Below are 144,179 nucleotides of genomic sequence, written 5' to 3'. Positions count from 1 at the left end.
AAGAAATGTACAACTGCACAAGGTAGACTTATCTCTACCTTTAACTCAGAGAAGGGAAAGATGCATATGGAATTTTTGGAGGCACAAACATGAGAGCCTAAAACTCCAGCAGACTTCATTTAAGTTTGATGTCAAAAATGTGCATCCAATTGCTCAGTTGGATATGCACAAGCAAACAAGTGAAATGATTTCATCTACTTTGACCAACACTTCCATGAACTTGTTTAAAATGCAGGTAGGCCTTTCAAATGCTCAGTCTCAGTTGAATATGGAGATAGTTTCATCATTATCAAAGGACACCAAGATTAAGTCTTTCTAAGAATTAATAATAAAAATTGGGAATGACCCCTCAGATACCAAGGCAGCTGAAGAAGTGATAAAGAAGAAAGAGCTAGATAGTGCAGCTCTAAAGAAGCAGCTCAAGTTGCCTACTACACATGACCCACTGACCAAGGAAATAGAGGAAATAGAGAGCATAAAAGGTGACATGATGAAACTTATAGTAGAGCAGTCCATCCAAATCAAACAGATGGAGACAGAGATGGGAAAGATGGTGCAAGAAAAAGAAAAAGAAGCATAGATGTCTATCACCACAATGGAGACCCTTCTTCTAACGGCCCTCCCCATAACTACTCCAACAAGTAGAGCAACAGGAGAAGGAAGTAGTACAGAACAGTTGGAAAAATCTATGGAGGGAATGAATCTGCAAAATGAAGAAATTAAAAGGTTGGAATCCCAAGTTAGTGTGCTACAAGATCAGATTAAAAGGGTTGAATACAACCACTTAGTAGAGATGCAGAGAACAAAGGAATTTATTGAGAAGCTTTAGAAGTCAGAAAAAGAATCCTCCATTAGGAATATTCTAGGGAGGGTTAAGGAAATCATTTGCCACAATATCATAGATGGGATGAATGAAATTTGGCCTAGCAGCCAAATTATATTTGATCAGAAAGAGTTGCTAGAAAAAGCCAAAGAAGCCATTTTTGCCACCAACACGGAGTTGAGAGATATGCCAGAGACAACAAATAGAATTATCAGCTTCCTGAATGCAAGAAAAAAATATGAGCTAGAAGTCTTGGGAGTGGTAGAAAAGACAGAGACCATATGACAAGTCAAGAAGCTATTGACAAAGAAGAGTTTAAATGTGCAACTGAAGGAAAAGTGCCAAGTTTTAAAGTTGACAGTAAACAAGTTTTTTAATAGAATGCAGCTTCTACAACAAAATGGTCTTCCCTTTTTGTTTGTTATAAATGAAAAACTCATGGATGGAGTAGATTATGTCAAGAAGCTTCAAGGCATAGCCACAAAGCTACAAATCTGTCAAACATCAAAGGCAACATAATAGGAAAAGCTTTACTAGAAGCAATAAGCAATCAGATTTACATTCAACATCAGCTGAATCATGTATTTTTGGTCAAGCCATCATTTTCCAAATATGCTGATGCTGATGAGGTGTACGAAGGTTAATTAAAATTAAGATCCTTGAAAGGGAAGCATGGAGTGATTTATGTGACTACCAAGAAGAACGAGAGAAGGATGACTAGAGTAGTCATACAGGTTTGAGTCAGCACCAGCCACGTCAGCAAAACCACTCCAGTCTAACTAACACTTCAGGAAATAACATTCCAGAAAAGGAGGCACACCTATCCCAGTCTTCTCAGCATGGCTACTCTTTAGCTACATTAGTAAATTTTTCCTTCATTGTAATAAATAATAGATTGCCAAGTGTACAAGGCAAAGCATTGTAGTTTTTGTTTAAATACTCCATGCATTGGGAGTATTAGTGGTTGGACCCTAGTCATCTGAACTATTTTTCTATTTGGAGTATTGTAATTTCAAACTAGAGCATCAATAAAAGGACAATTTATAGGACACTTGATCTATTTTGACTTGGTGATTTTTTTCTCTCTGTGTTTAATGTATTTCTATTTACTTATCCATGAATTTTCACTTCTCATTCTAAAACATATATTATAGTTTAAGACATGTTGTTGGAGCATCTTACTGCTATCTGTATTTACAATCTCTATGTTTTCTTCTAAATTACGATTACAAAATACTTAAATGCTTGGTAATACTAACCGATATCATTATCTGTCATTCAATTTATCATTCTGCTTTAAAAGATCTAGTGAGGACAATTATCTTGCTCTATAAATGCTCTGTAAAATTGATGTTACCACCTGGTCTATGACTCCATTTCCCAATGGAAAATGTTTAACTATGATATTTCTCTAACCAAATGAACAAACAAACAAACAATATTTTCATTCTTAATATCTAGCCTAAAATATTCCACCACTAAAAACAAAGTTAAAACATAATTGTATAGAGAGAGCCCTCTCTGGGTGTAGGAAGGCTAGGTCCTACACTCATAAGTGGTTTGATATATCTTTTGTGGCTTTTTTCTTACCAATCTTCAAAATCATATAATGATAACATGGTGAAACTCGTAGTACTCAGAGAGACCTTTCCAACAAGGTATCGTATGCACCAAACAGAGATAATATGAACAAGTTATGACCTCGAGAAGTGTGCTACCCTACTAAACCCAACGAGGCCCACAAACGCTTGGTGTTACATCTCCTGGGGTTAGGGTTTTGGTTGTTTAGGGTTTTATCTTGTTTTCCAATAATAAATAGGCCTTTGAGCCTCATTGTAACACATATCATAGACATGTAGTCACCACATCTCTTCTCATAGATAAGCTACCATTGCCCAGGCTATCTTATTTCCATTTTGTTTGTAAGCATAGTTCAATATTTTTCCATTAATGAAATGAATTTTTTTCTGCTACATCTCTGTGTTTTTTATTATATCTATAAGTTTTTGCATTCTTGTTTAAGTTTGGTTACTAGTATCAGAGCAGTATTCTCTTTCTCTATTTTTCTTTGCATGTCCCCAACAAGGTTAGAGTATAAGGATTTAGGGCTTAATCTAGTTGAACCATTGCAAGATTAGCCTCACAAAACCTGACGACCACCCCTGGTGGAAGAAAACAAAGATGAGGGGGCAGGGGATCCTTTTAGAATGTTTCTCGAGGAAGCCCTTGAGCAATAGAGGGATGCGATGATGGATAAATTTTCCTAGATCCTTCAACAACTACCCACAGGCGATGCATCTTCACCTTGCAACCACTCTGGAGGGGCCACTCCTTTAAGGTACAATTTAACTTGAATATTCCCATATTCGAAGGCTTGATAGATGCAAACACTGTAGATAAATGGCTAAATCTATTGGAAGGATATTTTTCAGTTGATGACTTTTCCAATTGGGAAAGTATTACCTTTTCAAGAGCTATGAAGACAAATACATAAAGTGGACCACACTACGGTAGGGGAGGAACCAATATGTGTCAGAGTTCACAAATACTTTCCATACCCTTCACACAAAGTTGGGTGTCAAGGTAACTGAGCGACATTTGGTGCTCAAGTTCCATGGTTATTTACGGAAGTACATCGAGGATGAGATGGAGTTCCTAGACATTTCATCAGTCAGCACGATGTATCGGTATGCTATCAAGATTGAGAAGAAGTTTAAAAAGAAGAAGTGGGACTATGGATCTATGAATCCAAAGTAAGGAAATGGAACCCCCAAACCGTAGAACAAAGAACCAAGCCAAGGCAGTACTACCCAGGACAGGCTACCAAATCCACAAGCAAAGAACAAGACCCTGAAGATGAAGAAGGACACGGGAAAATGGTGTGAGTTCCATAAGAGCTCCACTCACAATACAAGAGGGTGTTGGGCCAAGAAGTCATTGGTGGCCAAGCTGAAGGCTTCCAAATTAGACACAGGTTCCAACTCAGAATCCGAACCCGATAAGGGAACTGAAAAAGGGAAGTAGATCGTTGATGCATAGCCTAGTTCCACCATGGCCACCACCAAGATCGAGAAGATTGAGCCTAAATATCCAGAGGAGGGGGAACACTACTTCCACTCAAAGATGTGGGTGAAGGGTTCTCCACTACATTTCATTGTCAACAAAGGGAGCCAAAAGAACCTCATTTCAGTAGAGGTCGTGAACCAGTTGGGCCTAAAGACTATAGCGCATCCACAGATGTACACCAATGGGTGGCTTCAGCAAGGACAAGATATTTGTGTCAACTAGCAGTGTTGTCTTCCCTAGAGCATCAATCCTTTCATGGATGAGGTACTTTGTGACGTTGCTCCGCTTGAAGTTTGTGATGTATTGTTATGACAACCATACGTGTGGAAGTGACATGATGATTCTAGACCTCGCTCTGTGATTATTACTTTGGCTAATAAGTTGTACAGGTTACCAGAGGTAGCCCCGTCTACCACTATCTCTTTGATCACTACTAATAAATTTAGTGAGATCTTTTCCTAGACCAAGAAATTTTTTTTCCTTATGATTCACCCCTAGGGAAAGAAGAAGGTTGTGGCCATGGATTGTAGGCAGGGCTCCTCTGCACAACAGTAGCAAATGGGCAAGGTTGTTGAGGAGTATAGGGATATTTTTACCTCAGCCACAAGGGTACCTCTACACTATCAAGTCAAGAACTACATTGATCTAATCCCAAGAGTGTCGCTACCCAATGGATTGATCTATCAATGCTTTGTTCTAGACAATGATGAGATAAAGAGGAAGATTCAAGAACTATTGTAGAAAGGGCACATCATGCCAAGCTCATCACCTTGTGGGAGCCCGATTGTATTGGTACAGAAGAAGGATGGGACCTGGAGGCTCTGTATTGACTATTGGGTGTTGAACAAGATCACTGTCTGGAATAGTTTCCCAATCCCTATGGTTGATGACCTTCTGGACCAGCTCAAGGGGGAAAAATATTTTAGAAATATTGACTTGAAGTTAGGTTATCACGAGGTGCTTATCAAACCCTATGATGTGTCGAAGACTACCTTCAAATCCAAGGACGACCTTTTCGAATGGTTGGTCATGCCATTCGGATTGAAGAACGACCCTGCAACCTTCATGATACTGATGGACAACATCTTACGAACCTTCACCAATGCATTTGTGGTGGTGTATTTAAATGACATCTTTATCTTCAATAAGATTCAGGAAGAGCACCTCCACCATATTCAATAGGTTCTTCAAACACTGCGCCAACACAAGTTGTGTGCTAACTTGGAGAAATGCACCTTTGGCCTGACCCACGTTCAATATCTGGGTATATCATTGATGAGCAAGGTGTACATGTGGACCCATCCAAGATACAAGTCATTTGAGATTGGCTAGCCCCAACCACTCTAATAGAGCTCCGTAACTTTTTGGGTCTTGCCAATTTACACCGTAGTTTCGTGTTGGGTTTCTCTCATATCACTTGGCCTTTAAGTCAAGTCACGAAGGGCAGAGAGAAAGAAAAAATTTTTTGGTTGGAAACCCAACAACAAGCATTCTCCGAGTTAAAGAATCGCCTCTATTCTGCACCAGTTCTCACATTACCAGACCTGCAATAACCATTTGAGATTGAGATATATGTCTCAGACTATGCTATTGGTGTGGTTCTTACTCAGCATGGGCATCTAGTGGCTTACCATAGTGAGACACTTTCAAACACAGTTTGAAAGTACTCCATTTATGACAAAGAAATGTATTTCATTGTGTAGTCTTGTCATTAATGGAAGTATTACATTCTTGGGAAGGAAGTCATCCATACAGACCACGAACCTCTGTAGTTCATATAGACATAAGGGAAGTTGTTGAACGATCACCATAAAAAATGGTCCACATATTTGCAACAGTTCCATTTGAACATTAAGTATAAGAAAGGAAAAACAAATAATGTTGTTGATTGCCTCAGCCAATCATCAGTCATGGCACTGATCACGATGCTTGACTCCTATGGGCATGAGACATCGGGGTGGCCACATCTTTACAAGAATCATCTAGAATTCAGCAACATATACTAGACAATCCTGGAAGGGAAGCAAGTTCTAGATTTTCACCTTCAGGGTGCACTATTATGCCACCTGGGACACATATGTGTTCCTTCGAGTGATCTTGTGAAGATGATTTTGGAGGAGCACTACAGTCACGTCACTAGACATTTTGAAGTAGACAAAATAGTAGCAGTATTGAAGAAGTATTTTTATTGGTCGAAACTTCGTCAGGATGTTGGGAAGTATATTAGATCCAGCACCGCCTGCACCATTTCCAAACAAACCATCATGAAGAAAGGCTTGTATACTCCTATACCTACTCCTATATAGCCTTTGGAATCTATCTCCATGCATTACATGTTGGGCCTTCCTTCTACTAAGCACGACAAAGATTGCATTTTCATGATCATTGTTAGGTTCTCAAAGATGGCCATCATGGCGACCTATAAGAAGAATATCAAAACAGAGGCCACTACTAAGAGTATGGGTACACTTTGGGATCCCACAGTCCATTTTCTTAGATAGGGATAGAAACTTCCTGAGTTCATTTTGGTCAAGTCTCTGGTCGATGCTGGATACAAAACTTACTAAGTCCATGACTTTACATCCCCAATGTGACGGCCAAACAGAGGTTGTCAACAGGATGATCGTATACATTTTGTGCATGTACAACTCGTAGCATCCATGCATGTGGGATGAAAGTATCCCCTATGTCCAACACGGGTACAACAGATCTCTGTACAACAGATCTCTCCACAACTTAATAGGCCACATTCCCTTTTAGGTAGGGTTGAGATTTTAGCCATTATGCCCCATTGATGTGGCCATACCATTTGTAGCCATTCAGGTAGATTCGGCTCAAGTTCAGCCCAAATTTGAAAGGGCTAATAGATTCATTGAATGTATTCAGCACATCCACCAGTAGGTCCATGATATATTGGATAGCGCCAATGCTAAGTACAAGTAGTGTCGTGATCAACATCGAGTGTCACACAAGTTCCAATGGGCGACAAATTTTGGTTACATTTGCAGAAGGAGCACCTTGTTGGACCCCACCGCAAGCTTCACCCGCTCCGATATGGGCTATACACCATCGCCAAGGTCATCGATGACAATGACTTCAAGCTTAGTATCCAACCATTCCTTGGTTTGCACCTAGCGTTCAATGTAGATCTCCTTTGACCATACTGTCCACCATTGTTCGCCACATCTAACATTGCAGAACAACTCACACCAATAGAGCTCAACCTGGACTACATGGAATAGACCACAACTGATCAGATCATGGACACAGAGATCACTAACACTTGCCAATAATGGATATAGCATGTCGAGCTGTCAAAGTAGGCCAACTCCTTCGCCAGGCCAAGTGATTCACCAGGGACCAGGCTCAACATAAATTTCCTCACCTCATGGAGGCTCTGCATGCAATGGGGACCATTGCTTCCAAAGGGCGGAGGAATGATCCAAGTGGATATTGGTGGCCGCCCACCTATTCCACCTAGACCCCCCAGTTAGCCTCATAGGTTTCCTTGTTCATTTCAACATTTACTATTTTTAATAGTTTTTCACATCCTAAATTTCTGCAGCAGTTTTGACCCCCTAAACTACCTTTTTTTGGGGTCTGTGATAAGCCCAATAAGGCCTATAGCGAAACCTGTAGTACTCAAAGAGACCTTTCCAACAAGATATCGTGCATGCCAAATAGAGATAATATGACTAGTTATGACCTCAAGAAGTTGGCTACCCAAATAACCCCAATGAGTCCCACAAACTCTTGGTGTTATGTCTCTTGGGGTTAGGGTTTTGGTTGTTTATGGTTTTGTCATGTTTTCTAATAATAAATAGGCCCTTAAGCCTGATTGTAACATAGTTCAGAGGCATGTAGATGCCACATATCTTCTTAGAGATAAACTACCATTGCTCGAGCTATATTATTTCCATTTTGTTTGTAAGCATAGTTCAATATTTTTCTATTAATGAAATGAAGTGTTTTTCTACTGCATCTCTGTGTTTATGATTATATCTGTAATTTTTTTCATTCCTGTAAAAGTTAGAATCAAATCTGGATTTGATTATATCCACTAAATCCATCCAAGAAGGAGAAGAATTTCTTCCATGCAAGGCCATCTAGGACTTGGTAAATGAAGGGCAAGGGAAAATGGTCCTTCTTTGTGGCCTTGTTGAGCTCCCTATAATCCACATAGATCCTCCACTTCCCATTCTTCTTGGGAACTAACACAAGAGGTGATACCCACTCACTATCTGAAATAGGGTATATGAACCCTGCATCCAGTAGTTTTTGCAGTTCTTCCTTCATAATATCCTTAAGAGTTGGGTTCATCCTCCTCTAGGGTTGGCACACAGGCTTGCATCCCTCCTTGATGTAAATATGGTGGGTACAGACCGAGGGATGCACACCTTTCATTTCCTTATAGTCCCAAGAAAAAGCATCCAGGTGTTGCCTCAACACTTTGCACAATTTCTCTTCCTGTTTGGCCGAGAGACAAGGGTTGATTTCTAAGGTTTTGGATCATTCAAACTCTATAGTTATGACATGGTATGAACTTGAGTCAATAGGGCATAAGTCAGTGTAATGATTACTCTCAAATCCTTTCATCAACTCATCAATGGGTATGGAAGTGGGAGGTCGATTTTGAAGGATGTGGTCAATGAGATAATCTTCATCAGGTTGCCCCCCTCCTGTAATGATGTCCAGAGTGCATATTGGGTGAGGGGTGGTGTGATATTGTTCATCTTATTCCTCCTCTTCTAGCGAAACGGGTAATTCATGCTCAATGGAAGGCTGAGTAGGAGGATACAATACCAATTTTTTAGACAAGTGTCCATTCTTAATGGTCATGTTCCTAGCCCTACAACTAATGTAAGCATCAGTACTAGCTAACCATGGCCTTCCCGAGATGAGAGGATAGCCATTGAACCTTTTTTTTGGGCTGGAGAACCAGGAAATCAATAGGATACTCCCAAGAGTCAATGGAGATGATAACATCTTCAACAACTCCCTCAAGAGATAGCGTAGATTTGTCTGCAAGTTGCAACACTGTGGTGATATTTCTCAAAGCTCCTTGGAGGTTTATAATTAGCATGGTTTCCTTAGTCATCACATTGATGGCAACCCCAATATCAATTAGGGTGTTAGGGACTATAAGGCCCTCAATGAGCACATCTACTATAGGGCCTCTAGGGTCTAGATATTTTGGGAAGATCACCCTCCCAAGCATCAAATCAGATAATTTCCCAACAACATTTATGATGGGGGTGTCTATTTTTATTATCCTAGTATTTTTGAAACATTTCTCCTTGATGAGCTTATTATATATGGGAACATATTTAATATCCTAGAGAAAGGTTATTTTAACACAAAAATTCTCCAATTCTCCCGAAAGTTCAACCTCTTATGGGGTGTGGTGGCTAGGGTGGATCAACCTCTCGGGAAAAGGAGGTGGGTTGAATTAAGGAACACTCTATTCCTTCTCTCCTTCAAGCTCTTCGGGTGGAGAAGGTGGGTGGTTATCTAGAAGCACTCTCCTATACTGAAGGTTGATCTCCTAGATTTCCACAGCATAAGCAGGGTAAGATGTCTCTCCACTATAGACCTACTGGGCTTGCTTGTTGTTCAGGCTCAGATTTGGTTGAGCCAAAATTTGAGGTTTCCTAGGTGGAGTAGGATGAGTGAGTTATGGTTGAGGTTGGGGTAAAGGCAGTAACGTAGGAGGTTTGCTAACTTGACGCCTCCACCCTTGTGATGGGTTGCCCCATTGAGAAGATTGGGATGGATATGGATGGAAAGGATGGTTGACAGGTTGAGGAGGATATGGAGGAGCATAAGGCTAAGAAGGGGGTGTGGACCAATATGGGTGACTAAAGAGTACCAAGGTTGCAAGGGTGTAGTCTGATTTGGATTATAATAAGAGTAGTGTACACCTTGCATGCCTTGTTGATATGGCTTAGGTCCTTGAGGACTTCTTTGATTGATGAAAAAAGGTTGCTTTGACCCCCCTTCTTCTCCATGATATATAGGCTTTAGTCTTAGAAAAGAACGGAACTTGTATGTTGCATGATTTTCTTAACAAACTAGGCAAACCTCTATGACATTTAAGGGGCACTCATTCCTAAGCATTAGGGGAAATTTAAGGTTTAAAATGGGCCTCCTAAGAAAAACGTATAGCCAAAATAAACTTTATAAGAACCAATAGGATTGAAGATGATGATGTCAACCACGGGATATGATTCACCATTTTTGGAGTAAAAAAGTAAAAAGATTAAAAAATAGTAAAATAATAAAACTACATTTTCAACTCTTATTTTAAACTTATCTCCCTAAGGTTTTACTAAAATTTCAAGTGAGTGTACTTGTTGGATGAAAAATTTAATTCCTCATCCAAGGAATACCCATGTTTCATACTTTCGATGGACCCTGCTACAATAAAACTGAGAAATGGATGAAAAAATGTGATTGCAATCACATTTTTCTTGCATTTCTCACTTTCCATGTAGTAGGGTCAATCACAAATATGAAACATGGGTATTCCTTGGATGAGGAATCAATAAACCCATAGGAAGATAAGTTGAAAATACGAGTTGAAATAATAGTTTTTTCCTTTTTCCCTCTAAAATTTGATGATGTAATCTAATATTATTTTTATTATTTCTGCTATTATTTAATAATTTCCTTAGGATACCCATTTTAGACCTCGAAATTCCCCTAATGATTTCTTTTGGTGCATTTTGGGTAGAAAATATCTACTGCCCTTTGTGCTTCCTCCTATTTTCTTTGGATTTTCATGGTATCCATTTGTAGTGCAATGGAATGCAACATTTCACTCTTGAAATCCTCCAACATGTTTCCTATCTCATTCTTAATGGAAGCTGTGGAAGGAGAGGAACTGACCAAGCCTTGACTAGCCCTACCCTTCTTTCTAGCAACCCTGGAGTGATTCTTGAATACAATTTGAATGTAATCATAGGATCAATGATAGATATATCCCGTAGAGAGCATGTTGAGGGTATCCAACATGTCTTCCCTGATTCATTGGAGAAGAACTAGTTTGAGTGATTCAGGATCAAGGGTGTAGTTGGCCCTCCTATAACTAAGTTGAAATCTCTCCTCATAAACTTCTAGGGATTCATCAAGTCCAAGAGTCATCCTAAGGATTTATTCCTTGGTTTCTTTGGACCTATAGTAGTCCCTGTACTTTTTATTAAAGGCTTGTTGCATTTGGGCCTAGGTAATGATGCTACCCCTAATCAGACCCATAAACCAGAGCAAGGATGCATCCCTAAGGGTAGAGGGGAATAACATCAACGTCTATTCATTAGAGGCATAGTCATAGGTACTACAAAAAACAACAAATTCAAACATGAAAGTATCAAGATCCACAAAGGTTAATCCATGGAAGTGTGGAAGGGAAGTAGGGTTTATATTCTTCATTCTAGCCTCTCCATTGGTCTCTATGATAGGGACAACCTCATTTTCTCTATTTTTAGCCATATTTTGGGTAGGTGAAGTGGGTTTTTCTTCTTCCCCAATAGGTTCTTCAAAAAATTCAAGTTGCTCACCTAGAGGGTCTTCTAACTCCTCTGTAGTCAGGAGCAAAGCTAACAGTCACCGAAGAAGAGTGAAGGTTGATTGCTTGAGGGTGTGGTGGTTTTTGGTAAGAATTTTCCTTGATTATCTCTACTCCTATAAGGCATGAAAGAAATTTTTTCTCTTTTTCTTTTATGTTACTTGTTCAAAACTATATGAAAAACAAAAAAAAAATACTTAAGTAGAAACAAAGTCTACCTAGACACCTCCCCGGAACCAACACCAAAAAGTGGTTAGCCTTGTTACTGCACCAAGAACATTGCAAGTCCCAAAGGATCCCCAACTCAATTTATCAACCCGGGTTATACAAAATTCGAGGTGGCAATTCTATGTGCACAATAGATGGGATTCCACTCATGCCACCCTCAATTATGACATTAGATCAAAAAGTGCTCAAAATCCCTTCCAAATTAGAATGAAAGCTTGATAAAAGGAAAAATTGGAAATTTCTTCTAGGTATGAAAATAGAAATTCCATTGACTCAACTTGTAAAACCCTAATTACTCAATTCATGAAAAGATAAAGGATAACCTACTTGCAGAAATGAAGCTATGTTATCTTGCAAAATTGATCACACTACCCCATATACTTGCATAAAAAAAACTAATCTATCTTGCATAATTCATCAAACTGTGAATCAAAATCATAGGTACCATATACCTAGTTCATACTTTCTAATAAATCAATAACCTATTTGCATGTTAAAGAAACTAACCCTACTCTTTCTTCTGCAATGAAGACAAGGAAGGTTTGGAGTGGCATAGGAGCCTTTCCTAATAATATTGTATAGCTAGAGGTCATTTTTCATCTATGTTAGTTCAAAGTTGCAATGTGGGTTGAAACTAATGAAGAAAAAGGCTACTACAGATTTTTCTATAGGGCATTTCTACAGGAGGCCTGTAATGCTACAGGTAGGGTTGTAATGCTACAAGAGGGTATCCGAGTCGTTTTTGAAGGTGAAAACATTGTCTTGGGGGTATGGAAAGGTGAATAGTAGTTTAAGAAAATGAAATAAGTTTGGTTTGAGCCCCTAGCCAAGCTCAAGGCTTTTCTTGCACTATGATGAGTTCTCTCGGTAACGGATGAGCCCCAAAAATGGGTAACTATATGGGCTCATTTTTACTATTGTTTCCATTTAATCCACCATTCTCCATAGTTTTGTGCATGTTTTCGAGTATATTTATGTTAATTGAGTGAATGGGAATAGTATTTTGCCACGAAGTCTAATGAGTGTTTATTGCAGATTTTTGGACATTTTTGGACAAAGACCAGGCATTTATGAGTAGATTGACAGCCAAAACATGAAGAAACCAAGCTGAGGACTTATAGGAATGGTGTCTCCTGCATTAATGACCCCTTCCTTGAGTTCTCCACCAGCAGCTCGAAGTTCAAAAGCCACCACATTGATGATCACAAGGGCAGCCGAGTAGGTCTAATGAAGTTGTTGTTATCTGCAAGTTTTGGCAGTCGAGTTCCTAAAGTTTAGGAGGACTGTTGGGAGTCCTCAAGTTGTATAAATAATAAGGCATTAGGCCTCAGTAGGTTAGCTATTGAATAGTCTATTTTCACACTTTAGTGCAGCTATGCATTCAGCTCATTTTCGAGCTCTTTCTGTAAACAGTTTTGAGATATGACTAGCATTTTTTATCAATGAAGATGAATTCAGGCTTGAACCAGAACTGATATTTCTAATGGGGTTGTAGCTCTTGGGGTTGGGCCCAACCCAAGTGCCCAGTACCTGCTTTTATTTATATGTGTTTTTCTTGCATTCATGAAATAATTTCTATTATTTAAATTAGATCTTGCTTTATTACTTAGGTTGTTGTTTATGATTAGAATAGTTGTTCTTGCATCTTGTTGATTAGTTAGTTTGCCACAATAATAGAAAATATCCATAAAAAGACTGCCAAGTAGGCTTTGAGCTCCTTTCTCCCTCCTTGGGACACCGCCCATAAAACACTGCCACCAAAACACTATTTTTGCTTTCCAATGCAATTGCAAGTGTGTGAATTCGAGTTGGAGAAGTTGATATCAGTTGTATTTACATGCTTGGATTTTTCCTTGTTCAGTTTTCATAGCTTTCTTGCATCATTTCTTGCCCAAAAAATTATGTTCAACACTTTTCTGTTTTTTAAGGGCAGAATTAGGTTAAAATAGGTAAAACTCTGTTTTTTAAATTCTCCTTGAATCAATTTTTAGAAGCAGGTGTGCAGCTCACTTGAATACCATCCCAGCTTATCATCCACTCATCACCCAACCTGATCTAGTCCATTTCTCAAGGTTTTCTCCACTCATTCAGCACACTTTCCCAAACAGCCCTAATTTCTACGTTTTTGTGCAAAATCGCTTTCTTATCCTTTGAACCAATCCAACCATCACCTTCATTTTTGATCTTCATTGATAGAGTATTAGACCCTCAACACTGTCATCCAACCTTCATTTTCCTTTTCCCACCATTTTTCCTCCTCCAAACCTTCAAAAATCACTTTTGACCTGCTCCTATAGAACTTCCAGCAGAATTTCTTGTAGATCCCCTGCAGACTTCCTGTAGAAGTTCATGCAAGCAATTTTTCGAAATATGATCGCAATGGAATTCTCCAGAAGGGTGCTAGGGACTCCTTAGGTCCTCTCCACACCTTCCTCATCATATGCAACAGTGAAATCTATCTCATTTCACCACCAAACCTCTGCACATCCAAATAGTTAAAACACAACCATAAAAAATCTGCATAAAATTGCTCAAAAGTACAAAAAGATGGTTCTTCCACATTTTTCTTCAAAAATAGCTTAATTACATGCATTTTACCTTGAAAGTAGTCCATGGCATCCATTTCAGTAGTTTCATCTCTTTTTTCTTGCAAAAGTAGGGTTAGTGGGTAAAACTAGGGTTTGTTGGGGTTTGCATTTCCTTTCAGCTTTCATCCTCTTTCTGCAAGTAGAATAGCCTCTTTTGAGTTAGCTTTCTTGCATCATAATTAAAAGCTTCTTCTGAGAAGTCATAGAAGTTGGCTTGAGCTCCTAGCGAACTTGTGCCAGCTGATCAAGTGATAGCCTGCAGTAAGAGCTAGTACTTGTGCATACAGCACCGTCACTTCCAAGTTTGTTACGAACTACCGGGTTGATAAAAGTAAAGAAGGGAGTCCCAGGAGTTGCAGCATCATTGCTGTAATACTGGAGCCCACCATCTTTTTGGCACCGTTTCCGAGGAAGTGTCAGAGTATTTGTGATTATTTCTTTTCTTCTATTTTCTACTGCAACATTATGCTAAGTAGTTTATTTCAGCAAGAGTAGAGTAGTTGTTTCATTTCCATTTTGCAATTTCATTTCTGCAAAAGTAGATTAGACATTTCCTGCTTTCATTTCATTTCTGCAAAAGTAGATTAGACATTTATTGCTTTCATTTCATTTCAACAAGCGTATATTAGACATTCCCTGCTTTCATTTCAATTCTACAATTTCAATTCCGCGAGCGTAGATTAGCATTTCCTGCTTTCATTTCAATTCTGCAAGCATAGATTAGCATTTCAATTCTGCAATTTCATTTCAGCAAACATAAATTAGTCATTTCCTGCTTTCATTTCAATTCTGCAATTTCATTTCAGCAACATAGATTAGTCATTTCGTGCTTTCATTTCAATTCTGTAATTTTCATTTTAACAAGGTTTATTTTAGTTAACTGCAATTTGTTGTTCAATCCATTTCAACCTTTTGTAGGTACAAGCAGAAAAGAAAACAAAAATCCTAAAAAGAGATTCTCTTTCATGACTCGTAGGAACAAAGACAATTCAGGAAAATTCCTACCCAACACCCCCAACACATCACTAAGTCACCCTTCTATCTTCTTTGGTGGTAGTGATCCAAAAGAACCTATAGGTGAACCGCCAGAGATATACGAAGATCCTATAATAGAAGAAGAGCAAGAAAACATTCCTCCTGAGACCATGGCTGAAAACATAAATGGTATAGGAAACGAGGAGAGAATAGAAGGAACCTTTCCCATCCGAGAAACCAATGGGGACACAAAGATGAAAAACATAAGTCCCTCGGCCTTACCTCACTTCCATGGATTGATCATTGAATACCTCGATACCTTCTTGTTTGAGTTTGTTGTCCTTTGTCAAACCTATGACTATGTATAAGACGAGCAAAAGTTGAAACTCTTTCCCTCTACCCTCAAGGATGTAGCACTACACTAGTTCATGGGGTTACCTAGAAACGGTATCACAACTTGGGCTCAGATGCAGCAAGCCTTTAACAACAAATACTAGGATTACTGTAGGTCAAAGGAAACAAAGGAAGAAATCTTTTGGATGACCATGGGAAGTGATGAATCTTTAGAAGACCATAAAGAGAGGTTTCAACTCAGTTATAAAAGGGTCAGGTGAACACTTGACCCTGAATCTCTGAGGTTGGTTCTGCTCCGAGGAGTCCCTGAAGACCTTCTAGATACCCTCCATTTGCTAGCTGGTGGAGACATCTACTTGCTACCTTATGATGACATAAGGACTATGTTTAGAAACCATTCTAGGATAGCTAGAAAAAGAGGTAGGGGAAGTCAACTCTTAGCCAGTGCCCCCTTATCCAAAAACGAGTTTGCAAATCAGATGGAAGATTTCAAAAGCGAGATGAGACAGACCATTGCCATGCAAATGGATATCTTGCAAATCCAAAAGAAGCAAGAGGAAGCTAAGAGGTCTTTGGCCATCTTTTGTCCCATATGCACTAAAAAGCATCCTAGGAACGAGTGTCCATTGCACTCTATAGAGGTGTGTTTTGACTGTGAAGCAGACCAACCTACAAATCAGTGCACATCCTTACTTGGATTTAAAGCTATGTACCAAGGGGTTGAAGGAGCCACTGAACCACTCTACTTCATGAACCAAAGGAGGCCACATGGACCCAGACCTTACCAGCAGGGAATGCAAGGGACATCCCAAACTTATTAGAACCCCAATCAATCCAATCATATACCTTCTTGGGGTCCCCCTGCTCATCCTTCCTGGTCCACACCCCCTCCTTGGTCGTATCCATCTCAATACCATACTCAACCTGCTGCTCATTCGTTTCATTCTCACGTTCAGCCACAACCTCAGTGGAATGCACCTCATCAGGGGTGGAGACTGTTAGGACTCCACTATGTATCATTTTTGCTATATATTTTGACACCATTCTACTCTATAACCATGAACTCCATTATCTTTTTCATCTACTTTATCCCAAGGTATATAGAAACCTCTTCTTTATTATATGTTTAAACTGTTTTACATTTAATTCCGTAATACTCTTATATTTTATCATTAATTGAAGTGTATTGTTGCTAACACAAGTCTAAAGATCGCAGATAAGTTACATGCCTTGTTGGGAACAAGCGGCCGTTGCTGAGACAGCTGACTCCGTTGCTGGAACAGCTGACTCCGTTGCTGAAACAGCCGACTCAGTTGCTGAAACAGCCGTCAAGCACGCAAATCCCGTTATGCGTAATTTGCGATTCTGGAAGAACTTTTTGTGGAATAGTAGCAGCAGCACGAAGACACGGTTACCTGGATTATCCTGAAGATAGTACTTTTATTGTCTCGGTTGTAACAACATCTTTTTTTGGAAGAACAGAATAGTCCTGTTTTGAGAAAGAGAACAGAATCGAGATAATGTAGATTCGCTCTCATGTAAATTGTAAAAGATGTCTCCTCTTTAAAAAGAGGAGACATCATCATTAGAGGGGGGTTGAATTGTAAGCTACAGGAGAGTACTGTGTGAGAACTGGAGCTAGTCTCCATCTGTAATGTATCAGTTATTTTGACAGATGAATAAAATCTTCTTTTGAGCGTCCCAATTTAATTCTTTCTCCTGGGGAATCTTGTGAGAAGGAAAGGGCCCGCCTTCCTCACAAGATTCACCCTTTTGGTTCCTATAGTTTGTTTAATTCTTTGTGTGTTTGCACTTCCCTTAATTCTGTTGTTGGACACTAGTTACACAGTTTTGTAGTACTCTGTTTCTTTAGCGCTACACGTATTGAATGCATGAATGAATGATGTTGGGAAGCATGTGCTGAAGATTCCTGCATAAAGGAATAGTGTCTTGCTCCCATTGATTGCTTCCCTTTGCCTGCAGTGTGATTAGAAACAAGAGGACAAGTGCTGAAGGTTCCTGTTCATGGGAATAGGGTCTTGATCTCTTGAAGTTACTTTTCTTACAGTGTGATTAAGTGTCAGGCATCAGGTGCTGAAGTTCCTCACCAAGGAATAGGGTCCTGTTCCTGCTATGGTTGAATGATTTCTTTCCTTGTAGATTGATTTTCCTTTGCTAGATTGTAACTGTAACAGAGAAATCATTTCTGCTATAATTTAATTGACTTCAGCTTTGATTAAGTAGAGTGTGAATTAGTAGATTGATGAGATTAATAATTGTGTGTTCTTTTACTACAACATTGATTCTGCTTTTGAAATTGAGCATATCCAGTGCGTTATTATCTTTGAAATAAAAATACCTTCTCGGGTTGACAATTTATGTGGAGCTTGAATTGTGAAAACAATTAAAGCGACCAACATTTTGGCGCCATTGCCGGGGAAGGTAATTATAGATTTCAAAAGCATTCATCTTTTTCTTTTTAATGTGCAGATTGTATGAGAGGACGCGGAAACCAGAAGAAAAATAACCGCACAGGTGGCAAAGGCTGGGGAGGACGAAAAACTTTTATTGACGAGATTGTATCAAAGGCTGAATCATCACAGAGATTAAGTTCTCGAAAATCAAAATTTCAGCGTTCCCCTCAGTCAGATTACAAAACAGAGGAAGTTGTGGGTCCTGAAAATACAGAAGAACCAGCAGTCAGTACTGAAGAGTCAGAGGAAAGTGTTAGTAGATCAGCAGAGCACATTGAGGATATAGTAGAAAGCGTTGGACGACCAGTAGAGAACATTGAAGAACCGATAGAAGATTCTGACGATCGAGAAAGTGCAGTAGGAGGGCCAACAATGGAAGATAACAATGATGCTTTCTTTGGAGGAGGACGTGCAGGTCCTGAAGAAGAAAGAAGGGATGAAAATTCCCTCTCTACCTTGGGATTTCCTATCAGTGATCTCCCTGCAGGAACAATGAAAAATATTCCATTGTCTGCTTTACCTAACTTTCATGGTTTATCTACTGAGGATCCTGATGAATTTCTTTTTGAATTTGATATATTATGTAGAAGTTACGATTATGTTACTAATGCTCAAAAGTTGAAACTGTTTCCAGCCACCTTAAAAGGGAATGCTTTAAGATGGTTCATGAGCCTTGGAAGTCAGGTAATCACAACATGGGAGCAGATGAAACAAAAATTTCTGCTTAAATATCAAGACTACTGCCGGACGAGAGAGAAGAAGGATGAACTATTCAATATGGCACAAAAGTCGGATGAGAGTCTGGAGGACTACATAGAAAGGCTGCAGTACAACATACAGAGATCTGATCATCCGGATATAAGTAAGGAAATTCCTAAAACAATATTACTTAGAGGTTTAAGGGATGATTGTTTAAATATGTTAAATATGCTTGCTAAGGGAGATATATCTAAGGAATCATATGATGAGATTTGTGAACTTGCTAAGAGGTGCTCTAGGGGAGCTGCAAGAAACAGAATAAGAGATTCCACCTATTCAAGAGTGCAGAAATCAGCCAATGGAGGAGCAACAAGAGCGGAAATAGGTAATTTACTTGAAGAATTTAAAACCGAAATGTTAAGTTCTTTTGCTTCGCAGATTGACACTTTGCAGGTTAAAAAGAAGCAGGCCGAAGCAGAAGCAACTCTGGCTGTCTTTTGCCCGAAATGCAGAGACAAACATCCACTAAGGGAATGCCCAAGAGACAAAATACCAATTTGCACCCTTTGTGAGAAAGATCATGAGACAGAACAATGTCCATCTCTACCAGGAATAAAAGCAGCGTTGCAGCCAACGGAAGAAGAAGCTGAAGCAGTCTACCTGCTAACTCAAAGAAGACAATGGCAACCAAAAGGGCAAGGTATGAACTCTAGTATGCCATTTAATCGTTGGAACAATTATTCTACTTTTGGCCAAACAAGTTACCCCCCCTTCAACCAAATGCAATACCCACCCTTCAATCAAATGAATTTCCCACCCATGCAAATGCAAAACCCTTCCTTTGTCGATCCTTCAATGTGGACTCCTTGGCCTCCACAGCAGCCATCTCCTTTCAATCCTTGGAATCCAAATTGGAATAGTCAATCACTCCCGTATCCAAACCAATTGCCTCAATTCCAACAACCACTCCCTCTGCCATCAAATGCTCCGCCAAATAACCAAATGAGACCCCAACTACCTGTGCAACCAAATCCTAACCCCAATAATAAAGTTGTGAAAGTCATTGATATTCAGAATCAGTCTATATTTCCTACTATGCAATGTAATGATATTCATTTGAGATCTGGAAGAATAGTAGAGCCTATTATTGATGACATAACTTCTTCTGATTCAGATAAAAATGAAACCGAGAAACAAAAAGAAGCTCAACCACCTCCTAACAAAAATGTTGAAATAACAGAACCACCATTCCCCGAGCATTTGGTTTTAACCAAAACAGCTGAAACACCTGCTTTTAATTTTATAGGGGAATTGCAAAATTTGTATATTAAAATTCCACTGTTACAAGCATTAAGAGATGTACCAATTTATGCCAGAACATTAAGGGATATTTGTGTTAAGAAACTTGGTAGGAAAACCAAGGACCCCCTGACAGTACATGTGATGGGAGACTTGTCTGCATTAATGTCCGGAAAAGCCCCTCCTGTAAAATATGGTGATCCCGGCCATCCTACTGTCACAGTTCAGATTGGTAAAACAATGATTCCCCGAGTTCTGGTAGATTTAGGTGCAGCAATTAATATAATGACTCTTGAAACTTCACAATTGTTACAGCTGAATAATACAATCAGAGATACACCCACCATTTTAGAGTTAGCTGACCGTTCCACAATTAAACCAGAAGGAATTGTTGAAGACCTACTTATTTCAGTTGAATCCTGGAAATATCCAGCTGATTTTGTTGTATTGCAGACTAAAACAAAGCTGGGGGGACATCCCTTAATTCTAGGAAGGCCATGGCTAGCCACAGCTGATGCATTTATTAGTTGTAGATCTAGTTCAATGACAATTTCTAATGGTTATGAAACAAAACAGTTAACTCTTTATCCTCACGCTATGCCAGTAGTTAATAATGAAGATTCTATATGGATGGATTATGATGATAATGCTGTTCAGCCTATTCTAACTATAGGACAAGCTTTAACTCTTAAAGACAATACAGAGGATGAGATAATCAATAATTTTATTTGTGAACTTTCTTCTGTCATTGCTGAAACACACAATCAACTAACTACAATTTTTGAAACTGATGCACAAGAAAAGATTGAATCTGAAGATTCATCTCAAACTTTAACCACGATCTCATCTAAAAGCATAACAGTCGAAATTGAACCCGGCAAGACATTAAACATAAATCCCGATTTAACATATGAGGAAACACAACAATTAATGAAGTTATTGCATGAATATAAGGAGGCATTTGCCTGGGATTACACAGACATGAAAGGTATTTCTTCTGAATTATGTACTCATCGAATTTACATTAAAGAGGGATGCCGACCTGTTTGTCAACCCCAAAGACGAATGAATCCTAATTTACGAGAAATTGTTAAAGAATAACTTCAAAAATTGCTTAATGCAGGGTTTATATACCCCATATCTGACAGTGAATGGGTTTCCCCATTAGTAATTGTTCCTAAGAAAAATGGGAAATGGAGGGTATGTGTCGACTATAGAGCTTTAAACAAAGCTACTCAAAAGGATCACTTTCCCTTACCCTTCATTGATCAGGTGTTGGACAGTCTTGCAGGGAAGAAATTCTTTTCTTTTCTAGATGGATTCAGTGGGTATAATCAGATAAGAATTGCACCCCAAGACCAAGACAAGACCACTTTCACCAGCCCTTGGGGAACTTTTGCCTATAGAGTTCTTCCATTCGGGTTGTGCAATGCACCAGCAACTTTTCAAAGAGCTGTTATAGGAATTTTTTCCGATATGCTGAATGATTCTATGGAAATATTTATGGATGATTTTACCCCTTATGGTGTGTCTTTTGAAGAAGCATTACAAAACCTTGAGAAAGTACTTAAAAGATGTATACAAGCTCACCTCTCCTTAAGTACCGAAAAATGCCATATGATGATGAGTGAAGTAATAGTGCTTGGACATTTTATTTCATCTCAAGGTATTCAGGTAGATCCATCTAAAATATTGGTCATTCAGAATCTTTCTGTTCCTAAAACTCAAACTGACGTGAGAAGTTTTCTAGGACATGCTGGTTATTACAGGAGATTTATTAAAGATTTCTCTAAAATAGCTTCTCCATTATTTGTATTGCTTATGAAAAATGTTGAATTTAAGTGGACTAATTCTTGTCAGAAAGCTTTTGAAGAACTGAAGCATCAGTTGTCTACTGCTCCTATTTTGAGGGGGCATGATTGGAATCTTCCTTTTCACATATCTTCTGATGCTTCAGACATTGCTATTGGAGCGGTTTTGGGACAAGAGGAAAATCATCTTCCTTATGCTATATACTTTATCAGTAAGAATATGACCCCTGCTGAGCTTAACTATACAGTTACCGAGAAAGAATTTCTTGCAGTAGTCTATGCCATTAATAAATTTCGACACTATATCACTGGTTATTCTACTTTTGTGCACACTGATCATTCAGCTATTAAATATTTAATGAACAAATCTATCACGAATGCTAGAGTTACCAGATGGCTATTACTATTGCAAGAATTTGATATCACAATTGTAGATCGGCCTGGTAAAGAAAACGTGGTGGCTGATTTCCTTTCACGGTTAAAAACTGACAATGATATTCCAGTAGATGATAGTTTTCCTGACGAATATTTGTTTGCAGTTTCTGCTCACTCTCCATGGTATGCAGATATTGCTAATTATTTGGTTGCAGGAAAACTACCAGCACACCTGTCATATAGAGAAAAGAGAAGAATTGTTCAACAAAGTGCCAGGTACAGTTGGATAAGCGGGTGTCTTTTCTATACTGGGCTTGATCAGGAGATCCGAAGACGCATTAGAGAAGATGAAGTGTATGACATATTGAAAGCTTGTCATGATGGCCCTTGTGGAGGCCATTTCGCTGATAAGAGAACAGCACACAAAATTCTGAGGATGGGTTACTATTGGCCCTCATTATTCAAGGATGCAAAGAAATATGTAAGGGCTTGTGACAGCTGCCAGAGAATGGGTCAACCCAATCATAGAGACCAAATGCCATTAAACCCCCAGGTAGTTTCTGAACCATTTGAAAGATGGGCCTTAGACTTCATAGGACCCATTAACCCTCCATCCAATCAAAGAACCTATATATTAGTCTGTACAGACTATATGACTAAGTGGGTAGAGGCCAAAGCACTTATTAGAGCCAATGAAGAGGCTGTCCTAGCTTTCTTATTTGAAGAGATTTTCACTAGATTTGGAATTCCTAGAGAGCTAGTTACTGATGGAGGACCTCCATTCAATTCTCATGGTTTTAAATCTACCCTTCACAAATATCATATTCAACATAGAATGACTACACCATACCACCCCCAGGCTAATGGGCAGGTGGAAAGCACAAACAAAGTTTTAGAAGCCATTCTAACTAAAACAGTGAAGGACAACCGAAAGGATTGGTCCCAAAGGCTCCTTGAGGCATTATGGGCTTACAGAACTACTTGGAGAAACACTACAGGTTTTTCTCCCTATGAATTGGTTTATGGTAAAAATGTTGTTTTTCCTGTGGAATTTGAAATTAAAACTTTAAGGACTGCTTTAGCTGTTAATCTTGATTTGACTGATGTGAAGACAGCTAGATTGCAGCAACTTCTGGAGTTGGATGAAAAGAGATTAGATGCCATTCATCAAACAAACATGATACAACAACAAAGGATGAAGTGGCATGACAAAATTATCAAACACAAGCAGTTCCAAAAAGGTAATTGGGCCTTGTTGTATGACTCTCGGTTTGAAAAATTTCAGGGTAAGCTACGTACACGCTGGCTTGGACCATATGAAGTAGATGATGTTTTTCCAAACGGAACGGTAAGACTTGTAACAATTGATGATGCTAAAACACCTCTACTAGTCAATGGCCATAGGCTCCGTCTATATAAGCGCCCTGTTTCTAAAGAGGATTTCAAGACTGCTTGCATGATTGATATTCATTATCTTTTTCTAGGGGAGTCTTCTGCTCCTCACAGCACTTAATTTTCTACACTATATTTTTAGTATTAGATTAGATTTAGCACTAATAATCCCTGTCAAGGATTGGCATATTACAATTGAATTTTGCAGATTCTGGAAAAAGCAATAAGGAGGACAGATTCATCATGAGAAGATCTGAAGCTTTAATCACAGAAGATTGTTCCCATCATTTTACCCTTTTTCCTAAGCAATATCCCTCCATATCCACATTATTTCCATTATTCCCACTCCCACCATCCCTGCAATATCCTCCTTCAGTCAGTATTTCCCACCCCTTACTGCTGAAATTATCCCCTATCAAATATTTCTCCATTTACAGACCTAAGTCATTTATCCCATTTCTCTGATTTTTCCCGTTGCTGAAACACCTGTTTCAGCAACGTATCATTGATTTTTCCCGTTGCTGAAACACTTGTTTCAGCAACATATCGTTCAATTTTCCGTTGCTAAAACACCAGTTTCAGCAACTTGTTATCATCAAAATAGTATTTCCCTTTGCTGTTATATAAGCTTTTTGGTTCTCCACGATTATACTTCAGATCCTTTTTGCGAAAAATTATTCAGCACGTACCAGATTCAATTACACTCCTGTTCTAAACTTCAGAGAAATCTACAGATTCTTCCATGTACATTAAAGCTATTTTGAAGCAACCGACACTTCGAATTATTAAACCAAAGGTAAAAATGTAAGTTATGAGGTTTTAATGTAATTCGGTTAAATCATATTAAAGAGAGGATTTCATTCATAATGAGTACATATCTTCACACGTCCAATCATTATTACACCATACGTAGGGGGGGGAATTCCAAAAATAGAACAATCATTTCGCATTAACCAAGCCTCCGTCCCTTGTCATATCTATTTCTGCCATCATTTAGACCATGCAACCTCTGTTGCAACAACTAGCGCGATCAGGGTCTGTGTTTACTGTGCCGGTGCCTCTGCAGATAACTCAAAGCTACAGCCATGGGAGGGTCGGCCGTTAGACATGAGCCCGGCTCCATAAGTCTTCTTCAATTGTTTCCCGAAGTCTATCAGATTTTCCAACAAGCGGGATGGATAGTATATTTTGAAAGGTTGGGGGAATTTAACCAGGAACAAGTCTTAGAATTCGCACAAAACCTTCAAGATGATTTTTCGGTGGTCCAAGGGGTTTGCATTTCAGTGACAGAGGATGACATAGTTCAGGTATCAGGGTTGCTAGCTGAGGGTACTCGCTGGTTCAGCAGGAAGCAGGTTGTTCTCAACGCGCAGCAAGAATTTCTGCACCCAGATGAGCAAGTGGAACCCAGAGGCCGCGGGGTTAGTCTGCACTCACTTCCTCAACCATGGCCATCAGTGGCAGAGTTCATCAAACACTACTTAACGTGTGAGGGGCGTTATCAGGTAGTGTACAATCATGATTTTGTTTTGATGAAACATTTGAGGAATGGACGACTGATTAATATCCCCTATTATCTGCTTGGTTGTATTAAAAACATGTCTTATTATTGTAAACGAGCTAAATTCCCAATGTTATCCCTTACCCATCACCGTTTATGCCAGCTATTGATACAGAGGGGTTTTGCTCAGCAAAATCCCCCTCTGCATGCCCCACTCCCTGTTCCCCAGCCGCCGGAAATTCCTCAGCAGGCCCAAATGCCCCAACCACCCGAAAGTTCTCATGATATTCCGGAAAGTCCTCATGAAGAACAACAGGAAGAGATTCCACATTCCCCAGTTGACCCAACCCCGAGCTCGCCTCATTTAGCAGAGCCAACTGTCCCCACTATTTCGGTCCCTAGTGACGACTCTCTAACACCCCCTTCCCCACCCGCTAATAAAAAGAAGAAAACCCCAACAGTCGCAGTCTCCAGACCACGGACAAGGTCCACATCTAAAATTCTCACTTCTCCGAAAAACCCTGTCCCTAGAAAGAAACCCTCCCTTTCAAAGAAAAGGAAAGGCAGTGATTTTGCTGCCTTCCTACCAAAAAGAAAAAGGAAAACGACTGTTGAGTCAAAACTCACCTCCATTTCCCCTGACCCTGCCACTATTCTATTAAAACCTTTATCCCCATCCCAAACCTCCCAACCCGTCTCGTCCGGAGGCACTGCCACACAAGAACCAGTGCCCCGGGATAATACGACATTGTTTATGGCTCAAGAAGTGACTGCTCCACAAGAACCAGTCACTTGCCCAGTGACTGAAACACAAGAACCAGTCACTGAGGTACAAGAATACACCAAGCAGGACGATAGTGGGAAATCAGCAGTGACTGAAACACAAGAACCAGTCACTTGCCCAGTGGCTGAAACACAAGAACCAGCCACTGTGGCACAAGAACCAGCTACGACTGTGCATCAACAAAATACCCCAACAGAGTCAACCAGCACACAAGGGTTACATACTATGACATCTCTATTGGAGGAGAATGAATTCCTGAAGTCTGAATTAGAAGCCTACAAGAATGAACTAACCATGGCTCGAGAGGCTTTTGAAAGAGAACTGAATCTCCATACATTAGCACACGTAGCCTCAATGCAAAATAAGGAGCCATGTAAGGAATATATGTGCCAGGAGTGTGGCAGCATTTACCAGGATGCAGGCTACAAAATAGTTAAAATTCAATTATCTGAGGCATCTACGTCAGATGGAATAAAAGAGGAATGCCCTACTGCTCCACAAGAACAAGTAGGGCCCTCTATAAAGCAAGAAGAAGAAATCAAACCTCAGATATCCCGTCCTTTACAGGTTAATGCAGCCATCCAGACAGAGGAAACAACGTCCCAACCCACTACTTCTGATGCCAAGACACAGACTCTGCCATGGAATCAATTGGAACAGATGAACAAATGGAAGAAGCAATATGCTGAAGAACAAGATATGATATTACGACAGCATAAGTTACAATGGCAGAACCATGTATATGCCAACTGGGATAGTTGGGATCAAATAATACAACAGCACAGGGAGTACAAAAAGGAAGCCAAGGAATCTAAGGCAAAGATAGCCTTGATGTTTTCATTAGTCCAGAAGTTGATGGCTACGCGCAAACCCTCTGTAAACTACTCTCTCTTTCTTGCTGAACGATTAGTTTATTTCCAATTAAAAGCAATAGCAAATGGCAGACCATATGAATTAATGACTTCAGAGAAATTTGTTGAGACCTTTAAGGAGGCCCCCGAGAGTGACCAGCATTTGCTGTGCGAACTCTACCTTCATAATGAGGCCATTCCCGAAAATAGGAAAGTTAATCTTATTCCAATTGCAGGAGATATACAAATCAGGGCATTTGCTTCATTTTTGTCTAACCAGCTCACTTGGCAGACTGCGTTCACTGCAAGCAGTCATAATGAGGAGAATAAACTCCTGTGGATTAGACCAGAGCCTTTAGGCCCAGCCATGTTCATAGCACAATATTATGAATTCTTGCAGAAGCCAGGAATGCACGAGTACATGCAGCAATTACAGGCTTCAATACTTTTTAAGTGTCAACAGCACATTAGAATGAAGGGTACTGCTGCATTGAAGGCCAATGATATGTTTTGGCAGCAGTCATGTAAAGAAAGACAGGATTATCACCCTTTTAACCCTCACAATCTTCAAGCTGCATTATCCAGGGTCCCTAAGTACATTGATTGCATTCAACATTGTGGAGTAAACTGGATCGGGTATCACTTCCGTTTTCCAATTTTATGGCTGCCTTCAGACAAATATCAGTGTCATTACCAGTTGACTGACAGAGAGGAAGCCTCGGCATGGCAACATTTGCAGAACAACAGCGGATTCAGAGCTCCTACAGATGCCACCTTCTCCAGCTACTGCTTGAGTAATTTGCATGCTCAGTCCCAGTACTCAGACTCTGATTCAGACTAGGGGTTGCCTGAGGACATGCAACATTTTTAGCTGGGGGGGATGTTAGGACTCCACTATGTATCATTTTTGCTATATATTTTGACACCATTCTACTCTATAACCATGAACTCCATTATCTTTTTCATCTACTTTATCCCAAGGTATATAGAAACCTCTTCTTTATTATATGTTTAAACTGTTTTACATTTAATTCCGTAATACTCTTATATTTTATCATTAATTGAAGTGTATTGTTGCTAACACAAGTCTAAAGATCGCAGATAAGTTACATGCCTTGTTGGGAACAAGCGGTCGTTGCTGAGACAGCTGACTCCGTTGCTGGAATAGCTGACTCCGTTGCTGAAACAGCCGACTCAGTTGCTGAAACAGCCGTCAAGCACGCAAATCCCGTTATGCGTAATTTGCGATTCTGGAAGAACTTTTTGTGGAATAGTAGCAGCAGCACGAAGACACGGTTACCTGGATTATCCTGAAGATAGTACTTTTATTGTCTCGGTTGTAACAGCATCTTTTTTTGGAAGAACAGAATAGTCCTGTTTTGAGAAAGAGAACAGAATCGAGATAATGTAGATTCGCTCTCATGTAAATTGTAAAAGATGTCTCCTCTTTAAAAAGAGGAGACATCATCATTAGAGACGGGTTGAATTGTAAGCTACGGGAGAGTACTGTGTGAGAACTGGAGCTAGTCTCCATCTGTAATGTATCAGTTATTTTGACAGATGAATAAAATCTTCTTTTGAGCGTCCCAATTTAATTCTTTCTCTTGGGGAATCTTGTGAGAAGGAAAGGGCCCGCCTTCCTCACAAGATTCACCCTTTTGGTTCCTATAGTTTGTTTAATTCTTTGTGTGTTTGCACTTCCCTTAATTCTGTTGTTGGACACTAGTTACACAGTTTTGTAATACTCTGTTTCTTTAGCGCTACACGTATTGAATGCATGAATGAATGATGTTGGGAAGCATGTGCTGAAGATTCCTGCATAAAGGAATAGGGTCTTGCTCCCATTGATTGCTTCCCTTTGCCTGCAGTGTGATTAGAAACAAGAGGACAAGTGCTGAAGGTTCCTGTTCATGGGAATAGGGTCTTGATCTCTTGAAGTTACTTTTCTTACAGTGTGATTAAGTGTCAGGCATCAGGTGCTGAAGTTCCTCACCAAGGAATAGGGTCCTGTTCCTGCTATGGTTGAATGATTTCTTTCCTTGTAGATTGATTTTCCTTTGCTGGATTGTAACTGTAACAGAGAAATCATTTCTGCTATAATTTAATTGACTTCAGCTTTGATTAAGTAGAGTGTGAATTAGTAGATTGATGAGATTAATAATTGTGTGTTCTTTTACTACAACATTGATTCTGCTTTTGAAATTGAGCATATCCAGTGCGTTATTATCTTTGAAATAAAAAGACCTTCTCGGGTTGACAATTTATGTGGAGCTTGAATTGTGAAAACAATTAAAGCGACCAACAGAGACCCCAATACAACTCTCCTCCCCTTCTTTTGCATCCACCGCCTGATCAACCACAACCATTACCTCCTTCTCTTCAAAGACAACCCCAAATACCTACTCAACTGAACCCAAACCCTAATAATAGATAGTCCCAGTAGGTATATACCAGAGAAACAAAATGTCCTACCTATGTTGTGGAGATTCAGGAGATCAACCTACGATCTGGGAAGGTCCTCCCAGACAACCAACCTCCTCCTAAGGAGGATGAAGAAGGGAAACAGGAAAGTGAACCAAAAGCCATTCCACCCTTTCCTGAGAGACTAACTGGAACCACACAACTGACCCCAAAAGAAACTGAACTTCTGGGAGAACTGAAACAGTTATGTGTAAAAATACCCCTTCTCCAAGCCATAAAGGATGTGCCCATATACAACAAGTTGATCAAGGAGAAGTGCTTTAAACACCCAGGCAGGGGAAGGAGAGATGCCCCAACTATTAATGTCATAGGATAACTGTCAGATTTGATGTTGGGGCAGGTAATTTGTCTGAAATATCTAGACCCTGGGAGTCCAGTAGTTGATGTCCACATCAATGGCACCATAATCCCCCATACCTTGATTGATCTAGGGGCTGCCATTAATGTGATGACCAGGGACACTATGCTCAAGATCAACCTTCAGGGCTCCCTAAGAAAGACCTCAACAGTACTGCAGTTAACATACCGCTCCACCGTGACCCCCGAGGGGATGGTAGAAGATGTCATGGTCTCTATTGATTCTTGGGCGTACCCCGCTGATTTCTTGGTTCTCCAACCAAAAGCAAAGCTCATTGGGTATCCTCTCATCTTGGGAAGACCTTGGTTGGCTACTGTAGATGCCTACATCAACTGCCGAGCTCGGAACATGACAATCAAGAATGGGCATATGTCCAAGCAGCTAGTCCTTCATCCTCCTACCCAACCTCTACTGGAACATGATTTACCCCTCTAATTGGAGGAGGAAGATGAGGATGAAGACTACTCTGCACCATCATGTACAGTAGAAACTACCATGGGGGGTTCACAAACCAAGGATGATCTTATTGAAAACTTGATCTAGAATCCACCCCCCAGTGAATTTCCATTAGAAGTGTTGGTGGAAGAAACCCAAGCCAATGCTTCAGTTGATCTCTGTGTGGCTGAGCTGACCTCTCTTTGAGTTAAGAAAGTGGAATTTTGCCCAGAAAGAGCCTTGAGGATCAACTCGGCCCTATCCACCTCTCAGGAGAAAGAGCTATGTAGCTTATTGAAGAATCACTTGGATGCTTTTGCCTGGAGTTATAAGGAGATGAAAGGAGTCCACTCTTCTGTCTGTACTCATCACATTTACATCAAGGAAGATTGTAAGCCAGTTAGGTAGCCTCAAAGGAGGATGAATCTAGCCCTCAAGGACATTTTCAAAGAAGAACTGCAAAAGTTGCTGGATGCAGGATTCATCTACCCTGTCTCTGATAGCGAATGGGTTTCTCCTTTGGTGCTAGTGCCAAAGAAAAATGGCAAGTGGAGAGTCTATGTAGATTATCGGGAACTAAAAAAAGCCACCAAGAAGGACCATTTCCCTTTACCTTTCAAAGATCAAGTGTTAGATGGCCTAGCAAGGAAGAAGTTTTTCTCTTTCTTAGATGGGTTTAGCGAGTACAACCAGATCCAAATCAGCCCGGAAGACCAGGATAAGACCACTTTCACTTGTCCATGTGGTACCTTTGCCTACCGGGTCTTTCCCTTTGGGTTGTGCAATGCTCCTGCCACTTTCCAGAGAGCAGTACTGAGCATATTTTCTCAGCTAGTTCATGATTCAGTGGAAATCTATATGGATGACTTTACCCCTTATGGTTCCAACTTCCAAGAAGCATTGACTAACCTGGGAAAAGTTTTAGCCAAGTGTATTGAAATGAACCTGTCCCTCAGTCTTGAAAAATATGAATTCCTGATGATTGAAGGGACCGTGATAGGTCATACAATTTCTCAGCAATGATTACAGGTGGATCCCAATAAGATTGTTATTATCCAAAGGGTCCCACCTCCTCAAAAGGTAAGAGATGTTCGGAGTTTTCTAAGCTTAGCAGGGTATTATAGAAGATTCATTAAGGATTTTAGTATTATAGCCTCTCTATTGTTTGGTCTTTTGGGTAAAGATGTTGAGTTTATATGGACTGACAACTGTCAAGAGGCTCTGGATGCCTTGAAAGATAAGATGGTAACTGGCCCAATCTTGAGAGGTCCAAATTGGGCCCTCCCTTTCCACATTCACATAGATGCCTCGAACAAAGCTATAGGAGCAGCCTCAGGACAAGTGGAAAAGAAGCTACCATATGCCATATACTTTGTTAGCAAAAACCTGTCCAAGGCAAAATTAAACTACACAGTGACCGAAAAGGAGCTCCTAGTTGTAGTCCATTCCCTAAAGAAGTTTAGACACTACATCACAGGTTATCAAACATTCATACACACTGACCATGCTGCAATCAAGTATTTGATGAATAAACCAGATGTAAACGCGCATATCATTAGATGGTTACTTTTGTTGGAACAATTTGACTTGACTATTGTTGACAAGCCTGGGAAGGAAAATGTTGTTGCTGATTTTCTATCTAGACTAGATCTACCTGCAAGTGAAGAAGGAATGGTGGATGATCAAATTCCAGATGAACACTTATTTTCTATTTCAGTACTCTCTCCATGGTTTGCTAATATAGCAAATTACTTGGTTTCAGCACAGTTTCCACCACACTTGTCCTCAAAAGAGAAGAGCAAGATCATTAGGAAAAGCACCCCATTCACTTGGATTGAGGGCAACCTATTCAAACTTGGCCCAGATCAGATTTTGAGGCGGTGTGTTAGGGAGGAGGAAGTTTTTGAAATCCTCTTAATCTATCATGATGGACCTTGTGGGGGCCACTTTGCAGTAAAGAGGACTGCTTTCAAGATTTTGCAAGCAGGTTACTATTGGCCCACTCTCCATCAAGATGTCAGGAGATACATCAGCCAATGTGACCAATGTCAAAGGATGGGGAAACAATGAATCATACAAACTCAAACAGTTTTGGTGACATGATTTGCTTGAGAGAAAATTATCTTTGTCATCCTTGCTACCTCCACGTGCTTAAATCAGTACTTCAGTAGATACACAAGAAAACGGTTTTGGTTTAGTGCAATGTCTATCCTTCAAGCCAAGCCCGATCGTGGGCACCTAACAAGGTGGGGGACATACATTTGAATCGGTGTTACCAAACTCTGCCGAGTAAGAGTCAACTCCTGAGTTTTATTCTGCTCTTTGAGGAAAGCAAGACTCCAAGCGATGAGATGCCCCTGCAACCTCAAGTGACTTTCGAGCCATTTGAGAAGTGAGGCATGGACTTTATGGGTCCTATCAACCCTCCTTCAAAACAGAAGTCTTACATCATTGTGTGCACGGACTACCTGACAAAGTGGGCAGAAACAAAGGCAATCAAAGTAGCAACAAAGGAAAAGGTAGCTCAGTTTTTAATGGAAAATATCTTCTACAAGTTTGGCTACCCAAGAGAGCTAGTTACAGATCAAGGGAGTCAGTTTACCTCTAGTTTAGTTGAAGACCTGCTCACACACCACAAGATTAAGCAAATAACTTCAACCCCTTATCACCCCCAAGCAAATGGACAGGTGGAAGTCACTAACAGAGTTTTAGAGGAGATTTTGACTAAGGTAGTGAGCAACAATAGAAAAGATTGGGCAGATCGATTGGTTGAGGCCACTTGGGCCTATAACACTACTTGGAAAACTACCACAGGTTTCACACCCTATGAGCTAGTCTATGGGAAGAAGGCTTTGTTGTCCATAGAATTTGAATATAACACATTAAGGCTGGTACCTCAGCTAGACCTAGATTTTATAGACATTTTTGTGCCCTACAACCCCAAGCATGAAATGTCCATAAACCAAGGGCTCCTAAGTCCCTAAAAGTGTTGTTTTAACCCCTAAAGGAACAAGGTCAACAGATTACAGCTTCTCCCAGAAGTTCTCCATGAAAAACTACTCATAATTGGTCAAAACAGGATCATTGCAGCTGCTCGACTGGATAGGTGCGTTGCATCTCACCCAAATTCACTGTGAGGGTGCGTTGCATTTCAAAAATCTCTTCTGTGGGGTGCGATGGGCAAGAAATGACAAATGGCAGTGTCATTCCGCAAGGTGGAGAGGCAATGGAAGCTTCCATAATCTTCTCCTATGACACTTGCCTCACTGAATTCGACCAAGGATGAGTAAGAGGCCCTCAGTCTCCAAGTGGAAGCAAGAACTATCAGAGAGAAGACACTAATCAAATCACAAGCTGACTCATCCCCCTTATAGATATTTATATATGGATCCCTCATCCCAGAGATCCAAAGGCGGGAATTTTTCATATTGTAAGGAATTGCTGTTGGTTTCTAGAGACAAACATCAGATTGTTGGGTGATCTAAGCTTTGTTCGAGGTGAAGAGGGGCTTCTTTGCTGGGAGGTTGATGCTGGGTTAGAACAACTAGTACTTTGTGAAGCTGGGCGTGAAAGGGAGCAGGTAGCTAGGGACTATCAAAGAAGAGAGGGATCGAATCAAAGGATTAGTGCAAGACAGAGGTTGGTCTTTCTATTCCTCTCTATCTATAATTCATAAAGGAAAAACATAAGTAGCTTTTCTCTGTTTGTTTCTAAGGCAGCTGTCACACCTTAGTGGGATAGAGCAGTTCTATATAGACACTTTTCCCTCTAACACTAGACCTCAGAGATGCACAAAAATAAAGATTGCTTCAGCTAAATGGATTAGATGAACAGAAAATGCAGGCCCTTATCCATTCAGAGGTAGTCCAACTTAAAAGGAAAATATGGCATGACTGACACCTTAGAGAGAAACAGTTTCAGCTAGGAGATTGGGTACTGCTGTATGATTCAAGGTACAAAGATTTCAAGAGCAAGCTGAGAACCAGATGGCTGGGACCATATACAGTGGAAAAATGTAATGACAATGGTTCAATCCTTATCTTGACCATTGATGAAGAAGCCATCCCCATTCTCGTCAATGGGTATCGATTGAAAATCTACAGGAAGCCCCTTTCTAAGTAGGAATTCATTGAAACTTTGGGTAAATCAGTGGTGGTAGTGGAGCAGGTCCCTGTCTCCACTCCACCCACTCCCTGAGAAGAAAAAAAAAACAGAGAAAAAAGAAAATGGAATAAAAGATCCCTAGGTGGAAACCTATTAGAGGCACCCAGGGCAGGCAGTGAGGGTGAAAACCTCCTGGAGGTGCCCCATCTATCTCAAAAAAAAAAAAAAAAAAAGAGAAAAGGAAGAAAAGAAAAAACCTAACTTCTTTTGAATAAATTGTAGGCTACAAGAAGGTCGTTGCATGAGGGTTGCACAAGAGGAAAAGACATGACAGGCTACATGCACCCTTTACGGTCCATCACCCCATCACTGCTATCCTTTCCCAAGTTTTTGGCCTCATTTTTTCCGGAATTCTGCATCCTACAGGAAACTCTGTGTTTTCTACAGAAGGATCCTGTATAGATTATGGGAAGGCCAAAATCCATTTTAAAACAGAAGACGAGGGTCAGAAATTCGTCTAGCAGCACTGTGAACCTTTTGACAACCATCAATCTTCCCATTCTGCCATTCCATCCCTGTATACCGACCTCTCCACTCGTTTTTGTCCCTGCACAGCCACATGCAGATATTTTGTTTCTGTCATGCTGCAAACACACAACAAAAAAGAAAAAAATCACAAATAAAGGCAGCAGCAGTTTCACTCATCCCTACCTGATACCCTCCAGCTGTGATTTCTTCTCAGTCGAGGCCTTCTTCAACATTTTTAGCCCTGCTCATGTATTATCTTGAATTTCAAGAGGAGAAGAAGCTACAGGAAATTCTAGAGGATTCCTGTAGCAACTGATCCCTTTGGAAAACATACTGCAGCGATAGGGTCAGTGCAGCAGGACGTATGAAGAGCAATGTTTGAAAGGGAGATCATCAAAAACACCAGGCCAAGCATGGAGAGTGCAAGAAGCAACAGCAACAAGGAAACGAAGTGCCAAAATCTGAGTGACTGCGCAGATAAGTGCCTAAACCTATTCCTCGATTGCATGAATAATATTTCAAAACTACATGAACTATGGAATGGTCAATTACATGGAATTAGTGGCCAGCTAACTGGCCACCCTCATTCATTTTATAACCCTTCGCAGAATTTAGTTGAGCCACGTCTAAATTCAAACTACTGATTAGATACGTAGCCACCAAGTCAACTCGGGAAGAAGGCATTTGAAACTGGTAGTGGTGGCGGCGGATAACGGGAGTAAGGGAGGTGATGGCGGTCAGGCGGCGTGAGGAACTATAATGACACTGGCATCAGACCAACGGTCCAGATGGGGATAACATACCCATCCGGCCACCTCATCTCCTCACCGTGGGTTATGCCAACAGTTAAGTACAATGCACTCCAAGCCTCCACCACCCTTTTGGTTCATTTGCATGTTACAAAGCTCTCAACTGCAGCGTTTGTCTACTACATTCAGAGCAACAAACCAGTCATCCTCCGCCAGTTTTCTGTCAGTTTTTTCGAAACCCTCTTCCCTATCGGGCTCTACAAGAGCCTTGCAACATTCTATAGGAAGCCAGATAATTTCTACAGGAAAACTTCTACAAGAAAGGCAGAGAACAACCAACAGAAGGAAAACCTGGGATTTTTACTAGAATTCAAGCTCAAAACGAGGTAGGCTCGGGAAACCTCGCTGCATAGGTTTATTTGTGTAAGGTGGTGGATTAAAAACACAGAATTGGATTGAAAAAAGGGAGAACGAAGTTTGAAAGTCTGTCTGCATATTTTCCCTGAGTTCTACACAGTTCTCTGTTTTCTTCTCTGCATCCGAAGTCTATCTTCTTCTTTTTCATATCCTGCTATAGAGAAAACACTTGCAATCGTAGAAACCAGCCGGTGTGGAAAAAAGAAAAACCAAAATTGCATATATGTCTATTCTCTGGGAAAAACCTCTGTTATTTATCCTCTGTTCTTTTAGAAAAAACATATATTTTCTCTCCACGAGTAGAAAATCAAATTTGGGGTAAGAGTAGTTTGAAATAAGGGAAATATTGCAATTTGGTGTTGTGAGAAGGAGCATACTGAAATTCCTCCTATAGTTCAGAAAAAAGGAACAAAATTCAGCTGTCCCTCTGTCTCTGATTTTCTTTGAAATTGTTGTTTTTCTCCTCACTTAAGCACGTCAAAAACTACTCAGCACCATGCTAGGAGGGTTTATGAGGAAGGAGCTTTTGAACTCCAACCAACTACATGGGCATCCTGAGGTGTTGGCCCTCTTCACCAGGGCTAATTGGATGATTTTATTTGAAAGAATACAAGGATATGATGATGAGATAACTGAAGAATTTCTAATGGCCTTAAGACCCCATTCGAAAACACATGCCACAGTCAGTTTTAGGAGTCTGTCCCTAGAACTCACCCCTAATTTTATCAGTCTAATTATAGGCCTTCCACCTGGGCTCCCTTGGATCAAGAAGGAAAACGCATTGGGACAGGTGGCCAAGAAAACATTTTTGCAACCTGTGGAGGATCCTGTAGAGGATAAAAATGGAGTTAGAAGGACAAGCTTACCTCCTCCTTAGAATGAAGTCAACTACCAAATAATGAAATATATCACTTGTGAAGGGAGGTTCAACATTGTTTATGGTTATCACTTCAAGTTACTACATGAATTGAGGTATGGCATGGACCTGCCTCCAGTTAAAAAGCTAAGTCTATGATATTTCCTCCTTCACCCTCTAATAGAATGTAGTACCAAGCTAAATGCAGGAATCCCAGACCAGCTAGCCCACCATGGGCTCATCAAACTGTTAGTAGAAGATGCCTTACATACATATACCATTCCCATAGCTTGGGACATTTTTAGAAATATGTCCAGAGATGATGATATCAAAACTTTGGCTGAGGATATCAGCCCATCTGGTAGTAAGGAAGAGGAAGAGGAAATTGAAGAAGAAGTGCATGAAGAGACACCACATATTCAGACAGAGGAAGAGCAGGAAACAGAGGAGGAACAAGAAGCAGAAGAGAAACTTGAAAAACCCACAATAGAAAAGAAGATCACCCCAAAGATAGAGAAAAGGAAAAGAACAGAAAGTGACAAGAAAAGCCTAAGAAATTCTATAAGAGGACTGCCACAAGCAAGACAGGAACTTGGAAAGAAAAAGATAAGCCATGGCCAAAAACAGCAGAAAGACAAGAAGAAACAGCAGGCACGGAAAAGACAACAGAAGATGAAGGGGAGCAGCAGTAGGAAGAAACTGATTCAGGTGGATATTGGTGGCCACCTACCAAGTCCACCTGGAGCCCCACCATTGTCTTTCTCAGCATTTTCAGTTTCCTTAATTGTAGCACAACTTACTATTTTTAGCAGTTTTTCGGGTCCTGAACTTCCGAAGCCGTTTTGAGGCCCTAAACGACGTTTTTTGGGGAATCCGGGGGTAACATGGCTCCATGGAATGGACCGATGTTTCCCGTTCCAACAATGATAGTGCTCAGATAGATCTTTCTAATGAGCTATTGTACGCGTCAAACGGAGATCATATGCCAGAGTTACGACCCCGGGAAGTTGATGTACCAATTTACCCCCAAACAGGGCCCACAGTTTGGCGTTTCATCTCCTAGGGTTAGGTTTTGGAATGTTAAGGGTTTTCCATTGTTTCTCAACAATAAATAGGCCTTCGAGCCTCATTGTAACACAGTTCAGAGGCATGTAGCCATCACATCTCTTCTCAGAGATAAGCTACCATCGCCCTAGCTGGTTTATTTCCATTTCTGGTTGTAAGCATATTTCAGTATTGTCCATTAATGAAATGAAGTATTATTTCCGCTGCATCTTTGTGTATATGGTTATCTCTGTAATTTGTTGTGTTCCTGTTTAAATCTGGATCAGTGGTATCAGAGCGGTCTGCTTTTTCTCTGTTTTTCTTTGAATGTCCCCAACAAGGTCGGGATATAAGGATTTAGGGCTTGAACTGGTTGAACCTTTGCAAGACCAGCCTCGCAAATCCCGACGGCCTCCCATGGCGGACAAGAAGAAAGATGAGGGGGCAGGAGATCCCATCAAAATCTTGCTCGAAGAAGCCCTCGAGTGACAACGGAATGTGATGATGGACAGCTTTACCCAGATCCTTCAGCGGCTACCCAGAAGCAACGCATCGGCTTCCAGCAGCTACTCTGGAAACGCCACACACTTTAAGGTACAAGTTAATTTTGAAATCCCCATATTCGAGGGTCAGATAGACGCAGATGCCGTAGATAAACGGTTAAATCTGCTAGAGGGTTATTTTTCTATTCATGAATTTTCGAGTCGGGAAAAGATTGTTTTTGCTCTTCTCAAAGTAGCCCCCCACGTCAAGGACTGGTGGGAAACCTACTGCGAGCAGAAGGATGAAAGTACTGGCTCACTATTTTCAGTCGCACCCACCTGGGATTCGTTCTGGGATGCCATCAAGGAGCAGTACTACCATGTCGGAAGCTATGAGGACGAATACATAAAGTGGACCATGCTGCGGCAGGGAAGGGACCAAGACGTGCCGGAGTTCACCAATCTTTTCCATACCGTTCGCACAAAATTGGGTATCAAGGATTCGGAGCAACATTTGATACTCAAATACCGTGGCTGCCTGCACAAGTACATCCAGGAAGAAATACAATTCCTAAACATCCCCTCGCTCGGCGCAGCATACCGATATGCCGTCAAGGTCGAGCAGAAGTTTAAACAAAAGAAGCGAGACTTTGGATCTGCGAATCCAAAGTAGGGGAAAGGTGCCCCTAAACCACAGAACAAAGGACAAAGCCAAGGTGGGATAGCCCAAGACAACCAACCGAAGCTACAAGCAAAGAACAGCGCTGTGAAGCCGAGAAAGGACACTGGAAAATGGTGCGAGTTCCATAAGAGCTCCACTCACAACACAAGTGAGTGTCGGGCCAAGCAGTCACTGGTGGCTGAGCTAAAGGTTTCAGAATCAGATGCATGTTCCGACTCTGAGTCAGAACCCGATAAGGGGTATGAAAAAGGGAAGCAGATCATTGATGTGGATCCCAGTGCCACTGTTGCTACTGTAAAGATCCAGAAAAATGAACCCGAAGATCCAGAGGAGGAGGAGCATCTCTTCCACTCCCAGATGTGGGTAAAGGGCTCCCCGATATAGTTCATTGTTGATAGTGGGAGTCAAAAGAACCTCATTTCAGCAGAGGTCGTAAAGCAGTTGGGCTTACCGACCACAACACATCCACAACCATACACCATTGGGTGGCTTCACCAAGGACGAGATCTTCGCGTGAGCCAGCAGTGTCGCCTTCCATACAACATCAAGCCCTTCACGGATGAGGTATTGTGTGACATTACTCCCCTTGAAGTTTGTGATGTATTACTAGGACAACCATACTTGAGGAAGAGACATGCTGTGTATGAATCAAGGCCCCATGCTGTTATTATTACATTGGGAAATAAGTTGTTCAGGATACCAGAGGTAGCACCACCTGCCGCCATCTCTTTGATTACTGCAAAACAATGCAGTAAGATCATTTCCAAAACCAGGAAGTTTGTTTTCCTGATGATACGCCCTCAAGGAAAGAAGAAGACAGTGGCCGCGGCCCCCAAACGGGGTCCCTTTGCACGGCAACTACAGATGGACAAGGTTGTGGAGGAATACGAGGACATCTTCACCTCCCCGGCAGGGGTTCCTCTGCACTGTCAAGTCAAGCACTCCATTGATCTGACCCCAGGTGGGCCGCTACCCAATGGACCAATTTATCGGCGCTCCGTTCTGGAGAACAATGAAATCAAGAGGCAGATTTAGGAGCTCCTGCAGAAAGGTCACATCCGTCCAAGTTCATTGCCCTGTGGGAGCCCGATCGTGTTGGTACAGAAGAAGGATGGGACGTGGAGACTCTGTATTGAATATCGGGCGCTGAACAAGATCACTGTCCGTAATAGGTACCCGATCCCGCGGATTGATGACCTCCTAGACCAACTAAAGGGGGCGAAATATTTCAGCAAGATCGATCTGAAGTCAGGATATCACCAGGTACCAATCGAACCCTCCGATGTGTGGAAGACTGCCTTCAAATCCAAGGAGGGCCTCTTCGAATGGTTGGTCATGCCTTTCGGATTGACGAATGCTCCTGCAACCTTTATGAGGTTAATGGATGACATCTTGCGGCCATTCACCAACTCCTTTGTAGTAGTATACTTGGATGACATTCTGATCTTCAGCCAGAGTTGGGAAGAGCACCTCCACCACATCCGACAGGTTCTCCAAACACTGCGGAAACACAAGCTATGTGCCAATTTGGAGAAATACACTTTTGGCATGACCCAAGTTCAGTATCTGGGATACATCATTGATGAACAAGGGGTGCATGTCGATCCAGCCAAGATCCAAGTCATTCGGGATTGGCCCTCTCCAACCACTCTAACAGAGCTCCGCAGCTTTCTAGGTCTTGCCAACTTCTACCGCAGGTTTGTGTTGGGGTTTTCTCATATTTCTTGGCCCTTGAGTCAAGTCACCAAGGGCGGGGCGAAAGCAAAATTCTTTTAGTCTGAATCTCAATAGAAGGAATTCAGGGAGTTGGAGGATCGCCTCTGCACGGCACCAGTTCTCGCGTTGCCAGATTTACAACAACCATTTGAGGTCGAGACAGATGCTTCTGACTATGCTATTGGGGCAGTCCTTACTCAACATGGACATCCAGTGGCATATCACAGTGAAACACTTTTAGACACAGTTCAGAAGTACCCCACTTATGATAAAGAGATGTATTCCATTGTACAAGCCTACCAACAATGGAAGCATTACATTTTGGGGAAGGAAACGGTCATCCACACAGACCACCGACCTCTGCAGTTCATACAGACCCAAGGGAAATTGCAGAATGATCGCCATCAGAAGTGGTCTACATACCTGCAACAGTTTCACTTGAATATCAAGTATAAAAAGGGCAGCACCAATAATGTTGCAGATTGCCTCAGTCGGCCACTGATCATGGCGCTAACCACCGTGATCAACTCTTGTGGGTGCGAGACTTCTGATTGGCCACTTCTCTACAAAAGTGACCCAGAATTCGGCCACACATACCAGACACTCTTGGAGGGTTGGCATGTTGCAGATTTTCACCTCCAGGATGCCCTATTATGCCACCTCGGTCACCTTTTTGTTCCTTCAAGCGAGCGTGCCAAGATGATTTGGGAAGCACACTACAGTCGGGCCGCTGGGCATTTCGGGGTCGAGAAAACAGTGGCAGTACTGCAAAATTATTTCTATTGGCCGAATCTTCGACAGGATGTTGGGAAGTACATCCGATCATGTACTGCATGTGCCATTGCCAAACCGACCATTAAGAAGCACAGCCTCTCTACCCCGTTGCCTACCCCTAGTCGACCTTGGGAATCCATCTCCATGGATTACATGTCAGGCCTTCCTTCCACTAAGCATGGAAATGACTGTGTTTTTGTGGTCGTCGACAGGTTCTCGAAGATGGCCATTATGATGGCCTACAAGAAGAATATCACAGCAGAAGCCACTTCTAAACTCTTCTTTGAACGAGTGTGGGTGCACTTTGGGATCCCATAGTCTATCATCTCAGATCGGGACAGTCGGTTTCTCAGCACATTTTGGTCCAGTCTCTCGTCAATGCTGGACACCAAACTCACGAAGTCCACAGCCTTCCATCCTCAAACTAATGGCCAAACAGAGGTTGTCAACAGGATGATTGTGCACATTCTGCACATGTATAACTCAAAGCATCCACGCACATGGGACGAGAGCCTCCCCTATGTTCAGCACAGCTACGACCGAGCTCTTCACAGCTCCACTGGCCATAGCCCTTTTCAGGTGGGTTTGGGATTCCAGCCACTATGCCCCATTGATGTGGCCATGCCCCTTGCAGCTACTCACATGAATTCAGCTCATGTCCAGTCCGAAACAGATAAGGCCACCAGATTCATTGAGCGCATCCAACATATTCGCCAGCAGGTCCATGACATTCTTGAGAAATCAAATGCCAAGTACAAGCAGCGACATGATCAACACCGGGTGCCACACAAGTTTCAGGTGGGTGACAAAGTCTGGTTGCATTTGCAAAAGGAACGCCTTACTGGAGCCTATCGGAAATTGAGACCACTCCGATATGGTCCTTACACCATTACTAAGGCTATGGGAGACAATGCATTTGAGCTCAGCATTCCCCCATTCCTTGGCCTGCACCGAGTGTTTAATGTGGACCGCCTTCGGCCATACTTTCCACCATTGCTAGACACATCCGACATTGGAGAACAGCTCAAACCGACAGAATTAAATCCAGATTGCATGGAACAAGCTGCAACTGATCAGATCATGGACACACAGATCAAGAACACTCGCCAACAGATATCCAACTGTAGCGAGTTGTCAAAACAGGCCAACTCCTTTAGCAGGGCAAGTGGCTCACCAGGGAACAAGTTCAGCAAAAGTTTCCTCATCTCATGGAGGAGCTCAACGCAATGGGGACCATTGCTTCCTAAGGGGGGAGGAATGATCCAGGTGGATATTGGTGGCCACCTGCCAAGTCCACCTGGACCCCCACCATTGTCTTTCTCAGCATTTTTAGTTTCCTTAATTGTAGCACAACTTACTATTTTTAGCAGTTTTTCAGGTCCTGAACTTCCGGAGCTGTTTTGAGGCCCTAAACGACGTTTTTTGGGGAATCCGAGGGCAACATCGGTCCATCTCATTCGAACAATGATAGTGCTCGGATAGATCTTTCTAATGAGCTATTTTACGCGTCAAACTGAGATCATATGCCAGAGTTACGACCCCGGGAAGTTGATGTACCAATTTACCCCCAAACGGGGCCCACGGTTTGGTGTTTCATCTCCTAGGGTTAGGTTTTGGAATGTGAAGGGTTTTCCATTGTTTCTCAACAATAAATAGGCCTTCGAGCCTCATTGTAACACAGTTCAGAGGCATGTAGCCATCACATCTCTTCTCAAAGATAAGCTACCATCGCCCTAGCTGGTTTATTTCCATTTCTGGTTGTAAGCATATTTCAGTATTGTCCATTAATGAAATGAAGTATTATTTCCGCTGCATCTTTGTGTATATGGTTATCTCTATAATTTGTTGCGTTCCTATTTAAATCCGGATCAGAAACATCCCCTGAGACATTGGCAAAAGAGGCAGCAGCTGTGTTGGCTGCCTTAAGCACTCCAACAAAACAAAAAGGAAAAAGAGAAAGAGCAACATCCATGTACTTTAAAGCCAGAAGGAGCACCAAGATCCAAGTGGGCAAGCCCCAGCCAACATCAAAAGAACCTATAATAATTGAAGATGCCCCTACTGAGAAAAAGGAGGAATCCCCCTCCAAGATATCTATCACTTATGAGAGAGGAAGTCCCAAAACTTCCACCTGGAAGGAAAGAATCAGACTGATGGGCAACAACATAGTTCTATAGGAAGCTAAGACCTCTCTACAAAAAACGGTGTCAAAGTGAAAGTAAACTAAAAGAATGGAAGAGGAGGTAGTGAAATAGTCACATGAGGAAGACAAGACCAACGAGATACCTGAACCAAGCCCTCTGCCTAATTTGGGCTCATATTACAACTTTCTAGATGGTGGGAAGATCATACCACATAAATTTGCTATACCACTTTTCTTTGAATTAGAGCAAGAAAGAATTAGAACACACACTTGGATGAAAATTGCTAAATCCAAGGGAGTTGCAGATATTGGCCACATGGAAGAATAGCTTAAAGAATTAAGAAGGGAGTGGGAAATGATGAGACACACTGAAAGCATTAAAAAAGTCCAGCTACAGGAGGAAAATGCACTGCTGAAAAATCAGTTCCAACAATAGCAAACTCAAAGGGCAGACATAACACAAGTTTCTAAAGGGCAGCAACTACAGGAAGGTCCCCTAGGAGGACAAGAAACAACATAGGAACATCAGCCAAGGGAAGAGACACAGCCTGATCTGGAAATGATGATAAAACAGCAGCAAGAGAGGGAGTCTCAGGCACCAGCTGAAATACTGATGCCGAAACAGCAGTTGCAGGAGAGAGAAGCCCAGATGGCCTGCATGGCTAGCTGTCAGGCGGAAAGAGTCGATAGTGCGGACACAACCAACCTCCCTAGGAGCCTAAGACTCTCTAGTGACAAACAAGACAAACAAGAGCAATCCTTCTCTAAACATGCATTTACTATATAAGAAATCAAGTGTTTAGATCCTACCTGTAGTCCAAGGCTGTTGTAGCAGTCCAACCTCGCTGATCCGGATGAGCTCCTCCTTCACTTCGAAACCTGCATTCACTAACAATCAATTGATTAAATAGCACTTGATAATCTCATAAAATAAAACATATTTAACATATAGACCAAGGAGTACATGAAACAACTCATAAATAACAAGTTATTGAGAAGAATGGACTCATTTGCATTAATAGGAAACAAAAGGAACAATTACAACCTGAGCCTTGGTGTTGTGCAAGTCCCTCCCAGGGTCCATCAAGAGTTCTCCTTTACTTTGACAAAGCTCACCCACTTCCAAATAGAACAAGCAAAGATGGTAATCTCTCCTCACAAGCTTCTAAATGGGAGTCCTAATTCCAGCAGCATCTACCCTTAGAAATGTTTAGCTTCCAACCTCCCCTCCTTCTGGCCCAATGCCTGTATTTATAGTGCTCAAGAGGAAGTTAATCAGGTCCACCATCAATGGGATAATCCCCTCTTTGGATGGGATAGCTCCCTTATTGATGGGATAAGTTCCTCTTTGGTAGGGGTACATGAACCATCTGGAGGCGCTTCATACACGTCAAACATACTTCTAGAAGCCTCTAGAAATGACCACAAGTAACTTTTTTGGAGTAAAACTTGTGCCTTTTGACCTTTACAGGGGTACGCACATGCCCCTTTACATACAGAGCGTACAAGTACGCAGTTTTTGTGAACATTAGGTGTGTATACGCATGTAAGGCCGAGAGAATCTGCGTACCCAGAGATAAACACATTTACAAAGACTTTCTCTCTTTTTGGAGTTTGACATGGAGAGACGAGGCATAAGACTTGCCCAGGAGGATAGCATGACTGTTGATAGAGCCATACTAACTGTCAATAGCCATGGTGAAATTTTTTAGTGTAACAGATTGCCCCCTAAAGTGCGAAGCCTGTAGTAGATTAGGATTTTGTATTATCTAGGTAGGGTGAAGGGCTTTATCATTTCAAGGATTATCTCGTGGAGAGCCTGGTCAGAACCTGCAATTTTCAACACAAAATACATGTATAAGATTATATCATTGCTGAGGTAGGCATTCCCATACTCAGATCAAAACTTTAACTAACAGACTAACTACTCTGATACAGGAATGATCTTGCAGTACATCATAATCATAGACTTTTGTAGACATAGTATGGGTGCAGCCATCTGTTTATGATTAGTCTACTTAGATAATGAATACAAAACTCCCCGCAGTCTGGATGGTGGAAACTAGATCCAGGGTCTTCATTTCTACTTCCCGAATTGGTATGATTCTAACCATGTGAATAAATGAGTTGATGTCGAACATGGTAGAAACCACTTGATTACCAGTCGATGATGTAAACTGTTAACAAGTGTGAGAGAAACCACCAGTAGTGTCAATGGTTCTCAAAGTACCCAGTACAATCCATGAGATGTGAATGAATGAGTTGATGTCGAACATTTCACGGAATCCTTCGATCGAAAGTCAATGATGTAAACTGACGTCAAAGGCGAGAAACCTGCCATTGATGCATGCAGACTTCAAGGTACTGACGATTTCTAAGTCATCTCTCTAGATAATGTGCTGATGTCGATAGAAAGTGACCCGTTGCAGGCAAGCCCACAACACGAAATCATTGTTCAAGTTGAAGAAATGTTGCTGTAAGGACTGACTCAGGGATGGTCAAATGTACGACAAGTATTTTGCAGATGAAAGTTTTGCTTGCAGACCTCGTGAACACATAACGACACAACAGATGGCTTGGTGACGAATGACTCAAAGTTAATCCCCGGAACCCAGCTGAAGGCTTTCAATGTGGTTTGATCAATTATGAGGTAAAGGATTTCCCAACCCAGGTGAATGAAAAGTGTCGTGTTCAAGAGTGGTAATAAGGTTTCTTCTGAGACAAAGGATAACAAATAGGCTCATTCTTCTCTCTTTTCCCCCACCATTTCTGGCAAGTACCTCTTTATTTTTAACAAGCTTGAGGAGGATAACATATGCTTGATTATAAGCTCATCCTTCGGATGAGTCCAACCTAGTTTTGATTCGAACCCTAGGAAGGAGTGGTTCATTTCTGTTTGTAATTGAACAGGTCCTTTACTGTGAAATTTTAACGAGCCCAGTATAGGAGAAACTCGGCGTTTTTCAATTTTAGAGAGTCTGAAAAACTTAAGAAGACTCCAGGTTGAACTTTTTTGTAAATTTGTGTCCCCCAAGCCCGAAAAAGTATAAAATAATACTTGGGAGAACCGCTTGATCTTGCGACCAAGGAGTACTTTCATGATTAGTGTCTCTGACCTGAAAAGTAAAAAGCGATCAAGGACACGTCGTTTTATTTCCGTATCGAGTTTGAAACGAAAAAAACCCGACAATCTTTTCCTGATTTTACGGTCAGAAAAGAGCTATAAGGGGACCGTCTTTTAATTCCGTTTTAACGAGTGTAAAAGAAATGCTCGGCACTATTTTCATGTTTTAGGAGTCAGAAAAGAGCTTAAAAGATGACTCTGACGTGAAAAATGATAATTTACCCTAAAGTCCCTTTGTCCTGCACAGAAACAACACATTACTCATACCTGTTTAAGATGGGCAAAAATACATCAAAAGTATCTTTTCATGGTGAAAAATAAACAAATTTAGCATTTATTTATCCAAAAAACCTATAAAAAGACTTTTTACCATGTCATTTTACCATTTTACTGTTGAGGTTGAAAAAAGGGCTTTTGACAATAAAACTTCTTGTGGTCGTTGCGGAGAATCCGACCGTCAGAATCGAACGCCGTTTCACCAGGTATTCTACAACACCCCTCTCTTAATTTCCATCCGTTTAGAATTCATTTTTAAGATTTTATTTGATTTTTTGGGGGTCTTGGGGTTTCAAGATGCGCACTTCGGGGTACGCAGGTCATGCACTACTGACCTGTGTACCCTGATATTTTCTCAATGGGAAAATTACGGGGTGTACGCACCCGGCCTTAAGGGCAGCTGCGTCCAGGCGCTCTGTTCCTAAAGGCCGGGGTGCGTACCCCGCAAAACGCAAATTGAAACCCTCACACCTCCAAAATAGACCAAAATTTTTAAATTTTATGGATCCTAACTGATGTTTTATGATGTGTAGGGAGCACATCATGCTTGATTGGCGCGAAAGAGAGCATGAGGACGTTGATTTAGCCGCAATCAATCATCAACCCTCCATTGATGCTTTGAAGGCGTGCGGACTATACAAATACTGGGCCATAGCTGGCATGAGGGCACAGGTGCCATTCTTAGAGTGGCTGGTTGAAAGGTGGAACGTCCAGGAACAATGCTTTTACATCAGAGAGCACCAGCTCGAGATAGAGCCCTCTGATATATATTTTCTCACTGGTTTTCCCAACAGGAGCGAGCAACTGACTCTCTCCGGGACTAGGCCGAGTGGCCAATCCCTTGCTAGCCTCTGCCTAGAGTGGTGCAACAATCAGAACCAAGAGAAAGGGATAGAAATCAAATATATATCCCTGCCTGAACTTATGGTAATTGAATTTACAGTTACCAGACTTTGCGGCGCGGCCGCTTTGCACCAAGCCATCGGGTCCCAAATGCGGATGGCTATAGACTGCTTCCGAGGTACCATTTTCAACTGGTGCGATGCTGTGTTGGCTAATTTGAAAGGCCAACTAACCAGGGCAAAGAGAGGACAACTGAAGACCTTTGGATATGGGCCTTTAGTCGTGAGATTTGCCCTAGAGAGAGTTCCAATGTTGGTCCCCCAGCATCTTACAGTTCCAGTTGGGGCTCCTCGGGAGCCTAAGTTGACGAGATGGGTTGCGGTAATGGCCCAGCATCCTGATGAGGGCGCAGCAGTTGTTCGATTTCCTGATGGTTACTTTCACTGGCTAGAGGGCCAGGTCTTTGCTATTCAGGACTTTCCTTATGCCGGAATGGATTTTTGGAATGATCCGGACATGGTTCTTCCACAGGGAGAATAGTGGGACGACAGAGGTATTTCATTTTTCACAAGTTTTTAAATTACGTATTTTTTTTTTGTTTTTTATATATATCGTCTCAAACTGATAGTAAAAATGTTCAAAATGCAGATGTAGGCCCACGACATCCAGCCAATCTCTGGGCTTTTGAGAGGAGACATCCAGCTGTACCGGCACCGGCCCAACAAGATGCGGCCGCAGAGACGCTAGCTGAGTTGGAGTAGGATCTAGAGCGTCTGACGGTAGACATACCAGAGACGACCATAGATGATATTCCTATCAGACTGCAGCGTTACGTAGTCGCAGTCCCGTGGCCTTTTAGGAGATTTCTATGTAGGGTAGCCCGTGCAGTGGTGTCTTACAGGGAGCATCACCAGTGACTGGATGGTCACCTTTTGTAGTCACATGTGACATTTTGATTTTTTTGTACTTATCATTTTGCCGATCATAAGGTGTTTTAAACCTATGATCGAAGACGATGTATATTTTTTGACACACTCCTAGCTATATATATATCATTATTACCGGCTCATTTTGTTTAACATATGTGATGAAATGTTTTTTAAATTTACTTGCATGATTATCGTAAATGTCTGTCCAACATTCGAGAAGCAATTGCATCGCTAATGTATTCAAAGACCTTGGAATATGCTAATATTCAATGTAATCAAATTCACGTTCCAAGAGGCGCACTCTCAAAAACAACCTTAATAACACAGGATTTCTAATGGCATACACTCTATTAAGCTGTAATACAACGAGTTCAGAATCTAACCTCACTATCAAACGTCGAATTCCAAATGAAATAGATTCAGACAATAATTCAACCATTGTACTGTATTCTGCAATGTTGTTCGTCGTTTGACCGAGGCTCACCCCATGCATAGAAACTAACTCGTCAGGGGGCGAATAGATAACCCAAGTTGCGAAAGAGATATTCCGTGTACTACGACAAGCACCATCGGCAAATCCAATGTACGTTTGGAGAGGCGTCGACATCTGCAATATCAAGAGTAAAACCAAGATAACCCAGAATAACGACGAAAAACACACTTTCTAAGCTAAGCACACTATCTAAACTAACAAACATACTAGCTAGAAAGAAAACCTAACCTAACTAAAAATTCTCCATACCCACCATTTAAGCATAATACCTCTTTAGGTAAAGTCCATTTCTGGGTTTACCCAAAGAGTCCCCATCAAAATCTACCAGCTCATAGGCCCCTTTTGCTAGCTTTCGCTTTACAATGTAGGGTCCATGCCACATAGGAACGAATTTTCCAGCACCTAGCTTATCGTTAGCTTGATCATATAATAGTACTAGGTCTCCCTCCGAAAAACTTCGAGGGGTCACATTTCTATCATACTGAGCTTTCATTCGCTTCGCGTGAGTCTCGATTGCTAATGCAGCGTCACGTCGAGTCTCATCTAACTGAGCTAAGTATAATAAACGTTTCTCCTCTTAGGAAGTAGCTGGGAGTAATTCAACATCCATTTGAAGTGATGGGATTTCGCATTCAATGGGTAACACAGCTTCCAAGCCATAAACTAGCTGGAAAGGAGTGAACCCTGTTGATGTTTTCACTGAAGTTCGGTATGCCCATAGTGCTGAAAATAACATGTTGTGCCAATTCGACCGATGAATACCAATGATTCGTCGGATCATGATAACCAGAACTTTGTTGATAGACTCAACTAAACCTTTTGCTTGCGGATAATAAGGAGTAGAGCTATCATGGCGCAAACCAAGCTGGCTTGTAAGCTGAGTCATCATGATGTTTCGAAAATGGCTCCCATGGTCAGTGATGATTGCTTGTGGGACACCAAACCTAGTTATAATGTGATTGAATACGAAAACTGCAGCTGTTTTGCCGCTTGCGTCGAATGTAGGCATCGCCTCGGCGCATTTAGTAAAATAATCAACCGAGAGGATGATATATGCATGCCCCCCAGCCGAGTTAGGGTTACAAGTAATAAAATCGATACCCCATTTGGCGAAAGGACCAACGGCAATTATAGGATGGAGAGGAGCAGGTGGTGCGCGCATCTTGCGATCAAACACTTGACAGTTGTGGCACTTTCGGACCGCAATGATACAATCTTTAAACATGGACGGCCAGAAATAGCCAGCGCGCAACACCTTCTGAGCTGTGGCATACCCAGACATATGACCGCCACATGCTCCAGAGTGACAATCATTCAAAACCCTCTCAGCCTCTTCGAGAGTTAAACAACGTCGAAAAACTGAGTCTGCCCCCGGCGATAAAGTGTGTCTCCAATAATTCTGTATTGCTGGGATTGAAACCGAATTTTGCGACGTTCCGACTTTGAAGCTTCAGGCCGAAAGGTTTGGGTTTGGAGATAGATGATTATATACCCGTACCACGGATCTAAAGTACTGATAAGAAACAAAGATTCGTCCGCAATGGACTCCTCTGCCACAGTTTCTGTGTCAGCACGCGGGAAATCACACATCAATTCCGCAAAAACTAAGGATTTCTTAGACTTGGACTTCTCGAACTCCAAGTCGAACTCTTGCAGGATAACGATCCATTTAGAGTACTTGCCCCCTAGCAGTTGTTTTGTCAAAATATAAATCATAGGGTTGCAATCCGAAATAACTGTTGTTTTACGGAGAAGAATGTAGTGACGAAAACGTTGGACAGCTTGAACGACTGCCAGGGCCAATTTCTCCATATGTGAATATTTTAGCTCAGTGGGGTTTAATGTCCGACTAAGATAATATATCACATGTTCCGCTCCGAATTCATCTTCTTGAACTAACACCATTCCAATAGTGGAATGCGAAGCTGCGAGGTATAAGAAGTAGTCTTGGTTGTAGTTGGGAGGATGCAACAACGGTGCATGGGTCAACGCGTGTTTAAGTGCATCAAAAGATTGTTGGGCAATCTCGTCCCAAAAGAATTGAGCGTTTTTTTTCAACAACCGTGTAAAACCTTTAGTGACCTCGGCGTAATTTGGAATGAATCGGCGTAAAAAGTTCGCTTTCCCTTGCAAACTTTGGAGTTGGCGCAAACTCGAAGGAGGAGGCAATTTGATGATAGCTTCGACCTTCGAGGGATCGACGCAAATGCCGGCTTTTGAAACAACAAATCCCAGCAATCGACCCGTCTCTATACAGAATACACACTTGGGGGGATTCAATCAAATTCGATAATGCCTACACCTCATAAATATTGCTCGTAAGTGGACAAGGTGATCAGCTCGATGTAAAGAATGAGCAGGAAAATCATCGAGGTACGGTTGCACAATGTGCTTGATGTCATGAAATGCATAAGACATCGCCCGTTGAAAAGTGGCTCCGGCATTCTTAAGTCCGAAAGGTAATTTGCAGTAAGCAAATGTCCCCCATGGACAAATGAATGCCGTTTTTGGTTGATCGGCAGGTAGAATATTAATTTGATTATAGCCCGAAAAACCATCCATAAAGGAAAACATTTCACTTCCGGCACAATCATCAATTATTTGATCGATATAGGGCGTAGGATAGTTGTCTTTTGGACAAGCTCGATTTATATCCCTATAGTCGATACAGATTCTTATTTTTCCTTGTTTCTTGTTAACCGGAACAATATTCGATACCCAATCCGTTAACGGGATTGGATAAATGAAACCTGCTTTCAACAGCTTTTCGACTTTTGCTTTAATTGCAGCCGCTTTCCAAGGGTGAATCTGACGCAACCGTTGACGGACGGGTTTAGCATCCGGGTAGGTCTTTATTTCATGAACAACAATGGCAGGATCGATTCACGGCATTTCCTCGTAAGACCAGGCAAACACATCGCGAAATTCTTGGAATAGGGCCTTGTAAGTTTGGATTTCATCTTCTGTACATGAGGCACCTATAAGAATGTTTTCCTCAATTCCTGGCTTCACTGAAATGTCAATGGGAATAGTGCGAGAAATATTCCCTAAATTCAACTCTGAATCAGAATGTTTCGTTGGATTCTGAGCGTCTTTGACATATTCAGCGGTAAAAATAGATGAAAAATCATTTTCAAAAGCATCATCCTCAGGTAAAAACGAAGATCTATGATGAAGATCTTCCCATGGCAGATCGTCTACACTTAGGATTTCGCGAAGTTGCTCGTCAGATGAAACGACTTCGGGAAATGCTATCCGTTCTGAGGTTGATGTGAAAAGTGATTCTTCACTGACCACATTCATTTGGTCAATTTGGGTTGAACGCGAGTCGGTAAAAGACATGACGGCTTCATAAGCAATTTCATATGGACTCAAAGGCATAGCATCACCGAATGAGTCTATCTCAGATTCAGATGGGACAATCCAAGGATCGTCGTAAATAATGGTGTCTGATGTAATCATATGAATTGACGCAAATGAAGGGTCTGCGTTGATTGGAGGGAAAGGAAAAGTTCCCAGTAAACCGGAATATTTAACTAAACCTACGCCAACGTCCCTATAAGGGATTGTCGTCTTACCGACATGCTGGATACTCTCTGAAGAGGCTAGGTCGGATGAAAAGTATGTCAGCTGATCAATTGTCACGATCTTACCGTTATGTAGAAATTTATTACTCTAAAGACCGATGAAACGACCGCTGTCATAGCATATGACCAACTTCGACCCAAAAGAAGGTTGTAGTCTAGAGGGGCATCAACCACCTCCACATCCAGACTAACGGTTTTACCTTCTACCCCTATAGGCAATTCCTGTAGAATACCAAACGGACGAAACCCACGGCCATCAAAGGCCTTAAGGATGGTCGGGGATTGGTTCAGCGAAGGAGAACCAAGCGATCTCCAACACTGAATCGACATAATACACGTGGAAGCTCCCTCATCAATTACAGTCCGATGAATAGGCCTTTTTTTGACTATCACTGGAATCTAGAAAGCCATTTGATGGGGAAGGCGCGGTGTACTATTTTCTAGATTGAAGATTATCAGATTCGGGTCCTGAACATCAACAGCTCCGATAGCCGACAAAAGTACTTTTCGTTGTGCTGGGCATGATTGCAGCACTTCTAAAGTCGACATTGCTGAGGGTGAAACAACTAAGTCCTCAACAATGTTGTAATTCTAGGTCGCTCTCGCATGTGGATTGAAAGCAGACCTTCGAAGTACACCCTTGGCGGGCAGTTTGATTACTAAGTCTGGGTTAGGTTTGTCGATCTGTAGTGGATCGGAACCAGGAGCTGAGGTTGATGGATTAGAATGAGAATATTCTGCTTCCTTACCATCAACAGGACTCTTACTACCATAATCTTACGACCGAGTCGCAATCCTCACATGAGACATCATCAAAATGGGTTCTTCACTGGCAGTCGAGGAAGAACCTAGCATCTTACTCTCCTGCTTTGGAAATGGATTTTTTAACACAGGAGGAGTGGGAGAACCTTTGACTATTTTCACAACCTCGGCCCGATGAGGGCAATCTCTTGTAAAATGATCCTCTTCACAAATAAGACAAGGATATCGAGGTTTGCGCTTTTCGTCATTGGTTTCCGACTTTTCTGTTTTCTCCTTCGGAGCCTTGTCTGCTTTAGCCTTCTTCTTTCCTTTCTTCTTTCCACCATTTTTTGATTTGGCCGTAGATGACTCTACAGTGTGAATATCGGCGGAAAGTTCAGGAGAAGACTCTCCTGTCGGGGAATCAGGCAAAGTGATGATAGGAGTAGTAGAATTCTTGGAAGACTTCTTCTTGCTCTTTGTGTTCACCGTACCAATCATACCATCAGCGGCATGAGATCCCGAAGGAGCAGCAGCGATTTGATTCGATTTTGGAAGATCTGGGATCTTCTCGTGTAACGTACCTGACTGAGTATAAACTAAGTCAAGGTACTGCGCCTGAGCAATGACTTGCTCCTCAGTAACTACTCCGGCCTTAGCTACATCTTCAGTAATCTTCGGTAATAATGATTTAACAAACCATTCAGCTAAGATTTGGTCCGGAATAAAAACTTTCACTAACCTCCTTCGACGTCTCCACTCATGAATGTGATCAGAAATATACGTGGATGTCGATTGTTTTAGTGAAGTTAATAACTCCGTGCCGTTATCATATCTAACCGGCAACTGAAAGTGAGTTAAGAATGAGGTAGCTAACTGGCTAAAATTGTAAAAATAGGCCTGTGGCAACTCAATGTACCACTTGGCCGCAAGACCGATGAGTGTACGCTGGAAAAGACGTAAGTGGATCGAATCATCCGAGATAGAATTTGAAGCACACCAGAGGTGGTAAGTCATCACATGATTGGACGGATCCTCTCCAGACTTACCTTCGAACTTGGGTATATCACTGGGCAACTTATTTGGCATTGGCGGCCAGAACGGAAGATATTGAATTGGATCATTCGTTAGGTGCGTCAAGTCTGGTAAATCTAAAGTTGCGATAAACGGTAATTGCCGGTTAGGATCTCTAAAACTCTGGGTCACAAGACCAGTCCCAGGAGGAGGATATCTAGGATAACTAGGAACAGGAGTCGCATTAGGGATATTATATCCTCCTGGAAAACCAGGATTAACCGGACCGTACTGGGGTTGCTGAGGTTGTTGATAAGTGTACCCAGGATACGGTTGATACTGGTAAACCGGCTGCTGGACAGCTTTCCCATATTGGTACTGTCCCTGGTACGGTTGATGAACAAATTGAGGTTGAGTAGTGACAACCGTACTTATACCAGGCTGACCTATAGGCATCTGGACCGTGGTTTGAATCGTAGATCCAGACAACGGTAAAGATGTCTGAGGAGTGGTTGCAGAGACAGTAGAAACCGGAGCTGTCGATACTCCAGAAGTAAGTGCGGTAGATGTTGCGGTAGTTGTTCCAACAGCCGTTTGAGATGGAGTACTAGTTGCAATTGGCGGCTGAGTAACTACCGAAGTTACAGAAGTTTGAACATTTGACTGGACAGGTTGCGGTTGTTGGGGTGGACCAGAAACTATGGGTTGTCCAGTTTGAGGTACCAACTGTATACTTGGCTGCAACACCTGTTGACCCTGTGATGGATCCCACACTATCATTCCGAGGTATTGACCCGTAACAGGTTGAGGATACTGAGATCCATAACCGGATTGAGGATAGGATTGATAATTGAAAGGTACAGTTCCCATACCTTGAACATATGACTGACCTTGAGGTGGTTGATAACCTTGACTCGAGTATTGACCTTGAGGTTGATAACCTTGGGGTAAATACTGATACTGGGGTTGACCTTGACCTTGAGGTTGCCCCCCAGGGGTTAATTGGGGCTGCCCCCCAGGCGGTAATTGACCACCTTGAGGTTGAGAAACGGGAACTGAACCTGACATCATGTAAATGTCTCCTACACCCAATGGTTTATTACCATTGTTTCCAGCTAATAACCCTTGATCGACGGGTTGAGGAGATGCCCCCGCAAAGATACCAGAAAGTGACTGATACCCAATGGGAGCAGAAGGACCGCCATGTAAGAAAGATTCAGGAGTTTGAGTAAACATGGACGACTGACCAGACATATTTACAGGAGTATAAATACCTCCGGGTGGAAAAGGAGTACGAGGTGTAGAAAAACCTATCCCTGAGTTGTCTAAATAATTGGTTAACGAAAGGTACCAAGTAGTACTTCTAGGAGGACTGTAAAAGATAGATTCATGCTCCCTGAGCTCAATAGTAAGTTGATCTTCAAGGTTAGAGACGCCTATTTCTTCCTCTGGAGCAAGTTCTTCAATAGCAATCAAACCAGTAGGAAGATTTTCGGTGATAACTCGTTCTACTCTTGGTGAATCTGGAACACTAGAAGTCGGAGTAACAGGTTCAAATATTTCAGGTTCTTCGCCTGTATCACTAGTAGACGAAAAACTACCAGCAAGCTCAGAAACTGTAACAGCTTCAGGATTATAACCTGTCTCTAGACTTTGGTAATCTAGATGGACCACCAAGGAAGATTCTCCTTCTTCAGGTGAACCTACTCTACTGCCACTAGGAGGAGTTACAAGGACCTTCAATCCTTCGTACTGACCTGGGACGTCTTCAGGAGATCCACCCGTGATCTACGGAGTTTCCTCAACAAATCTGTTCCGGTAACAATCTCAGGTGACTTGCCCCGAAGTCTACGGGACTGTCTTGGTAATTCCGCCACAGCTAAAAACTTTTAACTACTACACACGAAAACAAAGTAAAATCTCAAATCAAACCACCTAAAGTCGCTAAAGAACCAAACAAATTTGAATCACACGCCTAAAGAATCTAGGGCGTCAAACCAAGCACAAACAGTAGCCTTCCAGACCGAAAACGCTAGTTGGAGATGAAACCCAACATCGCCGGATTCAGTACAGAAGTGGCGGGTGGAACAGTTACCCCGACAACCTGCTTAATGAATAGACCGGCACAAGTTCCTCCACTTTAACCGTCTCGAGTGAAGTGAACCCCCCGGAAAATCCAAGTGAGTCTAGCCGACGTCTGCTCTAGGTACAGTGGGATCTTCCCTCCACCGTCACCTCGGTAGAATCCTAAAGATAATGGTCACTAAGGTTACCAACCACAACAAATGCACCTGGGGGAACAGTCTACACTCCGACAGCACGCAAGGGCAGAGTATCAAGCTCAATCCCCTTGCCGGTTCCTTGACAATAATCCAAGGTTTACCGACAAGTGAGCTCTGGCTCCTCGACAATGGTTAATCCGAGGTTTACCGTTTGTAATACGTGCGTGTCTGGCGTCGTTCCCAATGAGGGAGGATTGATCCCCTCACTGGTTCGGACACGAGCTCGTGCTTCTCCTTTAAGAGGAGCTTTCCCAGAGTACAAATGAGACAATTGGATTTATTCTATCACAATATAAGCTACTTGTTTGGTTTTGTTGTCTTGGAGAGTTAATTACTCTCCTACTCCAAGACACTAGCCTGATCTAAATTGGTGTTTCAGAGCCCTAGTAAATAAAAGTTACTACGTTGATTTTACTTTAAGCGTTAATTTTAGGGTTTTTCTTAAAGACAAAAGGTAGCGGAAGTGAAACCAATGGTGTGTAGACTCGACTCAAACCACTACAAAGATGCACCTAAGATGATTTACGCTACTTTTCTCTTTCAATGAAACTCCTAACTAAGAGAGTTTGAAAATGCAAATTTTATAGAAAACAACTTTCTTAGTAAAAACAATCAAAGAAACAATTCTCTTTATCTTTCCAAGCATACAAACATGACCACTCCTTACGTGCATGAAAAAATCTTTTTCTTTCAAAATCCCTCAAAGCTACTTGAAACAAAACTTTTCAAAGGAGATGTTTTTGTATTTTCTTTTATTTAATAAAGCATATAAATCTATTTTAACGAAAATCAATCTCAAAATCTATAAAATCTATGAAAAATTGACTCACAAGCGAATCAAAAAGAAATGTACTCTAAAGCAAACCTAACGAGGCAAAAGCCTACAAAGATGATTCTAGGTTGTTTTACTTGACCACAATCAAGCCAAGGACCAGCTAATGCAGAATCAAAAGACCAGTCAAAACAAAACTCAAATCTTTTTGTTCTTTTTGTAAAATGGAATTCAAAACTCAATCAACAAGTACTTCGAAATTTGCCAAAGAGACAACTCAAAGGTAGGTTGTTCTCACAGGTAGACTTTATGACAGATCTGACTCCTAAGAAAGTTGACAAAACCAGAGAGATCTAAGGCTTGAAAACTTCTACCGCCAAAGTCACTACAGGACCTATTCAAAAATCAAACCCTAGGGCTTAAACTTCTATGAAATCCACTAAAACACTCAATGCTATCGAAACAAGTTCAGGTGAAGATCTTTGACAAGAGACTAATGGATCTGGGCAGTAAAAACTAAGAAAAAGCAAAATCTAAGAGAAACAATGTAAAAAATGGAAATTTCTTAATTTTTAGCAGGGTACGCAGGCAACCTGTTAAGACAGGTGCGGGCCCGCTCTGTGCACACAGCAACAATGCGTACAGGTACGCACTGTGCAATACTCAAAGGGTGCGTACTACTGAAAAAACCAAGAAAAACTAAATTCAATCTAACCCTAAGCTAACCCACCCAAATACAAAGTCACAGAGCCAAAAACCAGAAAATAAATGACTTTTCTCAGATCAAAGTTGCCTACAAAGGAAAAAACTTTCTCATCAATGGATTCCCCAGTGGAGTCACCATTTTGTCAGGCGGAAAGAGTCGATAGTGCGGACACAACCAACCTCCCTAGGAGCCTAAGACTCTCTAGTGACAAACAAGACAAACAAGAGCAATCCTTCTCTAAACATGCATTTACTATATAAGAAATCAAGTGTTTAGATCCTACCTGTAGTCCAACGTTGTTGTAGCAGTCCAGCCTCGCTGATCCGGATGAGCTCCTCCTTCACTTCAAAACCTGCATTCACTAACAATCAAACGATTAAATAGCACTTGATAATCTCATAAAATAAAACATATTTAACATATAGACCAAGGAGTACATGAAACAACTCATAAATAACAAGTTATTGAGAAGAATGGACTCATTTGCATTAATAGGAAACAAAAGGAACAATTACAACCTGAGCCTTGGTGTTGTGCAAGTCCCTCCCAGGGTCCATCAAGAGTTCTCCTTTACTTTGACAAAGCTCACCCACTTCCAAATAGAACAAGCAAAGATGGTAATCTCTCCTCACAAGCTTCTAAATGGGAGTCCTAATTCCAGCAGCATCTACCCTTAGAAATGTTTAGCTTCCAACCTCCCCTCCTTCTGGCCCAATGCCTATATTTATAGTGCTCAAGAGGAAGTTAATCAGGTCCACCATCAATGGGATAATCCCCTCTTTGGATGGGATAGCTCCCTTATTGATGGGATAAGTTCCTCTTTGGTAGGGGTACATGAACCATCTGGAGACGCTTCATACACGTCAAACATACTTCTAGAAGCCTCTAGAAATGACCACAAGTAACTTTTTGGGCGTAAAACTTGCGCCTTTTGACCTTTACAGGGGTACGCACCTGCCCCTTTACATACAGAGCGTACAAGTACGCAGTTTTTGTGAACATTAGGTGCGTATACGCAGGTAAGGCCGAGAGAATCTGCGTACCCAGAGATAAACACATTTACAAAGACTTTATCTCTTTTTGGAGTTTGACATGGAGAGAAGAGGCATAAGACTTGCCCAGGAGGATAGCATGACTGTTGATAGAGCCATACTAACTATCAATAGCCATGGTGAAATTTTTTAGTGTAACACTAGCTAGGCAATGGAAGCCTCGCAATGTAGGCAACCGGCCAGATCTTATGCATTGTATCTTAATGACCAATGGCTCCAGTTTCAAATCAAAACATTGGCCGAAAGGGGCACAATCCCTTTCCAAAATTATGGTCAGTTTATGCATTTGTGTGCCACTAGTTTGGCTGAGGACAAGGCCAAATTAGCAGAGTTTTACTTACATAATATGGTACTCCATAACATGAACTTTTGGGACCCCAATGCTACATTAGGAGATGTACAGCTCATGGCTATGGCTTCCTAGATGAGCCATGAGGAAAAACGAGCAGTAGAAGTTCAGAAGATCATGGCCAAAGAACTAAATGAGCCCCTACTAATCAGGGCAGAACCAGAAGACCCCTCAGCTCTAATATATGCTCATTAACACCTTGCCAACAATTCTCAAGTTCTCCCAGATTATGTCGAAAGGCAAGCGCAAGCCATCGCCCATTTTGATCCGGATTTAAACAGGAACGCAACAAATTACAGAGATAACCATATACACAAAGATGCAGCGGAAATAATACTTCATTTCATTAATGGAAAATACTCAAATATGCTTACAACAGAAATGGAAATAAACTAGCTAGGGCGATGGTAGCTTATCTCTGAGAAGAGATGTGATGGCTACATGCCTCTGAACTGTCTTACAATGAGGCTCGGAGGCTTATTTATTGTTGAGAAACAATAGAAAACCCTTTACATTCCAAAACCTAACCCTAGAAGATGAAACGCCAAATTGTGGGCCCCGTTTCTGGGTAAGTTGGTACATCAACTTCCCGGGGTCGCGAATTGGTCATACTATCTCCGTTTGACGTGCATGATAGCCCATTGGAAAGATCTCTCCGAGGACTATGACGGAAAAGATGATTTTTATCAGAAAAATCGTTGGCGGTAGATTTCCCAAAAAAACGTCATTTAGGGCCTCAAAACGGCTCCGGAAGTTCAGGACCCGAAAAACTGCTAAAAATAGTAAGTTGTGCTACAATTAAGGAAACTGAAAATGCTGAGAAAGACAATGGTGGGGGTCCAGGTGGACTTGGCAGGTGGCCACCAATATCCACCTGGATCATTCCTCCCCCCTTAGGAAGCAATGGTCCCCATTGCGTTGAGATCCTCCATGAGATGAGGAAACTTCTGCTGAACTTGTTCCCTGGTGAGCCACTTGCCCTGCTGAAGGAGTTGGCCTGCTTTGACAACTCGATACAGTTGGATATCCTGTTGGCGAGTGTTCTTGATCTGTGTGTCCATGACTCAATCAGTTGCAGCTTGTTCCATGCAATCTGGATTTAATTCTGTGGGTTTGAGCTGTTCTGCAATGTCGGATGTGTCTAGCAATGGTGGAAAGTATGACCGAAGGCGGTCCACATTGAACACTGGGTGCAGGCCAAGGAATGGGGGAATGTTGAGCTCAAATGCATTGTTTCCCATAGCCTTAGTAATGGTGTAAGGACCATATCGAAGTGGTCTCAATTTCCGATAGGCTCCAGTAAGGCGTTCCTTTTGCAAATGCAACCAGACTTTGTCGCCCACCTGAAACTTGTGTGGCACCCGATGTTGATCATGTCGCTGCTTGTACTTGGCATTTGATTTCTCAAGAATTTCATGGACCTGCTGGCGAATATGTTGGATGCGCTCAATGAAGCTGGTGGCCTTATCTGTTTCGGACTAGACATGAGCTGAATTCATGTGAGTAGCTGCAAGTGGCATGGCCACATCAATGGGGCATAGTGGCTGGAATCCCAAACCCACCTGAAAAGGGCTATGGCCAGTGGAGCTGTGAAGAGCTCGGTTGTAGCTATGCTGAACATAGGGGAGGCTCTCGTCCCATGTGCGTGGATTCTTTGAGTTATACATGCGCAGAATGTGCACAATCATCCTATTGACAACCTCTGTCTGGCCATCAGTTTGAGGATGGAAGGTTGTGGACTTCGTGAGTTTGGTGTCCATCATTGACCAGAGACTGGACCAAAATGTGCTGAGAAACCGACTGTCCCGATCTGAGATGATAGACTGTGGGATCCCAAAGTGCACCCACACTCGTTCAAAGAAGAGTTTAGCAGTGGCTTCTGCTGTGATATTCTTCTTGCAGGCCATCATAATGGCCATCTTTGAGAACCTGTCGACGACCACAAAAACACAGTCATTTCCATGCTTAGTGGAAGGAAGGCCTGACATGTAATCCATGGAGATGGATTCCCAAGGTCGACTAGGGGTAGGCAACGGGGTGTAGAGGCCTTGCTTCTTAATGGTCGGTTTGGCAATGGCACAGGCAGTACATGATCGGATGTACTTCCCAACATCCTGTCGAAGATTCGGCCAATAGAAATAATTTTGTAGTACTGCCACTGTTTTCTCGACCCCGAAATGCCCAGCAGCCCGACTGTAGTGTGCTTCCCAAATCATCTTGGCACGCTCGCTTGAAGGAACACAAAGGTGACCGAGGTGGCATAATAGGGCATCCTGGAGGTGAAAATCTGCAACCTGCCGACCCTCCAAGAGTGTCTGGTATGTGTGGCCGAATTCTGGGTCGCTTTTGTAGAGAAGTGGCCAATCAGAAGTCTCGTGCCCGCAGGAGTTGAGCACGGTGGTTAGCGCCATGATCGGTGGTCGACTGAGGCAATCTGCAACATTATTGGTGATGCCCTTTTTGTACTTGATATTCAAGTGAAACTGTTGCAGGTATGTAGACCACTTCTGATGGCGATCATTTTGCAATTTCCCTTGGGTCTGTATGAATTGCAGAGGTCGGTGGTCTGTGTGGATGACCGTTTCCTTCCCCAAAATGTAATGCTTCCATTGTCGGCAGGCCTGTACAATGGAATACATCTCTTTATCATAAGTGGGGTACTTCCCGACTGTGTCTGAAAGTGTTTCACTGTGATATGCCACTGGATGTCCATGTTGAGTAAGGACTGCCCCAATAGCATAGTCAGAGGCATCTGTCTCGACCTCAAATGGTTGTTGTAAATCTGGTAACGCAAGCACTGGTGCCGTGCAGAGGCGATCCTTCAACTCCCTGAATGCCTTCTGTTGAGATTCAGACCAAAAGAATTTTGCTTTCGCCCCGCCCTTGGTGACTTGACTCAAGGGCCAAGAAATATGAGAAAACCCCAACACAAACCTGCGGTAGAAGTTGGCAAGACCTAGAAAGCTGCGTAGCTCTGTTAGAGTGGTTGGAGAGGGCCAATCCCGAATGACTTGGACCTTGGCTGGATCGACATGCACCCCCTGTTCATCAATGATGTATCCCAGATACTGAACCTCGGTCATGCCAAAAGTGCATTTCTCCAAATTGGCACATAGCTTGTGTTGCCGCAGTGTTTGGAGAACCTGTCGGATGTGGTGGAGGTGCTCTTCCCAACTCTGGCTGAAGATCAGAATGTCATCCAAGTATACTACTACAAAGGAGTTGGTGAATGGCCGCAAGATGTCATCCATTAGCCTCATAAAGGTTGCAGGAGCATTCGTCAATCCGAAAGGCATGACCAACCATTCGAAGAGGCCCTCCTTGGATTTGAAGGCAGTCTTCCACACATCTGAGGGTTCGATTGGTACCTGGTGATATCCTGACTTCAGATCGATCTTGCTGAAATATTTCGCCCCCTTTAGTTGGTCTAGGAGGTCATCAATCCGTGGGATTGGGTACCTATTACGGACAGTGATCTTGTTCAGCGCCCGATAGTCAATACAGAGTCTCCACGTCCCATCCTTCTTCTGTACCAACACGATCGGGCTCCCACAGGGCAATGAACTCGGACGGATGTGACCTTTCTGCAGGAGCTCCTGAATCTGCATCTTGATTTCATCGTTCTCCAGAACGGAGCGCCGATAAATTGGTCCATTGGGTAGCGGTGCACCTGGGGTCAGATCGATGGAGTGCTTGACTTGACAGTGCAGAGGAACCCCTACCGGGGAGGTGAAGATGTCCTCGTACTCCTCCACAATCTTGTCCATCTGTAGTTGTCGTGCAAAGGGGCCCCGTTTGGAGGCCACGGCCACTGTCTTCTTCTTTCCTTGAGGGTGTATCATCAGGAAAACAAATTTCCTGGTTTTGGAAATGATCTTACTGCATTGTTTTACAGTAATCAAAGAGAGGGCGGCAGGTGGTGCTACCTTTGGTATCCTGAACAACTTATTTCCCAATGTAATAATAACTGCACGGGGCCTCGATTCATACACAGCATGTCGCTTCCACAAGTATGGTTGTCCTAGTAATACATCACAAACTTCAAGGGGAGCAATGTCACACAATACCTCATCCGTGAAGGGCTTGATGTTGTATGGAAGGCGACACTGCTGGCTCACGCGAAGATCTCGTCCTTGGTGAAGCCACCCAATGGTGTATGGTTGTGGATGTGATGTGGTCGGTAAGCCCAACCGCTTCACGACCTCTGCCGAAATGAGGTTCTTTTGACTCCCGCTATCAACAATGAACTGTATCGGGGAGCCCTTTACCCACATCTGGGAGTGGAAGAGACGCTCCTCCTCCTCTGGATCTTCGGGTTCATTTTTCTGGATCTTTGCGGTAGCAACAGTGGCGCTGGGGTCCGCATCAATGATCTGCTTCCCTTTTTCATACCCCTTATCGGGTTCTGACTCCGTGTCGGAACATGCATCTGATTCTGAAACCTTTAGCTCAGCCACCAGTGACTGCTTGGCCCGACACTCACTTGTGTTGTGAGTGGAGCTCTTATGGAACTCGCACCATTTTCCAGTGTCCTTTCTCGGCTTCGCGGCGCTGTTCTTTGCTTGTAGCTTCGGCTGGTTGTCTTGGGCTGTCCCGCCTTGGATTTGTCCTTTGTTCTGTGGTTTAGGGGCACCTTTCCCCTGCTTTGGATTCGCAGATCCAAAGTCTCGCTTCTTTTTTTTAAACTTCTGCTCGACCTTGACGGCATACCGGTATGCTGCGCCGAGCGAGGGGATGTTTAGGAATTGTATTTCTTCCTGGATGTACTTGTGCAAGCAGCCACGGTATTTGAGTATCAAATGTTGCTCCGAATCCTTGATACCCAACTTTGTGCGAAGGGTATGGAAAAGATTGGTGAACTCCGGCACGTCTTGGTCCCTTCCCTGCCGCAGCGTGGTCCACTTTATGTATTCATCCTCATAGCTCCCAACAGGGTAGTACTGCTCCTTGATAGCATCCCGGAACGAATCCCAGGTGGGTGCAGCTGAAAATAGTGAGCCAGTACTTTCATCCTTCTGCTCGCAGTAGGTTTCCCACTAGTCCTTGACGTGGGGGGCTGCTTTGAGGAGAGCAAAAACAATCTTTTCCCGACTCGAAAATTCATGAACAGAAAAATAACCCTCTAGCAGATTTAACCATTTATCTACGGCATCTGCGTTTATCTGACCTTCGAATATGGGGATTTCAAAATTAACTTGTACCTTAAAGGGTGTGGCGTTTCCAGAGTAGCTGCTGGAAGCCGATGCGTTGCTTCTCGGTAGCCGCTGAAGGATCTGGGCAAAACTATCCATCATCGCGTGCCGTTGTCGCTCGAGGGCTTCTTCGAGCAAGATTTTGATGGGATCTCCTGGCCCCTCGTCTTTCTTCTCGTCCGCCATGGGAGGCCGTCGAGATTTGCGAGGCTGGTCTTGCAAAGGTTCAACCAGTTCAAGCCCTAACTCCTTATATCCTGACCTTGTTGGGGACATGCAAAGAAAAACAGAGAAAAAGCAGACCGCTCTGATACCACTGATCCGGATTTAAACAGGAACGCAACAAATTACAGAGATAACCATATACACAAAGATGCAGCGGAAATAATACTTCATTTCATTAATGGAAAATACTCAAATATGCTTACAACAGAAATGGAAATAAACTAGCTAGGGCGATGGTAGCTTATCTCTGAGAAGAGATGTGATGGCTACATGCCTCTGAACTGTCTTACAATGAGGCTCGGAGGCTTATTTATTGTTGAGAAACAATAGAAAACCCTTCACATTCCAAAACCTAACCCTAGAAGATGAAACGCCAAATTGTGGGCCCCGTTTTTGGGTAAGTTGGTACATCAACTTCCCGGGGTCGCGAATTGGTCATACTATCTCCGTTTGACGTGCATGATAGCCCGTTGGAAAGATCTCTCCGAGGACTACGACGGAAAAGATGATTTTTATCAGAAAAATCGCTGGCGGTAGATTTCCCAAAAAACGTCGTTTAGGGCCTCAAAACGGCTCCGGAAGTTCAGGACCCGAAAAACTACTAAAAATAGTAAGTTGTGCTACAATTAAGGAAACTGAAAATGCTGAGAAAGACAATGGTGGGGGTCCAGGTGGACTTGGCAGGTGGCCACCAATATCCACCTAGATCACATTTTGAGGACATGGAAAGATTATTTGGTGATGATTGTCTTCATGCTTGTATGAGGAGATGGAATACACTATCCTACAGCTTAAAGATCAGGGAGTATCACTCCGCAACCAGAATGAGGAGGTTTTGGCAAGAGTTCCCCTTTATAAACAATTAATGCAAATGATCAGGAGCTCAGGACCAAGTGTCGTAAAATGGTCAAAATTTAAAGTGCTTAGAACTAGTTCAAAGTTGAATGACTGAAAATTTCTCGTCTTCCCAATTCCGGCGCTGCAAACGGTTTGAAAAACGGTCGCCGTATGAGGAAGTTATGGCAAAAAGAAGAATTTGTCCATAACATCAGAAAATTTAATTTTTCAAAAAAAAATTAAAAAAGGAATATTCCGCCTGGCATGAAATCCGAGGCAACCACCAAAAATTAAATTTAACTGCAGTTAAGTTGGCAGAATTTCGGCAGGAGCGCCAAATTTGGCGGACCACCATAATTGGCGGAGCTATCTGGAGTTAACTAAAGTTAGCTGGAGTTTTTCTTGGGAAAAACTGGAGAAACTTTAAATGGCCATAACTTTGGCTAGGAAAGTCGGTTTTGGACGAATGTTTTTTTGATTTTGAGTATTTTCGACCTTCTGAAGCCATTGGTGGAGGTTTCACAGCCATCTCAGGTCATTTGCAGGTGTTTGTGCTTCGTGGAAGTTCTAGGAGATACAAGGGCCAAATCAGTTTGGGAGCTGCATTGGGAATTGTGCAGCCAATGAATGTGGAACGAAGGTCATTCCTAAAGTTTTCCAGCCTTCTGAATCCATTTCTGTAGCTCGTTTTTCCTTTTGAGGCATTCTTTTCACTGTTTAGCTTTAGGGAAGCTTTCAGGGCCACCAGGGCCATTTCAGTGTTGGAGCTGTTTGGGGGCTATATTCATCCATTTTCGGTGATTCAAAAGCCTATGTCTGCTATTTTCGACCTTCTGAGTCTAATGGTAGAGGTTTTAGAACCAATTGAGGTCATCTTCACCTCAAAACTCTCCATGCAAGTTTAGAGGGCCACCAGGGCCAATTGGGGAAAGTACTGTATAAGGTACAAAATTCACTGTTTAGTGTTTGGGAAAGAGCATGTTTGGCTAATTCCTATCTTATGATTCTGTATTTACAGTCAGATCTGTCCTTTGAGACATCCATATTCTTGTATTAGCCTTTGTAGCAATTTTAATACAAGAGGACAAGCCTAGTTGGAGAGGTTTGGTCCAGCAGATGTAGCCCAAAGGGGGGGGGAACTGCTTTATCATTTTGATGTCTTTATTTGCTGAAGATGATATGCTAAAAAAAACTGATATAAAGTATTAAACAGAAAATAAATATAACTTGCATACACACATAATCACTTATTCAGCTACAAAAAGTTACTTGTCTTGTTCCGCAAGACCTTAACCTTCAAGTATGTGTATGACAAAGACTTCTAAGTGTTTACCTTGTTATTTCTTTAGGCAGAGCCTGTAGAGGGCCAGGTAGCCTCTAGAACTCATCCTCTTTTTAGAGGTGACATGTCCGGTGAATGCCCCTACAGTCTATCTCTGTATAAGAAATAAGAAGTTTATACATTTTTAGAGGTCATTTCGAGTGTCTAGCTCACAGTTGAAATTATTGGAAATGGATACCTTGCACCCTTAAACAAGTACATTCCATTTTTAGATCAGATGGTATCAGAGCACTAGGTTTTCTTAACTGACATCACTAGCTTGATTGTGTAGCTTGAAAGGTGTCTTAAGCAATGTTGAAGATTGACTGCTTCATTATTCTGCAAACTACTTGTTGTTTGAGTTGCTGAAGCTCTTTTGTTCATTTTTACAATGACAAATTCCATAAGTGAGTTCTCAAAATCGTCCTCCTTCACAAGATTCTTTGATGAAGGCTTGAAGCAAGAATTTTTCATCATGATGAATATGGTGAGATAAATGTATGAGGATGAAAGAAAGAGCTCTAGACTTCAAGAGTAGTTGAATTCCATGAGGGAAGAGAAGCAGTTGCTTTCTAACCAATTGCAGGAAATGGAAGGCCAACTTCATATTGCAAACATGAAGCTGGAAAGGATGCATGAGTTGGAGACACAACTCCTTGTTGCCAAAGAAGCCTTAGCCAAATATCAGCTTAAAGAAGAGGTAAACAATTCTAGTTTGTCTTCAAATTCGCATAAGAATGTTTATGTTGGTTCTTTTGAGAAACATACCAGAGGCATAGGGTCCAAGTTGATGTCCAAAATGGGATATGAAGGAAAAGGATTGGGCAAACATGCACAAGGTATAGTTGAGCCAATAATGGTTGAGGTAAGGCCTAAGAATTTGGGTCTTGGCTTTGGACAATCTTATGGAGAAAGTTCCAAAGCAGCCATGAAGGCAATTGAAATAGTTCCTAGAAGGAGTTTCATTTCAGGTTCTTTATCTCAAGGTTGTAAAGGTTGTATCCTTGAGGAATGCAATAGTTTGAAATAGACTTTGCAGGTAGAAGGTGTGCATAAGCATGCACTTGAACAAGGAAGTGGTGAAAGCTCTAAAGCCATTGCAAGGATTCATGGTGTTCCAAAAGGAGCTTCTTCTTCATTTGATTCATCTCCTCATGAAGGTAATGAAGGTGAAAAGGAAAGGTATAAATCTGATTTCAATCATATTTCCTTCGATCATATAAAGCATGAAAAATTTCCACACAAGCATTGGAAAAGAATTGCATGTTCTCTTTGTGGTCTGTTTAACCATAGTGTTTCTAGATGTTGGAAAAGAATGGCAACATGCAGGAAACTTTTGAAGGAAAGGAGGCAAGAAGCCAAAGCTCCAATGAACAATGCAAATCATGCTACCTAGAAGGTGAACATGTGTTGCACTTATTGCCATAAGCAAGGACATACTGTTGAAAGGTGTTGGACTCTGAATCCAACAATGCTTCCACGAAATTGAAGAAATGGGAGAAAGAGTATGGCAAGAATGGGAAGGAAGTTTCCATCATTGATATGTGTCAGGATGATACGCATGTTAATATTGATGTGCAGTTAAAGGAAGAGCCTTTGAAATGGATTGGTAAGAAATGGTTAGAATTCTTATCCAATTAAAGTTGCATGTCTTTTGATTGAATGCATTTCTTTGTTAAGGGAATGCAAGTTGCAGGAAGGAAAAGCTGAGTATGAGACTCACTCTATTGCAGCGGAAGTTATATTCATTTCAGCTTTGAAAGTACATGTACATGTGATTGAGGATCTTGTACTTATGATTGTACTTAAGAGAAAGTTGAAGGATAAACTGCATGCATCAGAATGATATGCATGAGCACATGGATCATGATGATTTCCTTGTATTTTAAACATGTATGTGTGATTAACTTGAAGGGTTGATTACTTTGTTTTTAACCAGGCATGTAATGTAATATTGACTTGGAAAAAGTCAATTTGATCTCCAAGATTGTAAAGAGGAGAAAGGATGAAGTGTTTCATCTTTATAAGAGCCTTCTCATTTGGGAGGCAGCTCTTCTTCTGGAGAAGAGGTGCCATTGATGGGCATCGTGACAGCTAGCAAGCCTACATGTTCAGGAGAATATTTCAGCTCATATATCAGAAAATTTCATTGCTGGTTTCTACAAACTTTCAGTTTGACTCGCGAACAAGCTTGGTCGAGATTCGATGAATACTTGGTTTATGCAGCAACATTTGCCATGAAGACAGTTGATAAGGCAGGACATTTTGGCATCAATATGCTCTTTTGGCTGAACAGAAGAGGATATTTCTGTTCCTCAAGTGTTGTAAAGTTCAGTTCAGAGATTCAGTGAGCTTTTAGGGACCAAAAGCCTTCTCATTCGGGAGGTGTGATCAGGAGCTCAGGACCAAGTGTCATAAAATGGTAAAAATTTAAAGTTCTTAGAACTGGTTTAAAGTTGAATGACTAAAAAGTGCTCGTCTTCCTGATTCCGGCACCGCAAATGGTTCAAAAAATGGTCGCCGTATGAGGAAGTTATGGCAAAAAGAAGAATTTGTCCATAACATTAGAAATTTTGATTTTTCAAAAAAAAATTAAAAAAGGAATATTCCGCCTGGCACAAAATCCGAGGCAACCACCAAACCTTAAATGTAACTGCAGTTAATTTGACGGAATTGTGGCAGGAGCGCCAAATTTGGCGGACCCGCTATAATTGGCGGAGCTATCTGGAGTTAACTAAAGTTAGTTGGAGTTTTTCTAGGGAAAAACTGGAGAAACTTTAAATGGGCATAACTTTGGCTAGGAAAGTCGGTTTTGGACGATTTTTTTTTTTGATTTTAGGTATTTTTGACCTTTTGAAGCCATTGGTGGAGGTATCACAGCCATATGAGGTCATTGACAGGTTTTTTTTCTTCATGGAAGTTCTAGGAGACACAAGGGCCAAATCAGTTTGGGAGCTGCATTGGGAATTGTGCAGCCAGTGAATGTGGAACGAAGGTCATTCCTGAAGTTTTCCAGCCTTCTGAATCCATTTCTGCAGTTCGTTTTTCCTTTTGAGGCATTCTTTTCACTTTTTAGCTTCAGGGAAGCTTTCAGGGCCACCAGGACCATTTCAGTATTGGAGATGTTTGGGGGCTATATTCATCCATTTTCGGTGATTCAAAAGCCTATGTCTACTATTTTCGACCTTCTGAGTCTAATGGAAGAGGTTTCAGAACCAATTGAGGTCATATTCACCTCTAAATTCTCCATGCAAGTTTAGAGGGCCACCAGGGCCAATTGGGGAAAGTACTGTATAAGGTACAAAATTCACTGTTTAGTGTTTGGGAAAGAGCATGTTTGGCTAATTCCTATCTTATGATTCTGTATTTACAGTCAGATTTGTCCTTTGAGACACCCATATTCTTGTATTATCCTTTGTAGCAATTTTAATACAAGAGGACAAGCCTAGTTGGAGAGGTTTGGTCCAGCAGATGTAGCCCAGAGGGGGGGTGAACTGCTTTATCATTTTGATGTCTTTATTTACTGAAGATGATATGCTAAACAAAACTAATATAAAGTATTAAACAACAAATAAATATAACTTGCATACACACATAATCACTTATTCAGCTACAGAAAGTTACTTGTCTTATTCCGCAAGACCTTAACCTTCAAGTATGTGTATGACAAAGACTTCTAAGTGTTTACTTTGTTATTTCTTTAGGCAGAGCCTGTAGAGGGCCAGGTAGCCTCTGGAACTCATCCTATTTTTAGAGGTGACATGTCCGGTGAATACCCCTACAGTCTATCTCTGTATAAGAAATAAGAAGTTTATACATTTTTAGAGGTCATTTGGAGTGTCTAGCTCAGAGTTGAAATTATTGGAAATGGATATCTTGCACCCTTAAACAAGTACATTCCATTTTCAGATTAGAAAAACCTGAAAGCCAACTAGATTGGCCTAAAGTTCAGTCCTCCACTACTCTTAAGACTACTGGAAGGGGTCAAGGAATAAGAACAATAACAACAGTGGGAGGAAGTAGACAAAAAGGCAAGATTTCATGACAAGGAATAAGACATCACCTCAGAAGCATGGGATGTCAGGGAAGCAATTAAGGCCATCAAGGATGAAGAACTGGATTAGTTGCTCAGAGGATGAGCAACCCATTCAGCAGGGGGGTGATGATGAGCCCCAGAAATGGGTAACTAGATGGGCTCATTTTGCCTATTGTTTCCATTTAATCCACCATTCTCCATAGTTTTTTGCATGTTTTTGAGCATATTTATGTTAATTGAGTGAATGAGGATAGTCATTTTTCCACGAAGTCTAATGGGTGTTTATTGCATATTTTTGGACCAAGACCAGGCATTTATATGCAGATTGATAGCCAAAACTCGAAGAAACCAAGATGAGGACTTATAGGAAGGGTGTCTCTTGCATTAATGACCCCTTCCTCGAGTTCTCCACTGGTAGCTCAAAGTTCAAAGGCCACCACATCGATGATCACAGGGGCAGCCGAGAAAGTCTAATGAAGTTGTTGTTATCTACAAGTTTTGGCAGCCGAGTTCCTAAAGTTTAGAAGGACTATTGGGAGTCCTCAAGTTGTATAAATAAGAATGCCTTATTCCTCAGTAGGTTAACTATTGAACAGTCTATTTTCGCACTTTAGTGCAGCTCTGCATTCAGCTCATTTTCGAGCTGTTTCTTTAAACAGTTGTGTGATATGACTAGTATTTTTTTATCAATGAAGATGAATTCAAGCTTGAACCAGAACGGATCCTTCTAAGGGGGTTGTAGCTCTTGGGGTTGGGCCCAACCCAAGTGCTCAATACCTCCTTCTTATATTTATATGTGTTTTTCTTGCATTCATGAAATAATTTTTGTTATTTAGATTAGATCTTGCTTTATTACTTACGTTGTTTTTGATGATTAGAATAGTTGTTCTTGCTTCAGGTTGATTAGTTAGTTTGCTGCAATAATAGAAAATATCCACAAAAAGGCTACCAAGTAGGCTTTGAGCTCCTTTCTCCCTTCTTGGGACCATGAATTGAGACCAAAGCACTCTTGCTACCATCAAAACATTGTTTTTGCTTTCCAATGCAATTGCTAGTGTGTGAATTTGAGTTGGAGAAGTTGGTATCAATTGTATTTACATGCTTGGATTTTTCCTTGTTTAGTTTTCGTATCTTTCTTGCATCATTTCCTCTCCATAAAATTCTGTTCAGCACTTTTCTCTATTTTTAGGGCAGAATTAGGTTAAAATAGGTAAAACTCTGTCTTCTAAATTCTCCTTGAATCAGTTTTTAGGAGTAGGTGTGTAGCTCACTTGAATACCATCCTAGCTTATCATCCACTCATCACCCAACCTGCTCCAGTCCATTTCTCAAAGGTTTTCTCCACTCATTCTCCACACTTTCCCAAATAGCCTAATTTCTATGTTTTTGTGCAAAATCGCTTTCTTATCCTTTGAACCAATCCAACCATCACCTTCATGTTTGATCTTCATTGATAGAGTCCTATACCCTCTAACACCCTCATCCAACCTTCATTTTCATTTTCCCACCATTTTTCCTCCTCCAAAACCTTCAAAAATCACTTTTGGCCTGCTCTTGTAGAACTTCCTGTAGAATTTCCTGTAGATCCCTTGCAGACTTCCTATAGAAGTTCATGCAAGTGATTTTTCAAAATCTAATCGCAATGGAATTCTCCAAAAGGGTTTTAGGGACTCGTAGGTCCTCTCCACATCTTCGTCATCATCTGAAACAGCTAAATCTATCTCCGTTCACCACCAAACCTCTGCATAGTCAAATAGTTAAAACAAAACCATAATAATTCTCCATAAAATTACTCAAAAGTACAAAAAGATGGTTCTTCCACAATTTTCTTTAGAAATAGCTTAAGTACATGCATTTTACCTTGACATTAGTCCATGGCATCCATTTCAGTAGTTTCATCTCTTTTTTCTTGCAAAAGTAGGGTTAGTGGGTAAAACTAGGGTTTTCTAGGGTTTGCATTTCCTTTCAGCTTTCATCCTCTTTCTGCAAGTAGAATAGCCTCTTTTGAGTTAGCTTTCTTCCATCACAATTAAAAGCTTCTTCTGAGAACTCATATAAGTTGGCTTGAGCTCCTAGCGAACTTGTGCCAGCTGATCAAGTGACAACCTGCAGTAAGAGCTAGTACTTGTGCATAGAGCACCGTCGCTTCCAAGTTTGTTACGAACTACCGGGTTGATAAAAGTAAAGAAGGGAGTCCCAGGAGTTGTAGCATCATTACTGCAATACTGGAGCCCACCGGTAACCTAGACATAATACCATATAAAACAGGGTTTTTGGGACAGAGCATGCAGGTGGAAGAAGAAGGTGAAAGAGCTCAGGATGGAAGTGATGAAGGTGCCCTTCCCTGCAGGTCAAATATCCCTGCAATAAATCACATGCATGCATCCATTTATCATTTTCAAATGAAATAAATTATGACGGAAAATATGAGTTGAATCTAAATGACATATAATTCATGCAAATCGTTGATATACTCACTGAACTACCTTCTAAACTACATAAAGAAAATGTAAAACAAGATGACCAATACTAATATATTTCCAACAAATCATAAACTCAATCTTTTTCAGCTATAGTTGTGAATCCTTCCACTCATTTTCGCACAAGAGAGGTGATGTAGAGGCTGCAACCACATGATTTTATAGGTTAAATTATACTGAAATGCAAGAAACTATTAGCTTCTTGGAATCAAGAAAAAAACAAGTGCAAGAAGAGGGACCAAAGCCTTTGGGTTGGGTCCAAACCCAAGGGTCTCAACCCTCTAAAACTAACTCAGATGTAGCTTAAAATCCAAATTCTCATTAACAAAAAGTGCAGGTCTAATACATCACATAAAAGTTGAAAATAGCAATGTCAATGTTTGGAGATCAATAGCTACTTCTAACTGAACAAAAACTTCGAATCCTAGTGAGCTCTTCCTATATTTTATTTGTACAAAAGGGTAGTTGAAGAAGCTCTATTAAAAATAGGAATGGTTCCCTCCTTGATCTAAAAAATGGTGGATCTTGACCTCCATGATCTGTAATTGGACTAAGAGTCACTCGGCTACCAATGAATTTGAACTGGTGAGAGAGGATATTGTGATCCCAAGCTTAGTTTAAGGAGTTAAGGAAGTGGAAAAACCCCTAAATTCTCTCCTAGTTTTCTCCATTGAGCCCCTGCATAATAATAGCCTAAAAAATGCCTCATTTTCATGTAATTAAACCACATTATGCCACGTATTATGACAAACACCTTCTACTCTTACTAATTATAATATAACGAAAAATGTGAATTAATGTAAGAGAAGGGTAGTTTTAATGCTAGAGGATGGCATATTAATCTTCAAAATGTACCTATTGATGGGACTCACAATCTATTGTTGTCACAAAAAAATAAATGGATTGCAAAAATGTTTGGATATGATTATGAGATAATTTACAAGAAGGGGCATGACAATGTAGTGGTCGATGCCTTATCATGCCAATTTGAGGATGAGGGAACCCTTTTATCACTCTCTCTACCCATACAAGATTGGATTAAAGAGGCCCACCATGAATGGTTCTCCCACCCCTATTTATCCTAGCTCATTAATAACTTAAGTACATATCCTAATGCATTAGAAGAATAATCTTGGAATTATGAGTTTCTTCACTACAAGGATTAGGTAGTGTTATCCCTGGCCTCCACCCTCAAAAACCACATCTTGAAAGAGTTGCACTCCTCTCCTATCATAGGAAATTTAGGCTTTCTGAAGACTTATGCACGATCATGCTGCTCGTTCTTTTGGACAAGAATGAATATTGCCATTCTTACTTTTGTAACTAAATGCGATGTATGTTAGCACAATAGAGGGGAAATGATCAAGCTACCAGGATCCTTACAACCATTGCCACTTGCTACTTCCATCTGGATGGATGCTTCCATGGATTTCATTATATGTCTCCCGAAATATGCCAAAAATCTAGTCATCATGGTGGTTATTGACATACTTCCCAAATATTCTCATTTTTTTGCTCTACCACACTCATTTACCCTAACATTGGCAGCTCAAGTTTTCATGGACCAAATATTCAAACTGCATGGCATGCCAACTTCCATTGTGTTTGATCGAGACCCCAATTTCACCAACAAATTTTGGTAGGAACTTTTCAAGATCCAGGGAAGGCAACTCCAATTGAGTACAACATATCATCCCCAAACAGATGGTCAAACAAATGTAGTTAAGCAATGTTTGGAGATCTATCTGCAGTGCTTCACTTCAAACAAGCAACATCCATGGTACAATGGTTTCCTTTAGGTGAATGGTGGTATAATACTAACTAATATGAAGCCACGAAGATGACACCACATGAGGAAGTGTATGGACAAATCCCACACTCACCACCTTCTTATATCCCTGGTTATTCTAAAGTACAGGAAGTTGATCAACTCCTACAAAACCGTGCCACCATGATCACTTATCTCAAAGATAATCTACAACAAGGTTAGAATAGAATGAAGCAAGAGGTTGACCAAAATCATTTTGAGCGGTCATTTAAAGTAGGTGACCAGGTGTTCCTGCAACTCCAACTGATCTAGGTAGCTCCAAAGACACTCAAAAGTCAAAGAGAGGTCAGAATATCTCAAAAATAAAAGTCATTGGATTGATGTGAAATAAGGACCATATCATAGTGATCATTGTCCTACTTCCAACAGTGTGAACGACACTCAAATCCGAGTTTGTATGCTCCAGATATGTGCGGTCAAAGTTTTGGTCAAACTTGGCCAAGTGGCAGGGTTAATGAGGCAACAATTTGGCTGAGTCCCGGTGCACAGAATCCAACCACCAGAATGGGTGACTTTTTTGAACCATTAAGGTGTCCAGTAACCATTAAAAATTGGTCAACGAAAAATGACAGGTTTTTATATACAAAAATAAAAAACCAATATAGTGTTGGGTTGGCCGGCTACCACCCCCACTAACCCAAAAACCGCATCATATATTATTAAATAAAAAAAGTTAAAAATGTGATTTGGTCAGTGGGTAGTGAAACCTTGACAACCCCAAACCATGACATATCACAACTACATGCTATATTAAACACATAACAATTAACCATTACATGCCACCAAATGTCAATGTAAGAGCAACATGTATTAAATGACATTGTTGTAGCATATATATCGTGATAGGTGAGCAATCCACTGGCGAACCTGCCCCCACCTATTAACACTATTGCTACTTGTAATGAAGAGTAGGGTTGCCTAAGCTCGAACCTGCTCGGCCAGCCTAACCATCCCACCTCCCGAGTGCCCTCACAACCAACAATCCCAAAAACACATTACTTGACTGCCCATTACGTAACATTCACGACATTTAAAATGTTAAAAAAAAATCCACTCCAAAAAAATTAGCCTATGTATGTTTTGAGCTGGGCAGGGGTTGGAAACTTCAACCTTCGGCAACCTAATCTCAGCCTCCACCAACAGCCCGTAGGGTCATACTTTGTTAAATCCACCAAAGGAGTGATATAAAAACCCTCAGTTCATTCGACCAAGGAGCCAACAAGAGAGTGGAGGATGGAACTTAGAGTGGTGGAACCATGCCCAGTGGAACCTTGCCTAGACAAATGGTGTGGAACCATGAACTAGGAGAATATTAAGATGTTGAAAAGATTCCTTTGAGGGCCAGAGGTGCAAGTGATAAAATTTGATAAGTGGATAGTAATTTTGCACGTTTTCTCACTAGGAGTCAAACCATGCAGTCAGAATTTCCATATGAGTAGTAGAAATGCAGGTGTCCAACAACAAGGAATCTTTGGAGAAACTTGTGGAATCTTAAATATTCCCTTATAGGTTGACTTTTTACCAAGACAGATAATGCCAAATTTATAGTCACTTTTCACAGAATTTCACAGGGAGCATTGTGGTGTGCTTAGAATCTTCATCCGAGCAGTGGATTTTCTAGCCATCTTCAAGATTCCCAACGGTCCAAGATTTGACGGTGTTAGAATTGGACAAGTTTATAGTCGATTTCGTACCACTCATCACCAAGAATTTAGTGGTGCAGGCCATTTCAGTAGCCCATCTTTGCATTTTTCGGCCACCGCCAGAAGTGGAGGTATATGATACAGTTATGTCATTCTTTTCTTCTATTTTGTTGAGATGATGTTGTTACTATTGAGATCCTTGATTACCATTATGTTGAGGGATACTTGTTTCCACATCATGTGAAACTTGTTATCTTGTCATGCTAAAGGAGGACCCATTTGAGTGAGATTTCCTATAGGGATAACATCTCGTGGAGAGACACACCACTCAAGTTAAGAGCCTTCAAGTAGAGAATGTTGAATTGAGGAGACTGCTATGAGAAGATATAGAGGGGAAGGAGAAATTACAACTTCTATTATGAGCCGTGGAAGAGGCCTTGGAAAAATTGAAGCGCAATAAAGGCTTAGCGAAGCCATCGTCACCTACTCCATTATCGACAATTGAGGTAAACAGTGTTGATCATTCTTCAATTTCATTTTCACATGACGCTTTTTTTTTTGGAAATATGGAGGTACCCATTTCAGGAACTAACATGAGACTCCTTACCAAGATGGAGCATAAAGGAGGAGGACTTGGTGATAATGGCCAAAGAATGACTCAGCCATTGGAGGTTATACAAAGACCTCGATTTGTAGGTTTGGCATACAATGAAGGAGAGTGCTCAAAGGTGTCAAAAGCTTCTGAGACATTGTTGAAACAATCGAGGAAAGTGAATATTGGGAACACATCACCATCCTCCCATGACAATGTGCATCACAAAGTGAGAGCTATGGTGAGCTCTCATCACCAGAACTACACCAGAGATTATCAAGTGAGGTATCACAAGTCTCAGTATTTGAAGGTTCATTTTGATTACAATCATGTAAATGATGAACATAAATCATGTCATAGAAAAACATGTATTTTTTGTGGTTTACATAACCATGTGGTTATTGAGTGCTAGAAGAGAATGGCAGCAAGAAAGAGGCATGAAAGGCCTTCTCCATACTAGGGGAAGAAGGTGAAGCAGGTATGGAGGAAGAATACTTGTTGTATTCATTGCAAGAGAGGTGGTCACCAAAGAGCCACGTGTTGGAGGCTCCATCCAGAGCAGCGTCTTAAGGACAAAGCACCCATGTAGGAACTAGTTGGTAAAGATGTTTGACAAGAAAATCCACCACATTCCTCATGGTTCACTTTGATGAGTAAGAGATGGTTTTCCTAGATATAGTAGCTTTTTATGGCCACATTTTGTAAATCATGTGTTGTGATATAAATGTAAAAGTGATTATGTGTTTTCCATTTCATATTAAATAAATGATGATGTTTTGAACTTTATTGATAGTTGGGGTATTTATTTTTATTATGATGTAAACTTGATGAAAGAGTGTGTCTTATAAGATCTTGGAAAGTATGGGGATGCTTTGGTCATGATTGGTCATGTCATTGAGCATGTAATTTGCAAATATTGTAATACAAGTTTGTGGAGGATGCAGGTGTTGGCTCATCACTTATGGCTTTGAAGGAGAAGGAAGGGTGACCTATGAGGACATTTGTGGTGTAGAAAATGTAACACAATAGTTACATATTATGTTCATGCTTTTTGGAGGACCAAAATATCCTTAGTGGGGAGGAATGGTCCAGGGGGTTCTAGAGATGCTCACGAGAAAAGAGGGCTAAATATAGCTCAAAATCAAAGCCACTTGATTGAAGTGAAACTAGGAACTAGGACCAGATCGTATTGCTTGTCTCCCTAATTTCAACAGTGTGAACGAAACTCAAATCCGAGTTCGTATGCTCTAGATATTTGTGGTCAAATTTTGATTCAAACTTGGCCCAGTGGTAAGCTTAATGAGGCAAAAATTTGGCCGACTCCCAGTGCATGGAATCCGGCCATCAGAATAGGAAAATCTATCAAACCATTAAATCATCCAATAACCCTTAAAAATCAGTCAATGAAAAATGATGATTCGTTTTAATTAAAAACAAAACAAAAAAAAAAAATTGGGTTGGTGGGCTCTTGTCAGCTGGATAAATCGTTCTTACAGACAAGACTGATCTCCCTAGTATCAACTGATATCTAGCGACAAGCAGAACAAGCAAATCTACATTTCTCTAAATATTGTGATTTATAAATAAAAAACCAAGAGGTGTTTTAGACCCTACCTTAAGTCCAACGCTAGTTTGTGGCAGCCACGCTTCGACCGTCCGAATGAGTTTCCTTTTAAGAACCTGCAAACACAAACAAGCACACATCAAATAACACCTGCATAGCTAATATAATAAATCATATTCATCATGGTGATCAAGGAATCCATGAAATAAACCATAAAAGGCAGCTTATTGAGAAAAATAAACTTGATTGTATTAACTTTGGACAAAGAAGAACATTACAACCTTTGGTGCCTTGATGTTGTACAAGCTCCTCCCAGGGTCCAAGCAAGAATCTCCTCTACTTTGACAAGCCTCACAGTCTTCCCAATGAGATCAAAAGGTATGTAATCTCTCCTCTCAAGCTTAATTACGAAGACTAAATTCCAACAGCATTTACCCTAAAAAATATTTAGCATTAAACCTCCTCAGTAACCACTCCAATGCCTCATTTTATAGTGCAAAGGAAGGAGGTTATAGGTCCACCTATGAAGGGATAAAGTCCTCCTTCAAAGGGATAAGCTCCTCACATCAAGGGGTTAGCTCCTTTAGGTATGGGATGCATGAACCTTAAAGGAGTGAACTTGCCACCTCAAGATTCCCTCTAGAAGCTTCCAGAAATAACCCAAAGTGAGTTTTTAAGAATATACTTGCGCCTTTTTTACTTTTACAAGGGTATGCACCCATTAGACAGAAACAGAGCGGTCAGGTACACAGGGGACATGACCATTGGGTGCGGGACCGCAGGTAATGCTAAGAGAAAGTGCGGAACCAGAGTTTTATAGATTTTTAAGGGCTTTCTCTCATTTTTCAAGGCTTGACATGAAGAGCTGAGGTTTAAGACTTACAAAGGAGGAAAGTGTAAGTGGTGATAGACTCACACTGATTGCAGAATGTCATGGTGACAATATTTTGTGCAACAACTGCCAACCCCCAAACTGCATCATATATTATTAAAAAATAAAATTAAAATTCGGTTTGGTTAGTGAGCGGTCAAACCCCACCAACCCCAAACTATGACATATCATAGCCACATGCTATATTAGACACATAAAGGTTAACTGTTACATGCCACTAAACATCAACATAACCACAACATGTATTAAACAACATTGTTGTAACATATATATCGTGGCAAGTGGGTTGTCTACCAGTGGACCTACACCCACCTTCTGACACTGTTGCCGCTTGTAACGAAGATTGAGGGTGGTGGGGCTTGAACCCGCCCGACCAGCCTGGTTGGCCTGCCTCCCAGGTGCCCCCACAACCAACCATCCAAAAAAATGTTACTTGATCGCTCATTACGTAACAGTAACGTTATTTAAAACATTAAAAAAACAAATGTCCCTCCAAAAAAATGTTAGCCTATGTATATTTCAGGTTGGACAGGGGTTGGAACCTTTGACCTTCACCAACCTAATCTCGACCTCCACCAATGGCTCGTAGGGTCATACTTTGTTAAATTTGTCAAAAGCGTGATATAAAAACCCTCATTTCATTCAACCGAGGAGCCAGTGGAAGACCGAAGGATGGAACTCAAAATGGTGGGACCATGCCCAATAGAACCTTGCCCAGAAAGAGGGTGTGGAACCCTAAACCAAGAGAATATTAAGATCCTGAAAAGATTCCCTTAAGCGCCAGAGGTGCTAGTGAGATAATTTGACAAGTGGATAGTCATTTTTGCATGTTTTCTTGCCAGGAGTTCAATTATGTAGTCAGAATCTTCATCTAAGAAGCATAAATGCACATTTCCAGCAACAAGGAATCTTTGGAGAATCTTGTGGAATCTTAAAGATTCCCTTTGAGGATATTTTTTTACAGAGGCAGAATGATGCCAGGTTTATAATCATTTTCCACTGAATTTTGCAAGGAGTGCAGCGGTGTGCTCAAAATATTCATCTGAGGAGCAATTTTCCAACCATCTTCAGGAGGGAATCTCTAGGGGGAATCTTTAAGATTCCCAAGGGTCCAAAATTTGGCAGTGTCAAAATTGGACAAGTTTACAATCGATTTTTCACCACTCATCACCAAAAATTCAGTAGTGTAGGCCATTTCAACAGTCGAGCTTTGTATTTTTCGACCATCACCAGAAGTGGAGGTATATGATACAATTTTGTCACATTTTTCTTTTATTTTGTTGGGATGATGTTGTTATTGTTGAGATCCCTAATTACCATTATTATGAGGGATACTTGTTGCCACATCATGGGAGAGTTATTAGCTTGTCATGTTGAAGGATGACCCATTAGAGTGAGAGTTTCTTTAGGGAGAACGCCTCATGGAGAGACACTCCACTCAGGTTGAGGGAATTTGTCCTTGTAATGACAAAGAACATGCCATGTACATCATCATCATTTGCAACATTTAATGAAGCAACCTACCCTCACTTGACACTAGGCTCGAAGACGTAACCCACACTGGGTTAACTCTATTATCAATGTGTTATGTGTCCTTGATTTCATGGTTGTTTTTATGTTTTATCTTCCTTAAACCATGCACATGTGGTTTTTCAATACTCTTTTACATGGAATTCTTCTAACATCACAGAAGTAAAAGATCTTGGTTAATTTTGGTAGCTGATGAGAGGCAGATCACCAACCGTATAAGTAGACCTCTCCCAAAGAAAAGGGCTTCTAGAAAATAGCACCAAAATTGTATGGGCCTTATTAGGTACTTGGGCATATAGGATCAATTGCTTATAAACTAGCCTTACCAACTACTTCAAAAATCCACCCAGTCTTCCACGCATCGTGCCTCAAAAAGTTGTGGGGAATAATTGCAGGATTCAAACAAGTCTGCCAGAATTGGATGAGAAAGGCTCACATTGTCTCTGACCAAAACATGTCCTCGATAATCATGAAAGACATCTGCACAGCTACATAATCAAGGAAGTCCTCATCGAGTGGAAATACACCTCTCTAGAAGATGTGACATAGGAGCCAACCACTATTCTTCATCAGTTTTCGCAACTTTAGCCTTAAGGACCAGGTTGATTTTGATGGGGGAGGGCATGTTAGGGTCCAACCCTAACCCCTTATTTATGTAATAAGCCCAAGGGGCCTAGTCAGAGTCATAGTTAGTTAGTTGATTCAATAAAGCTTGTAAGTGGTTATCCGCATTAATAATAATTGTAAGTGGTTGACCCGCATTATAGAAAAGGAACAAAATTAGTTATAAATAGGCCATAGTTAATAAATAAAGTGGTTAACCTGTGTTATGCAAGGGATCACTAGTAGTTAGGGTTTTGGATTTCATTAAGCTATAAATAGTCTTAGATAGTAAGGGAACAATCATCGAGTCTTATTGTAATTAAGCTATGCTTTGTTGGAGGTTACCCCCTCAAAGAGGCAAGTGAACATTGTATTTTGCTTCTGAATAATAATATATCTTTGCATTTTGTCTCATTTCATGTGATTTTTTTGTTGTTTGGGCTATATTGTGTCGTATTCCTAGTATTCTAGTTTTCTCATAGGTCAAGTGCATAACACATGTAGAGAGCAATATTCAAAGGATGAGGTTGCCAAGGAGGTGTTATAGTAGTGTCAGAGTTAGACTGATGTGCACAATGTTGACAACACCATTTACTACCATCCATAGGATGGGTTACTTTAAAATCTTGATAAGCTATGTGTTCCCAAAGGTGAGTGATTGAAAATGATTAGAGAGGCTCGCAACTCGAAGGTTATAGGGTACCTTAGTGTAGGGAATACCATTTCAAACTTACAAAGGCATGTATATTGGCCTAAGAAGCAAGAACAAGTATCTAGATTAGTAAGAGGATTCAAACTTTGTTATACTAGCAAGCCTATAAATAGGAAACAGAGTCTAACCATCCCTTACATATGCCCACTCGTCCTTGAAAGACCATGTCCATGAACTTTGTGGGAGGTTTACCAATAACTAGGAAGGGACATGACTATATGTTCATGGTAGTTAACAGGCTCAACAAGATGTTTGTTATGATGCAATGTATAAAGACCATCAGTGTGCAAGAAGTAGTAAAATTGTTCTTTGGACAAGTCTGGGTGCACTTTGGTATACTAAGGAGCATCATTTAAGATAGTGACACAAGATTTCTCTGTGCATGTTGGACCACATTATGGGAGAAGATGAACTAAAGTTGAAGAGATTTACAATATTCCATCCAGAAACAAATGATCAGGCATAAGTAGTCAATATGAATTTGATGTAGCTTTTGAGGGGATACAACCAAAACCATTCAAATATCTAGCATGAAAATATGGTATATATACTTTATTATTTCAACAGAGAAATACACACTTCTATTGGAAAGTCCCCATTTGAAACTTTATTTGGATATTTGTCACCCTCACCTTTGGTCATTGCATATGGGAAGAAAGGAGAAGTGAGGAAAATTATAGGAGATTCATTGAGGGATGAAATAAAGAATATTAGATAGATCCATATACAGGTATAAGGGACACTACAAAAGTTGCAATAGAAGTATCAAGACAGACATATCAACACAGAATAAAGAAATAATTCAAGGTGGGAGACAACGTATTGCTACAGTTGAACAAGAAGAGGCTATGAGGAACTAGTAATAAAATGGAGGCTTTGTTGTATGGCCCCTTTGAGATACTGAAAAAACTGGTGATAATTCCTCTAAACTCATTTTATCACCATATATGCACATTTACTCAGTTGTTAATGTAGAGAACCTGAAACTTTATGAGCTTCCCATGCTAGATCAAGAAGAGGAACAAGTTATACCTTCTCTGCATAATTTGGCACCAAATGCTCAGGAAGAATTGAAAGAAGATACTTTTTGTGAAAAAGGTCCAAAACTACAAGACAAGGGCATTCTAACCTTTAGAAGATTGGGTTGAAAGGAAAACTTTCGGGTAAACATAAATGGTACACCCAAGAGAAGGTGGAGGAAACATTTCCTTACCTCATTCAGTATAAGCTTTTGGGGACAAAAAGCCTCATAAAATGGGGAGGTTTGATCTATATTGGATATATATATATATATATATATATATATATAGATATATATTGTATTCATCCATCTCGATGCCTCTAGAGTGGAAAAAGTGGAGGAATTAGTTCATAGAACTATTTTTCCGATGGGACCCAATTTCACAAAACAATGTCTGAAACCTTCTAGGAGTGTTTTGAGGCATCAAATGATGTTTTTTGGTGGGTAAAACTTTTCCTCTTCAATAAATGACCCTTTTGTTTCCTATTCTAATCATATAGGCCTTTCCAATGGAGCGAAAATCACATCAATCAAAGTTTGTATGTGAGCGTTATGCCACTTAGAAGTTGACTTCATTTTTTACCACCATATTTCAAGGTGATGCCACATCATCTCTTATTATTCATGAAAAACGGGCCATCCATGTGATTATGATGTAGAAGCCTCTAGAAGAGTCTATATTGTAACTCTAGTTAAGAGTTGAGGTATTCAAACCTAACCAATAGTAGGCTACCAGGATATATTATAGTTAGGCAACTAGGATGAAAAGGTGTTCCATTCTTTCGAGTGCATTAGTTCCATAGCTGAGCAAAAATAGCCAAGAGTGGTAGGAGATAGAGAACACGGAGAGGATTTGTGCAGTTATAGTAGCCCAAGGGCCACAATACATACTTCTTTATACTCACAGTCATATTTCCATTCAAATAAAGAGAACAAAGTAGTCTCACATTCTAGTTGGGTTTCTCTCCCTAAAGGGTTTCCTATCATATCTTATGTCAAATGTGTGTGTGAGATTTTATCTCATTATTCTCTACTTTCTGCATAATTTTAATTCACATGCGCATTCTATTAATAATATTCTACATATCTATAAATTTAAGAGAAATAAAACTATAATAGTGTATATTTTGGATCTTTAACTATAATTTTATGAGAAATGTTGTGAAAAATTATCCATTGGAAAATCCACAACCATTTATGGATCAAAGGAGGAGGGAGGAGATAAATATCCTTTATCGATATCCACCTAGAGATACAAGGAGATAAAAATAAAGAAGAAAAAGGTCCATCTTATGTGGCTAGTATAAGCAGAGATATGGAGATGCCTTGACTTTTTTTTTTTTTTTTTATATCATGGATTTTAATTTATTTTACTTGTAGATATTTTGCTTACAGATTTTGGATCTTTAAGTATAATTTTGTGAGAACTGTTGTGAGAAACTATCCATTGGAATATCCACAACAATTTATGGATCAAAGGAGGAGGGAGGAGATAAATATCCTTTACCTATATCCACCTAAAGATACAAGGAGATAGAAAGAAAGAAGAAAGAGGTGCATCTTATGTGTCTAGTATAAGCAGAGATATGGAGTTGGCTTGAATTTTTGTTTTCAATATCATGGATTTTACTTTATTTTACTTGCATATATTTTATACTTTGACGTTGTCATATTTTTGGGAGAACACTTTATTTTGATAATGCTACATATTTTTTATGATGTTATGTTACATGGGAGAAACAATGCGATATCACATGATTCATTATATGTGTGTGTGTGTGTGAGAGAGAGAGAGAGAGTTTGAATCTTAGCTCACTTTATACCCAATTTGTAGAGGGCTCTAGAGCATTTGTTCCAACCAAGGCTTCCAGGACTAATAACTCAACCCACAACTATGTTCAGGCTATAGAGCATTTGTCCAACCAGGTTTCGAGGACTAGTAACTCAACCCACCAAGGGCTCTAGAGAATTTATCGAACCAAGGCTTCCAAGACTAGAAACGCAAACCAAGCTTTTACAGGGCTTCCAAAGCATTTGTCCAACCAAGGCTCTAGGAACTAATAACTCAACTCAAAGCCATAAGGAACATGAGAACCATCCAGAAAACAAAAGAGAAAGAACCCACAACTCCATGACTATCTAGGAAATGGAAAGGCTAGGAATATCCATTGTCAACCCAAGAAATATGACATGCCAATGATAGATCTGACCCCTACTAGTGATGATAGGTAATTTGTCAAACATATCACAAACATGTAATCTACAGGTCACAACAACATATCTGAGCATAAGGGTCTCATACCTATCTGAGAATCATCAAAGAAGACCAATATATCCTAACAATAATTGCATTTTTATCTATTAGTTCATTCATTCACTAACATTTAATATACTAACCAAAACATGATGAGTGTCATAAATCATAAGTATCATAAAATGTACTTACAACCAGCAAATAACCATAGATATATGAATGAGGGAACAACCATTAAAGCCACATAATATCAAGCACATTTTCTCATGAAAATACCAAGGAAAAGGGGCTCTTACTAACATATGAAAATCCAACTAAGTCAAGGAATTCCACATATCACCCAACTATAGATTGGTTTGAACCAAATCTCTCTTTCAACCAATCATCCCCATGCCATATTCCAAGCATGAATGTGGGATCTCATGAAACAAATCAAACAAAACCAAACTAGGGCTTCTAGATGCCAAACCACCTCAGCCCTTAACCATTGATTCCACCTCATGGTCAGACATCACTAACCATCACCAGATCGATCTCTACCCAAGTTTTCTAGGGCTCTAGAGCATTTGTTCCAACCAAGGCTTCTAGGACTAGTAACTCAACTCACAACTATTGTCGGTCTCGAGAGCATTTCTCCAACCAGGGCTTCTAAGACAAGTAACTTAACCCACCAAGGGCTCCAAAGTGTTTTCCCAACCAAGGCTTCCAAGAATAGTAACTCAACCCAAGTTGTTACAGGGCTTCCATAATGTTTGTCCAACCAAGGCTCCAGGAAATAATAACTCAACCCATAGCATTAAGGAACATGAGAACCAACCGAAAAACATAATCAAAGAAACCCACAACACCATGGATATATAGCAAATGGAAGGGATGGGAAAATCCATGGTCAATCTACGAAATCCTCCATGCCAATGATATATCATAACCAAAAAACCACATTCATGTGCCAAGCATGCCAAAACTAGCAAGGAAATCATACATACAACTCAGTACCTAAAACCAAAATCTGGTGTGGCTGCTAATCCTGATGTCCTCTTGTGCTTTCTTAGTATTCCTTCACCTTCTTTCTCCAAATCCCAAGTATGCCACACTCCTCCAAGAGTGATCCAGAAACTCTAGTGTCCAAGAGTATGAGAGAGAGAGAAGAGAGAGAGAGCTCCAAGCTAAAACTGAGAAAAAGTTTGTCAATTGATCCTTAGAATCCTTTTTATTAATGAGGCCTATAATTTCTTCAATTTTCCATTATTTTCGTCCATTTTCCTCCTCACATTCAACTTGTGACTTTTCATGTTCCTTTTCTCCTATTTTTCATTATTTTCATAGATAAAATTCCAATTAATGTCACTTTGTCTTTCCAAAGCCTTTGTCATTGTCTTCGTTAATTTCCATAGTCATTAATTAATCACAAGTGGTCCTCGTCACTATGTTTTTGAACAATGTTATCACCAAAAATTGATCATCTAAACATAGCTTACTAGATGGATCGAAGTAAACCATGTAGGGCCAATTTTACCATAGTAAAATTGCTTCCACTATAAGAAATTACTTAATAAACCACATTTTTTAAGTTATTTATGGTTAAACCCACGAAGAATAATTAAATAAATCATTATTTAATTAATTATGTTCTAGGTATAATTAATTAAACCATTGTTTAACTAATATTCCTTGTCATGTTTGACCCAATCAAGAGAAATAATTAGATAAATCAATATTTTTTTTATTTTTCTCTAGGAATAATTAATTAATCATTATTTAGTTATTATTCCTTGTCAAGTTTGACAACATCCTCTATGAATACTTAATAAATAATTATTTGTTTATTATTCCTTAACCACATTCCTTGAGATGATAAATAAATCATTTTTTATTTATTATTTCTAAATAAAAGTATTTAACCAATTTAAATACTTTGTCCCTCTAACAAAATATAATAAAATATTCCAAATAGTTAATTCTAGAATTTGGTTAATAATATTTTATTATTTTCTATTATTCGAGAATAACCTAATATTTTGTTGTAAATTGAAGGGTTTTACATCCATTCTTCACTTTAGATATTTTTCATTGTTGCACTCGTTGTTGTAACTTTGATTATAATCATTGTCACTCACCATTTTCTTTTTTTCTTTTGAGTTCTCATCGAGCTCAAACATTTTGTTTGTTGGGTTTACACATTGAGGAGAAGAGAGAGACTCTAAAAATTTGAAGACATTGAGGATAGCTAAGAACCCATCCCACAGAGGTGGAATGTTAGCATTATTTGTTCCCTTCACAAGTGTCATCTAATAAAACATATTCTTCACATCTAGTTTCCATTGGATTATTTTACTATTCCATTTTGCTGTTTAACTATTCCTGTTGCATAGATCAGGACTTTGGCAGGTTTTGTTTCTATCATTTGTTGTGGATCCACATTACTTTAAATCCATTTTTACTGTTAAGGTCATATTTCATCCACAGTCTAAAGTAGTTCCTTTTCATACACCTTCGAGAAGAACTCACCCAAACAGATGGTGACTTCACTGTGTTTTTAATTCTAATTCAGAAAACAGATGGTGAATTCACTGCATTTTTAATTCTGATTTAGAAACTGTTGTGGTCACCAACAACCCCCCTCTTTGTTTGATATTAGTAATAACATCAAGCAAAGGGGGACCCTTAACCAAAAAATACAAAAAATATTTTTGTTCGAAAAATCTTTTGTATTAACTCCCTAAGAGCTATATCGCGTCACAAAGGAAAAAGGAGCGCTTTCCCAAAGCGCATAAACACACTGAGGAGGAGCAACGCGAGAACTCATCGCATCGCGTGCATCAAAAGCGCTCAAAAGGGGAAAACCTAAAGAACCGCCGACGGCCGATATGCGACGTCGCACGTCGCAATGTCGCATAAGCAGCACAAAGTGACAAAGCGAAAAACCTTGTGATCTTGCGATATTGCGATATGCGATCTGCGACCATGCAAAGCTGCAACCTGCGATCTATGGTGTGCGACAAATGAGACTATCAATTGTTACGAATGCCACCTATTTACATCGCAATCTTCGATGCTGCGATGCAAATCGCAGAAGCCATTCGTTGCAGGCATTCCTCGGCATGATCTGTGAGCCTAAAAATTAGGCGCGCACCTTACGGGAAATTAATGATTGTACGCCTGTGTATCCAAAGATGATTATGTTGCGTTTTTTGAAGAGTCAAGTCATAATGGGTGACATGATTATGCATTCATTAGAACTTAATTGCTTTCATGTCAATCTTTTCTTCTGTCTCTTTTCATTTACGTGAACTATAAGTCAGCAACTGATATAAATCTATATGCAGGAAACATCTAAGGAAAAGCGCCAGAACTAGAAGAACAGAGAGGAGATGACTTCGCAGATGGATACCGCATACAGCAGGACCGCGGATCCCAGAGTATCACTTAACAAATGCTGATGGAAATAGGCTATTTAGGACTCAGAGTCGAAGGCGCACAAAAGCAAAGCGTTTATGAAAGATCCTGAGTCCCAAATTGGGTAAAGCAAAAAGAAAAACGCTTAAGGGGAAAGACGTCTCAGAAAAGCCTGGAACAAAGAATGGAAACAAGTTTCAATTGAGAAAATCGTTCAGGCAACAAAATCCCCAGCTCATTGAGTCATTCGCACGGCCGAAAACCGAAATAGCAACAACACAATCAGTTTAAAAGAAATCTGAGTTGTACTAAGTATACACGCCGTGAAGACACTCCTCCAGAAGAACACTTTCAAAAATATCTTCTAGTTTGTCAGAAAGAGGTGCCAGCTCTTGTTATTTCTAATTTTCAAGCTTGAACAAAAGGAAAGGACAAGCAGCCGACTCTTTCACAGCGAACAGCGCATCGCTTACAACACTAAGGAGCAGATACAGAAATGGTTAGAAATTAGATTCAGTTTTTAGAAATAAATTTGTTTTAGTAAAAGGGCGGTCATTTGAAGCCGTTCCCTAAATTTGTGTAATTAAAATTAGCCGGTTAGTAGTATTTAACCCTTCTCGTTGCATTGGAGAAGGGTCCGGAAATTTGTCAAAAAACTTGTCCTCAGAACATGCACTTTTGCACCCTCGGAGGGGGTTTTTGATGAATGGACGGATCAAGATTTATTTATGTTTGCATTTTAATACCTGCTACTGATGTTGCACTTCTGTACTCTTAGTAGGCATTAGAAGTAAGTAGAAATAGATCATTATTGCTTCAGGTCTGTGAGTATAAAGTCAGTCATAAATGGTACTTTTATCTCTTAACGAGTTTCTGCTTGCATTCTTAGAGTAATATACAGCTGATGTTGTTTATATGTTAATGTATGAATGAGTGGACTACCATTTGGCACTTTTGTACGGTGGAGTCATTAATTTGTGCTTAATACATGAATAACTGATTATGCAATATGTTGTTCACAACCGTTTTGCTTAACTTCTTATGCAGGATGGTTCATCTTAATTGATTTATATTCTCATAATAGCTGAATAATCTTCATTACCAGTTATTGTGTGAAATCTTTCTAGATCGCATAATGGAAAAAGTTCTATCCCGGGTTAGCGTAGATTAGATGTGTTGTTCTTGATAGATTAAAGTAGTATAAAATTTAGTCTCAGAGTTTAGAACTAGATTAACTTAGAAATAATTCCATATTTTCATTATCATATTCTACACACACACATATCACCAAACTCTACACACACACCCCCTTAGAACGGGAAGCTGGTCCCGTTATCCCCAGTCGGACCCGCTACACCAAACGGGCACGGAGCTGCCAACCAAGTTCCTGACCGGGTGGGTATCCCCCTTGTTGTTGACCCGATTTCAGGGCCCTCAACATATTTGGCGCTAGAAGGAGGGCATGAACTATGAATGGCACCTAAAGCAACGTCTAAATACCATTCTGAGAGTAATACACCCTCATCAACTCCCTCGACTTCTCCAACACGGTTAAACCCGGAATTTGAAGTCGCTCGAGTATCTACCGCTGCTACATATTCGAATATATCAGACCAATCCATCTTTGAACCCCCTGAAATTCGAACTTTGATTCGTAAACTCCAGGGATTCTCTATTTTTAACCAGAAGTCTGATAAATCTAAAAGCAGCGTGACTTCGCAGTACAACCCTGCTCATCCCCTTACCAGATCAAAGAGTGAAAAATTTGGCATACAACCAAGTGAACTCCCTCTCCCTACCAGGAAAAGAGCAAGGAAAACACCACCAGAGTCTGACAGTCAGACTCCTTCATCCACTTCGTCCATATCAACTCCCTCACCGTGAAGTCAACCACCCACTCTTTCATTCCAACTCACTCACCCATCTTCTACAAACCTTCCTCTTCAAACATCAAAGATCTTAATATCTTCAACTTCTCAGCATCAGGGATCGTCTTCTGCACTTCCATTAACTAGCAGCTCAACGATGGCCCAGTCTCCATGGAACAATCCTGGGGCGGTTTTAATGCCTCCACTCCTGAGCCCTATACCGGCCCATCCTGAGAAATGGCTGCCTAAATTCAACCCGGAAGCAGGCATGCTAGCCGAGGAACATATCAATAATTTCATGCTTTCTGTTAATCTCAACGAAGTCACTAACGAAGACGTTGTTGTCTGGCTTTTCCCTTATACAATGCAAGGAACAGCCGGGTCATGGTACTTTTCGTTACCTTCCGGATCCATCACAAGCTGGGACATTTTTCAAAGTCAGTTCCTCACCAAGTTTGGTGATGACAGATCCACGGCGACATTGATCAATGACCTATCTAATCTTAAGGCTGAGGCTAGAGAACCCATTAAAGATTTTAACTTATGGTTCAATAAGATCCTCAACAAAATCCCCGCTGCCTCACAACCCAGCGAGGAAGTAAGATGTGAATGGTACATCACGGCTTCACCTCCAAACATGGCTATCTTCGTATATAGGGCAAACAAGACCACCTTAGTCGACAACTTGACAGAAGCGTTAGCAGTGGAAAAACGCGTGGTAGCCCTAGAAAAGAGATCTGCTATAGAAGAACGCAAATCTAAGAAGATCTCTTTCAAAGAAGACACCAAGAAGAAGCAAACGAAAGATCCTTTCGATTTGGAAGGATTACAAAAAGTGTTGAAAGCCATGTCAAACGAGATGATTGATATTAAGAAACAAGTAGCAGAGACTTCTTCGAAAAAGCCCTTTAGGACTTTTAAAAGAAATCCTCCCATGGAGGTAAGACCACCTAGTGTTGTCTCAAACGTTGAATCTGAAGAAGACGAAGAAGAAGAGAATACCACTGAAGGGTAGACCGACGAGGAAGAGGTAGTAGAACTATAAGGAATGTGGGACTTCATCCTCCCACAAGAAGAGGATCAAGAAGCATTTCCTGTTAGCACGAGAAGCAAAAATCAACTTGATCCTCCCCTAACTACCCCAAAACAAAAGGGCGCAAGCCCTGCAACAAAAGAAAAGGTCGCAACAAAAAAGGCAACTGCTAAAGCGACCCAGAATAGCCCAGTCCAATCTGATCAAATGCCTCCATCAAGAACACTAATAGTGTCGGATGAAATGGAATATAACATCATTGATGATATGAAGAAGACTAGGGCTAATATCACTCTGTACGAATTGAGTAAATTGAAACACCAGCAGAAAATAATGATGAAAGAATTACATGCTGTGCCTACTACATCTTTACCTATAGCTGTAGCTTCTCACAATCTGGGAAGGCCTCCAACCAACACGATCAATAAAATTGATCCAAATGACATCGCCTTGATTGGAGGAAGATCAAGATCTCATACTCCTCCTTTTCTTCTCACATATGAAATCTTCAACAAAAACGTGCACAATTACTTGGTCGATTCTGGTGCTTCAACGAATATTTTACCCAAGTCAATATGTGCCAAATTGAATGTGCAACCTCAAAAATCCGCAGTACGTATAGTTCAACTTGATCGATCCCAAGTCGAAGTGATTGGTCAACTCAATAAGGTGACCATAAGATTGTCGTCTAACCCAAAAGTGTGTCAGGTTATCGACATTCTAGTAGCTGATATCCCTGAGTTCTATGGTTTGATTCTTAGCAGGGATTGGTCGGAAAAACTCCACGGATATTTTTTAACCGATTGGTTGCACATGTGGTTACCATACAATGGTAAACCAAATCAGATAAAGGTTGAACGAGAATTGCACCAAAAATACATAGTGACAGAACTGGAAGGAGAAAATGAGGCCATAACGTACAATAGCAGCATTGTAGGCAATTACGCAATAGATTCTTTCCTAGGTAATTTCAATGCTCATATTTCACCATACTTAGAGAATTCAGTTTTATCCCAAGTTGAAAATTTCTCCCAAACTGATGACTCAAAATGTTTTAGTTTTTTAGATAATTCTGTAAATACATCTTTATTTTGGAAATTATATTTTGACGGATCTAAATCAAATGAGGGAGCAGGAGCAGGATGCGTTCTGATTAACCCAGACGGGAATAAGATTATGCTCACATGCAGACTTGAGTTCGATTGCACGAACAACACAGCGGAGTATGAAGCCTTGGTTCAAGGCCTATACAAAGCAATCGGATTGAACGTTAAGTATCTTCAAGTCTTTGGAGATTCGGAGATCATCGTAAAACAGGTACGTAACACCATACATTGCCTGTCAAGTCATTTAAAGCATTATCAATCATTAGTTCAAGATCTCACTGCACATTTCGTAGCATTCAACATCTCGTCAATTCCAAGAATTCAAAACGCGAGCGTAGACCTGTTAGCTAATGTAGCCTCTAGACTTATCCCTTCTGAAGATTTTAGTCCTAATAGGTTTTCAATAGAATTAATATTAGACCATCCATCCCTGAAAATATCACCAATTGGAGAGTGTTCAACGACGATCCTAACATCGTAAATTTCCTTACTTCTGAAGGATCCTACTCAAATCAGATAATCGACGAAGACCATCATGATCATCAAATACAACAAAATGGATCTGACAATGCTATACCGAAATCGGTGGTCAAGTTATAAGATTTATATGATTTGAAAAGTCGGTTTAAAAGGTCCGCCAATGCTAAACTTTGCAGTTCTACACTGAACTATGAATTAGTAAACCTAGGGACCGATGAGAAGCCACAAAATGTTAACCTAGGTCACGGCCTAGCCCCTGAAGAGAAATCAGCATATATCTGTCTTCTGAGACAATACAAAAATGTTTTTGCCTGGAATTACGATGAACTAAAAACATACAACACTTCTATCATTCAACATGTTATCCCTATGATTGACAATGAAAAACCTGTCCAGCAGAAGCTCAGAAAAATACACCCTAACCTAGAAAATCAGATAAAAACTGAGCTTAATAAGTTGTTGAGAGCCAGAATAATCTTCCCCGTCAGGCATTCTAAATGGGTATCCAATATGGTGCCCGTTAGGAAGAAAAACGGAGACATTAGAATCTGTATCGATTTCCGAAATCTCGACAAAGCCTGTCAGAAAGATAACTTTCCCCTCCCACCTATGGAGCAAATATTACAGGCAGTAGCAGGCTCAGAATTAATGTCATTCCTGGATGGATTTTCAGGATACAATCAAGTACTGGTGCATCCCGATGATCAGTTAAAGACTACGTTCCGAACCAAATGGGGCACTTATGCATATCGGACGATGCCATTTGGTCTGATCAATGCCGGAGCTACCTTTCAGAGAGCCATGGACATCGCGTTTAAAGGGTTAGCCAATAAATCAGTGGTGATTTACTTGGATGATATAACAGTGTACTCCAAAAAACGAAACAACCACCTCAAATATTTGAAGCAAATCTTTCAAATATGCTTGAGGTATGGGATTTCGCTCAACCCAAAGAAATCTTTCTTTGTGTTAAGCGAAGGGAAATTGCTCGGATTCATAGTGTCGAAATCTGGTATTCATATAGAACCCGACAGAATCAAGGAAATTTCCGAAATATCCATACCCCATAACAAGAAAGCCATGCAATCCTTCCTTGGACAGATCAATTTTGTCAAAAGATTTGTCCTGGATTTTTCACGTATTATTTCTCCCTTACAAAATATGATAACAAAGAATTCAAATTTCAAATGGGATCTAGATGAGCACGAAGCATTCAACTTAATCAAACAAGCTATCATCAATGCTCCATCTTTGGCCACCCCAAATTTTTTGGAATATTTTACCTTATACACTTTTGCCTCAGAGAAATCCTATGCTGCGATTTTGACCCAAGCAAATCAAGAGAAAGCGGAGGCTCCAATCGCATTCTTTAGCTCGAACTTACAAGGTGCTGAAATTAATTACTCAGACGTAGAGAAACAAGCATATGCTGTTTTCAAAGCGATCAAATACTTCAGACCTTTCTTGCTTAAAGCCCACACTAAAGTCGTAGTACCGTTTCCAGCGGTAAGAAACCTTTTGGTGCAGAAAGACGTGGGCGAAAAGAGAGCTAATTGGATTACCGCTTTGCAATAATATGATCTCGAGATCAAACCATCAAACATCGTAAGAGGTCAAGGCTTCTGCAAGATGTTAGCCGGAGCATCACAAATCCCGGAGAACTCATCTGAAGAGGTACAAGCGTATGAGGTAAGCCTAAACGATGCAGAATCATCATATGCTGACACCATTTATTTTCTTAAGAACGGGTATGCTCCATCACGTTTGGATCATACCAAGAAAAGAGCTCTGAGATTAAAAGCTAAACAATACTAGCTCATAAATGATGTCTTGTTTAAAAGGAATTACAATTATGTGCTTCTTAGGTGTCTTGAGAAAACTGAAGCCGAAAAGGTTTTGCAGGAACTCCACGATGGACCAGCGGGCGGACACTATGCCGGAGATGCGACTGCACATAAAATCTTGCGTGCAGGATATTATTGGCCCATGCTATTCAAAGACTCATACAATCACGTAAGGAAATTCCAAGTCTGCCAGACTGCTGCAGGAAAACAAAGGAAACTGTCCATGCTGCTACAACCAGTCATCATCGACCAACCATTCAGTCAATGGGGCTTGGACATAATAGGTGAGATTGTTCCTCACTCTTCTAAGCAGCATAAGTATATCCTTATGGCAACTGATTATTTTACCAAATGGGTAGAAGCGGTTCCTCTCAAGACAGTTCATTCTGAAAATATTATTGAATTCATAGATCAATTTATCATCACTAGGTTTGGATTGCCAACAACATTAATGTTTGATAACGCTTCATATTTTTCTGGAAATACTATGACTGAGTTTGCGCTTGAAAGAGGTTTCAAACTGAAATATTCTGCCAACTACTATCCGCAAGGTAATGGATTGGCTGAATCAACAAACAAGAACCTAATCAGAATTATCAAAAGAACAGTCGACCAAAACCAAAGGAATTGGCACAAAGCGCTGGTAAATGCTTTATGGGCTGATAGAATCACAAAGAAAGCTTCAATCGGCACTTCTCCCTTTAACTTAGTTTATGGACGAGAAGTGGTTCTTCCGACTCATCTAGTCATTCCCTCTTTGTCTTTAGTGCAATATATCGATGAAGTATCTACTTCCTCTTTACAATTAAGACAAATGGAAATAATCAAACTAGAAGAACAAAGAGAACAAGCTAGGAAAACCCATGCTCATCACCAAGTGCTAATAAAATCTTCTTTCCACTCAAGCATCATAACCAGAAAAAACTTTCAGATGGGTGATTTAGTTTTGAAATGGGATAAGGCTCATGAAGAAAAGGGCAAACATACTAAATATCAGAAGCTGTGGCTTGGCCCTTTTCAGATTGTAGAATTCGTAGGCTCGTCTACATTCGTGTTGCAGGATCTGGCAGGAAGGAGAGATTATTTACCTGTCAACGGACTAATTCTTAAATTATACTTTCCATAGAAGAGAATTCTTCTAATTTTTGTAGGATAGATCTAGTTTTTAGTTTTTATTTTGTTTTGTCTTTCTCTTTTTATGAATAAAACCCGTTGTAAATGATCATTTAAAAAGGATTCATGAAAGAGCACACCAATTCTCTATCAGATTTTGATTTCGCTTGTACAAATAGCAAAATTTTTGAAAATCTGAATTCTATTATTGACAAATAGAGTTAACTTCACTTTGATTACGATACTCGTTTCGACCTCTAAAAAACTTTAACAAAAGCAACCTCTGGTAAAAGAATCGTTTTGTATCAGCACCATGAAAGGTATCATCAATAATAAAATAAGCATTCTCTGCAAAACTGTTGTTTTCAAAAACTCTATTATTGTCGTCCAGAGATTTCTTAAGGAAAAACAATGACTTCCTCCCTGCTAAAAGGAAACTACAGCGTTCAGAGAAACAATCCAAACAAAACACTATATCTCAAAGAATAAGAGGTCTCATCACAAGCCGGCTTATCATGATCACAGATATTATAACTTGCTGACTTTGCCAATACTGTCTATCAAAACAGGGCAACGACTTAAGATTGTTGCAATCAAAAGACAAGAGGTCTCATCACGAGCCAGCTTGTTCAGCAAAAGTGTAAATCAGGTGAATGACTGTGTCATAATTTGGCCACCAAACCAAGACATTGTTCTTTAGAGAATTAAAAAAGGAAAAGTGTGTCAAAAAGGATTTTTCTCTGGAATGTTGCGAGTAACATCAAGCAGGAAAAAGGATCATTGCTGGATAACATGGTAACCCTGTCGAGGCTATGGACGCTTGCGGGCAGCAGAGGCTCTACCTACGACAAATGAGCATACTTTTAAGCCAGTACACAGAGAAGACCTTATTTTATCTTTTATCAAGACCAAGTAATGTCTGATGCGAATGCAAGAAAAAACCTGAGGAAGCAAGAAATTGAGATATAAAAAGGGTTGAGACAAAATATCGTCGACAAGGTGAGGGGCAATCTACTCTATCTATCCATAACAAAATTTAGACATATAAAATTTTTTTTGCTATTTCGGAAGTGAACGGTCAATAGAAATGCAGAGATAACTGGTTCTTCACAGTGAATCGCCATTGTTGTGGTCACCAACAACCCCCCTCTTTGTTTGATATTAGTAATAACATCAAGCAAAGGGGGACCCTTAACCAAAAAATCCAAAAAATATTTTTGTTTGAAAAATCTTTTGTATTAACTCCCTAAGAGCTATATCGCGTCGCAAAGGAAAAAGGAGCGCTTTCCCAAAGCGCATAAACACACTGAGGAGGAGCGACGCGAGAACTCATCGCATCGCGTGCATTAAAAGCGCTCAAAAGGGGAAAACCTAAAGAACCGCCGACGGCCGATATGCGACGTCGCACGTCGCAATGTCGCATAAGCAGCACAAAGTGACAAAGCGAAAAACCTTGCGATCTTGCGATATTGCGATATGCGATCTGCGACCATGCAAAGCTGCGACCTGCGATCTATGGTGTGCGACAAATGAGACTATCAATTGTTATGAATGCCACCTATTTACATCGTAATCTTCGATGTTGCGATGCAAATCGCAGAAGCCATTCTTCGCAGGCATTCCTCGGCATGATCTGTGAGCCTAAAAATTATGTGCGCACCTTACGGGAAATTAATGATTGTACGCCTGTGTATCCAAAGATGATTATGTTGCGTTTTTCGAAGAGTCAAGTCATAATGGGTGACATGATTATGCATTCATTAGAACTTAATTGCTTTCATGTCAATCTTTTCTTCTGTCTCTTTTCATTTACGTGAACTATAAGTCAGCAACTGATATAAATCTATATGCAGGAAACATCTAAGGAAAAGCGCCAGAACTAGAAGAACAGAGAGGAGATGACTTCGCAGATGGATATCACATACAGCAGGACCGCGGATCCCAGAGTATCACTCAACAAATTCTGATGGAAATAGGCTATTTAGGACTCAGAGTCGAAGGCGCACAAAAGCAAAGCGTTTATGAAAGATCATGAGTCCCAAATTGGGTAAAGTAAAAAGAAAAACGCTTAAGGGGAAAGACGTCTCAGAAAAGCCTGGAACAAAGAATGGAAACAAGTTTCAATTGAGAAAATCGTTCAGGCAACAAAATCCCCAGCTCATTGAGTCATTCGCACGGCCGGAAACTGAAATAGCAACAGCACAATCAGTTTGAAAGAAATCTGAGTTGTACTAAGTATACACGCCGTGAAGACACTCCTCCAGAAGAAAACTTTCAAAAATATCTTCTAGTTTGTCAGAAAGAGGTGCCAGCTCTTGTTATTTCTAATTTTCAAGCTTGAACAAAAGGAAAGGAAAAGCAGCCGACTCTTTCACAGTGAACAGTGCATCGCTTACAGCACTAAGGAGCAGATACAGAAATGGTTAGAAATTAGATTCAGTTTTTAGAAATAAATTTGTTTTAGTAAAAGGGTGGTCATTTGAAGCCGTTCCCTAAATTTGTGTAATTAAAATTAGCCGGTTAGTAGTATTTAACCCTTCTCGTTGCATTGGAGAAGGGTCCGGAAATTTGTCAAAAAACTTGTCCTCAGAACATGCACTTTTGCACCCTCGGAGGGGGTTTTTGATGAATGGACGGATCAAGATTTATTTATGTTTGCATTTTAATACCTGCTACTGATGTTGGACTTCTGTACTCTTAGTAGGCATTAGAAGTAAGTAGAAATAGATCATTATTGCTTCAGGTCTGTGAGTATAAAGTCAGTCATAAATGGTACTTTTATCTCTTGACGAGTTTTTGCTTGCATTCTTAGAGTAATATACAGCTGATGTTGTTTATATGTTAATGTATGAATGAGTGGACTACCATTTGGCACTTTTGTACAGTGGAGTCATTAATTTGTGCTTAATACATGAATAACTGATTATGCGATATGCTATTCACAACTGTTTTTCTTAACTTCTTATGCAGGATGGTTCATCTTAATTGATTTATATTCTCATAATAGCTGAATAATCTTCATTACCAGTTATTGTGTGAAATATTTCTAGATCGCATAATGGAAAAAGTTCTATCCTGGGTTAGTGTAGATTAGATGTGTTGTTCTTGATAGATTAAAGTAGTATAAAATTCAGTCTCAGAGTTTAGAACTAGATTAACTTAGAAATAATTCCATATTTTCATTATCATATTCTACACACACACACATCACCAAACTCTACACACACACACCCCCTTAGAACGGGAAGTTGGTCCCGTTATCCCCAGTTGGACCCGCTACACCAAACGGGCACGGAACCGCCAACCAGGTTCCCGACCGGGTGGGTATCCCCCTTGTTGTTGACCCGATTTCAGGGCCCTCAACAGAAACCTGGGTGACCTTCAGTTTTGAGCGTAGGTTCTTTCTTTTTTTAGTCCCTTAATGTTGTTTACTAGCATTCTAACCCTATATCACTCAAATTTCTAAATTCCAAAAGTTTTTTGGTTATTTCCATAGGTCAAAGGAACTAGCCACACTAGAGACGGAAAAAAAAAAAATTCGCAACTTGCCGAACAAGAACTGAGGAGCAGAAATCAAACTTTTCAGCCCCAAACCTATGATCTAGAGGTCCATAATGCAATTTCTGGCCCAAAATGTGTGATCTCCCCTGAATGAGGTCAATACCTGCAATTTTAGCATTTATGGGAATTATTCTCATAATTTTCTGGGTTTTTCCGAGAGCACTCTGCTGGGCTAGTTGACCACTGTCTTATCCCTCTTAGGCCTTGATCTACTCTGTTTTGCTCGTTGAAGTGGAATTTAGCCCCTAGGGCTTCTAGTACGCTTCCAACTTTGTAGGAGGAGTTCACCTAAGTAAGAAGTCTGAGTTTTTTGCAGAGCTTTTAACCATACATTTCATATATGTACCTTTCCTTTTAATATCTTTAAAGATAGGTTTGTTTTCATCCAAATTTCCCCCTTTAGCCTTATATTGCTTGCCCTAGGTTCCACACCCATCGCCCTATCTTTTGCAGCGATTTTACTCATTGGTTTTTTGTTTTTGTTACACCACGTTCTAGTAGCATAATGTCATTTGATCCCAATCACACCGATGCTTAGATATCTTGGCCATTTTAGTGTGTTTTCAGGTGATTTCACCACCAAGCAACACAGTGTTTGCAAACCCAGTTTGGGTGGGGATTAGATAGTTGATTTTTTGTTTGTTTTTTGTTTTTAATTTCAGTTTATTTACACTCTTTCTGCAACCTTTTTCTTTTTCTTTTTCCGATCTAGTATTAATTAATAAACACGCATATTTGCACACACAAGCATACCTTAAGTGAAGGGTGCTTGGTTAACACCGCTAATCCAAGACTTAAATTAATTAATTTATCTCCCCAAAAGAGCGAAAGACATTTTTTTTATCTTCGTTCACCATTTTTGTTTCACTTGTGTCTTGTAACCACTGCACCACCAAGGCATTTTCCGCAGAGACTTTTAGGTCTTCATCCTTAGTTTCCAATACTCCTCCTTGCAAGGTTATAGTTATTCATCCCTCGAGTTCCCATACCAACTCTTCTTCTGGTCCATCTGATTCTGAGCCTCCTTCACCGCATACCATCACCATGTTAGGACCCATTATAGGTGGTTGTCTCTGTTTCTATCCCAATAGTCACATCTAGTGGAACCATTACAGGAACCATTCTGGCAACCCCTTTGCTACCTTTCATGGCTGGGTTAAGTCTCTTGGATTTCAACCAGTTAATTGATGACCCCATACACCATGATGCTGGTTGGCCAGCTATGCCGACTAAGCTTACCTCATACATTCCCAAGTTTGCGGGCAATTCTGGAGAGGACCCCACTAATCAGGTCCACTCCTTCCATGTTTGGTGTTCATCTAATTCCATCAACGATGACTCCATTTGTCTTCAGTTGTTTCAATGCACGCTCACTAGAGATGTTGTGAAGTGTTACATTAACCATCCCTCTGGTTCTCATTCCATTTTTGCGATACTTGCTAAAGCATTCCTTTTATATTTTTAGTTACCTCTTCATTATGACATTAGTATGGAGCTCTTGACCACATTTTGTCAGTCCTCTACCACCCTACTTTCCAACCATGTCCAAGAATGGCATAGAAGGAGGAGTATGTGTCATGCTCCTTCCTTCAAAGACCATGTCTACCTATATTGGTTTCTTAGGACCCTTTTAGCACCCATTTCCAAAGATGTCGCATCTCACTTTCCTCAAATAGATGAAGAGGCTCTCCAGACTGCTCTGAGATGTGACTTGATTTATCCTCAATCCGGTTATGTCTATACTATTATACCATACCTTCCTTGTCCTGGTGGTGCCAATGCACCAAGCACATCTCACACCGCCGATGGTATCATTGGAGACATTTCACATCTTCCACTGTATACTCAACAAAATTATGTCTATCCGTAGGGGGGCACTAGTTCCTCTAACACTTATCCCCCTCCTACTAGAAATGTGTATTCAAGACAAAGCACATATTATGCATTCACCTAACCACATCAATAGATGTTAGGGCTAGCTAGTACTCAACCTGTCTACCAAACTGTTGCATCCTCATCATCTTATAGCTATGCATTGTCGAATGCTCTAGCCCCTCAGACATTAGCACCGCAACCTCCCACGCATCCTCAGCCCCAGCAGCCACCGCCCCCTCAGGGTCAAGTGTATGAACAATAGACTGTGACCTGTTAGTGTTAGTGAGTTTTTCATTCCACGAGTGATCAAATTTTCTCTTTCATAATTTCCATTAGGGTTTAAGGCCAAGTTTTTGTCATTTCACTAGGTCTTCCATGCAAAAACTTTGGTCACTGGTTAGTGTGTCTAGGATTATTTCCACTCCTTCAAATATTTCCATGTTTGGTAATTTCAATCACTCAGTGGGATGTGCTATCATTGGACATATCATCATCATAAACTCAGTTAGGTCACCATGGTTTTCATTCTGCTTAGTATAGCCATTAGGTCATTAGGGTTTTACAATCACTAAATTCTCATTCCATGCATAAAAATCTGGCAAAGGAGGAGTGGAAATAAGCAAGTTTCTTAATAAATTTGATATCAAGTGTAATTTTATGTTTTCATATGTAATAATTACTTCAAATTTCTAAGTTTAAATGCTACAGTTCAATGTCTAAAAAGAGTTTCAGTGTTTCAAAAAGGCTCAATGTCTCCAAAAGGCCATAAAGTGACCAAGTTTCAAAAAATCACAGATCATAAAGTGTCAAGGGTCCTAATTTGAGTTTAAAAGAATAAGAGGAGTTACTTTCTAACTCATTTTCACTTTGAAATGTCCAATAATAGCTCAGTTATTATCATGCGGTAGGAAAACGTGGTGAAAACGAAGTTTTTTTGTTGCATTCCTATGAGTTTAAAAGAATAACAAGAGTTACTTTCTAACTCCTTTTCACTTTAAAATGTCCAAGAATAGCTCAATTATTATCATGCATGAGGAAAACGTGGTGAAAACTAAGTTTTTTTGTTGTATTCCTAGTCAAATGCGACCCTTCGTAAGTGATTGTGACCCTTCTGAAGTGATTGCAACCCTTTTGTGCATAAATGCGACCCTTCTGAAGTGATTGTGACCCTTCTTTGCACAAATGAAACCCTTCTGAAGTGATTGTGAATCTTATGTGCAGAAATCTGACCCTTCTGAAGTGATTGTGACCCTCTTGTGGTGGATTTTCGACCCTTTTGGAGTAAAGTGCGACCCGTTTTTCGAGGAGTATGACCCATCTGTCTTGACTGTCTAGAAGTGTGACACTTTAGCAATTGTGACCTTTCTAAGCCACATCAACCGACAGGGGTTCTCTTCTTGATTTTCAAGATATTTTCAACTTCTTCAGACCTCCAAATACCATTCAAATACTCTTAAAGCTTCTACAAATAGTAAGTGGACATCTACACCATTCTTTAAAAAAAATCGCAATCTGAATTGATTGTTTCTCAGGGTTTCTCTCCAACAAATGCTTGGTGAATAAACCTAGTTTCTACTAATCACCACTACCATCTATCACCCATAAAACCATGAATTTAAAGTCTCCTATCATTCCGCCACTCATTTTCCATTAAATTCATCAAACCCTAGCCTCCCACTACATTTCACCTTGAGAAAAACTTCCACTTCAGTTTTAACAACATCATCTGACTAGTGTTTTTCCATTCAAAAAATCTAATGGGGGTTGAACAAGAGAGTGAAAATAAAGTGCACAAGGGAGGCCATCATTCAAGGTTTGAGCCATCCAACCTAAGAGAAATCAATGCTTCTCCATTTGGTTAGAAATGTTTCAGAAATGTTGGTTGTATGAAGTTTTGTGAGTAGATTACAGAGTATGGTTTCCATGTTCCTTTGACAAGCATCTTTGCCCAAAATTTCAACATAGATAAAAATGTCATAGCAAGTATTGAGTTCAATGTTTCAGTAGGTATTATTTCTTCAACCACAAGTATTCCAAATCATGGTGACACCTAGTTCAAGGGCATGGAATTGTCTCTTGATGATTATAAGATGTTCCTAAAACTTAATATCAGAGAGGCTTGTGAACATGTTTTTCCTTTTAGACATTTTCTTAACAAGTATGCCCCTCTAATAAAGTGTATCATGAAGTATTTTACATGTGAAGGAAAATTCTCTAGATTATACGTGTATCATGTTAGGTTACTTATGCATTTCACCTCTACAAGAACACTTAATTTGTGCAATTTTCTATCTAAGAGTGTGGTGAAAATGAATGAAAAAATTCACACCAAGGGATAGGCTCATATCACAAATTTCTTTCACCATATCCTAATCAAGATTGTGGTTATGCATCAATTCTTAGTCAAGCAAATCACTTGGGAAACCTTTTCGGATAAATTAAGTACTACTCTTATCATTAGGCTCACTGTTTCTCCTAGAAAAAGTATATTATCAGGGCCTAGGTTCACAAGGTCTATGAAGCATGGTTCAACAAACAAGCAGGCAAAGGTTTCATAGGAAATTAGACCTAAGGTAACCAAGACATATCAAAGAGTGAACAAGCTTGTGTTTTCTCCACAGATTGTGGAAGGGGCCAAGCCTTCTACATCAATAGAACAAGGATTACATTTGCAGGGTGAGAAGGCTACCCATAATGACATATAGATAGTGGCCTTGGAGTCCCAAGATGATTGAAAAAACCTAAAACTAGTTGTGAGAGAGAAGGATTCTCAGATCAAGGAGCTTTTGGACAATGTGGCAAGAGCCAAATTTGTCATTTCCTTCCTTGAGCAAGCAGCTGAAGGCAAAGCAGCTACTTCTAGAAAAGGATTTGTTTGAAACTACTATGCAAGAGTCCAACGGTAAAGCAGCACTGGAACAAGATAAACAAGAGAGGGAGGTTGGGAGCAAGAGAACTAGGACAAAGGGTCTCAATTGAAAATTGTAGAAGAAAAAAGACCAAAACCTGCTGAATGAGGATTTGAGACTTTACGACAGAATAGCTATGGAGATGAATGGAGACAAGGAATATTGGCTCAACAAACTAAATGATCATATAGAGAAGATTCTTGACAGAGATAATAGGGACAATTAGATACTAAGGCATATGGCCCATCACTATCAAACAAGAAACCAGGTTACACAAATCTGAATCAAGAGACTAAAAGAAAAATTGAAAGAGATCCAGGACAAGCAAAGGGAATCAATAAAAAGGGGTAAGAGAGTGAAATTGATGGATAAAACATCCAATAATGTTTATCCTATCTTCCATAATAGCCAAGGAACAAATTTTAAAAGTTTTGGAGAAATTTGGAATTTTTTGAAATTTTGCAGAAATAGGCACGTAGAAGTGTCGTGTTGAGGCACGACCCTTTTTCCCTGGACATCCAAATGAGGTTTTTTCTACATGGTTGGGTGCATTATGATGAGAAAATGCCAAATATAATCCTATTTTTGCATGAAGGATTACCATTTTGATCAAAAACTCAAAAACCTCACCTGTTTCACCTCTCTACCACTAAAATTGGATTGGCGCAGCGCTTCTGAGCCAGGTTGGGAGAATGCATTTTTGAGGCCTTCCCATGGGTAATTTTCCAAAATTCAATATGATCTAGAAACTAGAAAAAAAATATAGTTTACCATTCTTTTATATTTCCATTTTGACTTGTGAAAGATACCTAAAAATGGCTTCAAACAGGCGCGACCCTTCTGCAAATTTTCCTGTTTTGGTGCATGCTGGTGCAACCTTTTTGCTGACTGGCGTGACCCATCTAGTTCTAGTGCAACCCATCTAGTTTGGTAACCTCTTATGTACTGAATGATGGAAAGTTTGATATTTTATGATCTATTAATGTTACTTTAAGTTTCTTAGTTGGTTTTTGCCTCACTTTATGAGGAAAATTGTAATTAATGATGAGATAATTTCTCCTAAACTTTAGCCTAAATTGTGGAAACTATCTCAACTATCCTAGTTTTAAGTGAAGACTCATCAAAGATAGTCATGATGGGCCTTGAATATAATTTTCAACCTGACGAGATGTCATATATTGTATTTTGTTATATAACATGGAAGGGAATCGTTTTCCAAGCGTTGGACATTTTGAGGAGAGAGCCATTGTAGCCTGTACTTGACATTTTGGAAATAAAAAGAGAGAGTTTGCAGCTATTGTAATGGGATTCTTGTGGTATTTTTTTTAGCAGTGTTTTTTTCTTCTGTGATCATATGTGTGAACGCATTGTATCTTTCATTTCCATTTCCATGTTTCATGTTCTTGTTTCCTAAGATAATAAATAGAATTCATTCATGTAATGCTCTATTTTGGAGAAGATTTTACATTATTGTTTAGTTGTATTCTAATATAAATGAATTCATGAGAACCATGCTCGTTTAGAAACCCTACCTATCTCCCATATACACATCAACAAACCCTAAAGTGCTAAAGTGTGTGCCTACCTTTCCCCATTACATCTCTGCGAATCTGATTCTCAAAACCTAGACTGTTATGAAACCAGCTCAAGAAAAGATAGAAAAGATAGATCAACGCCTTAGAATTCAGCCTCTTCGAGGGGGAAACCTCCTTTACATTACATAAATGAACAATTCTTGGATTATACAAATGACAAAACCTCCTTTCTATATATAGGAGTCTAAGGAGTCACAATATAATCCAGCCGACCTAACAATAATAATATAAAGCCACAAAAATAACAATAGAGGGATTCTATGGGGCACAGAAATAACAATATGGGGGTAATAGGGGCACAACAATATAAATAAGGGGTATAACTACAATAGTAATGGGGTAATCACTAGTATTATAGGGACCCAACATGCCCCTCTCCTTCAAAAAATGTTGTCCTCAACGCTTGAGTAGTTTTGGATACTTCTGCATAAAATTCTCATCCTCCCATGTGGAATCTTCAGCGGATAAGTTCTTCCACTTGATAAGATACTCTGAAATTGATCGATTTCGTAGCTGTCGAGTTCTTGTTTCTGTGACTGCTTCCGGTTCCAATATAATTTTTCCTTCCTCGTCAAGTTCTGGCAATATTGTTTGAACTGGGAGCTTGTCGCCTATAACCTTCTTTAAACATGAAACATGGAAAACTGGGTGCAATCGAGAAGCTGCAGGAAGCTCCAATTTGTATGCCATAGTACCAATCTTTTCCAACACCTTGTACGGACCATAATACTTTGGTGATAATTTATTATCCTTCTTAGCTTGCTTTAGGGACATTTGCTTATATGGTTGTAGCCGTAGGAATACCCAATCACCTACATCAAAACTTCTTTCACTGCGATGTTGATCTGCCTGTTGTTTCATTCTATTTTGTGCCAACACGAGGTTATCCTTTAAGAGTTGGAGGACTTGTTGTTGATGTTCGATGTGATGTTCCACTGCTTGAACCTTAGAATTTTCTCTTAAATATGATGTGATTGATGGTGGTTGATACCCATAAAGTGCCATAAATGGGGTCATTTTTGTTGCTGTATGGAAGGAAGTGTTATACCACCATTCAGCCAGAGGCAACCATTTGACCCATTGTGTCTGTTTATCAGATACAAAGCAACGAAGATATCCTTCCAAACATTTGTTTACTATCTCAGTTTGCCCATCAGATTGAGGATGATAAGATGAGCTATGAGCTAACTGAGTACCCAGACAAGAAAATAATTCTGTCCAAAAATTTCCAGTGAAAATGGGATCTCTGTCACTTACAATAATCTTTGGGTTTCCATGTAGCTTTTGAACTGTTTCCATAAATGCAGTAGAAACTGTACTGGCTTTAAATGGATGTGATAATGCACAAAAGTGTGCATACTTGGTAAGTCTGTCAACTACCACCATGATGACACTCTTTCCCTCAGACTTGGGTAAACCTGTGATAAAATCCATTGAAACCTCCTCCCAACGTTGGCTTGGAATGGATAAAGGTTGTAATAGACCCGGTGTCTTAATTGTTTCAACTTTATTTTGTTGGCAAACCAAACATTCCGCCACAAACTTTTGAATATCTGATTTAAGGCCATCCCAAAAAAATTCCTTCTTAACCCTGTGGTAAGTTTTTAAAAATCCTGAGTGCCCTCCTAAGGGAGAAGTGTGCAATTCCATAAGAATCTTTTGTTTTAGCTGGGAATTCTTACAGAGGTATAAGCGATCTTTGTACCATAACGAATCATTTTTCCAGCTAAATGTATCAGAAGTACTGGAATCTTGTTGTAGCTTTCGAATAAGTGCCCACACTTCTTCGTCATTCTTCCATTCCTCCTTTGCTTCGTTTATCCAATCTGGTTGGATAATAGAAATGGCACACAACAATGCTTCCACATCCTCATCCTTTCTTGAGAGTGCATCTGCCACCACATTTTGCTTCCCTTTTTTGTAGATGATTTCAAAGTCATAACCCAACATCTTTGTGACCCACTTTTGTTGCTCTTCAGAGGATAATCTTTGTTCTAAAAAGTATTTAAGGCTATCATGATCCGTTTTTACCTTGAAGTGTCTTCCCATTAGGTAGGGTCGCCATTTCTTAAGTGCATGGAGTATTGCCAACATTTCCTTCTCATAAATAGCTTTGCTTAAAAACTTTCCCTTGATTGGACGACTTTCAAAAGCAATGGGTCTTTCATCTTGCATTAGAACAGCACCAATTCCATTTCCTGAAGCATCACATTCCACAATAAAGGTTTTTGTGAAGTCCGGTGTAGCTAAGACCGGTGCTTGGCACATTGCCTCTTTAAGATGTTCAAAGGCCTTTGTTGCTTCCGGAGTCCATGAAAATGAATCTTTCTTCAATAATGTTGTTAGAGGTGCTGCTATTCTCCCATAATTCTTAACAAACTTGCGATAATACCCTGTCAACCCAAGAAATCCTCGCAGATGCTTTATGGATGTGGGGATTTTCCATTCCTTAATGGCTTTAATTTTGCTAGGGTCTACCTTAACTCCTTCATGAGATACAATATGACCCAAATATTCCACCTCCTGGACTCCAAAGAAACATTTGGATCTTTTTGCATATAATTGTTTCTCCTCCAATAGTTGTAGCACCTTGTCAACATGTTCAACATGATCCTTCCAAGACTTGCTGTAGATTAGTATATCATCAAAAAATACTAACACAAATTTTCTAAGGAATGGTTTGAAAATTGAATTCATCAAACCTTGAAATGTTGAAGGTGCATTGGTAAGGCCAAAAGGCATGACCAAAAATTCATAATGACCCTCATGAGTTCTAAATGCCGTTTTCGGAATGTCTTCAATCTTCATTCTGATTTGATGATATCCCGAACGAAGATCCAACTTGGTGAAGTAAATTGATCCATGCAATTCATCCAGTAATTCATCAATGACAGGAATGGGGAACTTATCTTTAATAGTGAGCTTGTTGAGCTCCCTATAATCTGGACACATGCGCCATGATCCATCCTTCTTGTGCACCAATACTACTGGAGCTGAGAAAGAACTTTGACTCGGTTGAATTATACCAGCCTCTAGCATTTCTGCAACCATACGTTCAATTTCACTTTTTTGGACATAGGGATATCTGTACGGCCTGATGTTTGGAGGAACACTTCCTGGAATCAGATGAATAGCATGATCATGATCACGCATAGGTGGGAGACCTTTGGGAGTCTCAAATACCTTGGAATGATTGTCCAGGACTTTTTGGAGATCTGGAGAAATAGATGATTCCAATGTGGAAACATCTAGCGAACATAATTGTGCAATTACACCTCTTTGCTCCTTTTTTAGAAGCTTTGTCATGCCATTAGAGCTGATTATCTTTCCTGGTTTCCCTGCAATACCCCTTAATTCAACTTCCTTTCCTTCCATAGAAAATTTCATGAAAAGTTCTTGAAAATTAAAAGCTATTGTACCCAAGGATTGTAGCCATTGGACTCCTAGTACAACATCAGCACCTCCCATTGGAATGGAAAGCATTGGGCTAGTCAATACATATTCTCCCATGGATAGCTTGATATTATGGCACTTTCCAGAACAATTTATTGTTCCTCCATTTGCAATCATCACTTGACACTCTGGTGCTGGATATAGGAAGCAATTCAATTCTTTTGCTACCCTACAATGAATAAAATTGTGGGTGCTTCCTGAATCAATCAACACTATTACCTTTTTCTTCTTGATTTGTCCTTCTATCTTGATGGTTTGAGGAGTGGTAATTCCCGCCAATGCATTACAAGATATGGTCGGATTTATTTGTTCTTCATCTAGGCTTTGTTCCTGGAATATATCCTCTTCTTTTGACCTTTCTTGCTCCTTTTCTTCTTCCTCTTCACAATCTATGTAGAATAATTTCTTCTCAGCACACTTATGACCTTTTGTGTATTTGCTATCACAATTGTAACAAAGCCCTTTTGCTCTTTTTTCTTCCAATTGTTGTGGTGTCAACCTTGTAGGTTGTGGAAGACTATGGGCAACAACACTTCCGTCTTTATAGTTGTGAATGGTATGCTTCCTAGTTGCCATAATTTTGCTTTCCATTTTTCTTGCTAACCTGAATGCCTTCTCTAATGAATCAGGTTCCCAAAGGCGCACATCATGTTGGATATTATCCTTTAAAGACCCTATGAACACATCAATCCTATGCTCCTCTGGAATATCTTTTACCCTTATGTTCAATTTTTGGAACTCCTCAATGTGCTCCATTATTGAACCCTTTTGTTTGAGACTTATCAATTGGCTAAAAAAAGTGTTGCTTTTTGTATCCTCATAATGTGCTATCAATTCTTCCGTAAAAATTGCCCAAGTGATAAATTGTTTACGAGAACAAAGCCATTGATACCATACAAACTGATTTGGTTCCAAATATAAAGTTGCCATACGTACCTTTTGTGTGTTTTGCACATTATTGAGATCGAAGAATTGCTCCATCTGTAATATCCATGTGGCGGGATCCTTGCCATCAAACTTCCTCATATCGATTTTTGGAATATGGTGATTCTTCGATCCAACATTAGCGTCTATGGAATCATGATTAACATTTCTTTTGTTCTCATCATGAGTTTCCTTTACTACCTTTTCACCATTAGTAAGTATTTCTTGTAGAAATTAGTCAAATCTGTCTTCAAATCTGCCATGCCTGTCTTCAAATTTGTGTTCAAATCTATCTTCAAATTATCCATATTAGCTTCCATGCCATTCATCTTAGCTTCCACGCCATTTATCTTAGCATCTGTTAACTTTTGTGAGCGTGACATTTGTTGCACTTGTTCTTGTAATTTTGATATATCATGTAGCATTTCTTCCTCTTCTTCATGAGTCATGCTAGAGCTTTCAGGTTCCTTACTAGGTGTTTGCATTTTCTTTCCTCGGGGCATCAGTTACCGATAATAATGCTCTACTATGCCCTTTGAATTCCTTCAAAATAAATTTTCAAACCAAGCTTAAGCAAAAATTTAAAAAAATCTACACACCTTTTTTCACTTTGTAGGAGCTCGATATTGCTTCTGATGTATCTCTGTACTTTCCAGTCATCTAGTTCTAAACTTGTGACCTGTAGTATCTCTCTGTGTCCTCTTTCCAATGCCACAAGTCTGACCCAAATTGGATTCTCCAAGGAAGAGTTATGCGAAATCTCCCACAGTGACTTGATTATAGACTAGTTCAGTAGAGCTAACTTGTACGACGTGCCACGAGTCACTGTTTCGACCTTTGGATCTAAAAAATACCCAAAAGAAACTACAATTTGTCCTATTTCTGTACCTTTTTACGAAATTTCAATCCGATCCTCAGAGAGAAGTTTATGACGATTTTCCCCAGGTCACCTGTTTTGAATGTAATTCAGGAGTCTGCAAAAAGACCAACTTCCTCAGATCATATCTCCGAAAATATCGTGCGAAAAGCTCTGAAATTCGGACCCAAGGTTCAGCGCCAATTCTTCTCAAATGGGTTTTTTTTGCGACTTCTGAAACGTCACAGAAAAAAAGTTATAGCGAAAATGCCACGATGACCTGTTTGGAGCAGCGAAACCCTAGAATCCAAAGCTCTGATACCAAATGTTATGAAACCAGCTCAAGAAAAGATAGAAAAGATAGATCAACGCCTTAGAATTCAGCCTCTTCGAGGGGGCAACCTCCTTTACATTACATAAATGAACAATTCTTGGATGATACAAATGACAAAACCTCCTTTCTATATATAGGAGTCTAAGGAGTCACAATATAATCCAGCCGACCTAACAATAATAATATAAAGCCACAAAAATAACAATAGAGGGATTCTATGGGGCACAGAAATAACAATATGGGGGTAATAGGGGCACAACAATATAAATAAGGGGTATAACTACAATAGTAATGGGGTAATCACTAGTATTATAGGGACCCAACATAGACCTAGCACCCTCTGACCTAGCTACCTAGTTTTTCTCCCTTATCCAGCAACAAAACCCTAAATATTTCAAAACCTACCTGAGCTTAGATATCTAGACTAAAACCATTTATCATCCAGTCATCTCTTGGTTGTGATTCCATATAGAGAGCCCTCTCTGGTTTGGTAGGGCTAGCTACCAGACTAAAATCTTGGTATGTGGTTACCTCCGTCGATTCCTCTAAGCCTGGGACATTGTGGGGGATAACATTTTGGTGTCGTTGCAGGGGAAAATACTATTATATTATTACTGGGGTTAGTTCTATTAGTGCTTTCAATACTGGTTCTATGGGTGACAGATTTCATTATCCAAAGGAAGGGTGATTTAAGTAATCTTATCAACTTCAAGGTGTAAAAATAAAACTCTGGCACCTAAAAGACACACGAGGTCAAATCCTAACCCGAATCCACCTACAATTGTTGATGATCTAGAGAAGTTACTTAAGAAACCCAAAACTCCATAACCTATTCCTGAGAGTGAACCTAGAAAATTGGAAAAAACTACATCTCTACCTGATCAAGTATTGACTATTGAAGATATTTGTTTTGATATTCAGTTTGAGCAATATTTGTTTTAGTATAAATCTGAGTCTTCCCTTTCGGAAGTGGTTTTCGATCCTATTAGGTTTGATTCCTACCTTCCTTCTGTTAAATCCCTCTTTTCCAAAACTAATCACGAGTTGTGGTTAAATTTTGATAAACTTCAAACCACTACTGAGAAAGCTTACATTCAATTGCAGCTTGAAAACCTTGCTACTACTTCCTCTTCTACTTCATCTCTAAACACATCAGCTACATCATCTGCCATTGTTAGTTTACCACTGTCTCTGCTAGTGTCATCATCTCCATCAACACAACCTATTATAATACCTACACAACCCATTGTATTACATCTTATTCCTCCTCCAGTTGTCACGACATGGTTTTCTCCTTTATTATTACCTAGTCAAATTATTGCTCTACCTCAGAACTATGATCAAAGACTCCCTATGTTTGATGGAACATCATAGATTACATCTCAGCAAAATGTTGACAAGCTGATAGATTTCATTGACCTTGAAGAGGTTGATGAGGAGGATGCAAAGATGAGAATCATAGCTCAAAGTTTTTCCAAAGATGTGAAGAAATGGTTTCGCAGTTTGGCAGCCAATTCCGTCAATAGTACCTAATGGTTGATAGAGTAATTCTTGGCCCAGTCGTAGGAGAAGAAAAATCCATTACAGATTTTGGCTGAGTACAATGCTATGAAAAGAAACCCAAACGAGTCAGTGCGGGAGTTTACAACATGGTTCAATTTTGTTTATAATTCCATTCCTAACGACATTAAACCTCCCCTTGGTTTAACCCTCCTCCACTATCCCAATGCCTTTAATCCCGACATGGCATATCAGCTCAGGGAGAGAGATCCTGCAACCTTAGAAGAGATGTGGCGTAATGCAGTAAGTGTGGAAGCCAATTTTCTTATCAAAAAGTCCAAAATCAAATTAGAGAAACCTGAGCAAAAAGCTACTATTAAGGAAGCATCTTCTTCTTCTTCTAAGGTAAAGCTTGACACTCTGATTAAAAAAATGGAAAGGATGATGGACAAAATCACTATTGCTGATAGACAAGTGGAGCCTTTGATTAGGAATCTAAACTACAGGGGCTAGCCACAATCATAGTTCCAAAATAAGAAGAAAGAATAGAAAAATCAGGGTCCTCAAGGACAGATCAAAACACCATTTCAACAAAACTACACACAAGGCTTGGAAGATGATGAAGAAGAAATTATTGAGGCTAATAATTTCATTGAAGAAGATGAATCACTTAAATTGTTTACTAAGAAAGATCACTTTTATCCAGAATTAATAACATCAAGTGATCAACATCTTTTCATTGCCAATGATAATTCATGGGCAATGCAGACTGGAAAGTATCAAAGGGTATATCAGAATGCCCTAAATCATTTGCAGAAATAATACAACTTAAGGAGAAGAAATGTCCCTGTCACATTGCATCAGAAAAGGAAGAATGTTCAGAAAGATGGGTCGGATAAAGAAGTAGCTCCTACAAATCAAAACAGAGAAAAAGAAATTGTCATTCTGAGTCAGGATAAAAATAATGAAGCCTCTACCAGCAATGTGAGGAAGGACAAGGAGTTTCAAATGCAAGGTCAGAAAAAGGAATATCAAGCCAAAGGACAGCCTGAGAGGAAGGATACTACAGCAAAATAGGTAGACAAGCAATCCAGTATGTTTAGCTTAGAGAATGAAATACCCAAATTGAATGTTTCAATTCCTCTAACTAAACTAGTTCATAATTAAAAGTACAAATTCCATATTCCTAAGACATTGAAAGTAAATCAAATGTCAGATATTGTTAATGTTGTCGATGATGAGCCTGCAATTTTATTTGGTCCAGCTATAGAGGGAAGTCTTGAGGATAATGAAGTTCCTCCTTTCTATCTTAGTTTGAAACTCCATGAGTTTATACTCCATAATGCCATGTTAGATTCTGGTGCCTTACATAACCTGATGTGAAAAGCTATTATGGAAAAACTAGGATTAGATATTACTCGACCTTACCATGATTTGTATTCCTTTGATTCAGGGAGAGTCAAATACCTTAGCCTTATAAAAGGTATAGTAGTGTCCCTCGATCAAATCCTGGACCAAAATGTATTGATGGATGTAGTGGTCACCAATATATATCCACCTTTTGGCATGTTGCTTTCACGGCCTTGGGGAGGAAAACTGAAAGGAACCTTGCAACTTGATTGTTCATATGCTACTATACCAGTATTTGGGCAACTCAGAAAACTATATCAAGAGAAGAAAATGAAATTCATTATTAGTAGCAAAGAAAGACCAAATAATCACCCTATCCATGTTGTACATACCGATCTAGAGTCTTTCATTTTGTATAGTGATTTGAATTCAATTGATGATGATAGTCAAATTGTTTAGATTTCAGAAGTTTTGGATGTCATAAGTAGTGTACACGAAGATTTGATTGCAGAAAAATAGGAAAATGACACTAAAAGTTTGCAGCCGAAAATTTCATCTGAAGAGATTATTGAATTAGTGCCTGAAACTCTGATTATTGAGAATTTAAGTCATCCTCCAGAAAATAAAAAAGATCAGTCCTCTAAAATTATGTTTCTCAATGAGGAAGAAGGTCTTTGGACCATGGAGTTTGATGGTGCATTGGGTAAGGAAGGAGCTGGAATCGGCATGTGGATTCACAACCCCTTGCATCAGTCATGTAAAATTCCTCGAAATGTAAGATTAAGTTCTCATAAATTGGCTTTTGATTGTTTGAATAATGAGGCGGAGTATGAAGCACTAATTGTTGAACTTAAAATTTTGAAAAAAATGGGAGCGAAGAGAATTTAAATTTATGGCGACTCTGAGTTAATAATTAAATAGGTAAAAGGGAAGTACAAGGCCGAGCATCCAATGATGTGAGCTTATAGAAATGTTGTGCTTGACATTCTTAAAACTTTTTTAGAGTATACTTTATCTTTGATCCCTAGAACTCAGAATATGATGGTTGATTCTTTTGCCACTGCAATAAGTATGGTTAAGATTCCTAACCGTTCAGGTAATAAGTATTCAATTCATGTCAAACACCACCCAGCTATTCCTAACAATCTGAGATATTGGCAAGTGTTTTGCGACAAAAAACAGATTGACAACTTTTTGCAGATGGAGGATGAATTTCCGAATTCCCATGTTGATGATACATGCGATTAAGATGATCAGGAAATTGAAGCAACAAAGATTGAAATTTGGGAGTTGAAGGACAATGACATTCCACGAGGTTTTGTACCTTTAGAAGATTTATTTGATCGAGATGATGTTGCTAGAAAGCCCATCATGGTCCCTATAAAAACGGGTCTTGAGGATGTAAACATTGGTACAGTAGATAAGCCCAAGATGGTCAAATTATCAAGGTCTCTATCTCCTTAAATCAGAAGTATATTGCTTTTTTGACCAAATTTTCTGATTTATTTTCTTGGGACTATTCAGATTTGGAGTATGATAAAAACATCATTCAAAACACTATACCAGTGAAGCCTGATCAAAATCGATTTTTCCAGAAGCTGAGGAGGATTAATCCTAAGTTGCTTCCATCCATTGAAAAAGAGGTAAATAGGCTTTACAAATCTGGTATTATAGTTCCCATTCAATTTTATGAATGGACGTCAAATCTCATGTTGGTTAGAAAGAAGATTGGGAGATCCAACATTGTATCAATTTCAGAAATCTAAGCAAAGTGTCCTTAAAGGAAAATTATCCCCCGCCAAAGATGGACCATATCTTGCAAAGAGTAGTTGGATCTTCCAGAATTTCATCACTCGATGGATAATCAAGCTACAATCAGATTTTAGTGCACAAGGCTGATCAGCTGAAAATAACCTTCACACCACCATGGTTACCTTTTTGTATGCCAAAATGTCGTTTGGATTCAAGAATGCAAGAGCAACATTCCAGAGGGCCATGGACATTGCTTTCACCAATGAGAAGGATGTTTTTCTAGTCATTTACTTAGATGATCTCACAGGTTTTTCTAAATCTGATGACGAACATTTACATCATTTAAGTATTGTCTTTTAGATATGTAGAAAATTTGTCATTTCACTGAATCCTAAAAAGAGTATTTTCGCCATGGAGGAAGGTAATCTATTGAGCCACATCATTTCCAAGGATGGCATCTGGATTGACCCTGCAAGAGTTGAAGCTATTCAACAGTTAAATTTTTCGAGGAACAAGAAATAGATTCGGTTATTCAATGGGAAAATTAACTTTTTAAGGAGATTCATCCCCAACCTTGATGAGCATTTGAGAGAGATGACAGACATGATGAACAAGGATAGCAAGGTCAGATGGTCTAAAAATGCCAAAAATTCTTCCAATACAGTCAAATTTTCATTATCTACTACTTCTACTTTAATTAGTTCCGACTATGATGTACATTTTATCATATTTTCATTTGCCTCAGAACATACTATAGCAGCGATCTTGATGCAAAAGAAGGAACAGAAAAATGAACAGCCCATAGCATTTTTTAGTTGGACAAGAAGGGATGGAACACTAAAATACAACATTATTGAGAAGGAAGCTTTGTCTTTCGTAAAAGTGCTTAAAGACTTCCGAGTATATATTTTTCATTCTCATACTATAGCTTATTTTCCAAAAGCAACAGTAAAGGAAGTCCTTACGCAAACTAATCCAGAAGGTCGAAGAGGAAAATCGATAGTCGTAATGTTAGAATATGATCTAGAAATAAAGCAAACAAAGCTCATGAAGGGACAAGGTTTGGCCAAACTCATGTCTGAATCTAATTTGCACGCATTAGATATCAATCTGATCACTACCCTTTCCGAAGAAGAAGCAAAAGGTTCACTGGTACAGGTGTCAAAAATGTTCACTTCATCTCCATGGTACTTCGACATAGTTTATGTATTGAAACATTTAAATCCTCCACCGAAAGTTCCCAAAGGTAAAAGTAGATCCTTAAAACTGAAGGCTTCAAAATATTGTGTTCTTGACGGTGTTTTGTTTTGGAAAGATCCAGGTGGTGTATTGTTGAACTGTCTTGTTGAAAATGAAGCTAAGGATGTGATGACTGATTTCCACAAAGGAGATTGTGGAGGCCACCTCTTTTGGAAAACCACAGCCAACAAAATCTTGAGGGCTGGGTTTTATTGGCCTACTCTTTTTGTAGATGTTTATAGAACTGTAATGAGTTGCCATGAGTGCCAGATTTTTCAAGGGAAAAGAAAACTTTTGCCATTGCCTTTGCAGCCAGTTTTGGTCTTGGCTCCTTTTCAGCAGTGGGGATTTGATTTTGTGGGAGAAATACATCCTTCCTCTTCTTCACAACACAAGTGGATCTAGACAGCCACGGACTACTTTATCAATAGGATTGAAGCAAATCCAACCAGGCAAGCCATTGATTCTATTTTCATTTAGTTTATTGAAACTAATACCTTGTCTGGATTTGGTTGCCCATATAAAACAATCACTGAAAACATTGTTTCTTTCAATTCCAAGAAGATGGTGGAGTTCTGTGAAAAATACCATATTACATTGGGGCATTCTACCACTTACTACCCACAAGGGAATGGGCTGGTTGAATCCTCTAAAAAATATCTGATCAACATCATTAAGAAATTTATAGAGGTCAATAAAAGGAATTGGCACAAAAAGCTCATTAATGCTTTATGGGTGGACAGATTCAGTACTAGAAAATCCATAGGAATGTCTCCTTTTCAGTTGGTGTATGGGGTTGATACTATTTTTCCTTCATCCCTTGTTGTTCCCATCATGAAACTTCTATAGGAAGTGAGCAGCGAACTGAATGACGTGCAATGTAGGATAATTCAAATGATCCATTTACAGAAAACCAGGGAAGAAGTATTTCATAATACTTCCAAACTTCACAAAAGGATTAAAAATATTTGTGACCGCAAGACCAAAGAAGACAACTTTAACATGGGTGATGTGGTTCTTTGTTTGGATGCATGGAATGAAGAGAAGGGAAAACACGGTAAATTTGAAAACTTATGGAAGAGACCCTATAGAATCTCAGCCTTCAAGGGGAAGAATGCTTATGTGTTGGAAAAGATGAATGACCAAAGTTATTAGGGAGGAGAAATCAATGGTAGGCTTCTAAAGCACTACTACATCTGAAAAGTTCTGGAAATTTTCATGATCATTGTATATATCAGTTTACATCTCATGTGAGAGTTTGCAATGACTATTTAGGAGTTTGAAGCTCGAGAAGAAGGCCATAAGACTTCTTGATCAGCTGTTGGCTTAAATTTTTTGTTCGCTTTGTTTATGGTTTGTAAAATTTAGTCAATCAGTTTTCAGATTCAAGTTAGGTTTTTCATTTTGACTCCATGCCCAATGAATAAGGACACTAGGTCTACGATGTTCTTGACACCTCATATGGAGCTTCCATCCCCAGCTAGAGCCAATGTTAGTGTCAGTCAATTTTTCCTTCCACTAGTGACCAAATGTTCTCTTTCATAATTTCCATTATTATTTAAGGTCAAGTTTTTGTCATTTCACTAGGTCTTCCATGAAAAACCTTTGGTCACTGGTTAATGTGTCTATGCTTATTTCCACTCCTTCAAAGATTTCCATTTCTGGTCATTGTCATCACTCAGTTGGATGTGCTATCATTGAACATATCATCATCATCAACTCATTCAGGTCAACATGGTTTTCATTCCACTCAGTACTGCCATTAGGTCATTAGGGTTTCACAATCACTAAATTCTATTTCCATGCATAAAAAATCGGCAAAGGAGGAGTGGTAATAATAATGTTTCTTAATAAATTTGATATCAAGTGTAATTTATGTTTTCATATGTAATAATTACTTCAAGGTTCTAATATTAAAGGATGCAGTTCAATGTCTAAAAATAGGTTCAATGTTTCAAAAAGGCTCATTGTCTCCAAAAGGCCGTAAAGTTACCAAGTTTCAAAAAATCAGAGATCATAAAGTGTCCAGGGTCCTAATTTGAGTTTAAAAGAATAAGAGGAGTTACTTTCTAATTCCTTTTCACTTTCAAATGTCCAAGTATAGCTAAGTTATTATCATGTAGCAGGAAAATGTGGTGAAGAATAAGGGTTTTTGTTGTATTCCTAGTCAAATATGACCCTTCTGTGCACAAATGTGACCCTTCTGAAGTGATTGCGACCCTTATGCGCACAAATGTGGCCCTTCTGAAGTGATTGCGACCCTTCTGTGCACAAATGTGACCCTTCTGAAGTGATTGTGACCCTTATGTGCACAAATTCGACCCTTCTGAAGTGATTGAGACCCTCATGTATTAGATTGTGACCCTTTGGGAGTAAAGTGCGACCCATCTGTCTAGATTGTCCAAAACTGTGACTCTTTAGCAATTGCAACCTTTTTGAGCCAGATAGACCCACACAAGTTCTCTTCTTGTTTTTAAGTATATTTTCAACTTCTTCATACTTCCAAAATTCATTCAAATACTCTTAAAGCTTCTACAAATAGTACTTGGGCATCTACACCATCCTTTCAAAAAAATTCTTAATGTGAATTGATTGTTTCTTAGGGTTTCTCTCCAGCAAATTCTTGGTGAATAAACCTAGTTTCTACTAATCACCACTTTCATCTATCACCCAGAAAACCCTAAATTTAAAGCCTCCTATCATTCCACCACTCATTTTCCATTGAATTCATTAAACCCTAGCCTCCCACTACATTTCACCTTGAGAAAAACTTCCACTCCAGTTTTAACAACATCATCTCACTAATGTTTTACCATTCGAAAAAGCTAATGGGGGGTGAACAAGAGAATGAAAGTAAAGTGCACAAGGGAGGCCATCATTCAAGGTTTGAGCCATCCAACCTGAGAGAAATCAATGCTTCTCCATTTGGTCAAAAATGTTTCAGAAATGTTGATTGTATGAAGTTTTGTGAGTAGGTTACAGAGTATGGTTTCTATGTTCCTTTGACAAGCATCTTTGCCCAAAATTTCAACATAGGTAAAACTTTCATAGTAGGTATTGAGTTCATTGTTTTAGCAGGTATTATTTCTTCAGCCACATATATTCCAAATCATGGTGACACTTCGTTCAAAGGCATGGAATTGTCTCTTGATGATTATAAGATGTTCCTAAAACCTAATGTCAGAGAGACTTGTGAACATGTTTTTCCTTTTAGACATTTGCTTAACAAGTATGCCCCTCTAATGAAGCTTATCATGAAGTATTTTACATGTGAAGAAAAATTCTCTAGATTATATAGGTATCATGTTAGGTTACTTATGCATTTCACCTCTACAAGAACACTTAATTTGTGAAATTTTCAATCTAAGAGTGTGGTGAAAATAACTGAAACAATTCACACGAGGGGACAACCTCATATCATAAATGTTTTTCACCTCTAAGTCAATCAAATCACTTAGGAAACATTTTTGGATAAATTAAAGGCTACTCTTGTCATTAGGCCCATTGTTTTTCCTAGAAAAAGAATATCATGAGGGCCTAGGCTCACAAGGTCTATGAAGAATGGTTCAACAAACAAGTAGGAAAAGGTTTCAAAGGCACTTAGACCTAAGGTAACCAAGACATATCAAAGAGGGAACAAGGTTTTGTTTGCTCCATAGATTGTGGAAGGGACCAAGCCTTCTACATTAGCACAACAGGGATTACATTTGCAGGGTGAGGAGCCTACCATCATGACATACAAATAGTGGACTTAGAGTCCCAAGATGATCATCAAAACCTGAAACTAGTTGTCAGAGAGAAGGATTATCATATCAGGCAGATTTTGGACAATGTGGCAAGAGCCAAATTTGTCATTTCCTTCCTTGAGCAAGAAAATGAGCAGCTGAAGGCAAAGAAACTACTTCTAGAAAAGGATTTGTTTAAAACTAGTATGCAAGATTCCAAGGGTAAAGAAGTGCTGGAACAAGATGAACAAGAGAGGGAGGTTGGGAGGAAGAGAAAAGGGTCTCAAAGGAAAATTGTAGAAGAAAAAATACCAAAACCTGCTAAATGAGGATTTGATTCTTGAAGACAGAATAGATATGGAGATCAATGAAGACAGAGAATATTGGCTCAGCAAAGTAAATGATCATCTAGAGAAGCTTCTTGATAGAGCTAACAAGGACAATCAGATACTGAGGCATATGGCCCATCACTATCAAACAAGGAATCAGGTTGCACAAATCAGAATCAAGAGACTGAAAGCAAAACTAAAAGAGTTCTAGGACAAGTGAAGGGAATTAAGAAACAGTGGTAAGAGAGTGAAATTGATGGGTAAAACATCCAATAATGTTTATCCTATCTTTCATAACAGCAAAGGAACAAATTTTGAAAGTTTTTGAGAAATTTGGAAATTTTTAAAATTTTGCAGAAATAGGCACAAAGAAGTGTCGCGTTGAGGTGCGACCCTTTTTGCCTGGACATACAAATGAGGTTTATTCTACATGGATGGATGTATTCTGATGAGAACATGCCAAATCTAATCCTATTTTTGCATGAAGGATTCCCATTTTGATCAGAAACTCAAATAACCTCACCTTTTTCACCTCTCTGCCACTAAAATTGGACTGGCGCGACGCTTCTGAGTCAGGTTGGGAAAATGTGTTTTTGGAGGACTTTCCATGGTTCATTTTCCAAACTTCAAGATGATATGGAAACCAAATAGAAAAATATAGTTTATCATTCTCTTAGATTTCCATTTTGACTTGGGGAAGACACCTAAAAATGGCTTCAAACAGGTGTGACCCTTCTGCAAATTTTCATATTTTGGTGCATGCTGGTGTGACCTTTTTACTGACTGGTGCAACCCATCTAGTTCTGGTATGACCCATCTAGTCTGGTAACCTCTTAGGTACTGAATGATGGAAAGTTTTATATGTTATGATCTATTAATGTTACTTTAAGGTTCTTAAATGGGTTTTATCTCACTTTATGAGTAAAATTGTAATTAATGAGGAGATATGTTCTCCTAAACTTTAGCCTAAATTGTGGAAACTGTCTCAACTATCCTAGTTTTCAGTGAGGACTCATCAAAGCCAGTTATGATGAGCCTTGAATAGAATTTTTTACCTGATGAGATTTCATATGTTGTATTTTTCTATATAACATGGAAGGGAATCATTTTCCAAGGGTTGGACATTTTGAGGAGAGAGCCATTGTAGCCTGCATTTGACATTTTGGAAATCAAATGACAGAGTTTGCAGCTATTGTAGTGGGATTCCTATGTTATGTGTCTTAGCAGTGTTTTTTTCTTCTGTGATCGTATGTATGAATTTATTTTATATTTCATTTCCATTTCCATGTTTCATGTGCTTGTTTTCTAAGATAATAAACATAATTCATCCATGTAATGCTCTATTTTGGAGAATATTTCACATTATTGTTCAGTTTTCTTCTGATATAAATGAATTCATAAGATGCATGCTTATTTAGAGACGCTACCTATCTCCCATATACACATCAAAAAACCCTAAAATGATAAAGTCTATGCCTACCTTGCCTCATTATGTCTCTACAAATCTGATTCTCAAAACCTAGACCTAGCACCCTCTGACCTAGCTACCTAGTTTTCCTCCCTTATCCAACAACAAAACCCTAAATCTTTCAAAACCTACTTGAGCTTAGATACCTAGCCTAAAACCCTTTATCATATAGTCATCTCTTGGTTGTGATACCATTGAGAGATCCCTCTCTAGTTTGGTAGGGCTAGGTACCAAAATAAAATCTTGGTTTTTGGTTACCTCTGTCGATTCGTCTTAGCCTAGGACATTGTGGGGGATAACATGACCAATCCCCAAAATTCAAAGAAAAAGAATAAGGGGAGGGGTAACAAGGGTAACCAGGGTAACCAAGGTAATCAACCTAATCAACCCTAGGGAACCAACCCATCATCAACAACCAGCAATAGGGAAATTAGCCCAAGTGGAACAAGGATGTTCTTATGAACAAGCCTTATGCATGTTCTGGTGTACACGGCCATTATACTAATGAGTTTCCCCTATTAGCTCATATGCGCTAAATGGGGGAAGCTCAAGCAACTTCTAGAGGTCAATTTCTCATGCAGCAACCGCCTAAGAATCGTGCACCATCTCAACAGTCGTGCTTATGAATCCTTTCCCTCAGCAAGGATTTGTTGATGCTCAACCTCAGCAAGGTCAAGCAGCCCACCCTCCCCAACCTTCTAGTCCTCGTGACTACCAGATTCTCATGATGAATTCTTATAGGGTCACTATCGATTATTTTATGTACTACGAGCCGTCATCCTTGACCTCCCTTGAGTCCATTATCTCATCAATGTCCAAAAAGCAGTCTGCCACCCCTCTCACTGGTGTTTCACCTAGAGTCTACAAATATTCCACCTTGTTGAGTGCTTTTTATAGTCCTTCACCTCCCATCTGTGAGCCCAATTCATCGAGTGTTTACATGTTGCAAGCATCTAGTAACTCTAGTCAATAGTCAACTCCACAGCATCCTGCTGCTACAACTTCAGTCGAGCCATTAAGATCCACCCATCCAGGACCTCCTCCTTTTGTGGGTGCCTCTCCTTTAGGAACTCTTCCTCCAGGTATTAACCATCTAGGAAATGTTTGGCTAGGACATTACCTTGCAAGACATTTGCCTTTCATGTTTCCTCCTCCAGGAATATTTTTTGTCCTTGTCATGGCTTCATTGAGTCCCCTTAATATGACTTTGGGGATCCCAATCTGGTACATTCATCCATGAGCAAGCACTCCACCTGGTCAACTCAGACCATATCATGCTTTGACCCCGATTCAATCGGTCCCTACGACCCTTATATTTGCTCTAGTTCCATTGCAACCTCAGTAGGAACCCACTATGATTGCGAAAGTATCCATATAGGAGGGTAAAGCCAAGAAAAAGGAACCTAAGTACAAGGCTCCCCAAGCACCTCGAGCTCCCAAGGCTCCAAAGTTGACACCTCTGTGCGCTTTGTGTAATGTTGTTGGGCATGCCACCAATAACTGTCCCGAGCTTCCTCGTCTCAAACCATTAGTCAATGATACATTTCCTAAGTCTAACATACCTAAGGTCCAAGTTACCTTACCTGATTCAGCCAAGAGACTTAAATCGTTGTGCATGAATCACCCTTGTGCTTTGTGCAATCATTATCGTCACTATTCCCATTGTTGCCCTCGTCTTGACGAATTTCGTGACTGCCTCCATGCGCTTTGTGAATTCGAGGCCACTCGTAGTGGATCATCTACTCCTATATCTATGGATTCTGGTACCACTAGTACAGCATAACAGGGGGACTCTGGTCCCACCATCATGATCCCTCCCCCCGATCTTGAGATGACATACTCCACAGTCCATATCCTCTATCTATCATCATCCCTGAGATCCTCGTAGGAAAACCTCTCTAAGGTTCCCATGCATGCTTCTATCAAACCTCCATCGTCAAAAGACTGGTCTCAACATTAGTAGATCCTCTATCTACTAGCTCGTCGTCATCTATTTCATATTATGCATATGTGAACCTTCTTTCTCAGGATGATGCACCAGGTACTGTTGCTGCATCATGTAGTCTTTTTCCTCTAGTCCTCCCATCTTCCATTCTGACGAGTACATCATGGAAGACATGGCTACCCCTAATTATTTTTGGGATGATATCCACCATCGAGCGTACTTCCTTCCATATTTGCGAACTGTTGGGCAACGGATCCCCTGCGTAACGGTTTTGGGTATTGGTATTGTAAAGGCTCTGAAAAGTGCGCAAAGTGCGAATTGTAATGGGTCAAGTCTAAGGGTAGTCTGCCCACAAATATTGTAATTTAATCTAGAATGTGTCGGCCTGTATAAATAAGAGCGAGGCTCTAAGTGTAGAAGGTAGCTTTTGGGTGATGTTAAGAAGTGATATGGGTTTCTGAATGCGGTATACGCTTTGAGTCTATAAGTCCGAGTCGAGGGTAGTAATAGTAGAAGAGGATTTGTAGCTGTGTGCGTAGAGGCCTAGTAGAGTCCGCAGCTATGTGCATGAACCCCTGCAGTTTTGTGCATAGGGAGGAATTGGATTGTACTGGAACATAAGATTAATAAAAGATAAGTGTTTTTGAAATATTGTGCATCTTTTTGTAGATCTGCATGTTTATTCTTCTGTTATGGTTTTATGCATCTCTTTAAGGTTTATGTTTGCACGCAATTGTTACGAATATTGAATGAGTTATAAAGACTATTGAATTAAGTTATATCTATAATAAAAACATACTAAGGGTAAGGGATCTAGACAGCGCCTCTTCACGCTCAATACAAGGGCTATGCGAAAGTTGGATAGCTGCGCAAAACAACACTAGTACGAAAGATCAGTTTGGGGACTCTCCAGACCTCATCAAGACATCCCAAGGGTGTGAAAATCTGGTTCCAGCACCCTCCCGTACTACCTCGGGTGAGAACTCAGTTTGCGCTCCGCGAACTATTACCGAAAGGGACGGTAGTTTTGGGATTTGTTTGGCTAACACATTTCTGAACCTGGGTCAAACCCCACTAAGCCAACAAATGGTTCCATTGTAGGGACTAGGATCTACCTAAGTGATGTCTGATGTCAGAACACTGGAACCCTACGAAGAGGGAAATTGAAGAGTGGTTAGATTAGAAGCTTTGCAAATTCATGGCACAAGAAAACAAAACTCGGCAAATATCCGAAAATAGGTGGCTAGATCACTATGTATATATAGAAATCCACAAGATCTTCTTTGCAACCTTCTCCTTAGAGCTATATGATTGGATTGTGAGGCTAGCAGACAGCTAGGGAAGGTGCAAGCTCGATCAACTGATAGTGTGGAACCCAGAGTTGGTGCGCAGGCTAGAGGTATCTGAAGATAAGATCGCGCGGGCTGTAGACCATTGGCTGGATCGGATAATAGGAGGGTTTTGTTGGGAATAATACTGAGGGGGGGGTAAATCAGTATTATCAGGTCAATTATTTTTCATTTCACAATCAGATTTGTATACGCTACTTTAGTTAGTAAATACCGCGTATGTACGCAACTTCAGTTAAGGAAACAAGCGTATATAAGCAGACTTGTAATTTAAATTATTCTTCAGATGTTGATCATTAATCTATGCATAAAACCATATGAAAAGTAACTAGGAAGAGTAAAACAAAATAGGAAATCACACATAAGAACACAAGATATAAGGTGGAAACCCAATGTGGGTGAAAACCACCTGCTGCAATTCGTCTCTATCTTCTTTCAATTAGAAACTTCTTTTTACAATGTTTCTGTACTGGTGCAGTCTTATACCAGTACGCAGGCTGCTACCTGCAGAAGGCTACAACCTTCTCTTGTTCTCCAGCTTCTCCTAGAAGGGAGCTACAACCCCCTTAGCTCTTGTACTAGCTGAGGTACTAGTACGTAATTGTTGACCTACAGAAGGCTACAACCTTCTCTTTTCTTCCAGGGACCACGTTTCATAAATTTTCAGACGTGATCCATGAATATCAATCAAACATTAAGTATATCTGCATTAACCAACCTCCTTTGTACAAAAAAATACTGAATCAACCAATAACTTCTCAAAATGCTATAACCAGAAAACAGTACGAGTAACCAAACACAAATTCTAAACCCAGAACATTGTAGTAATAAACAAAAGCAGCTAAAACATATTTCATGAGATATATGCTACTTCAATATGCAAAACCTGCGTGCATATGCTTCTGTATCAAGGGCATCCTATGTACACACTGTTTTAAGTTAGTGAACCAGTGTGTATATGCACCTCTGTTGTGCTAAACCTACGTACAGATCTATAAAAGATAATTTATCCATTTTACTTATTCAGACATTAGTTATACCTAGATTATCATATTTATAGGTCACGTCATGTGCCAAATATAACAGATCAAAAATTACATAAAGATACTTCTCTTCAAAACGCCTTAAGTTCTTGACCCATCAATAGAACTTATCCTTCTACTTGCACTCAGGTTCCTCCTTGATTCAGATCTAGTTATGCACCATAACCCAAAGACAGTATTTTAGATCTTGCTCTTCATAAGATATTCAATACTACAGTTGATCCTTGCCAAATGATCTCCTTCCTTTTTTATAGACTTAGGCCTTACTCAAACCATGGTCCAAAACCAAAGAGATCCAATACTAGGGACTCAATACCTGGGTTCAACACTTTGGATGCAATACCGAGGACCAAAACCATAGGTTCAAATATGTCAAACTAAATACCATAGACCCATCATAAGTTTTCCCACATGTACGCGCTTTTCTTTTCATGAAAGTGTGTGCATACGTATACGCACCTTTTGATCAGTACACCCGTGTGTATACGTGATTTTGTTAAGAGGAACTTGCGTATACTTGATTTTCTTTTCATTTTGAGAGCCTGAACTGTGATCTGCCCTTTGAGTGAGTTTCCATCAAGGACAACACCTGTGCCATAGTGCCAAACCTATGTCATAATGCCAACAATCTCCCCCTTTGGACTTGATGGCAACCCCAAGTCACTCAAAATCATTCTCCCCCTTTGACATCAAGGGAAAAGGGTTATGCTCCCCCCTGAATACATGCTGAAATCTCTGCTCTGCTGTGTTATCCAAGCTCCCCCTGACTGTAGGCAAGGTCTGCAAGAAGATGTTCTACAAAAGAAACATGACTTTATACATTATAAATGACCTTCCTATCACCAAAGACTCATACATACATACATCCATCTCCCAACCAAGTGGGGACATACCAATATTGACTCATCCACCCAACCAAGTGGGGAATACACCAGAAGTTTACACATGACAAATAAGTACATTACATCATTCATCCCAGGCATAGTGGGGAAACCAAAATAGGCCGTTACATGACCTTGATAATAAAAGATATACATGACATAGAGACAAGACTATGAAAGTCATCAATAACTATTATCAGCAGCATCTGTCAATCATCATTCAGATCAACAACCATGTTCTCCCTCTTCACCTATTCCACCTAAAACCAAAACAGCTGTGTACTTGAACCAAGAGCTTCTAAGGAAATGCCAACAATGCAGTATTAGAAGTAAATACGTTCCCCCTAAACTTGTTCCAAATGGTCTCTGCTAAATCCATATCATACTCTTTCCAACCTGAGTCTGACCCCACTGCTTTTCTTCAAACCAACATATACGCGACTGTATTCACATAAACCGACGTATGTACACGAATCATCCTCATTAAACTCGCGTACAACCACTTTTCTCTGGAACAAAGAAGTTTCAATAGCAAGATGATGAATCAGCTACTCCCAGCTTCTGTCTGAGGTATTCAAATGTCTCCCTGGGCAGTGGTTTGGTGAGTATATCAGCAACCTGTTCCTTAGAGGGAACATACTCCAACTTGACCTTTTGTTCAAGCACCTGTTCCCGGAGAAAATGATACTTGATAGGTATGTGCTTAGTCTTTGAATGCATGATAGGATTCTTTGAAATACTGATTGCACTTGTATTATCACAAAAAATGGAGATAGGTGGAGTACAAGTGATTTGTAGGTCTTGTAATGTTTGCATCATCCAAAGGAGTTGTGTGTAGCAAGATGCAGCAGCTACATATTCTGCTTTAGCTGTAGATAATGCAATTGAACTATGTTTATTGCTGAACCAAGATACTAATCTAGGACCCATAAAGAATGCACTACCACTAGTGCTTTTCTATCATCCACGCTTCCTGCCCAAACTGCATCTATATATGCATGAAGTGTGAGATTTGTATCTCTAGGATACCATAAGCCATAGTTTTGAGTTCCTTGAAGATACTTGAAAATTCTTTTAACTGCCTGAAGATGAGTTTCCTTTGGATTTGCCTAAAACCTTCCAACTATTCCCACTACATGCATAATGTCTGGTCGGGTGCCTGTAAGATAGAGTAGACTACCAATCATGGATCTATAGGTTGGTTGATGTATTGTTGCTGATTCATCATTTGTGCTGAGGTTGCATCCTGTTACCATAGGGGTACACACTGGTTTCGAATCCTCCATCCCATATTTCTTCAAGATCTGCTTGAGATACTTGGTTTATGACAGAAAAATGTCGTCTTTGTTTTTTTGGACTTGTAAACCAAGAAAATATGTGAGCTCACCAAGCATGGGCATTTCAAACTCTTTTTGCATCATCAAGGAAAAAATTTGACTCATGTCTTCTTCATTTCTACCAAAGATGATATCATCTACATACACAACAAGTATTAGCAACTTATCATTGTTAATTTTTATATATAGATTGCTATCTGTTGATCCTTTTATAAAACCTTGTTGATGGAGGTACTTATCCAACTGATAATACCAAGCCCTTGGAGCTTGTTTAAGGCCATAGAGAGCCTTTTTGAGTCTGCATACAAGTTTTGGATCATTTCCAAGAATAAACCCATCTGGTTGTTCAATATATACTTCTTCATCCAAGTCTCCATTCAGGAAGGCAGACTTCACGTCCATTTGAAATACTTTGAACTTCTGAAAGCTAGAAAGAGCAAGGAACATTCTTATGGCCTCAAGTCTAGCAACTGGTGCAAAAGTTTCTTCAAATTCTATACCTTCTTGTTGAGCATACCCTTTACAAACAAGTCTGGACTTGTTTCTAATCACATCTCCATTTTTATTCAACTTATTTTTGAATATCCATTTTGTTCCTATGACATTCTTATCTTTTGGTCTAGGAACCAACTCCCAAGTGTTATTCTTTTCAATCTGCTCAAGTTCTTCCTCCATGGCCTTTACCCAACATTCATCCTTGCATGCCTCTCTTACATTTTGTGGTTAAGTGGAGGAGATTAATGCTAGATAACTTGAAGCTTCTGAAATGGTTCTTCTTGTTTGTACACCTGCCTCCTTTTGTCCCAAAATTTGGGTTTCTGGATGATTCTTCTGAACGTACCTGGATGGAATCTTTTGATCTATTCTTATCTATTCTTCTGGTGCCTCATGGGTTTCTTCTTCTTCATGAATCTGGTTTGATGTTGAAGGATAGTCTTCATCATCTTCAAAATCTTTAGATTTTACTTGCCTAGGAGTGTTCCCTTCTTCATCAACCACTACATCAATACTTTCGACAATTTTTCCAAGTCTTTTATTGTAACACTTATATGCTTTGCTGTGAGGAGAGTAACCAAGGAGAATGCCTTCATCTGCTCTGGGTTCAAACTTGCCAAGGTTTTCATTAGTCTTTTTGATGTAGGCTTCAGTATTAATTCAAAGTAAAATTACACACCATAGAAACTCAAAGATATGAGCTCTGATTACACACACACACTCACAAACTCACTAAGCACTCACAACTCACGATGCCTAAACTATGAGAGAGTTCTCTCTTAAATAACCTAACAAACGAATCTAGCTGACCTAATGCATGACATAAAAGTAGAAATAATTGAGGGTCCTGTCAGTATCTTATTCCACTGACGGTGTCTACTCAACTTTTTCTTTTGTACAAAGATTCGTCACAACATGTGACCAACAGTGTCACATTGCTGACAAAGAGATTCGTTACCAAGAACCTTTCGGGCTTCTATTGCTATCATATCCCATCTCGGAATCTGACGGAGTCTTGACTCTATCCCAATGGTACGATAAATGAGATAAAGTATCTTGAGGATCTTTCCAGGAAGATGTAAGCCATGATAGATATTCTTTTTCCCAGGTAGGGTCATTTTGTTCTTGAGCATCTTGATAAATATCCACATATACGGTTTCTTTTTCGCTATTCACTTTAGCTTTTCCTTTTGGATCGTGGATTGTAATGGAGGAATCTTCTTTTTGTGGAGCATGTGAACTCTGACCTGTGTCATAAGTAAATCTGATCGAATCTGCAGACTTCTTTAAACTTTTAGATGGAAAGAGATAATCATCTTTATTCCATCGGTTCACATATGCAAAGGGATCGATTTCAATTCCAAGGAAATTATCTTTCTTGCTATTTCTGAAATCTGGCAAAGACTGTACAGCCAGTTCAACCCCATCTAATAACTCCCATTTAAAAATCTGAAACATACTTACAGATTGTTCAATACTCGATTGAACCCATAATTTACATTGATGACTAAGATTTCCTTGTTCTTGCCATCCTATTTCAAACACCATTGAAGAACAGACACGATTAGAGAGAAGTAGATTGATCAAGCAAACCGCATCTTCGGACCATGAACAAGAGTATACATTAATAGTAATAACAGCCTTCTGATTAACTATTAATCGAAATACTCGTTGTTTTCCTTGCAGAAGTTCGAGGGTTTTTATCAGTGATAGTTTCTCCGGTAGTTTTAACGAATGAAAATCTTGAAGCCATAATGAAATCTTTTTAATCTGATCTGGATCTTCAGCTAATGTAGATTTCATAATACTATCCTTTCCGTAAAGCTGTGAAAAAGGATTTGGTTCAATAGCATTACGGAATTCCATATTCTGATAATCCCAAGGTTCTGTAAATGTTCTTAAATACTGCAAGGTCCTTAATACACATTGAGAAGCTCTGACTTGGAGTTTCTTCTGACACTTACCATCTCTTATCTCCCAATCAGTAAAAGACTGAAACATCTCAAATTGAGGGAAAGAATCAGTATTAACAAAAGCTTCAGTATTTTGTTGGAGATATGCTGCTTCAATCTCTTCAAATAAATCTGGAATTTTGAGAGATTTCAAAAAGCGTTCAACAAGACCATTCATATTTACCTCCTCCAGTTCTAACATTTTAGAAGAAATATACATAGAAATAGAAAACTCAATTGCACCAATAATCTGATAATAATTCAGAGTTTTCAGAGTTTGAATCATATCTGGAGTATAATGACTGAGCCAAGTGTCATCGAGTTGTTGAAAATAGAGCTTAACCTGTAAATTTGGTAGAGGATAAACCTTTACCAATTCTTCATTGAGATTTAGAAAAACGCCAACATTTTTATGTTGCCAAGCTTGACATCTTTGTATCCACTGATTTCTTCTTAGTCGGAGACCAATTATCTTCTTGATTTGATCAGTGACATCGGATAACAAATATTCTAAAATCTTAAAACGCTGTACAAAAGTTTCAAAAGAATCATCAGCAGGACTGGTTCCTGCAATGGTGAAAAGACTTTCACTATGTACATGTACCTTGTTCATTTCTCTGGTTAAGGCATCAGGTAAATAATTAGAATTTCCAGGAATCCATTCAACATCAAATTCATACATCTGAAACCACATTTGCCATGCTAATAATCGCCCACGAGCTAATTGCTGAGATATCTTGGCATTCAAGAAATACTTGAAATTCATTGAGTCAGTTCGAATCAAGAATTTTGAAGGTGCCAAATAAATTTCGAACTTTTGAATTCCATTGAATATTGCAAGGGTTTCTTTTTCAACAGGAAAATAACCTTTCTGATGTTTAGAGAATTCACCTGAAGCATAGGCACATAGAACTTCTTCAACATTTTCTCCTTCTTGCCTTCTCTCAAAAAGAGTAGCCGCCCAAAAATTGTCGGAAGCATCAGTCTGTAAGATGAGAAAACCAGTACCAGGCGGTTTTAAAGTAGGTAATGTTTGGCATTCTTGTTTCAATAATTGAACCGCTTGAGTAGCTTCATCAGACCAACCACCATTAATAAATTCTCGAATAGGAGAAGTCTTTTCAGAAAGATTGGGAATATATTTATGAACATAATTGAGAATTCCCAAAAATCGCTGAATCATTGGCTTATCTTGTAATTGATCAGGAAATTCAGATAATTTCTGTAAAACATGAGGCTGCATCTGAATTTTACCTTGGCGAACGGTGATGCCGAGAAAATCAATACTGTCTTGAAATAAAACCATTTTCTTCTCAGATAAGACTAAACCATGATTACGGGCTTCGTATCGGAGCCCTGTTGTAGATCCTAACTCACTAATCTGTAGACAGAATTCTATTGAAAGCCAGCTAGCCTTTGAAAGGTCACTCTGTTGATCATTGGACCGAGTAGATAAAAGCTTTCATTAGTCTATTTCTGTTATAGATTAAATATGGCCAATCTGTTGCGATCATTCTCATCCATAGACAGAAAAGTCATTACTGAAGTCTCGTCCCGGTCGACTGAGTCCGAGTCTGTTGAAAACGAAAATCATGAATTAGTTGAAGACCCTGAACATTGGACTCCTCCTGCTCTAAATTCTACTGATATCTATAAGCTACCTATGACTTTCCTGTTCAAGAAGAAAAACTTTCTGAAAGAGGTAGAAATCACTATTAAGATATCTGGACCTTCTGTGCAAATCCTTGCTTTGAATTTATTCTCTGATGATGAAATTAAGAAATTTCGGCAGTATGTAAAAGATGGAAAGTATTTCTATCTTCATTTTGGGGGGATAAGGATTGGATTAGCTCCACTGTTTCGTCATGGAATTAATACTCCCTGTATTGCTGAACTGTTTGATACCCGTCATCAAAATTATGAACATGCTAGGATTGGTACTATTCAAGGAAACCTTGCTACTGGTTGTCAATATGGAACCATTTATCCTGACTATGTTATTAGTCTGAATGATGTCCATCTGAAAGATTGTTGGAAATTATTGTCTGGTGTCCAAGGGTTAACCATGGCTGAAGAAAGTGAATACCTGTCTATAATTGGACAAGCTTCTTTTCAATTGACTAATACAGCACATCCTAAACTTAAACAGCCTATCTTAAAGGATTGTGTTACAGTTGGTTTGTCTAATGCTCAAGTTGAAGGTGTTCTATATGATCCTACTGAGTTACCTGGAAACTGGTATTTCCAATACAAGTCAATAGTTGATACTAAACAACCTCAATCCAAATTGAAAAGAGTAACTATTGATAATGGACAAGTCAAGTTGATTCCTCCAAGACCAGTAATTCCTCGACCTGTCTCTAAGCCAAAGAGATATGTGTTTCCTATGATTCCAAATGAAGTTCCTTCAAGTAGTCAAGTTCCTGCTACTATTCCCGAAGAAGAAAGTTTAGGTGAACCTTCTCTGTCACCTAATGAGTTGTATATACCTGAGTATAAACCATTTCTACCCACTGTAAATAAAATGCATCGTATGCGTACTTCTTTTGCTCCTGTTGAAGAATGGCAATATGCCAATCATAGATTTGTTAAAGGTGGCAAATGGCCTCCTCGAACAAAGTTCTGTACTACTTCCTCCTCTTCTAGACAGCCACCAACCCGAGCAGATTGTGCTCCTTTGATAGAACACAATTCTCAGAATACAAATGATCTAGATCAAACTTATCAGATTGGGAATTATCTAACTACTTGGTGCGCACATGCTGAAGAAGTCTTAGATGATTTGGGTTCTCAAAGTGATTTGATTTTAGCCAATCTTAAACTTCTTCATGATGAACAGTCCGCTGAACAGCAGCGTAGAGAAGAGAAAGAGAAAAGAAGAAGACAGAAGAAGAAAAGAGAAGAACAGCCTCCAAAGTTTGTAAAAACAATGGAAATTCCACCTAAATGGGAAACCAGTGATTCCCATGAAGAAGCAGCAGATTTTGCTGAATCTAGTAATAGCCAATTAAGTACTAAAACTACAATTCCAAAATTTTCCAGTTTGTATAAAAACAAAGGTGAATTGGCTACAATAGAAAATGCTGCAACTCTATTTCCATCGTTTATTATGCCATCCCTGCAGAAAGCAAATCTGCATAAAGACCCTAAATATCCTAGAGTTGAAGAAGATCTCTTTCATACTAATTCCTCTGGATATGTTTTAGATTTAGATAAGTCATCTAATCCAGCAGAATCTATCCGGATTTGGATAGGTGCACTATATCAAATGCAAGTTGTGTCAAAATTGGATAATTTTTCCATTTTCTTGCTGGCGGAGAAACGAATGGCCGGAATTGTTTGGGATTGGTGGATGGGTGCTTCTCAAGAAGAAAGAAACAATGTGGCAGCTTTAGGCTTAGCCACTTTAGAAGTTCTCTTGTTAACTCAATTTGTTCCCGAGCCTCAAGATGAAAAGAAAACAATCATTACAGATTTAACCCGCATGCAATTAACAGATTTAAAAGATTTAGATCAGTTTGGATCTGAATTTATGGGTAAAATCTATAAAGCAAATCTTGTTAATGATCATACTCAGAAGATTGCTTTTCTTTCTAAATTGCCGGGAAATATAGGGGATATGATAATGAAAGATATTGAAGTCCAAGGCAAAAAGATAGAACAAATCTATTGGATCGATCTCCTATTCAGATGCCAAGAGAAAGTTAAATATTTGTGCTGGCAGAAACAGGTTCATGATATTTCTCCTAATTTGAATGTGTGTCGTTCTGTTTTACCCTGGACTCCTTTCCGAAAAAGGAAATCAAAAAGATATGGTAAATACAGACCTAAGAGAGTTGTCAATCCTAAACGACCATTCAGAAAATTTAGATATGTGAAAAAGAGGAAACAACAAAAGAAAGATAATGCTTGCTTTATCTGTAAGCAAGAAGGACACTTTGCACGCAAATGTCCCAAGAGTTCCTCTAACAAACTAAAAGCCTGTTTTGAAATAGATGAATTTGCAGATGACTGGTCAGTTGTTGATTCTGATGATGAAGTTTCAGATGTATATATTTTGACTGATGCTTCTCTTTCTGATACTGAGTCTCTGCCTGATGTCAGTAATAAAATGAATCTTGCTTATCAAGATTCTGATTTTGAATCCGAAGTTTATGAAGATCACTTTAGTGATGAAAGTGATTCTGTTGTTTTTGAAGAAGATGATACAGAAGAGTATTCTGATACTTCTGTCACAACTACTACAACTGTTGATACTAAGAATTCTTTGCCAAACTTCTTATCCGTTAAACCTCAGTCCGTTCAGAATTCTTTATGTCCCTATCCTAAGACAGTTGCATCATCTTCCTCTCTCCTCCCTAAACCTAGTTCTGTTGATGAACAAGCTTTTATGAAAAAGATTGTCAGAACTAGTGATCTGTTGTATATTCCTGTTGAAGTTCAAGTTCGTGGTGAATGGATTTCTGTTGATGCTTTTATTGATACCGGTGGCTCCAATAATCTTGCTAGACCGTCACTGTTTAAAGGATTATGGAAGCCCTTACAGAATATCCTTAGATCTGAAACCATTGGTGGTTCTGTTAATCTGACTCATTATGTTGATAACATTTCAATGAAACTTGGGGGAAATATAATTAAGATTTCAGCTATTCAGCATTATGATAACTCAGCAAGTTTATTTCTGGGAATGCCGTTCATTAATTCAGTGTTGCCTGTTACGATCAGTAATGATAAAATCATTTGTAACATCAAGAAGAAAGCAGTCTCAGTCCCCAGGTTAACTATGGCTAATTCTGAAGCCCGAAAAGATCAGAGTCAGAAAAAGGTAGGTTTAAAAAGGCAACCCAAACAGAGAAAAGAATCTCATGATTGGGAAGAAGTGTTAAAGATTTATGAAGCCAAAGATCAACCTACCCAAAAGGCCAATAGGGATCCTAATTGGTCTCCTGAACAAATTCAGATATTTGAGGAATTGCTAAAATGTTGTTCTACTAATCCTCAAGCTTTTTGGACAACTCAGAGCCCGAAACAAGAAATTATCACTCTGCATGACAATGGAGTGACTGGCAAATTGATACCCTGTACTCCTGATGAAGAAAAAGAAATGCGCAAACAGATTCAAGAATTGCTAGATCTTAATTTGATTGAAGTAAGTGAATCTCATTATTCCTGTTCTGCATTTCTAGTTCGCAATCATTCTGAGATTGTTCGTGGTAAAGATAGGATGGTGATTAATTATAAGCCTTTAAATGCTATAACTAAGAGCTTTAATTATCCCATGCCTCGACAAGAAACAATCATGCAGAAAATTCATGACAGTAGGATATTCAGCAAATTTGATATGAAATCAGGATATTATCAGATTCAAATTGCAGAAGAAGATCGTCCAAAAACTGCATTTACATGTCCTGCCGGGTTCTTTCAATGGCGAGTTGTGCCATTTGGTCTCAAAAATGCTCCTGCATTCTTTCAGCGTCGAATGGATCATATTTTTGGTTCATACGATTTTATTGTTGTATATATTGATGATATCCTTGTATTTAGTCCAGATCTCGCCTCTCATTTGAAGCATCTCCAAATATTTCTTGACGAAGCCCGTAATCATGGTTTAGTCTTATCTGAGAAGAAAATGGTTTTATTTCAAGACAGTATTGATTTTCTCGGCATCACCGTTCGCCAAGGTAAAATTCAGATGCAGCCTCATGTTTTACAGAAATTATCTGAATTTCCTGATCAATTACAAGATAAGCCAATGATTCAGCGATTTTTGGGAATTCTCAATTATGTTCATAAATATATTCCCAATCTTTCTGAAAAGACTTCTCCTATTCGAGAATTTATTAATGGTGGTTGGTCTGATGAAGCTACTCAAGCGGTTCAATTATTGAAACAAGAATGCCAAACATTACCTACTTTAAAACCGCCTGGTACTGGTTTTCTCATCTTACAGACTGATGCTTCCGACAATTTTTGGGCGGCTACTCTTTTTGAGAGAAGGCAAGAAGGAGAAAATGTTGAAGAAGTTCTATGTGCCTATGCTTCAGGTGAATTCTCTAAACATCAGAAAGGTTATTTTCCTGCTGAAAAAGAAACCCTTGCAATATTCAATGGAATTCAAAAGTTCGAAATTTATTTGGCACCTTCAAAATTCTTGATTCGAACTGACTCAATGAATTTCAAGTATTTCTTGAATGCCAAGATATCTCAGCAATTAGCTCGTGGGCGATTATTAGCATGGCAAATGTGGTTTCAGATGTATGAATTTGATGTTGAATGGATTCCTGGAAATTCTAATTATTTACCTGATGCCTTAACCAGAGAAATGAACAAGGTACATGTACATAGTGAAAGTCTTTTCACCATTGCAGGAACCAGTCCTGCTGATGATTCTTTTGAAACTTTTGTACAGCGTTTTAAGATTTTAGAATATTTGTTATCCGATGTCACTGATCAAATCAAGAAGATAATTGGTCTCCGACTAAGAAGAAATCAGTGGATACAAAGATGTCAAGCTTGGCAACATAAAAATGTTGGCGTTTTTCTAAATCTCAATGAAGAATTGGTAAAGGTTTATCCTCTACCAAATTTACAGGTTAAGCTCTATTTTCAACAACTCGATGACACTTGGCTCAGTCATTATACTCCAGATATGATTCAAACTCTGAAAACTCTGAATTATTATCAGATTATTGGTGCAATTGAGTTTTCTATTTCTATGTATATTTCTTCTAAAATGTTAGAACTGGAGGAGGTAAATATGAATGGTCTTGTTGAACGCTTTTTGAAATCTCTCAAAATTCCAGATTTATTTGAAGAGATTGAAGCAGCATATCTCCAACAAAATACTGAAGCTTTTGTTAATACTGATTCTTTCCCTCAATTTGAGATGTTTCAGTCTTTTACTGATTGGGAGATAAGAGATGGTAAGTGTCAGAAGAAACTCCAAGTCAGAGCTTCTCAATGTGTATTAAGGACCTTGCAGTATTTAAGAACATTTACAGAACCTTGGGATTATCAGAATATGGAATTCCGTAATGCTATTGAACCAAATCCTTTTTCACAGCTTTACGGAAAGGATAGTATTATGAAATCTACATTAGCTGAAGATCCAGATCAGATTAAAAAGATTTCATTATGGCTTCAAGATTTTCATTCGTTAAAACTACCGGAGAAACTATCACTGATAAAAACCCTCGAACTTCTGCAAGGAAAACAACGAGTATTTCGATTAATAGTTAATCAGAAGGCTGTTATTACTATTAATGTATACTCTTGTTCATGGTCCGAAGATGCGGTTTGCTTGATCAATCTACTTCTCTCTAATCGTGTCTGTTCTTCAATGGTGTTTGAAATAGGATGGCAAGAACAAGGAAATCTTAGTCATCAATGTAAATTATGGGTTCAATCGAGTATTGAACAATCTGTAAGTATGTTTCAGATTTTTAAATGGGAGTTATTAGATGGGGTTGAACTGGCTGTACAGTCTTTGCCAGATTTCAGAAATAGCAAGAAAGATAATTTCCTTGGAATTGAAATCGATCCCTTTGCATATGTGAACCGATGGAATAAAGATGATTATCTCTTTCCATCTAAAAGTTTAAAGAAGTCTGCAGATTCGATCAGATTTACTTATGACACAGGTCAGAGTTCACATGCTCCACAAAAAGAAGATTCCTCCATTACAATCCACGATCCAAAAGGAAAAGCTAAAGTGAATAGCGAAAAAGAAACCGTATATGTGGATATTTATCAAGATGCTCAAGAACAAAATGACCCTACCTGGGAAAAAGAATATCTATCATGGCTTACATCTTCCTGGAAAGATCCTCAAGATACTTTATCTCATTTATCGTACCATTGGGATAGAGTCAAGACTCCGTCAGATTCCGAGATGGGATATGATAGCGATAGAAGCCCGAAAGGTTCTTGGTAACGAATCTCTTTGTCAGCAATGTGACACTGTTGGTCACATGTTGTGACGAATCTTTGTACAAAAGAAAAAGTTGAGTAGACACCGTCAGTGGAATAAGATACTGACAGGACCCTCAATTATTTCTACTTTTATGTCATGCATTAGGTCAGCTAGATTCGTTTGTTAGGTTATTTAAGAGAGAACTCTCTCATAGTTTAGGCATCGTGAGTTGTGAGTGCTTAGTGAGTTTGTGAGTGTGTGTGTGTAATCAGAGCTCATATCTTTGAGTTTCTATGGTGTGTAATTTTACTTTGAATTAATACTGAAGCCTGCTGGGCCGCCAGTCTGAGGACTGTTTCTTTTAAGAGCATCGTGTGAGAGATAGTAAGGCGCGTTTGAGAAGCGACAGGAGTTCGCAAAAGTCCGTGCAAATCTCTGGTTGATGTGTTGAAGAAATTTGCAGAAGGCGTTCGCTTCAGTTGTTCCAAGTAAGTTCCTAGACCATACATCGTTTTCCTAGACCATACATCGTTTTATGGTATTGCTTCCAAAAATTTTGAAGTATTTAACTTTGGGAGTCTTACCATACCAAAGTTCATGAGGAGTCTGAGTGTTGTTTACCCGAACGTTTGTCTTATTGAGAATAGTAACTGCAGCAAATGCGGCTTCACCCCAGAAGGTTGCGAGAGTTCCAAACTCATCAAGCATAGCACAAGCCATTTGTTGAACTGTTCTGTTCATCCTCTCCACCACTCCATTTTGCTGAGGGGTCCTTGCAGTAGAGAATTCCCTTCTTATTCCATGTTCTTCACAAAAATCGAAGAATTCATCTGAGGTAAATTCCCCTCCTCGATCAGACCTGAGGCATTTGATTCCACGATCTGATTCGTTTTCAACCAAGGCTTTGAATGCTTTGAACTTTTTGAAGGCTTTATCTTTATGCTTCATAAGTCCTAACAAACACATCCTGGAAAAGTCGTCAATGAACAATATAAAGTATTCTCTCCTCTAGGAGACCTTTTCCTAGATGGACCACATACATCAATATGGACAAGTTCAAGTGGCCTGCTAGCTGATCCTTCCTTCTTAGGGAAATTAGTTCTGGTTTTCTTACCAAACTAACATGACTTGCATATTGTATTGTCTGGAATTCTAATGTCAGGGAGATCACAGACCGCCTGATATTTGCATGCTTTCCTTATCTGAGAGAAGCTTAGATGCCCGAATCTTATGTGCCATAGCCAGTGTTCATCATTCTTTCTTAGATAGCATTGTTGTTTTCCTCCCTTGAGTATGTATAAATTATTTAGATTTCTTATGCCTTTGATCACTGTTTCTCCTGTATCAAGCTCACGAACAATGCATCCATTTGATCGAAATATTACTTCATTTCCTTGATCACACATTTGATTGACACTCAATAGATTATGCTTTAAGCCATCAACATACATAACATTTCTAGCCTTGACCTTTTCTTTCAAAAACATAGAACCTTTACCTTTGAAGAGTGTAGGGGTGTCATTTCCAAAGGATACCTTCTTTTCCTTTTCTAAGGCACTATATGACTGAAGTTTTTCTTTATCACCTGTCATATGTTTCGAGCATCCACTGTCGATGTACCACTGATTTTCCTATCCTTCCGCATATAAGGCTATCCCACATCTTTCTGGTTGTAATTCTTTCTTTCTCCATGTTTTATAATTCAATGAAACTTGCTCCTTCTGAGTTGTTTACCGAAACCTACACCTGCATTCAGAATCTTCATGACCGAAGTTGTTACAAATAGAACATTCTACTTCATTCTCAAGAGCAAAAAAGTTATTGTAGGTCCTTTTCATGATCCCAATCATACTCCTTTGTTTTTTAGCTTCTCTAGTCATGATGGTCTTGTAGGCAACACATTGAGAAGCTTTGTGACCAAAGTTATGACAAGAGAAACATTGGCCATTGAAGAAATTTCTACGATTATCAAACCTACCAACCAGCTGATTGTAGTTTCTATTGACATCCATTCTTGAGGCAAATTGAGAATGATTTACCTATGGTTGGTTGAAGTTTCTATTCATCCTTAAAGTAGATTGCCCCTGATTTACATGGTAATCTTTGTTCATTCTTGAAGTAAATCGTCCCTGATTTACTTGGGGATCTGCATTATGCTTTTGCTATTGATTGTCAATCTGTTCACTTTTTCTTGCTTCATCAAGATAACTTTTGGAGGTGGATGGCTTCCGTGCTTGCTTCTGTGCTTGAGATGCTTCGTCAGTATATCCAAGACCTGTCTTGATTAGAGGAGAACGCTACACTTTGATAATCTTATCTAAAGTTTCAAATCCCTTGGCAAATCTAAGATTAAGAGCTTTTGATTTCTCAATATCTTTTCTAAGTCCCACAATTTCACATTCTAACTTTTCATTGTGTTTTTCTCTTTCAACAAGTTGAAATATCAGAGTATCTATAATCATATTCTTTTCCTCTAAACAAATTTTGAGTTTAGAAATTTCCTCATAGAGACCTTCTTCATCTATAGCATCCAAGAAATCATCATCTTCAAAAGCCATCAAAAGTCTATAATCATTGCGTTGTTCATCTTCATCACTATTTGAATATCCATCACTGTCTTCATGTGTATAATAGCTCTTCTTACTTACATTCTGTTTTCTATTCCATCTAACTGGTTCCTTACCTTTGTCAAGTTTATATTTATGAGGACACTTGGCAGCATAATGACCAACTCTTCCACAAGCAATGCAATTGAAAAGCAGCTTACCTCTGAATCTTCCAGTTCCCCGTTGAAGGTTCTTGACAAAATTTTATTCTTCCTCTTCTTATGACATATGTCCTGACTCATTGTAATCTCCTTTTCCTGAGGCTTTGAATGCAACTTCTCTCCTGTCTGATGGTCCCTCTTTTCTCATTTTGTAAGCAGTTAGAATTTCGTGCAGCTGTGACATGGTAATGCTCTATAGATTCTGTTTTTCTTCTATGGCAGAAACTTTTGAATCAAACTTAGGAGACAAAGATCTTAGAAACTTTTCAACCAAAACAACTTCTTTTATTTCTTCACCCAAGTTTTTCATACAATTAACAATCTCATCTATACGTAG

The sequence above is a fragment of the Pinus tabuliformis genome, chromosome 8 (genome assembly GCF_031772625.1).
Source record: "Pinus tabuliformis cultivar Carrire ecotype Pingquan chromosome 8, CPIR1, whole genome shotgun sequence".
NCBI classification, from domain to species: Eukaryota; Viridiplantae; Streptophyta; class Pinopsida; order Pinales; family Pinaceae; genus Pinus; species Pinus tabuliformis.
This window is presented reverse-complemented; position numbering follows the sequence as displayed.